Source organism: Apteryx mantelli, chromosome 4 (assembly GCF_036417845.1).
Source record: "Apteryx mantelli isolate bAptMan1 chromosome 4, bAptMan1.hap1, whole genome shotgun sequence".
NCBI lineage: Eukaryota > Metazoa > Chordata > Aves > Apterygiformes > Apterygidae > Apteryx > Apteryx mantelli.
This window is the reverse complement of record NC_089981.1, coordinates 71,165,017-71,309,195: the sequence shown is the minus strand read 5'-3', so window position 1 is coordinate 71,309,195 and position 144,179 is coordinate 71,165,017. Positions and strand designations below refer to the sequence as shown.

Sequence of the window (144,179 nt, the reverse complement as noted above, 5' to 3'; positions counted from 1 at the left end):
GGACTAATTTTTCCATTCGTATGCCTTTTACACATACGAATGCAACTGTACGTGCCTGTCTGTCTGTCTCTTCTCAGGCCACGCAGTCCGCTTTCCCCACCATGCCCCGGGAGAGCCACAGGTCTGTTTTTTCAAACCCTGAACATGCGGCCTCGATTCTGCAGCGTTTTGGTTTGCCTGGCTCTGGCACTGCACCAAACCCCTGCATCTCAGCCGAGATTTCCAGAAAGGCGGCTGTGGGCTGCCCTTCCCCGGTGCGTGGGGCGAACCGCCGAGCTCGAGCTCGGGGCGGCGCGGCCGGCAAGGGAAGCGCCTTTCGGATGCAGGAGGGAGCAGGGGGGGAGGCCTGCAGAGGGCCAAACCAGGCAGCAGCAGCTGGTGATACCGAGGCAGGCGACCTGCAGCCAGGGAGCAGCTGCCGTGCTGCCTGGCTTTTGGAGCAAGACCACCTTTTTTTCCCCCTCATCAACCTCTGCTCTTCAGCTTCGTGTCACACTGTTCCACCTCTTTCTCCACCCCACTTTCTCCCACTGTTTTTTTCCCAGTCAGCTCATTCCCCCTTGGACTCAGTCGCTCCTCCCAGCACCCCCCCACCGCTCTCACACCCCTCTTTTGGCTCTGGGGGGGGGGGGTCACCCCCTTCCCCACGGCCTCCTTCTCCAGGAGGCTCGACCCTCCCTGCGGCAGGCACCACCTGGAGCAGTGCTCACCCAGTCCCTCGCGCTGCGGGGCCTGTACTTGCTTATCTTTTTTAGCCACTACCCTAATAAATGTGACTAATCATAATAACACTGTGATGTCTAGTAGGGGAGACTGATGAAATAATTGTGTAGCAGGGATGAAGCAGCCTGGCTGATGGCAAAGCAGAGAAGGCATTAGCTGTGCCAGTCTTACATAACATTGCAGGCTGAGTGAGAAGCACCCAGAAGGAATTCGCTTCTTATCTCCTCTCACCCCTTCCTCCCCCCTTATTCCAAAAAAAAAAAAAAAGGGAAAAAAAGAAATTTCCTGCGCCGCTGCTGTCCGCCTGGGTGCAGCTCCCTCGCCTCTCGGGGGCTCTGGGGCAGGAGGCAGAGCTGCGGCTCCACACGGGCACAGGGCTCACGCCAGCTCTGACCCCACAGGGCTCGCTGGGCACAGTCAGGTGTCACTGTTAAAAAATGCCTCTGCCTCCTGATTCATGATGGCTTTTTTCCCATCTTGCGGTGGATGAGAAATATAATTTGAGTTTCAATATATGGCTGGTGGTGCCTTTCTTCTCTCATTAATTAGTTATAACCCTTGCCTGGTACTGACGCGGATGTCGCTTTAGATGGCTGATATCTGCTAACCACCTTTCTGAAAGATTACAAAAGAGCCATGAAAATGAGAACGGGGGGATGGACGGGTGGACGGACGGATGAGGGATGCCTCTATTACAAGGAACGAGCACAGAAAGCTTGGATTAGGGTGAACAGCTGGTGCGGATTCGATAATCAACTGCTCTGAAAGAAAAGCCTATTTTTTCTCATGCCATGACATTAGAGAACAGGATACCAGAGCTGCCAACCTTACAATTGAAATCTGCCCACACAGAACAGCAAATTCCCCTTGGCTTGCATTTAAATGCTCCTGGCTCATTATAACTCCATACAGCCTTTAATACATACATGCGGTTTGCATATTATCCTGCAAGCACAACGCTGCACTGCTTCTCTCAGCATGCCTCTGCCTCCATTTCACCGCTAACGGGAGGGACGGGGCGAGGGGAGAGAAAGGCGGACGGGAAGACAGCGAGTTTGCAGCTGCTGCTGCTGCGACAGTCGCTGCGCTTCCTGCTGCTGGTCAGGGTCTGTTTCCACGACAGGCAGCAGGTTGGGATGTCGAGCATCTGTCTGACAGGCTCAGGAGGTTGTGCTCCAGGACAGTCCGGGCAGCCCCTCGGGAAGCACCCCCGGGAAGGAGCCGGCTCGCAGCAGCAAGCCACTGCCAGCGGCCAGGTGCTGTCCTGCAGCCCTGCGCTGTCCCGGCAGGCACTGGCACAAGCAGGGGCAGCAGCACATTCAGGCATCAGCATCTGGGTGAATCGCAGAGGACATGCATAAGCCTCTGTCTAAAAAACTGGGTGGGTTGCTGGCTGTTTGTTTTCCTGGATATTTTGGTGATGCTGAACATGGCAGGGTTACCAAGAGTTTTCTCCAGCCCTATCGGCAAAAGCAGCAGTAGCTATAACTCATTCTTCTTCTGCTTCCTGACAGCGTGCCTCCATCTCAGCGGAGGGAGGCAGCCCTGGGAGGCCAAGATAGATAAACCCCGTCCCTTTGTCCACACGGCAGCTGAGCTCCCCTCCGAGGCCGCACACACTACCCAGGTGCCGTGGGGCAGGCTGGGATCTCGGGAGCAGGAGTCACCTGAATGTGCCTGGGACAAACGGGACGCCGGACGGCTGCCAGGCAGAGGCGTTTGTCACTTGGTTCTGCCAGATGTGAATAAAAGGTGAAAGGCTCTATACATCATGCTTGATCCCATGAGCCACCAGTCTCTTGTCCTTTCTGTAAAAATAGAGGAAATGTCTTCAGTTTTAAATGCCCTCTTTATTTTGGAAGGTCTGTTCTGGATAACAACAGTGACCAGAAGAAGTCTTGTTACCAAGCAATTTTGATGCCTAACAGGGTACTGAATATTCAAGGAGAGACAGCCCAAAAGCTTGGACCATGATTTTCTAGTCAAACACTCTATTTATTAATAGTCTCATCATATCCCTGCTTATTCAGTGGCCTGTTTTTTAAGGAAAGCCATTGCTTGTCCCTGCTGCCCCAAATGCAAGAAGAGAAGAATGAAAGGGGCTGCATTAAAATGTGTCAGCCTGAGTCCCTCTTGTGCTTCTTGCAGAAAGGGAAGGAAGATATTAATGCAGATGATTTTGTTACATAAATACATGTTGTATCAGGGCCGTTTTTAGCATTTGTGGGGGTGTGAAGAACTTCTCCAAGCTGCGTATCTATTTCATAGGATTCAGCTGAACTGAGGAAAAGGACAGAGAGTTTTAAGGTAAACTATCAAGATACATTTTATTTAAACCCACGCAATTCTGTACAGGGCTCTGCATGACAGAAAAAAGATTTCTCTAGCACCTCTGTGGCCTTAGTAGTGCTTTTTAATGCTTTGCAACAGAGAGACCTCTTAACATAATTGGATGAAATTAAGGACAAATTCATCATCAAATTTCAAACAATATGTCTGCCATTTGGCTGCAGATATTTTCAGTTTCTCTCAATTTCACCTGGCTACAACATACAATTAAAATGAAATTTTAAAATCCAAGGATCTAATTTGTAGTTTAATCTCAAAGCCATTTAGACTTAGAATAGGTATATTTTTAGCCAGGAAGGAGACTATTTTTGAATGAAAAATAAAATCTGGGGGCCTTCTGAGCAACCAGGTTCACAAAATACAAAACTTCTCTTGATTTCTGAGTTTTCCATCCTCCCTTCCACCTTAGCCTCATTTGCCTTCCATCCCTAGGGTGAAAGCGGCTCACTCATGCTCCCAGACATGTCCATCAGTAAAGAAGGCAGGGGGCTAACTGCAGCCCCCCTTCCTTCGGTACGGCCATGCCAGCCCAGGACATGTTACACCCACGCTAAAAACGGGCCCAGTTCTGCTCTGGGCACACACTGAGGTCAGCATGAGCAAAGCCCGACTTTGCACTCCTTCCGCTTGGAAGTGTCCAGCAACCAGCACAGCAAGGAGCTCCTCTAAGTTTCTTCTCCTGCAAATGTTTCCAAAAAACAATTTTTCACGTTATCTCCATAGCCATCTGAAAGCATTTTCCTTCTGGAGAGGGAAGCAGCTTTTGGGGACTGTTTTACTCACAGGAAGGCATTGTCAAAGGGAAGTTTTCATGGGATTAGCTAGTGCTGTGTTTTTTGTTTCTCATGCTCCAAAAAGATCTGATTATTTTGAGAGTAAAGATAAAGGAAAGGCCAGATAAAACTAACTTTTTAGAAATCATCTGAGCTTGGCAATTTGGCTAATAATTTCGGAATAGTGTCTGCATTCTGTATTTCTCACCGTGTAAGCCGTACAGCAGATCCTAGCTAGGTCACTGGTAGATACAAGGGGCATGAAACTAGAGGAAGGAGAAGGGTTTACCTAAAAATAAGTCTAATTTAATACTTGGCACATCCATGGCAGCCTTGATCCAGAGCATTTTACAAACATACTAAAGAATGTTAGCCGCATTTCATAAAATCAGACAGAGATATGAGTCCATTTTTGGACATTTCACATTTTAGGAGCTCAACTTTTCTGAAACAAGGCTCAAGTCTCCCAAAATGATGTTCTAAATTCACCCCAGATCAGCAGCCACTTTTGAATTACTGGTCTAAGAGACTCATTCAAAGCCATGCTCTGAACTGGTGGTTTAAGTGGAACAGAAGTCAGGAATAATTCCACTAGTTAAAGAGTGCTTTTTGGTGGTATAACTACAAGGAAGGCTCAGAATCTCTTCCTCCCACCACCAAATTTGCTCCTCAATACTCCAATCTCCCATTCTGTTGGTTACTTTAGCCTGGATTTATTTTGAAGGGACACAACTCCAGGTGAAAACCTACCCTGCTGTTTAGGGAGGAAGGGTTTGATTTTTATTAGGGTTCCTATTACTCAGCATTCAACAAAGAAGAAGACAAGCTGAATGCAATATATCATAATGATCAGGATTCCTGGGAGACCCAGTAGACTCTAGATCCCAACTTCTGTACCAGTGTTAATAGTAAGGGGTGACTCAAGAGCTTAGAGAGATTTCAGAAAGGTCATAAAAAGCTATAGTTTTTCTCTTTGGAACAGGGAAGAAAGTAAAGATCTTTGGGATGTGTACCCTGAGACAGAGAGTAAAATCCCTTTGCAGCAACAATGCATTCAGCATGAGATAAAATCAGAGGAAAACAAGGAAAGTCTCATCATTAGGAACACTTGAACCTGGTTCAAAATAAGGAGGAAGATATACACTGGAAAGAGGCATCCAGCACAGACTGTGAGGATAGCTGAATTCACAGGATAATCCCCTGAGACAGGTCTTGTCTACCTTTTCTTTCCATTAGAAAGACAGAGTTTCTCTGGGACCTTTGTTTTCTCTGACTCCTTCCCATCCATCTTTTGCACTTTTCCAGCATCAACACAACAACATCACAAAAATATTTTTCAGGGTGCAGCAGCTGAGACATTAGAAGCTCGTAAAACCCAAACCTCCCCAAAGAAGATACAATGTCAAGCAGGTTAAAAATTAATAGGAACTGTGCCATAGAAAACCAATAAAATTATCCTCTCAGATTGCCACTGCATCACAAAAGAGTTAGCACTTTTAGAAAGGAGGGAAACTATATTTCAATGCCTTCAGCACATGGCTAGGAAGCAGTACCAGCACGGGAGTTCATGGACATGTCACTAAATCTCTCTCCTGAGTGGCAGCCCCAGCCCTGCCCCAGCCTCCCAGGGTAGCGGGGAGTCATGGTATCAGGCACCGCGCAACCCACCGAGCACCAGGCACCTCGCTGAAGTGTCCTGGCCATCTGCAGTCAGAGCAGTAACAGAGGCATCTCTGAAGAGTGAGTCAATATAGCTTAATTTGCATCTAACTGTGGAAATGCCCCTTCTTTTCCCACCTAATTAAGGTGCTTAATTTAGGGGTGCTAAAGTTGAAGTCCTTGGGTCCCTCTCTGAGTAAGAGAGAGAAGGATGCTGCTTCAAGAGGTGATTTTGGCTTTGTTCCCATGGTCATTTTTCTTGGCCACAGAAGCAGTATCAGGAGACATCTCCACCTTCGCCTTTCCCCACTACTTGTTCCTTTCCCTGCCCCATCTCAGGTAGGTAGCTCACAGGGTGAACTGGACTGGTGACCTGATCTGGGTTAAAAGAAACCCTGCCCCCCCAAAAAACAAAAAAAACCCTATATTGGATAAACCTAATCAGTTTAGAGGAGGAAACAAGCAATGCCCTGGTAGTGGAATCATTTGTTCTCCTGACACATAAATCACCCGCACTGGGTTACATTAAGAACACAGAGGTGCAAAACAGTTACTGAACCCATCCTGCAGAGCCTCGAGAGATTTCTAAGGGGCCATAAAAGTTTGAAGAGTTGCATGAGCAGACACAAAGGAGGAAAAGAAAAAGGAGGTAAATCTATAAGAAGTGGAATGACCTTCACTCTTCTTCCCTCATCTCTCATCCTTAACAGGAGAAAGAGAAGTAATTTTTAATATGTTATCTTAGCTCTTTTTCAACAGACACAATGAACTATTTTCTTGCTGTAAATCTACTGCCACCAATGGATATATTTGTCCTAATGTGTTGCTTTGCTCACAGCACTGTACAAAAAATTACATTATAGGAACACGGATACAGTATCTATTTAATCATTTTAATGCATTACTTTCCTACTCAGTGATGTTTCAATGTACCCTCACAGGAGTTAAGAACTGAAAAAAGTTTCCCTAGATAAATTTCTTCCTTTTTCTTCTCATGTGTCTATACTAGGCTCTTACTCTAGACCTTAATATATATGTATACACATATATCATGTTGTTTGTTCGTGTCGTGCATGGTTGTATGCACGTGCCTTTGCCTGCTCAAACAGGATCTGCTGCCTAGTCGTATTTGATAAATATTGCCTAACTATATTTGATAAATGCGCCCTTTAAGATCTTTCCTCTATAACATGAAAAGTCAATGCCCTAATTTTAAGTTGCCCTTTGAAGGCGAGCCAGTATTCAAATGGATATCGACTCCGAGCCTGCTGGTTGTTCTACAGCACTGTTTGGAAGGCTGCTGTTTTAATGAATGTGCTAACATTTGATACACATACTAACAAAATCGATAGCACTATTTTTAAAAAGCATGTGGCTTTACTAAGTACACTGTCACTACCCTGTTGTGCAGAAGTTTACTAGAAACCTCCCTATATGACTAAATTGATGCATCTGGCTCATTTCTCCACTCTCTTGCCAGAAAGCATAGTACCAGACTTCAAGGACATTCAAAGTCAGCCTCTGCAGCAGAAAAAGCTGCGCTTATTTAAGTTTGAAGTGTATGTGGTAGCCAGTACCTGAAACTCCCATGCAAGTGTCAATTTTTCCTCCTTTCTTCCCTGCAGTTGTCAGAGAAGAGACCTAGGGGACCTAACACAGGTTTTCACATCAGAAACTCCTGGTTCTGTGGCTTCTGTCCAAGTTGGGTGACTATGGGCAGGGAATAAAATGTACTTATAGTCACCGTTGGACAGTTTCATCCCTGCTCTTTCACTCCTTGTCTCCACTAGGTAAACACACAGAGAGGTTCTTGAATCTAAACTTCAGGTGTGCTATGGTCTACAGTCTCCCTGTTTTCCAAACAGCTATGGAAAATATCCAATCCACATGAGCAAACAGGCTAGAAACCTGTAATGGAGAGGCTAGTGTGCAAGAAGCAAACTGCAAAAGCAGATGAAATCAAAATGCAATGCATATTCAAGCACTTCTAGTCACGTTGACTTGATCCCAACTCTGAAAAATATGTCTTCTCTTTAAGGCATTGATTGAACGCTATAGTTTGTGTGCATATACTTGAATTGGAGACTAAATATAGCACTAAAGAAGTCACCAGTTAAGGCAAGATAGAAGATTAAACATGTAACAGTCTAATATTATATTCAAATATGTCTACACTCTCTGAGAAGTTTCATAATTTAGGACTACAGAACTGCGTGAATCAGTCAAAATTAATTATTTGCATTATTTGAATCGTTACTGCTAGTTAGTTGCCAAAACACTGCATCATCCTCATCAGAAGGTACATAAACTTCTTCATACACATTCGTATATTCCTAGGCATAGGTTGGCTGGAAGAGAAGCAAAGTGGCTACACCAAAGAGGAAAAAATTAAATTTTAAGTGAAAAAATTTCCTTTTCTTCTAGTTTGAACAAGAATTAGCCACGGGGGGAAATATGAACTTTCTTAAAATTTTACCATATCCTATTTCAACACTTTTTTCCAAAAGGAAATATATTACTGGAAAATTCCTACAAGACATTGGTATACTTCCAGAATCCTGTAGAACTGATACAGAAAAGAAAAAGCATTCTTATCAGAGATTCAGGGGATATTCACTAAATGGAAAGGCTGGTAGTGCAAAGGCTTTCAAAGACAATATTTTTTCACCCAGTGAGTAATTAGACAGGGAAACTCATTGTCACAGCAGGTTATCCAAGCACAGAACAGTATGAAAGTGTAGAATTCAAAGAGAGACTGGGCATTTCAATGGGTTAAAAGTATATAATAAGCACAAAACCAAAGAATTTTGGAGGGAATATAAATCGCATTCCACCTAATATCTCACCATGGGGATTAGGAATGGATTTTTCTTGGTGGCAGATTAGCACCATTTACTTGGACTGCCTCTTGCTTTGTCCCCCTAAATGCCTGGGGGGGGGGGGGTGGTCCTAGCCAGACAATATATGGGCTATTTGGGTTGCAGTCACCAATCCATTGCAGCAACTCCTACATCTTCAAAGCACCCCCCTTTCTTTCAAGAAAGGGATGGCTAAGAATATACTGACAATTTTAGCAAATGGTTCTTGTGTCTCTCACAGGGGCACCAGGAGGCTCATGACTATGCTGCTCTCTGCGCTGTCCCACAGCACCACGCGAATAGGCAAGGCTGGTAGAAAAGGCTACACCACAGCTGCACATCTGGCTGCGACACAGGTAGCCACAAGCACACAACCTGCTGGAAGCCAGCACAGTTAGCAGGCACAGGCTTCAGGGCAAATTATACCAGTGTAGTGGGCATCTTTGGACCATACTTGGGCTGAAATCTCCTGCCTTGCTATGAATGCTGATGAGCTTAGAGCTATGATGTGGGTGCAGTCAGCCCTGACTTGCCATGATCTCATATCTCTAAGTGTCATTATCCCCTTTCTAAAGAGGCACTTCAGGTAAACCAAAAGGATCTGAATTATCCAACCCGTCTACATCCAGTCAGGAACCAATCCCAGTGGTCTTGAGTCCCAGTGAACTGCTTTACCCCCACCTTCCCTCCTTTAGAGGAGACATTATAAAATCAGACCAAAATGGCCTCTCTGCATCTATAAATGTCTGATACTGGGACTATTCCACCCTGCATAGATAAGCAGTATCATGTAAACAGGAAAGAGTGGGAAGGCAATCTCCGCTGCAGGCCTTTCTTATGAAACTTCGTTAATGAAACTACAGTCCAATAAGGAATAGGCAGGAGAAGACAGGAAACCCTCTGTAGATCCGCAGCTCATTCTGATCCCACATTACTCAAACCGAAACAGTAGCGTAACACAAGAAGCCCAACAGCCGGCAGCTGAAAAGGTGCTGCTGCTGATGCCATGAAAATGATGGCTCACAGAGATGGGCAGGAGGGTTTCGAGACAGCAGTGACTACATCTGCAGAAAAGACCCCAGAAAGCAGGGAAAATCCCACAGAGGCAGAACAGCCATGAACGTAACAACAGGATGAAACGGGCAAAAACTGCAGAAACGCAAGGCTATAGCGTCATTCAGATCAGCTCACTGCCTTGCTGCAAACAGTTGGTGAATTCTTCCTGTTTTCCTGTCTCAGATTATTTAATCTGCCTTGGTAAATGCAGCCTTTAACAAAAAATTCAGACCATCACAGACTGTTCTGTGGCCTGGGCCTCATGCTAGGGCAGCATGGACATTAGGTTAGCTCCTGGGCAGGTATTCATCAAGTCTAACCTGATAGAGTATCAGCTATTTTTTCTCTTCAGCTGACATGTCTTTCCACATATAAGTGATATAAATGTGCACATTTCTGCCCAGATCGGTAAACAAATTCACTTTGCACCCAGAACATGGGCTCTGCTGACTTTTTGAGCTCCTTCCACTCCTCCAGCAGTCTGTTCAATCATGATTCATTTTAAGCAGATGATTTCCACCATGCTGGACAATTCTTCCTTTTTTACAGACAGGATTGCTCCAACCATAGAGGATATTTTGGCACCATGGAAAATTTTGTTGTGTCTATGGATACATCTTGCAGGTAGTAACAATACCTCTGGATTATTACAATTAAGGAGATGTTCCAAAAAGGAAAGAACTTCATTATTTATAGGCTCAGATTTGTATGCAAAGTACATCACAGCTGATATGCGTTTCTCTAAGATCTGATACTTTACCCATTGCTACAAGAGAACTAACAATACCAGAAGGCATTAATATGTCTTACCCTACAATCACAGACCTGATTAAAGCATGAAGAAGATTTCTTTCTGGTTCAGTTAGGCCCCTTTATATAGGGAAATACCTGATAACAACAGTAATGGCCATCCAACACAACGGGCCAAACCTTGGGCCTGGTGGCAAGTTGAGGCTGAGGAAGTCTCTGGCCCAAACTAATGCAAATTCTGTGTGTGTGCACAAGGGAAAAACCAGCAAAACCTGCCCAAACAGCAATGGGCCATGTCACAAGAGTAGCCTTGAGAAGGAGTCAGCAGGAAGCTGTATGGGCACAGAAACCTGGCAGACCTGGGGTGTGGAAATGGCCAGGATAATACATTCTCTATAAATAAAATATTTGTGCTTAAGAACACCCAGAACCTTCTAAAAGGGGGAAAAAAATGTAAGGGCTCTGACCACTAATCAGCTATTCATAGCAAAGGGACCGTGGTGTAGGATGGACCTCTGGTCACTTCCTTCTGCGTGACTTACAGCCACTTTCAGCTGGCAGTCCCGATATCTGATGGTGAAATGTGTATCTGTGTCAGATACTGAATTGTCATTAGATTTTGTGGACTGACCAATCATGCTCTGCTTTACAGTGGGCAGGACAGCAGCATACATCTCACACTGCTATACTGACTGTTGAATCTAAAATCTAGAGTAAAAAAGAAAGGCCTAAGCTCTCATGTACATGAGATGTTTTAATTTGCACAGACACAAGTGGCAGACACTTTGGAAGTTCCTACTTTGTATTCTGCTTTCATCTTAATGAGTATTAACATATTTTTCCAACATGGGAAAACCCAGAGAACATTGATTAAGAGAAGAAAACTAAAGTATTTCTAATATTCCCATTCATTCAACTGTTTATATCATATTTAGATGAGTATGCATGTATGTGCATATTGTCTAATGACCAGATTTCACCAAAAGAAACTAAATTCATCACTGTGGCAATTAAGGACAGCTCTAGCGGGATTATTATACAAGGCTGAATTAAGCCACAGGACTCCTTAAATCTGCTCCTCACCGCCTCTGAGCAGCACATGGAGGCTACTGCTCCACAGCAGCCTGAACCCATTTAACTGCTGGGTCCTGGCTGCTCTCCGGATGGCTCCTGTGACTTTGCACATGATACCCTTTGGCCTGGCAAAAATAGTTTTGTGCCAGTTTAGCGTTCTGATGTGGCTGGGCCCTGGGGCAGGTCAGCACCGGAGGGCATGAGGGAGCAGGCAGGGTGCCACGGCCAGCGTGGGCTGGAGGGCAGGACCGTGGCACCTGGCTGTTGTATAGCTGAGGGTGTCGTGGAATTACAGCCTGAACTGCAAAAAGTTTTACTTTTCTTTCTGTGAAATGAAGGTACTAATGCTAACTAGTTGGGTTGTGGCAACTTTTCAGGTGACTGCCATTGACCTAAACATCTCTGCTGCAATAACACAATAGAAGAAGAAAATGACTGAGTTTATCTAACACCTGAATTATTTGTTTTCTTGCTAACTGATCAACTTCATACAAGATCTGCTTACTTTTTCCAGAACAGCATATTGTGAAAACCAATAAATTATTTTGCAAGCTGTAAAATACAGTCCCTGCAAATGGGCACCAGCACAAACGAAGCAGTCAGTGCCAGGAAGCATTATATCCTCTGCCCACAGGCCCTCGTCGTCTATATTATATGTTAAAACAACCAGCTCTCTGCAACCTAATTTTTCAGAGTGTGTAGATTCAGGTTTTGCTGGCAGACCCGCGTGTCCTGACAGTGCTGCTGTTCCAGCAGAGGAAGCCCAACACTGCTGCTTCACCCCAAAGCATCCTGCCAGGTATGCGAAGACCTGATTTTGGATGGATGGATGCTCACAACTACCATTAATGGCAGCACAAGCGACCCCCACATCAGGCTCTTAAGACATCTCCTGCTTTTCCCTGACACGCGCCAGCTGCTCAGCCTCTCAGTTTCCAGCTAAATGAAGATATGTTTACAGTGATGTTCATTAGAGCTGTTTGTGCATATTGGATCTTTCTGCTCCACAGACATGTAGTAGTTTCTGCAGGTATTCAGACATGTTAGAGCACCTCATTCTGTAAATGCATTTTGCCTCACAGCACCCTTCCAGGGTAGACATTGCATCATCGCTTTCCCTGGGCAAAAATCAAGTGCTTTGCAGGTGAGTGGCCTACTAAAGGCTCAGAGCATGTCAGTGGCACAGCGACAAGGGGAACCAGCCGTGCACTGAGTAGGCAATGCCTCTGCTGCACTCGCCTCTCGCAGCCCCTGCTCCTGTGCCCTCAGAGGTCAGTCCCACGCTGTCCCTGACTGTGCACTTCAACAGGCACATTTACATTTACCAGCATGGGATTTGCCCTTGTCTTGTTCTGCCAAAAGGATGCAACAGCAACACAGAAAATGTACAGAAAGGATTTTCCAGACTGTCATCAAAGTAGAAAAAAGAAACAAGAAAAAGGAGAAAGAGAGAGAAGGGTAAAAGAGAGAGTCAAAATGAAAGCAAACACGGGAGATAGGATGGGAATGTGTCTCCTGGGTCTTTCGCCCCGGTTCCTCACCATCACAGGCAACTGTGTCATGTAAATCTCCTCAAGCTCAATCATATACTTGTTTGACTTCTCCTGAACCCCCCTACTCCCATTGGAAAGCTATTTTGGAATCCCACTCCTCTCGTGGCTAGAAGTCTTTTAATTTCCAGCCTAATTTTATTCATAGCCATATGTCCATCTGTTCTTGTGCCAGCCTTGTACCATAGCTTAAATAATTCTTTTCCCTTGATGATGTTAACCTCTCAGTTCTGGTTTCATGCTTAACTTAAGCTGGCTCTGTGTGTGAGCTGCTGCCTAATGGGCATTCCCTCACCTCCCTCCACTCCAGTGGCACAGTCCCATCCGGTACCTCTGCCCTTGACAGGATGGTCTCACTTTCTCCTCTGTACCAACACTAGTGCTGTTATTGCCCAGTGCTAGAGCTAGCACTCATGCTATTGCTCACCTCACGGTCAGCCAGTTTGAAGAACTCAAGTAGCGGGAAAATTAACACGAAAAGACCCCTGATTCCACAATTATCTGAGCACAAGCATTGGACCAAGGGAACTGTCAGGAATATGCAGCATGGGCAGAGAGAGGTCAAAAAACCTGTGCTAACAGCCTCGACATTGATCTGCTTAAACTAGTCATAAATCTACATCATAAAATTTCATTCTTACCCTTCCACATCACCAGGTAAACAAGTCAAACTTTTAGTTTCCTCTTGTAGGATAGGTTCTCCATCTCCCAAACATCCTCTGCACTTGTTTCAGCTGGAAAGTGGGATGACCAGACCTGGATGAGACCTCACCAGTACCCTGTTCAATGACATTCATACTTCTCTTACAAGAGAAGTTAAAGAAACCTTACCTGATGTGTCCTCAGACTGATAGGATTTTTTCACTTAGAAAGATGACAAAAAGATATGAAAGATCCAATGAAGTGGCCAGAAAAAGAGGACACAATTATTATTTTGGATGAAAGCAGAACCTAGAGGTCTCTGTCAGTTCCAGGGCTTCATGGAGTTGAACTCTGCCCAAGTATGTGCTTAGGATCTTTGCCTTCCCCAGAGAAGTTACTACCCAATTTAAAACCCTTCCTCCAGTGATGGCATGAGCATCACAGCCTCAGGGAAGGAAAGGGGGGCAACACTGACAAACGATGCGATTGCAATACCTTAGCTAGCTATTTCCTCAAATCAGACAGATGCTTCTGCCATTAAGCACAAGAACAATCTAACCACTTACACTTACAGTCAGGCATATGTTTATGCATCTTGTTGACATGGAGCCTACATGTCCCTTCAGATGATATTTTGTAAAATGTAAACAAATGAAACAGATCTCAGAACAATAATAGGAGAAATTGAGGAGAGAAAACTTTCTAGAGAAACAAGAAAAGAAGAAAGAGAAGCAATGGAGCAAACTTTGATTCATTTCAAATTTTAACCTGTGACAGGCTATGTGCTCCTTGGAGCCAGGTCCACCACCGCCCTTTCCCAAGCCCACAGTGATGCAGCATGTGCAGCATTTCTCCCTGGGTCCTTTGCTTTCAAGAAGGATGTAAAATTGCCAGAGTAACTACTAGAATTCAACGCTGAATCAAATTCTTCATCACTTCACACCTGGTGACAAAAATGCATCTAGATGGGACATCCGCTGGTCAGAAAGGCATTTCTCTGCCTAGTAGCTGAACTCTATAAACCCACAGCAGCTTCGATGCAGGAACCTGATCCCGGGAGCTGGGAGGAGATGGGGCCTGCCTGGGGCCAAAGGCTGGCCACGCCATGAACCCACAGTCTCCAAGTGCAGAGGCTTCCTCTGGATCATGTCAATTGAACATTAACAATGCAGCCACTTCCCCTCCTTACTCCTAACACCCCCTCGTGCAGGGGCAGTGAACCAGGGTGTCCCTATCAGAAATGGGCATACAAGCACTGGGCAGGGCTGCTGTAAAGAGCCACAAACTGCGTGCTGTGTGGTGTTACAGCTGTGCTAGACAGGCCTGTGTGTGCACCAGTATGGCAAATTTACTGCACACCACACACCACCTGGGCATCCCACAGGTAGTGGATCTCACTTGAGGGACATCCACCTTCTGCACACACACAGCAAAGCTCGTCTGCATCTGTCTGCAAAGACCAGATAGTTGTCTGGGATTTCTGGACATCTTATTTTGGGTGGGGAAAGAGGGCATCTGCAGGGAAACCTGGATATAGGGTAGCTCTGGACAGTCAAATGTCTGTACTGTGCTTGTTCCACTGTGGTTTTGCCCTTTGGAATACCAGAAATCTTCCCCCTAAATTATCTTTGCCTGATTACAAAATTAAGTGTTATTCCATAAAAAAATTTCAGGAAAACAACTAGGAAATAAATGGGAGTTACTTCTAATTCTGTTTTAGAAAATACTACAAATATGAAAATGACCTAATCCTTAGGTTAAAGCCATATTAGGAGACTGGAGGGACATATAATTGCTCTGCTGTCCAGATTATCTGATGGAGTAACAGTCAAAAGTATTGCTTGCCAGCTGCATTCATAAACCTGGTTTATTGCATTCTCAACAAAGGAGATTATGTTTTTGTGGTCTCCTTATCCACATGTTCAATCAACAGGACTGCATTACCTTCCCCAGTGACCTTCACATTGCTATTCCAAATTAAGCAGCCTGGCTCTGGTCCCCAGCTCCAGCTGAGATAGCTGGCTGCGGTGCGAGTGCTGCGACCTGTGGCAGAGCTCCACGGTGGTGTCAGGGTCAGTACGCTCACAGGAGACGGGAAAACCCCTGGCGGAGGAGACCTTCTCCTTGACCCTGCCGTGCATCATCAGGGAGACTCAGCCGCTTTGAGTGCTCCATGCTGAGCATGGTCCTTGTCACAGAGGGGACCCGTGCACCTAGCTGGGTCCAAGAGAAGGGAAAACCAGGCAGCAGATTTTTCCCAGTACTGCTCTAATGAAGCAGGGAGTGAGATGTGAACTGAGACAGGTCTGCTCTGGTCTCTATTAGCTGCAGACATGGGGTTTGAGGTTCTGGTCCTAGTCAGAACGAGGGTCACAGTACAGATTTAGGTTCGGTTTGAATGAATCTGGAAACTTATGATTTGATCAAATAAGATTCCGATCACAAATGCCAATTATTTCGCAAGATTATTTTACCTGGCAAAACTTCCGTAAGTATGTAAGGGGCAAATATTTCTGAGATAACCTTTGTCATAAAATGTTCTTTTTTATGAACTAAACTTTTTGCTCTAACCAGACAACATTGAAAATCCACATATGAATGAATGTAATGTATATACTACTGTGTATATATACATGCATATATATATATATGCACAACATATATATACTGCATACTACACATAACTTTTTCTCTAGTCTTAAAGGTCTTCTTCCAGTTTAATAGACCACATTATCCTCAGTTACAGCAACCTCTCTCTCCTTGCTCATATTTGGCATTTCAACCTCTGTCAATCAGAGAGACTTCTGTCTTCTGTATATTAATCTACCTCCCTTTGGTAGTCAGCAGCTTTCCCAAGGCAAACCTCAGTTCCCAAACAGAGACTGAGAGCCTACTCAGCTGAGTCCTGACAAAATGACAAACTAAAAGTGTTTTCTATTTTACAGCATTTTATCATGCATTTTGTTAGTATTTATTAGAGAAAAGATATTTTAATTGAACTGAGACTATTTAAAATTATATTAAAGATGTGGCAGGTACTTATAACTATCTCATAACAGAAATCCCTAGATATTTTAAAACACTAACTGTATTTTCCCAGCTGTATTATCCATAGAGAATATGATACAGCTGTGTAAAGCTCCTATAATTGCTAAGTACATTCAATTATATCTGCTAGTTTTATCCCCTCCCCACATTCTCTATTTGTCTCAATGTTTGCTAAATATTTTAAGTGTGTTAAGCGAGGTCAGGCATGCATTACAAATAAGCACTTTGGGGAAAAACGTGGCTATTTTATCCACCTCAGTGTATGGGCATGAATGTACCACTAATCTGTGTACAGCTGTGGGATCTCATCCCTTTTCCTCTTACACTCCCCTATGGAAAACAAGCTTTGGTACATGGGGCCTGTGAGCGCAGGGGTCTCTATAGGGAGCCCACGGGACAGTAGGGGCATTCCCCGGTGCGCGGGGGCTCCCGCTGTCTCCTCTGAGCGCGCATAATGCCGCCTTTACTGGTGCAGAGACTCCATGGAGGACAAACGGATGGACAGTAAAGATGGCGTTGGCAGAAAGTGCAAGAACCTCCTTCTGCTTCTGTTTCTTTCAAAAGCTTGTGCATAGTAATTCTCCATTGTGATATACGTGGCGTATATATTCATGATACGCTCGCTAAAGAAACGGCCTGGGGAAGCGTCTTTATTCCAAGAAGCCCTTGGTGTTCAGACAGTATGGCATCCATGAGTGAGGAGCAAAACACCAACTCTTATGTTAATGAAGATTACAGTGAAGAATGCAGGGGATGAAAGCCCGGCTGCTCACCCACTGACAGCGATTCAGAGGATTTTCCCTCACAACACTAGAGTATTTAGCTATAGCTAAGTTTCATCAGAACTTTCTCTATGAACCATTTCAGAGGTTTCACAACTGGCCTGGGAAAATTTACCTGGGGATAAAACCTTCATATCGGGCCTCAAAGCAAATATAAAGAAAGAAGCCCTTATTTCTGCGTGCAAGATGCAGAAATGAAACCAGTAAAGCACTGTAAATATAATCGTAAAAACCTATATAGCTAGAGACTGAGCTGGTGTACATTCAAAGAGCAGCACAGAAGTCTTTAGATTAAGTTAATTTGCCCCAGCTGATAACTTGGTTTGTGGAATTTAACATATATTTCTTTTCTAGCACTTTTAAGCCATTTTATAGTGATCTGCAGAAAAAGAATTATGTTCTGTTAAATTCTGTGAGATGACTCAAGAAGTCTACAGGGAGGTGATCAGTTCCCATTCATTTCCAGAGGACTTTTTCCCCAAGAATTTGAAGTGGCAATCAGCAGCAGCGCTAGTTCCTCCCTCCCTTCGTCTTTCAGTCTCCTGCACAAACGCTCCAAAAGCTGTGGGATTTTAAACACTCCTATTGCTACAAGTGGAAAAATAAAAGACATTGCTGAAGTGTCGCTTTACGGACTGCTCATCAATCCTCAGTGTATTTTTGGTCCGTGTCAAAAAAAACAATAAATTAATTCTGTTTTCTCCTGACCTTTTGTTTTCGTAACACTTTATAACAAGATCCATTCCAAGTTCTTGTACCAAGAATTCCTTGAAAACTATAAAAGGCATCCTCCTATTTATAAAATTATTTGGAGAGTTTGGGAGTCTAGTAGCAGGATAAAGTGTCTTTTACCTGTGTGTCCTCACCAGGTTCACCCTGAATTCATAGCGACGGAGCATCTTTACTGCCCGAGGACTCGGTGACGGCTCTGCATAGAGCAAGCTCACAGCCTTCATCTTTGAAGACAAGGACCTGAAAGCTCGTTCCACTATGGAGAAACCAAAGACCACAGAGACGCTGAGATACCTCTTTACTCACGCAAGCTGACCCCTCAGAGGACGAGGGGGGGCTGGGGGGAAGCTGACAGCACTGTACAAGCTACCTACCATGGGCATTAAACCTGTCTTAAACAGAGGAAATTAATACCAAGCGCCTCATTTAAATGGCATTTCATTTGGGACAAAAGCCAGGAAATAGAACTGTTGGTTTGCGCTGCTCTTCGCTCACATGACTGTGCCTTTTGTTTTTCACCGTGATGAGCAGCAAGGCTAGAAAAATCAGCCCCAGCTCTGAATTTCCTGGCTTTTGTCAGTTTATGTCACACCCATAACATTATTCAAACGGAGGGGGGGGGGTGTTACAGATAAATGTCGACAAAGCCCTGTCTAATGCGTTTTAGGTTGCTAGGAAACACAGCTCTGTAGCCACCACAGAGATATCTCCGGCTAGGGGCTCAGATAAGCTCCGACTTGTTTTGATTAGGCGAGCTTTATTACAGAAAAGACAGCAGCATGCTTGACATCATGAAAATATGACCTGCCACAAAAACGATGGTACAAAGATCATTTATTGCTTACAGTCGAATTCGTGGGAGGACTCTAAGAATACCCTTCTAGCCCACCAAATCACTTCCACCCAGAAAAATCCACACCTGCTAATTAAGGCTCCTCGTGGTCCCCTAGGGCTTGGATCCGTTGCTGCCAACACCTCTGTATTGTATGGTACGGTGGTGAAAAGTCATTATTAGTCTGGCTTTAATGTCATGTTGCAGGAGTACCGTGGTATTTGTAGTCTAGTGGTCAGAATAGATAACTAAGAATAAAATCACCCAGGTTCTTCTCTCTGCTCTGCGGTTCCATGGTTGTGTACAGACAGCAGATCTGAACGAACGATACCTGTGTCAGACAATGATTTACAGAGGGGGGGAAGCAACGTGTTGTCAGTGGTGTCCTGGGGTCTGCTCACAGGCACTGTGGCTCTTCTCCTCCCTTCAGAGCAAGGCCATCTCCACCTGCCCATGGCTACGCTGATGCCCTGCCCCTGCCTATGACACGTCCAACAAGCATTTGGTGAAATGGTGGAAATGCTGTGTCCTCCTGAGATAACCTGTTTCAGTCCCTCATCTCCTTACCAATAGAAAGTTTTTCCTGCTATCTAACTATAACCTACCCCACCGCAGTTCAAGCACGTTACTTCTTGTCCTCCCCATAGCACCTACAGCGAACAGATTACTCCTTCCTCTCTGCAGCAACCTGTTATATATTTGAAGACCTTCCTCCGAGATCCTTCCTCCCCCAGCCAGCTTTTCTCTAAACAAAACAACTTAAACTTTTTTGGTGTTCCCTCATAGGCTGTATTTTCCCGAACTTCTTTAATTCCATGTCCCACTGCCTGTGAAGGCAGGGCAGTTATTATGCAGGCTATAGATAAAAACATCAATAGCTAGGTGAAAGCACCAATGTGACTGCAGATTTAGGCATGCTGTACCTGTGAACTATGTGATTTCTGTTCATTTTGCTGGCTATAGCTTGGGATCACACAGTGTACACTTCAGTCAGGAAGGGATTAGGCAGATATGTCTGATGATGTACAGGGCTGCCACGGGCTAGTCGTGTCCCAGCCAGAGTGATTAAATGATACAAAAGAGGCCCTGGGATCATGTTATGATGTAAGCACACTCAGGACTTACAGTCTCGTCTAAGTTTACATTTATATGTTTACATTTAAATAAAGTACATGGCTCTACACAATGACCTCATGTGGCAGCTGTAAATCATACCAGTCAGAGACAATCCAGCTGAATTGCTCATGGGTTTTTAAAAGGCTCTTCCTAAATTTACACCCAATTAAGTGAAAATTTACTTTCATGCAGGCAGTATCATCAGCGTATAGTCATAGCATTGTTAAAGAAATTTTTAATCATGAGCCTATCTCAGGTAAAATTATTACAGAAGTTAAAATGTGGTCCAAAGGGTAAAAACAACCAGGCTCTTTCCAGCTAACTGGGAAAGCAAGTTTTGGAATAATGAGTTCTGTGCCAAGAACTCTACAGCTGAAGTGTTTCGTTTAGGAGTTTTTTTGGTATGAACAGGTACTTTCCAAAGCATTCAGTTTATAGGTTAATATTAACATTCGGCATTGCACATTTAATTCAACCGTTTGGGAAGTAGTGATCTGATATGCTTCCCTGCATCCATGATTAAGCCTTGGATTTGTGTGCTGTATTCAAATATACTCTTATGTACTGAGATCCTGTTAGAGGATACAAAAGACACATTGGTACTGTCTTTGCAGCTCACACCTGGAGCAAATTCTGGTGCCCTGGCTGACTTGTATGATTTGGCCTCTGTCCCTTGGGGACAGATGAGCCATGACCACACTACAGTGCTCTTGGAACAGACCTGGCGTCCTACCAGTCCCCACTGCTGTTGCACTTAGGGGCAAGCACCTGAGGCCTCCCTAGCAGCAGGGTCATCACCACCACGCACTCATCCCATGCACAACGGAGGACACACCAGCGTCCTTCTGACAAAGTGACCAAGCCCTATAAACACGTGCAGGTGCTGTTACATTTGTTGCAAAAACACAGCACCTGTGCCTGCTACAACTGCTTCTGTTGCCATTGCTTCTTCAGCACATGATGTCAGAGTCCCACCACAGAAAACGCATCATCCATGGGGGTGTAGGCAAGCCCAGCTCAAACTAGGGCTATGGATGGCTACACACAGATGCCTGTTAGAGCCAAATTTGTCCAGATGGTGTTTGTGCACTACTGTTGCCCCAATTATGTGCCTGGCTCTTTGCTGCCAGCAAGCCAAGCTGTGACATAGCACGTTGTTATAAGGAAGTGCTCCTGGGGCCTGGATGTGGCTGTTGGCAAACAACGATGGAAGGCTGCTGGGGAAAGAGGCTGCTCTTCCCTCTGTGTGTATGTGTGCACGTGTGTGGTACCCAAGGTGTGGGGTGAGATGAGCCTTTTCCGTCCCTTCCCTTGAGCTGCCTGTCTCCTGCCTGCCAAGGAAGGTGACCATCATGCAGCGTATCTTTCCTAAACATAGTCATACATAAACATAACTTTCTTCTCTCAGCTCCCAAGTAAACATAACTTAAGCAAGACAGCTACCAGAGCTAGGGTGAATGCCAGAGGCATGACTTCGTGTTTAGGGTTCCTCCACTTGTTCTGAATGTGGCAATGAGGTTGGAAGGGGTGAATGAGTCCCCCAGTCTCACCTCCCCCAGGTAGCTTATCAAGGCCCTAGGCCTCCCAGAGGCAGCATGATGCTCCAGTCCCAGGTGACAGTGCAGTACAAAGTGCACTGTTATGGCATATCAGCCCCAAACTGGTACAACTCAAGCTAACGGGGCATGTATGTCAACACGCACCAGCACAATGGTTGGCATCACAGGTCTTTACATGTACAGCCTTTATTTAGATGAATCTGAAGTCAAATTGCTTAGTGCTGCAGGCAAAACCCACAGCACCAAGCTGACCTAACATCTCCTTGCCACTGCCTACCATCCTCCCTGCAGCACAAGCCTGGGTCTTGGCCAGTTCAAAACACATGGAAATCTGGAAGTCCTAAATTTCTTTCTGTATCTGACAAATTTTTGTCTTTTTTTTTAATCAGAACATCCACAAGAAAAACATAAGTGGTCAACTAATGAAAGAATTGTTTCAAAGCTCCCCAGATTTATATGGTTATAGCATGCCATCTAGGAGGTTTGTGAGCACACCTGAGTGCGATTTGTGCCCATGTTGCAGTGTGCATGGTTACAAAGCCTAGGGGCACTGAAAAAACATCTTGGGTGGAAGGAGTGAATGTGCCCAGGTCTGTGTAGGTGGTGTCTGTAGTGTGCAGATCCTTGAGAGAAAAACCCTGCCAAATGCCCCCAGTTTTCTTTGCAGAGGTAGTTATTTAGCTTGCTTCAGATGGGTGCTGGGAAGTGGAATAACACGGCTGTAGCATAGATGATTGTTGTTAGTCAATTGACTAAGAACACCTCATCTGGATTAAACTCCACTGGTTTGCTTATCTTGTCATTGGAAGACTGGGACCCTGGACTGACTGGATGCAATGGGAATGTGTTACCGATCTTTGTATCATCTGTGTAGTGATGGCATTTCAGTCTGCTGCCCCATAGGCTGCTGTTTCACAAGCAGGTGAGTTATCTTAACTATCTGTTGCTGCCAAGGGGGTGGTATCACAACCCAGCTACCTTCTCAAATTTCTTTCCTCTCTTCATTCCTGTTCCTGACCATTCACCCCCCACCTTTCTTGTACTGGCCTGGACATTCATCAGTCCCACTCATGAGCTCATACAACTCCTTAAGCCAGGAGAAAACTATCTATTTTGTTTTTGCTGGGTTAGGTTTCTTCTGGATTAACAAATGACTGTGTCACAGATGGGTCTGACAAGTGCCAGATCAGACACAAGGCAAGCGGCAGATGTACACAGCTGGAAATGCAAAAAGTAGGGGGAGAGTGGGACATCCGCCTCCGGCTGCAGTGAGCCATTAGATTGGCTCACACCATCTCGTAGGATTGCATCTCTCTGCAGCTTGGCCACACACTCGGCAGGTGTAGTAACAAGAAATAGCCTAGGCGACATTAAGCAATTACCCCTCCCAAATTCTGGCATCTTACAGAAAAGAGTAAGACTGCTCACAATTCATCCCTTTTAATACCAAAGTCCACGCTGAAGACAACAAAACCTTTAGATCAGTGATACAATAAGCTCTGCCACAGCTACAAGGACCAACATGGACTGGCTTTCTCTGCTGTTTCGCACATCTCATTCACCAAAACAATACAGTCTCCCTATATTCCTTGGGACTCATAGAAATGCAGAAAATCGGGGTTGCTCCCAAATGCATTTCCTAGCCTATTTGCCAATCATCTCACCTAAAGAGCTCAGGCGGGAGAGGTCTATTGTAGGAAGACTACAACATTAAGAGGTGATTTTTTAGGTCCATTGATTTGGATCTTCCTTCCCTAATGTGAGTATCATAAACACAGCTCAGTAACAGGCCAGATACTTTACACAGGCCTAAAAGACTGCATCTGACACAGAGTAAATGGCTGAAGTTCAGCTAGAGTCAGTGAAGAGTTTCCCCAGTTAAGAACTGGAGTTTTCCTCAGGGAGGCAAGTCAGCCCCATTCAAATCTGTGAAAGCATATCTAATTTACACACTCTCTGTGTGTCTGTTATTACTTCTGCCATGAGCTTGAACTTTTTAATGAGATTAATGATCCATGGGTCACAGTGATCAGGGATTGATGAGGTTCTCACCAAAATCAATTTACTGTTTCTTTCTACCAAAGGTTGCTGCCACTCCAGTGCATCCCAGACTGGGTCACAGTTAAGACCACATAGTCTGATCTGGCTTTCCCTGACTAGGCACTTAAATTCAGGGTCAACACTTCATTGAACAGGGTTTTCTGATAACCTCAGGGGAGTCTGGTGGTAGCAGCACATTAACCCACTAATGCTAATCTGCAGGATTGGGTAACAGGGTATGCAAATGACTTAAATTAGATCTTGTTTTCAAAGGGTATCATAAGATGTCCCTTGAGCTTTATGTGCTTTTGGACATGATTCGATGCATTAACATTTAATTTCTGACAGGTGTGGTTCACCTTCCTTTGAGGTAAAGCGCTTACAGTGTGACACAGATCCTGTGCCTCTCTTCTTGTCCTTCTAATAAGGAATAGAAGATCCAGTTTCTCTCTCCTCTTCTTTCCCCCACTGCTTTCCTCCCACAGTGTTTTAAAAATCTGACAGCAATTTGAAAAGAGTTGTTGTGCTCCCATTAGGGCTCTGTTCTCGCTCAGGGACTCCCAGATCACGTTCCCTGTCTTGATATGTCAGTGCTGTTGGGATCTAAACAGCGAGGTTTTTCTTCTGCTTTTCTTTATGCTCACATTGCCCTGGGACAGCTACTTCTTCACCTGACCAGAAGAACAACTAAGAGGAGATTTGTTCCAGAGTCCTGGGCCAAGGCTTGCACTGATCCCATTGCCTGCTGGGGAAGGCCAAGGCTTGCACTGATCCCATTGCCTGCTGGGGAAAGACTTGGGCATGTTAGTCAGTGCAGTGTGAATATTTGCTCTGTGCAGGCCCTCAGTGCAGTTCATGGCTTTGCAGCTCACCGGACTATTTGATTTATGGCGTTCTGAGTGACCTGGGACATAACCACTGCTAGTATTTAAGATCATAGATTTTAAAGGTCAGCAGGGACCACTAGCCTTCATTATACCAGAAGCCAAATAATTTAATCCAGTAAATCCTGCTTCAAATCCAAATCTTGTGGTTGAGCATATATTTTCAGAAGCTATTCCAGACTCAATTTAGAGATTTCATTTTAATGAGGTATCCCACTGAGGTCTATGTGTCCCTGTAACTCTCATGTGCAACGCTGTGTGATGTGCTCACATCTCCATTCTTACAGTAGAGTTTTGCTTAAAACATCGGTGATTTTGGTTAGAGCAGAATTATTATTTACTGACTGCTGCCAGTGTATTCTGCCTTGCTTAAGTCGTGGTTTTGTGATGTAAATTAGACAGATAATACTATTCATAAACCATACTGCATGATCAGATGGCAGACTAAGCTTAGTGAGATAGAGATTTCCTTTTTAATTAAAACTGCAACACTTCTTGTGGTGGATTAACACTGAAAGGGTCACTGGAGGAAGTGAATTAAAGCAGGATTTAAATGATGAGAAAGTGGCCATTTTTGAGCAATTTCAGAACATAACAACTGTGTCATTTCCCAATGTCTTCCTTGCAGGACTCCTAAGATTATACTATCTTTAATTAACCCTTGAAACTCCCTAAAGGAAGCAAAATATCATTTTGTTGGTAAGAAAACTGAGACGCGCAAGGTTAAAAGACAAACAAAATCGCATTTGGCTCTATTGCGGTCTTCATCTTGAGAGGAAGATTTTTTGTTTTCAAAAGTACTTGGCACCCAGAGCTCCCACCAGTTTTTGTTGGAACTGAGGGATCTTCAGCAGCTCCAGGAGTCAAGCCCCAGTAGCTCTTTTCGGGTAAATTGTGTTTTTCCCCAGACGACGTTCACAGTCGACAATTAAGCTGCGGTATGAACACTGAGCTTTAATTCCCATGATACTCAGGCCTGCTGGCTGGCTTGTCCCAGCAGACTGTCAAAAACCAGTGCATCCACAGATGGCACGCTTGTGCTGAACCACCCTGGCTTTTTGCTGAAAGGAAGCCTCCAATATTTTCTTGCCCCCAGACTCTCCCAAGCTGCAAATTCTCGGATCGTATTAACGCAAGCCCACCTTCTTCTAGGCCCCAAAATGAACAGCTCTCTCTTAGACTGTAACTGCTGCTCATCTGACATGTTAACAAAGCTGAGTATAGGTGAATGTTTAACTTCAAATCAAGACCTTGCACAGGAATCCTTTTGCCAAATGCTCTGCAATTAGACACAAGCTGAGTAAGGCAAAGACTGCAGTATTGTTATCACTGATAAACACATAGGGAAAAGAAATCTGAGCCATCTTTGCTCCATCAAAAAAAAAAAAAAAAAATCAGCTGAAATGTTTCCCACTACATTCCTCAGGTATGTAAGAAATCCTGAATCAGCTGCTCACAAAGAATAAAATTATTATAATTAAATTTCCACATGTATATTTATAGCAGTAGGTTAGAAGTGCCTAACAACTCTTAAGCAAATACCAGCTTTCTTCCAGAAAAACTGTCTGTTGAAAACAACAGATCCAACACGGTTACAGACATTACTAAACAGACCAGCTATTTGGTATTAAACCTCAGTAAATGATTTGGATAATCAAATATTTCTGTACTGGCACAAAAAAAAAACAAAAAAACAAAAACATAGCCCCACAGATGGATTTGTTGTGGGGGTGCATTCATCACCTACAACTTACTACGAGAAAATGACTTCATCCGGCTCAAGCTTTTATATGAGACAACCTATAGGAAAACCAGAAAGTCTCTAATTCTCAGGCGATAAGCTCTTTGAAAGGGGGATGAATTTACTCTGAATACTTCAATAGCACACAGCACAATGCCATCCTCATCCTTACAGAAGGCCTCTTGACGAAGGTGAGGTAAGTCTACAACAATAATAAATAAAATTATGCTTACCCCATTGAGTACCTCAAAGGAAATTAATTTCTAGTTTTACAGAATAACCCTGAATAAAAACACATTAAACAGCACAGACCACACAGCAAAGCCAGATATCCAGACACTTAAGAGCTGGAAAGAGAGCCCAAAATGTGTGTATTTTGCCCCCAGCCCTCTTCAAACCCATATTAGAGAAATCCATGAGATCGCAGCCCCAGGCAGGCTGAGGGAGGACGCGAGCCTCCACCTGTGCTTACCTACCCCCATCACTTTATGCCAGTAAACTCTGCAATGCAGCAGCGAGTGCTCTGCACTTTGGTGCGTGTTTGCTTGCCTCTCGCTGTCTGTGCCAGAGAACGTGTGCAGGCAGCAGGGAGCTTTAATAAAGCAAACGCTGCAGCAGACTGCAGAGCAGCCTGATTAACAGCTTCGACGTTGCCGGGGAGCATGCAGGAGCACTCTGCCTCCCCTCCTCCACGCAGCCCTCAGACCTGATGGATCAAAGCTCTGACCAGCATCAGGTGGTTAAAACACAGTTCATTAACTCAGGTTGCTTTCTGCTTGCTCGCCGCAGCAAGGCTGCAGGAGCTGCTTACGATGATCACATACTAAATGTGTTTACTGGAGTTCAAAACAGCTTGTCTCCCTCATGCCAAGACCGCCCTTTAAAATGATATTAATTAAGCAAGCAGCTTTAATACAACAGGCAAATGGCATGTAATCAGTGATTATAGCAGCAGGCAAGGACATGATTTCGCAGAGATTCAGAGAGAAGGGGACAAAACCATGACCTTGCCTTCCCCACATGACTTTGCTGGGGCTCTGATCTGCCCCACTCCCGTCTCCCTCTTTTCACAGGTCACGTTGGTGGCCTCATGCCTTACACAGAGGTCTCAAGATGAGGATCTGAGTTGGGGAAAAAGCAGTTTTCCTTTCCCTTCTATAACAAAACGGTTGGGGAAAGGGCACGTTTCCCGGGGCTGTTCTTCAGGATGGGGTGGAGGAGTGGAGGGCTGGGGTAGCAGCCCTCCAAAATCCCACCGCCAGGGGTACTACAGCTCCACAGCCCCACATGCACCGAAGCTGAAGGCATTTTGGTTCAGCAGAGATATTCAGTGTCCGTGGGTTATTCAGAGGGTCGAGGACCCCGGTGCCAATGGTGCGACTGGTCTGTAGGGGTTCACAGCTTCTCTATAGCTGGACGTAGGCTTGATGAGGTTAGGCTGGAAAACCCCTGGAGGCTTGAACCAAAGGCACGTCTCACGTAGCACATCTGGGACACAAAAGCAGAGTGTAAAGTCCCAGTAATCCCCAACACTCTCACGGGGCAAAGCAGTTCACAGCCAGCCACACTCCGCATTTTGAGATGGGAGAAAGAAGGGTGACCACCACTGGAAGGGTTATTGGTAGGCAGGACAACCCAACGCAGCCTTGGGCAGATGCAGTCAGCCAGGGCCCAACACTAGGAAACGCTCGTCAGACACAGACAGATCAAAAAGAGAATTTACCCAGCTGTAGATTGTTTACCAGAATGAGAGGGAAACCAAATTAATAAATTGTCCCAACTCCTGTCCCCACGCTCCCACTCAGTGTATTTGCTTCTTTCCCTTCTGTCTTTGCTCCTGCCTTCCCACATGAAAAAAGCAAAGTTATTTGTTTATCTTCCTTGCAGCCCTTTATAATGCCTTATAAAACCATCACCCAGGCTTATGGGCCAAAGCCCCATTTTACAGCTGCGGAAAATGCAACTCAGAGAGGCAGAGTGACTCAGTCTGGATTTTATAGCCAACTCACATCAGAACCCGTTTTCAGAACACATTTTCTTTGGCTCTTAAAATGAACCTTATTGCGCTCGCACCAGAACTTTCCACTGGAGACCGAGTTGCCCATTGCGCTGAACTTTCTATCTTTATCCCCTCAGACTCGTACTTATTCTTTGTTCCTCAGTCTCCTGGATGTTGTGGGATGTAAAGCAGAGTGTGTACTATTGTTCACTTCAGCTTTGTGCTGGTGAAAAGACAAGCACAAAGGAAGGAGAGGAGAGGAGAAAAGGGGGCACCTTCTCATATAAAGGGCTCTGAAATCCCATATGAAAAAACTCTATAGAAGTGAATAAATGTCATTTTAAAATCCTATTGGATTTAAGAGCGTATGATCTTCCCACATGGTTTTCAAACACCATATAGACTGATGTAGAATTTGGGCACCTAGAGAAAGCAGATCATTCTCCTTTCATTTCTGTGGATTTATCCATCTAAAACTATTGCTTTCATTTCCGCTAAGTACCTTATGGGAAAGGCCTAGGGACAAGGATGCAAAGATAACTAGGAAAACAATTTTGGTTGGTTTGTTTTGGCTTTTAAAATGGTTGTAGAATAGCAAGCATTACTATCACTTTCTTCTCCTGATTCTCAGTGGTATTGTATTTGCTTATTTTGTTTATAGGCTGCTCAGTGGCAATTGCGACTACAGTATCAGGCAGGGAGTTTTTAAAATACTGTGAATGGTTGCCTAGATGTTTTTTGATATGAGTGGCTTGCCTGCATATTCATCTTCACTGTACATGGAGCAGGCTGTGCTCAGAGGAAAACAAAATGAGTCTTCATGATCATTTATCTTCCTGGATGAAAAACCAGTAGCAAATGAAACAGTGCTGTGTATTATATCATCTAAAGCCTCTTAGGGAGGGAGAGGGCAGCAGAACTCAGCAGTGCAAACAGCAGGCCTTTTCCACCTAGCTGCTGCAGGATGCACACGCAGGAGGGCTGCCAGAGAGGGCCACAGCTGCGCCAGATGTGCAGTGATATGAGTGCAATGAAATTCAACATGGCATTCAGGTAGACTAATTTCCCACACAGAATTCAGCAAAATTGTTCCCCAGTCCTCCTGCACATATGTGCATGTGCGTAGGTATGTTACATAAAAGCAGTGTTTACCCTGGAAGCCCACAGGAAACATTAAATGACTGTGCAGTGCTGACAGTTGACACGAGAGTGCCCAAAGGCAGCTTTTCTGTGATAAATTTATGTCAGATTTTATATGCTACAACACCTGGGCCAAAACTTGGAGCTAGCAATCTAAAAAGACAACTTGACTATGAACAGTCACTCCAGTGACTTGACCCTGATCATCATCCTTTCTCCAGATGATAAAAAGCTTGGCCTGTTCACTTACCTGTACCCAAGCCGCGTGACCTAGCTGGTAGGGGACAAGGCAGCACAGGGATTCCTCAGTACCACTCCTCAGCTGGAAAAAATTCCCTGGTGACCTTGTGCAAATTGTCTGCGGCTCCGCTGGTCCTTCGCAAGGAGCCCCAGGCAGGGCAGGAGGGGAGGCGGGAGCGCAATGCAGCAGCACTTGGAAATGCTGTTTGCAATAGCATACCCAAGGGAGTCAGGACACGGCTATTGCACCATCACGCCAGCCACAGGTGCCATTTCTCTGACCCGGTGAGCAGCTCCTTTGCTGCGGGTGCAGGCGCCCTGTCACTCTGGGGAAGCCCCCGTGTCACGGTGGTGGGCACCAGTGATGCCCAGAGCTGCTGGGCACCCTTCTGGGAGCACACCTGGGCCGGAAAGACCGGGCGCTCGCAGGTGAGCCACAGCAAGCATTCAGGAGAGGCGTCCCGGCCCTTCCCTGCCCCTTTGGCCGCTCATGCGAGGCTGGGAACCGTCAGCCCTTCATCTCCCCAGGCTTTTGCTTACCCAGCCAGAAAACGGGTCTAACAATCACTCGTACCTGGCAGCGGGCTGAGGAAGCTTTGTTTGGTAATGCTTATAAAATGCTGTGAGTGAAAGGCAATGTAGAAGGGTGACGTTTTAATTAATTGTGATCATTATTCTGAATCTGTGGAGGGAGAGGGCTGTTGCATGGAGCGCAGGGGGAGCTGGCGGGTGGCAGGGCCGTCCTGCTCCGCTCTGCTCCTCTGCACTCTGCGGAGGCTGCTCCAGCACACTGTGTCGGTACAAAGCAGCCTGGATCGCCGGGAAACCGCGGAGTAAAATAACATCCAGAGTCACATGCAACTTCTCGCCCTTCCGGCAGCATTTTTCCATATGTTTCCATCTCGTCCTCGGCCCCAGCACTGACAGCCTGCCGGAAGGGGCTGCCCGCGACTGCTCCCCGAGCCTGCGGGGCACGTGGGCGTCCCGCCGGTGGCTGGACTGAGGAGGCAGCGCTGCCCGCAGCAGGTCCTGCCTCTGCCCCGTCAGGCCCCACCACCCTGCGCATCCTCGGCAGCTCAGGTGCCTTCTCCAGACCCCCCCCATATGGCCTTGCCATCGCCCACCGCATCCCCGCCGGCCCTGCGGCAAGGGCTCCTTCTTGCTAAGCCCGTGCTCGGCACCCAGTGCAGTGGGTCCTGCTCTGTTGTGGGTCACGTTATCAGTCGACACAGCTGTGATACAAATAAGTGACAGCAGCAGCACTGTAACACCTGAGTTAGGGTGTGCTTTGCTTGCTGTATGGTGATTTCCACAGATTTCGTTGGATTTCGGGTCAGCTCCCAAACGCAGCTGCTGCTCACAGCCTGTTTTCCAGCCCTCCCACTTACTTCCAGCTCCCTTAGGTGCAAGGGTGGCACGTGCGCGCTTGGCTCTTGTCATCCCCAGCTCCTTCTGGTGCTGCTGTGGAGTCTCCTGAGACTCGCAGTGAGTTCAATCGGTCAAGATTAGGACTCTGTCTCAAGCATCATCTCCCACACCCTGAGCACACAAGACACGTGGACTTCAATGCTTCAGTGCAGCTTTTTAATTAATGATGCATTTTTCAGGGTTATTAATTAACTCCCTTAACTTCAATGTTCCAATTATTAAAGAGAAAATCTGAGTGAAAGTTTGCAGACTCTGTGCTTGCCCAGGTTTCCTGGCCACAGGAACAAGCCGCTGCACCTTCCTGGGGGACTGGATTAATGATTTTGTACTTTGGCTCTCACCTAGGTAGGCACTTTGGTATCAGTCGTTCTGGTATTCACTTCTTTTCTTACCCTGATAGGTTTTATGAAAGACATTGACAGAGCGTTTGCCAGCTTCTTTGATGAGCGCTGACAGACCGGCTGTGTGTCACAGTGTGAGCTTTTCTTTCCACCTCTTTGCCCCTCTGATGTTTTGCTATCTGCTTGCAAAGGCAGGGGTTTTATTATAAGCATGCATATTATTGTCTCGCTCTTGGCAAACTCCAAAGGATGTCTGTGTATCTCATCATACGACCTGACACGATATCCTTCCCAGATGGTCCAGATACTGTTCTGTTTCATTAACATGTTTCTCACTACTGCCAGAGCCCAATAGAGTTGTAAGAGCTGTGGCTAGAGAGTGCAGTAATGAGTTTTTTTTTTATGTGCATCTTTATGGTATCGAAGAGCTTTATGTATCATCTTTCTGTGCATCATTCTCATTCAGTCCGCTGCTGGTGAACATGTTCTGCCTGGCTCCAGCATCAGCCACAGTCTGTCTTGATTTCCACTTAAATCAGTCTCCTACCACTTTAACCCTGGCAGCCTTTGAAATCAGGAGGCCACTGGAACAATAGGCAGAATTTATACCGCAGTTTTCATCTTCACAGCAATTCTCAAACAAGAATGAATCAATCTTTAATGCTCCCCTATGCAGGACACGACAAAAGGCTGCAAGGCTGATTTTACAGACTGGGAATCTGAGGATCAGGAAACCTGAGGGACTTGCCGAAAGCCGTGAGAAAAAATATGGTCAGAACTGCAAAAAGAAGAGATGAGTTTGTGGTGCCCTGCACTACTAAATTGTTACATCCACATGATGTTCCCAGATGATATCTTTAAACTTACTAGGCCGTTTGTTTTGTGTGTCCTACATGGCATCGCTAACAGCAGAACCAGGACATCCACCGCCACCTCGCTGTGTCAGTGATGATCTAACATATTCTTTCAACGGAAAAGGAAATTAATTATTAGAAGCTACAGGGCATTTGATGTATCCGTGCCTGCTAATTTTGAGTGCCTCGGTTGAGTTCAGGATGCATTCAAGGCTGTACGCAGAGAAAGGTCTTTGTGTTGAAATTGATTCCTCAGGCATCCGAAATGCGCTGCCTCCCTCCCTTGTATCCTTACAAAATGTCACCGAGTGGCTTCCTGGGCTGCCGAACCCGCTGATCTCTGCTCCCGGGTCCCGTCTCTCTCCTCCTGTTAATATAGCCAATTTGCAGTTTCACTGCTGAACCACGACACATCTTGATTTCTAGTCTAATATTAGTAGAGAGCATTCTCATTTTACAGAGCAGGGTACATCTGCACCTTCAAGATTGCTCTACGGTTTAGATTATCCTTTCCCAAACCTGTCATTGGAATGGCCCTTTGCTGCATAATCATCCACTTTGTTCATTTGAAATAAAGCTAGATTGGGAATAAATGATTTAAATTGTTTTTTACTGAGCTGAATCTGTTGTACTATGATAGTGGTTTCGAAAGTTTCATTAAGATAGTAATGTAGTAATATAAGAAATCAGACTGATAAAAAATTGCTACCAAAAGTGAAGAACTGCTGGTAGTCCTGGAAGGTAGGTAGGGCTTAAAGTCTAAGAAAACTTGGAATGAGCCTACAGACTGCAATCCCAGCTCTGACACCAATATACTCCTGGGTAGAACAATTTTTATGCTTTGTTGTTAAAAACTTCTGAAAAATTTGTTAATTTTTCTACAGTTCAAAGGTGGGTTTTGAGAGGAAATTAATTAATGGTTATAAATTATTATTACCGTGTAAAATGAAGAGCTCTGAAAATAGCACTGAAGAGCTCTGAACGAGCACTGAAAATATTGTTAGGTTTCAGGCCATTAGGAATCCCTGCAGAAACAAAACCTGAAAGGAGCCACAGCTGGCAGAGAGTCATACTGCAACTTCTGCCTGTAGCTCGTGCTTGGAAGTGAAAAGACCCATTTAAAGGAATGCTATGGCCTCTTCCTAACCCTCCTGAATATTTCCTGAGTATTCCCAAAAGATGGGGGGGTCAGGAAGAACTGACAATGCCCTAAAACTGCAGGTGCATCTTAATGCTGGCACAAGTGGAAATAGTCTGTTTAGCGCTTTGTCGACACTGTTTTACCTCAACAATGTGACCCCGTATTTTCATTTGGACAAACTGAATCATTCAATAAAAAGACAGGGAATTTAACAAATGCTCCAGGAAAGACACATAGTGTCTAGCATAATTTGCTAGAAACTAATGAATTGCATACAGTCATGCTTCACTTTCATTCCTTTTATTAGTGTCCACACCAGTGGTCCACCTCACTTCAGTTTATTAAAGATCAGAGACCCTTTTTTAACTTCAAAGTCAGGGATATTAAAAAGCTGCAAAGCCCTCAGCAAATCCTAAATGAGTGGTGTTGCTCTTCTCCGTTTAAATTTTCACTTGCCTTTATTATTTTTCTTTTTTTATTATTTTTCCTATTTCCTGTCAAAGCTGTGGGAGGCAGTGATGCCTTTGGACTATTGCCCTATATCTTTTCATTCTGCCTTTTTCTTTTCTTTCTGGCCCATTCTGGAACAGGAAAACAATGTGGGTGGCAGGAGGGCAGCTTCCAACAATTCATTAAAGCAGTATTTTTTTAAATTGAAATGTCTTGCGGAGGCTCTCATTATACCTATTAATATACAGCTTTGCACTATTCTAAACAGCATTCAGCTATTATTATTTTATATTCAAATCCATGCACTTTTGATTTAATACATTAAACCTATCTAAATCCCCATATATATATTGTTGCTAGCCAGTCAGTAGCTGAGTAATATATATCTGCATCAATGATGTTTTAATGATGCATTGTTCCAATACATCACCAAAGAGATAGTGCTCTCATGATAGATTAGTGCCATATATCACTGTAGCGAGGCATTTTTATGATGTATTGCCCAAACAGTGTCATTGGAAAGGAATAAGAGGCACAGAAGTATTGGTAGGTTTTAATTTACTACGTTTTTAAAAACCCTTCTAATATTCTTAGCACAATAGTAGCTGACCCAATCTGAAGTTGAAGAGACAGAATATTAAAAGCAGATATCTCAAGTGCAATCCAGTGGGTCAGAAGGCATCATGCAGACTCTTAAGATATATCCTATGCTTATTTATCCCAGCAGACAGAAACAAAAGAAAATGGAATGAAAGGGGGAACCTAATTTCTTATTTTCACAGTGTACATCAGTCTGATTAGAGAGGTGGAGCATCCTCAGCTAATAGCAAAAGCTAATAGCAATTTGTGTTACAAATTCCAGTTGACTCCAGCTGCATTGTTCCCCGAGACACACTCTCATTAGAGCCCGGAGGGGAAGGAGGTATTGTTCTTGACAGGGGATTTTTGGGGTTTTGTTTTTTTTCCAGCCAAGTAATGCTGATTCACCAGAAAACAAAAAATGTTAGTAGGAACATGACTGAGTCGATGAGAAATAATTTCAAGCTAAACATTGTTGGTTAGGAAAGACTGATATTTGGGAGTAAGGTTCTTGCCAAAATCCAGCTGGCCTGATCCGACTCTTCTGCTGTTTGACTGGCAGTGATCAGCCGTGCCCCAATACCCATGCTTGTTTTGTAGGGAGAAAGCAGTATGGAGTTTCGACCTATTCCTGCTCTTTAACTCACAAACAGTCATGAAGCAAGACTCATTTCTATGATTTTGCTGTCATGCACCATCGGTTAAACCTTGCTGGAGCAGAGGGACATGAGGTTGCAAAACTGCACCCCATACATGCTCTTACAGACACATAACAGGTTTGACGTATATAGCTCATTGATTAGATTGACAGTTGACCACCTAGAAGGAATGGGACCTCGTGGCATGCCAATGGTTTCTGCAAAGATAGTGTTTAAACACATTTGCTGAGGGCTCTGACTACTAGTCACGTGTACTGACAGTGCATGTTGTCTCTGGCGTGCTTGGGGCAGTACGGACACCAAGGGGAGTAAGAAACCCCCCAGGCGAGCTGGACACAGAGGTGGGAGGAGAGCACCCTGGCTGGCTGTCCCCTGCCTCCCCAGCAAAGCTCAGCAGACACAGCCCACGGTCTCACAGCTCGACGCCTGCCCATGCGGATGCAGTCACAAAACTGAGGCCTGAAGAGGAAAAATCAGCTCCCCCCAGCCAAAACTCACACTGGCTAATTGTATGCCAAGTGTGACTTCCGAAAGTACCTCTACCAAAGCGTTTCTTTCATCTCAAGGTTGCATATACCCTAGTGCTTCAGAGGAAGATGTTGCAAGACACAAAATCACATAAGCCATCCAAAAAATAAAACTAGCATGCAAAAAGCATTTCTTTCTTCAAGAAAAATACTGCTTCCTATGAAATATGAAATGTATTGATCTTTCTGATCATACTTTGCCTAAATACATGTCCTTCCACTGATATCAGCTGGAACAGTGAGTGAATATTAAAGGAAAGAATAGACTTACTGCTATTAAAGAACAAAATCTCTGTTCACTGTTAATATCCAGTTATGTAGTTAACGTGTATCTAATGTAGAAAGAGGCACTAAGTAGATATTGTATTCCAGGCAGAAAATACTAGACTTTAATTAAATGAAGTAAACATCTCATTAAATGTCTATTTTACAGACGCTAATGAACCTTACAGCTGAAGGGCAAAAGAAATATGACAATGTATAAAGTAAAGTGTATTCCTTGAACATTTTGAGTAGTAAATATTTTCTATGATATAACAAGGCATAATAAGAAATTTTACTATATTAAAATATCTTTAAGGATATAAGAAAACTGATCTCTGATCAAGTCAGTTATAAATTAGACCACACATTTCTGCTTGGCTTTCTAAAAACTCCTACTCTGATTATAACGCACCATTTGAGAAGATAGTCTTATTTATTTTAGGATATTTCACACTAGGAGAGCAGAGATTCTCAACTGCAAGGCAACCTTGAAAAAAGGTATAGAGGAGTTTGAGCAATAAAGACATCATTAATAGAAGTTTTCTTTAGCTTGTGCTTAGTCTTTTCAAACAGAGTAGCCTGCTTTTTATCCTACCTCTTCCTGCAGGTTACATAGTGAGATTTGTACAGGTCATGTTTTTCTCTACTTTTAAAATTCAGGGCACAAAGCATTTTTGCCCAAAGCTGGCCTGTCACAGTGCCTGGGCCTTTTGGGGTGCTAGGGCTTTCCCATCTGTGGTGGGCTTCAACTTATCCCTCCTCACTCCAATGCCTCCCACCCAAAGCTGACGTATCAGCTGCACTCACCACCTGCTCCGGCCACCCATCTCCGAGGGCTGCCGCTGCTCTGCATGTCAGGTACCAGCACTGCTGATGCTGCGCGCGGCCTCTCACGCACCTGGGACCTGCCACCTCATGGGTGATGGGAAGCCATGGTGGCCCCAACTGACCCAATGAGTGTAGAAATATCTAAGCTTAGGGCCAGGGCTTTTAGGCAACTGTCCCACCAAGTATCTTGTGAGATACGTTAAGATAGAGTCCTCCTAAGCTGGTATTGATTTTAGCAGCTGAGTTGTTGAAACGGCACGCCATGAGCCCAGGAAGCTCCATGAAGCTACCAGGTGTGAGGTGCACTGATTTGTACCCAGAACAACACCTTCTCAGTTGTTGCAATCTTCTCTCATACCTCCCAGCAATCTTCCCTTCGCTCTGCTCCTCAGTCGTGGGGAGCGTGGCTTTTGCTATCTGTGCATTTTTCCTCACACCATTCTCAGCGCTGTTCTCTGCTCTAGCTACGATTTTAGAGATTTTAAGGCATCAGTCTCTTATTTGCAAGTCTGAAGAAGCCCAGGAGCCTTGTTTACCCCAATGCCCTGCTTCAGGCAACCAGTCCTCCTCTCACTGTCACAAATGCAACACCACCACTTTCAGCACTGCTTTTCTGATCAGCCGTAATGCTTTTTTCCACAGGAGGAGGTACAGCTTTGTACATATATCTCACATTACTCATCCATCAGAGCTCACCTGTGTGGTTGTTGGTTATTTACAGGAGACCCTCTTTCTGTCATGCCCCATGTTGTTTTTCTCCAAAGCATCAGATATAAGGCGTTGCTGGAGGCAAGATGTCCAGTGTGGGTGATCAAACCCTCTTCTCTTCTGGTGCGTCCTACGGCCCTTGGAGTCAAGATCACTTGTGCTTTACCATCCTGTGAGCCAGATGGTTAGTAGGGCTGTTGAATTCATTTTGTGTTTTTTCTGTGCATAAATCCAACAAAATGCTTTTACCTTCCTACAGCTGGCACATGTGCCTAAAGACTTGATCTTTCGCATTTTAAATATTTATTCAGAATTTAATTTAAACCCCTGAGACTAATCCTGGTGCCTTAGAGTAGCCCTCAACTAGTTTCATTGAATCATCTCTAACACTATTCAGTGATCTTCAGCAAATTGGCTTCGTATACTAATAGGGCACAATCCTTTTTCTATTTGTATTTTGGGGGTATTTTTGAAAGAGCTGCTGGTGATTTTTAAAGTATTACAAGACCTTAAACTGTTGTTTCTGTCTTTTAAATTATAGATGGTCTCCATAGAGACACTGAAGTTCTACATTGCTCTCTTGAATTGCCTGAAGAAGTGGCACTTAGAATTACATTCGGAACAATGCTAATTAGCAAACGCTGAATTTTAAACAAGCTTCACAGCAAGGTTTTTGTCTGATAGGAGCAGCAACCAGCAATTGACTGACCAAACCAACAAAGCTGAATTACAGACAACATGCTATTTAATTATTCATTAGACATTTTACAGGGTTAACTACAATAGGCACCATTCCCTTTCTGAGGAATCACCGAGCCAAGCATAAGTGCCTTAGAAATCCAGCATAATAAACAGTCAGACAGAATCAGCAAAATGAAATCCGCTTCCCAAATTACAGATTTATTGAGGAGGAGAGAGGCAGAAACAAACCTTTGCAGCCATTCGATAAGAATGCCCCAGTGCACGTGTGGAATAGGAATAACTTGCCATGAACCCAATCCTGAGCCTGCAGACAGAGCTACCATAAAAGGATCTTGATGAAGGAAACCGTTACTGAATGGACAAAACCCTCATCCCTAACCTAGAATTAGGCCTGGACACTGCAATTGGGTTGTGGCCAGCAACAGCTAGGTAAAGGAAGAATAAGCCGAGGTTGCCTGCTGTTTTCTTCCATATCAGATGGACACTGTTAGTATCTCAGTGACCGTGCTCCCAGCACGCCCATAAATCTCCCATTTCTGCCCAGAACCAGGGGCCAGGGGCCATCTCTAGCTCTCATGTATGTGCAGCAGGGGAGGCGAAACGGTCAGGCGAGGCCCTGGTCACTGCGCTTTCCTGCACGGATCTTCTGCTGCTACCCACCCCACAGCACATACAGCACTTCGAGAGCTGGCAAAGAGGTAAATAGAGCTGTTATTTTGACCACCACCAGAAATCAGAAACTATCAGTATAGTTTCTGTTAGTTAACTACTGATAGTACTGTTCAGCTATCAGTAGTTGAACAAAGCCAGATGGTGATGCTAGAACTCATTAACCTGGCAGATTGAGTGTAAGGAGAGAAAGAAAGCTTTGGGAAAGGCTTTTATACTAGGTGAGACCTTTCTACTGGCAGAATAACCCATGGTGAAAGGAAATGGTTGCAAGAGAGGGAAAGATTCATGGATCTGTGGAGAAGCTGCAGACAGTGAGAAAAGATCTTGGATACTCCAGAAGATACCGACCTAAGCTCAGACAACACTTAGGAAATTTAGGCTGGGAAATATATACCTCTATTCCATTATTTTGTTTGATCTATCTATTTCTTGTGCTAGCTAAAGCAAAGAATAATTCTACTCCGGTAAAGCTAGTGAAAGAGGACAACACTGTACCTCTCCCAAGCCAAAGGAAGAACAAATTAAGAAGCAAATGCTATTTGTGTGTTGAGACCCAAATGCAGGAGCCGCACACAAGTCCCTTGCAAACTGCACCACCAGGACTGTTTCAGGTGGTGCTCAAGTAACTGTAGTTTCCTATGGCTAGAGCAGAACACTGGATAGTAATTGTCAAATTTAATTTCAAGGTGCATCAGAGACTAGGAGAATGATTTTGGGCACACTTTGTGCCAACACTTAGAGGTGGCTGCGGGCAGCCTGTCTTTGTGCTGTGTCTGTATCTGTGAAGCTGGGGTGATAACCTTTGCCCGCAGTGCAGGCAGGAGGCTCAGCTAACAGGCCTGTATGTGTATGTTGGTGTAACCAATGTCTGCGGAAACCTTTGGTCCTTAGAGGAAAAGTGTTTTAAAAGAGTAGCAAAAAGTGATAGTTCAGCTTCAGTAAGGAGGAGAATCTCCTACTGTCCTGTATCAGCCTTCATTGTGAATTTGTTAATTAAATGGAGGGCAATGAAAGATCCTAGGATCACCTCTGAAAGCCTTGATTTGTGCTCAACCTTCTTCCTTTAATGCATCTAATGCTTCTATAACTCTCCGTAATAATTCCCATGCATTAGACATGGCGCCACTGTTAATGATGGGTTCAGAAATGGTGAAATAAGCACATCAGGAAATCAGACTTTACTGCACACGGACTTCTCTGTAAATCCTCCAGGATGGAAGCGATACCCCCAGATGCCATTCGGCACTGTCATAGGCACCTTCCAGCCACCTGCTTGGTGTGGGGAAAAACACAGATGCAAAATGGGATAGCTCTGAAACACTGTGTGCTCCCTTGCCTGGGATGATGCATTATATATCAGGAATCAGTATATAGGGATTATGTTTTTTCTAGATGAGACAAATGAGTGAGTAGGATGAAACCTTCTATCTAATCAAATGAAATCAAATGTAACTGGTAATGCCATTCACAGCTATGGTGATACTTCATCATCCTTATTATAGTATAACTACCTACATACAGGCTAAAACTTAATTTAGTATAATAAAACCTGTCTATCTAAAATGGTTCGCAATCTGCAGTCAGTTATTTTCCTACTACTGCTTTTTTCATATCAGCAATCACTGTACTTGCCATAAGCATTTGAACGATCTGTCATAGGAGAGACTTGCTCTGCAAACAAACTCTGTACACTGTAGTTCTGGTAAATAATACCTATACAGAACCTGAATGAAAGAATGATCTCATCCTGTGTATTATTTTCCATGTGATATCCACTATTATTACAACTGTGCATCCTACAACGTGAACAGGGGCTCTCATAAGGATACAGGTATTTCCCTTTTCCTTCCAGCCTGTGTATTTTATTCTTGCTAACTTTATTGGTGGCATAAAAAAAAGCTGGGTGCTGAAGTCTGTAGACTTCTTGCTTTGTCCTGGAACTGAATCCCACACACATCTCAGAGAGCAATCAGTGCTCCTGAACACAGCACTGTAGGACTATATACATAAGGGAAAGCCTAGAATAGGACCTTTTAATGTGACAAATGGGAATTACAAAGATTCTGGGTTGCTGCTGTTGCTGGTGATGACAGCTACTCTCAGTGACATCCAGGCACATCTGCTGAGATCAGCCCAGTTACATGGGTTTCAGTGAGAGTACAGTTTTGTCTAGACACCAAGGGTTCATAAATGATCACATGAAGAGAAAAAAGAACCTGATGTTTACCCGTAATTTTCTCTGTTTGTATGGTGCCAAGTATATAAATACCCTCTTTTCCATGATGTGATTGTTTTCTAACCTTGGGTGGATCCTGCTTCAGGGGTGGCCTCCATAAGTGGATTCACCCCACTTGCATGCAAAGGTGGTTAGACACTTGGAAATCACCCGAGTCCCCACAGTCCCAATGCTATTTCATGGGGGCGAGCTGTTTGCGGTGAAAAAGAGAAAGGCCATGTGAAAAAAGGCAATGGTGCTGACCTGGGGCCACTCGCAGGCCCTGCACTGCGGTCGCTTCAGAGCTGAGGTCTTTGAGGTTGCGCGACCGATGGGGAGACGTCAGCAAAGCAGCCCCGTCCATGTGCTGGCGGGGACAGTCAGCGGGTCTGGCGGAGAGCGTCACGGAGGCAGAGAAGCCACCACAGAGGAGCTGTGCCAGCCAGCGCTGCATAGATGGGGCAAGTGGCTCTCCAAAGCTCTGAGGTTTTATGGGTGCAAAACTCCAGTGAGTCTCAGATCCCTCCTTTAGGATTTCCTAGGCTAGGAAAGGAGGGATCTGGGGTTAAATTGCTTGTTTTTCAAAATGATGAAATGAATAGAAGTGAGAATGAAATGTTTGTTGAATAGTTTTATTCACTTCAATGTGTTTTCCTGTTACCTAGGAACAAATCAGCAATTACTCCAAATCTGATATCCAAAGAATGCACCTCTGGAACTGACCTGACTGCATGAATTCTGGCTGCACCTCAGTCTGCATGTACTTTTGAGCAGTTTGGTCTGAGTCCAAAAGTAATTTAAATCCAAACAGTGCTTGTTGTTTTATGAAAGTGGCTTTGATTCATGAATTAAGTAGAAATATGACAAATAGAATGAAAGTGAGCAAAGGAATTTAGCTGCAATATATCCATTTGGAAAGGTCATTCTTTATTATTGTAGTAGCCCATCACTTGGATCATTTCAATCTACCTTGGCCCGAGAGTTATGAAGCAAGAGTGTTTTGGTATTAATCAGTAAACTAGAAACATATAATTCCGCTATCTACCAAAAGTTGTATTAAAGTACTTTAGCAGGGGAGCTCACTTTCTCAGAGCTGAAGATATGTCCTTAGTCTAATGCTCAGCTTCAGTATTTTCCAGCTTTTGGTTGATTTATCCATGCAGCCATAACAGCGCAATGCTGCAGGCTTTTATGTTGCATTTCCTAGGTTTCTTAAGGAAGCAAGAAAAATAAAAAGGTAATTTAATGCACTCCACAATTACTATTTAAGCATTACATCATCAGAAAGGCTGTCACTAATTAGTAAGTGGTCTCAATGACAAGACAACATTACCTAGCAACTGCAGAGAATTCATTAACCCTTTTGTGAGTATCATATCCACCCCTGAGGATGGAAAATACACTGTAGGGAACAAGTATGTATATGCAGGTGTCTGGAGTATTTTAGCAGGAAAAAAAACAACAACCGCCCCCCCCCCCGACTAACTTCTTTTGTCTTCTGATAATGGTGTGAACATTTTGCACTTTTATTCTGAAAAGGTGCCCAATTCAGTTTCGTAAAAGAATATACAAGGACCAAGCAGCTGCGAAGGCAGCTTCTGAGAAAGGAGGAAAGCATGATGAATCATACTATGCTATGTGTGCAGGCGCAGGGTGAGACAGGCTTTTTGTCTCTAACCTGAAGAAGCAGGGCCAGTTAAAATGTTATCAGGAGTCCCCGGATGCTTGCAGTTATTTGCACTGCTCATGGGTCTTTGCAACCCTCCAGAACTTCCTCTGATGTTTTGGCGAACATGTTATGTCCGTCCCATATTCTGCATGGCAGAAAAAGGTACAGTCAGCAATAATCTTTTAATTTAAATATATTTAGATATAGTTTTGTTTTGTTCAAACAGCACTGTGCCGTGTCTTGCAGGAGAAGCAGCAGGTGCTGAGGGATGAGACAGCTGTGGGGCTCTTCCCGCTCCCGTGCCCTCTGCAGACAAACGCCCCCCTGGCAATCTGTGCAAATCCCAGCAAGCTTCCAGGATTCCCCTTGCTGCGGCTCTGAACTTCTGCCATGCACACTGAAAACCAGCACTGGGACCTCCACTACGGTGCAACTGATATGGCAAGGTGTCAGGAAACTGGAAGCAGAAGCAACCACTGCAGGAAGGAGCGCCACAGGGATAGCTCAAATCCTAATGCCTTCTGTGCGATCAAAGGACGGAGAAAAATGGTGTATGTCCTCCTGCTTTCCCCCCCATGCTAAACAGGTTCCTAGGCCATTGGAAAGACATCCATGGATGCAGATAAAGAGTCAGCAGGCTCTATCTGTCTTAAAACACTGCCTTTCATGTTGTTTGACTATAGATATACAGTAACAAATACAACAGACCAATCTGTAGAGCTTTTTTTTAATTGCATGGCTTGCAGTAGCCAGTAAAGATTAAGAAAGGGTGAGGAAGTTTAAAAACAAAAAAAGCAGCAAAGGGAACAAATTAACATTCCCTTTTCAAGTCCAGAAAGGATGATTTGGACAAACATCACTAATTGGAGCAATTCTTCAGTGTTTTATTCCAAATAAATAAACTGTCCAGATCTCTTATATAAGACATTGCATATTTGTTCCAGCAACCTTTAAATGGGTACTGGCGTGTGCCCATTTGTATGGTTGCATTCCAGATGACTAAAGCAAGCTTTGCGAAACCCTCCCAGGAAAATGTATGTCCCACTGAATCACTGTTCAGATATGATCACAAAAATCCTGACTTTGATTACCCGGTTACTTTGTTATGCGCGATATAAAGCAGAAGAATAACTAGCCAGCAGAAAAAAAAAAAAAGAAGCGTTTCTAGAAAAAGTGCAGAGAAGCAGATAGGCCCTAATTTGTGTTCTGCAAAGGCTCAAGCCAGCCAGGAGCTGACATGCTGCCTCTCGCTGACATAACTAGAAATCTCTCAGCATCCATAGGATCACTGAGCACCAGGTAATGTTGAACCTATCGGTGCCATTCTGAGTAGTCAGAATGTTATGTTGTGTTAACAGTCATCTGTCAATATAAATTATAATCGGGGGGGGGGGCGCAGCAGTTGTAAGAGTTGGTCTGAACACTGATGCACACCATCACTATTTCACTGGGTCAAAAAAGTGGCACGCATTGAAGTCATCGCTGAAACTATCAGCATCGGTGCCACTAGGGTCAAACCATGTAATATGATTTTGCAGTATTTTTATATCATAAAATGTGTACAGACATTGAAGCCTTCACAACAGATAAAAAGTCTTGTTGCCTACGATATTGCTGGTGACTAGGAATTTACTGAACTGTCTAGGGAGCTTTGGGAATTTGTCAGAGGAGCTGAGTCAAATCCTTGAGTATGATCCTTCTTCGATGTTGTGACCCCTTATAACACCAAATTCCAATTGTTTTTCTTATTTTAATTAACCAGTTTCTTAAGAGCATCAAGATGTTGTCTGCACTTCACTGTGAGGAGATTTTACCAGCAAGTTAAGTTCATTTGGTCTATGACCTTGCATCCTCTAACACCATCCAAATACACACCCGTTTTTACAGACCAGCACTGTTCTGCCTGCAGTGTCCAGCCCCTAAACCCTTGCATCTCACACAGAAAAACTCATTAGGAAACCAGTCTGAAGGAGCAAAAATGAAATTAAAGCAAAACATGGAAACTGTTGTTGCAAAGTAAAAGGGCCCAAAAGAGGGTAATTCCATTAGTATATTTGCTAACATAAGGTAAAATTGTAACTGTAATGGCGACTTTCAGGAGAATCATAAATGAGCAATGAAGATACTGGTCTTTTCAAGCACCACATGGTTCAGTAGAGAACTCACAACTGTTTAATGAGCAATTTGTTAAAGAAAAGAGAAGAGGCAAATTTTGCCCTCAATTGCAGTCAATGGAATTGCATGTATAAGTCAACTGTAATTCAAAGTGACATTCTTGTAATATGAAATATTCATTGAAATCCTGCATTAATACATGTATTGTTCTAATGGATCGTTTTGTTCTCTGTGAGTGCACAATTCCCTTTTTTTCAGCACAGCGCCCTGTATATTCTTAATCACATTGAGAAAACATGCACAGCTTCAGTACACTGTACTGTAGAAAATATTAAAAACCACAGATGCACAAGCAATGCTCTCTCAGCAGCTTTATACTGAGGGGCAAACTGTTGGGCGTGTAATGCTCTCCATCAGGCCAAGCCCTAAATACCTACGAAAGAGGCCAGATTTTCTAACCCGCTCTGCACTCTGCCGTTCCTGCTCTCTTTTCAGCTGAGCTACTGCTGACTCTGAAAATCTGGCCTTCTGGATAGCCTGTGAGGTATGAGTTAAACTACGGATATTATTTTATTTAATTTCATATTAAACCTAACAAAGAGAAATACAAAATGCAGTGTCAGACAATGAGGCAATTAGAAACTTCCCTTTTGCATATCCTGGCATTTGCTGATTTGAACACTTTGCATTTAATTTCTTTGCTTTGTTTTGTTTCCCTTTTAGAGGAAAAAAGACATTCTGGGTGAAGGTAAAAAAGGTGATAGTCAAAATTCCCCAAAATATTAACTTTGGGGAGAGACCAACCCAAATATCTTTGCTTCAAAGTTGTTTATATTTTTATTTTATTTTCTAAGTTAGGAACTCATGAGAAAAAGAGATTATAATGGAAGTTGTTTTTCATTCTTGAACCATAGCAGGTCCTGGCAAGATCTCACTATGATTTATGTGCATACATCTTATATTTCATTCCCTTATCTTTTTAAATGAGTTGTGAATAATGCACAGAGAATGGCTGTATGGATAACAGACTTTGTGCATCCCTGAAGACTGAAATCTTATAATTACCCACTACCAGATACAGCTCGGAAGTGGTAGCCCGAGGTTTCCTTACCCCACCTACCCATGGCCCAGAGCTCATCCCTATGCATGAGCCCTTCGGTATCCCGCTTCCGATTAGTTCTCAGCTTGTCCTTCAAGGCATCCAACAAGGCTGACAGAGAAGATAATGTTCATAAGAGGCCACTTGCCCTGGGAGAAGTCAACTGTCACTATCAAATTTGTTCTTCTAAAAAACTAAGTGTTTGGCACATAGTAATAACTTACCTGTCACAATTACCTGAGACTGGGCTTTAGCCTAACCAAAAGAAGGTTAATAAATCCTTACTGAGCTCTTCAGTCATCTGTCTTTCCCAGTAAGTCCAACTCTTTGAGCACTAGCTCTTGAGCTCATTGACCTGAGCACACACTTAAGAAACTTTGTTAGTTATCTAAAAAAAGACAAAATGAAGACAGGCAGAAGTTGAGACATATGGAAATAATGTGGTAAGATTGTTTATATGCAGGCAGACAATTCAGTAACAACATCTCTGCAAAAAAGATAGAGGTTTTTAACTGGAAAAAAACAGGGAACTGCACAAGATACCCAGAATACAACAAATTTGACTGAAAGCTCCTCTACTGCTTAATTTGCTGTGGGCATAATGAGCAGAATCTATAATTGCTAAACAATATTAAAAAAAAAAAAACCTACAGCAAAATGCAAACCAAAAAATGAGGGAAATGCTCAGTTAGGAGCTGGATGGATCAGGGAGACTGACTGGACAGTGGGAAGCCACTAATTTCACCAGGAAACTCTTCCTACAATATAGTGATAAAACAGCAGTGGCATTTTGACCCTGTTGCCAATGCTGTAGGAGCACGGGGGACTGGCTCGGAGGAGCCCATGGGGTCACTGGTGTCACTTTGGGGAGGTTCAGGCAGCTGCTCTATGCCTTTTCATACAGCTTGAGCTAAAATCAGCCGGTTCTCCTTCTCCCACGGTTACTTACGGAAGGGCAGCTCTAGACCTACACTGCTCTGAAGCTGAGAAACCTTCTTCAATTTCTAGCGTGAGCTTATCCCGGGCCTGCTCCTACCCAGCTGTCCTTGTACCAACACTGTCCTTTGGCTTAAGAAGCTCTTCTTTGCTAGCATTTATTTTCCTGATATTGTTTACAGGCAGCAATCATAAAAATCATTAAAGGTCTTCATGTTGATCCAGAAAGGAGAAGAAGGGGCAACGTATGCGTCACGCTATAGGGCACTGGGGGGGGGGGGGGGGGTCCGAGGTGTGACATTTCCACCTGCCCACGGCTTTCCAACACGCTGCGCTCCAAGCTGAGGAGGGACCTGGCAGCGTTTCCTCTCCTTGGAGGGGCAGAGGCCATGCACGGCGCTCAGATTTGGACTGGGGACCGCCGAGAGCTCTGGGCTGTTTAGGCGCAAGTGTTTGCAGCAGATTGCTCCGAATGGCACGCGTCCCGTGGGAAGATGTGCCCACGCAGGCGTTCGTGCCCCGTGCAGTGGCAATGGCGTGGCTGAGTGGGACTGGCTTTCTCCGCTCGCGCCGGCACGTGGCCAAGCAGGGGCCCCGTCCCCCTCTGCGCGCGGGCTCCTGGGGCGGCTCGTGCGAGCAAGCTGCCGGCACGGGGTGCCTGCCCGCTCCGGGCTGCCGCCGCAGGACTTAGTCCGTGAGCACCTCTGTTTTCTCAGGCACAGGAAGGTTTTGGTTGGGCAGGAAGGAACCGGGCCGATGGCTGGCTTGTTTGTGAAGGATAACAAAAAACAGCAAGTGGGGAGCTTGCACTAGCCCATTTGGTCCAATAATAATACCAGCAATAACAGCAAATCCCTTTTTTCAGCACAGCCGTTCAGAGCAGCCGGAGCAGATTTGGGGGCTGTAATCCCCGGCGGCTGAAGCGTTGCCTGGACCTTTCCGAGCTGGTTTAAACTGGGCTCATCCGCCAGCAGCACTGGCCGAAGCAGCGCTGGGCTCAGCGCAGACGGTGACGCTGGGGGAAAGGGGCGACCCTGCGGCGGGGGCCTGGCGCTGAGCCCCGCGCAGCCCCCGCGCGCCCGGGCAGCCCGCACTCAGACGCCGAGCTGCGTGCGCCCAGCCCTTTGAAGCCGAGGGCATCTATTCGGCAGCTGGAGGAGCAGAGTAGGAGCCTGCGCATTGTCCCCTGCGATAACAGGATCTGTGAAGTGGAAATCAGCAAGCAGAAGCACTTACACATGGCAAAGCTATAAACAACGCTCTTACAGAGGCTGCCAAACAGGCAGGTACTGGTAATAATTATTGCTAACTTCTTGCAGGTCACATCTGAATCATTGAACTTGCACTGAATGGCTCTGCATCAGGCTCTCTTTTCTAGACCACTTGTTAAACTATTTAAAAAGAGGAAAGTGTTTGCATTTGATTTTGCTGCTAAGTGTTAATTTGGGGCCTGTTATACCCTCTCTGTAGTCTCTCTCTCACACTAAAGCTGGCGTGATAAAATAGAAAATTAGGGTTACAGGCAAAAGAGAGGAGCTAAAAACTATCCTGCTGTATTTTAAACCACTCAGAGTTGTTCTAGGCGTGCTTTAAAGCTCCCATCTGGCAATCTTTAATCAAACAGTCCATACTGAAGCTTGTAGTCTCACTTAAGGCTTCAGCCCTAAACTGTGATTCGCTAATATTTTAAAAGTTGAGGAAAACTGCATCTGGGCAATAGCGGGATGGAGAAAACATCCTAAAAAAACCAGTATTCAGCTTGGTGACAGGGACTGAAGTGCAAGAGACAAGGCCAGTTTTAAGACCAGACGTAAAGCCAAGTCACGGCTGTGCCTGCAGAACGTCCCGCCACGTTCCCGCACCTCCTGGCGGCTTGTGCCGCCTCCGTGCCCCCCCCCGCCCCTGCAGGGAAGCGGGGAGCCCAACGCAGCCCGCGCAGGTCTGCTTTGGCGACGGGCCACTCCAGTCTGCACGGGGCCGCTCTCCCGAGGCCATCGGCATGCTCCACCTTTCTTCGTCTATTTTGGATGTGCCTTCAACCCCTGCTGCCCCCTTGCCTCTGCCCCGCAGGGACTGCCCCAGCGCTCGCGCTGTAGCCGCCTCTCACCGTCCCCAGCAGCGCTCTTCTCTGCGAGAGCTTTGCCAAGCGCTCACCTTGTGTTCCTCCCCGAGTCTGTCAGTCCAGCTTTCCTGCCTTTGCTTAGACCATTAACACCTTTTTCTTTTCAAATATTTATCTTTTTTTGTAAAGAGGATAATAAAAAATTAAACGCAACCACAAAACCTCATTTTGTAAAACCTGGTCTGACCTGCATCTCCAGAATCAAAGAAATTCTGAGCTGCTGATGAATCTGCCTCATTCAGCTAATCCTGCCCAACTGTCGCAGTTCATGGGCATCGTGCTAGTAGGGCCTATCTGCAGGAATAGAACGAGATGATTGTAGGGTGAAGCCTGGCTTGGTTTTTACTGGAAATGATGATGGAGTTTTCATATTTAGAGATACAAAATTTGGATAAAATTTGCTGTAAGGTAATGACATTCATAAAGTGGGTCAAATCCTGGACTGAAATACTTAACAGCAACCTATTCACTCAAAACAAAGTGAATTCAATTCACCAGAAAACCCGTATGTAAAATAAATAAATAAATAAATCCAATAGAAAAAGACTGAAGAGATGAAATATGTTCCAAAACTATCAGTCAACAGCATGCAGTCAGCAATAGCCCTCAAAAAATGGTTCGGTTTTCTCACCCATACAGCCACATGACCTTAATCCTGCCCCCATTATTAGTATATTAACTGTTCGAATTAATTTAATTTGAAATTTGGTCAAGACAATGTCTTTTAAGCTTGTAAATCACTAAAAAGACCTATGTTGCCATGCAGGTAAATTCTATAGCCTCTGGATAGCATAGGAAATAAAGCTACATGTGAGATGCAGTGTTGCAATTAAAAAATTGTGAAATGCTTAATTCAGTACTTCATCCTTAAAGTAATAGCATTGATTGACTGGCACTTTGAAGTCACTTGCATGTGATGGATATTAATCATGAATAAAAGTTCTTCCATATCCTGCTAAAACTAGAAGCACCAAACTGGGTTCCATTATTCTGTAGTAAGCAATATACTGCAAAAATCTGAAAAAAATCTTACTAGCTATATGTATTATGAGATTTTGCTTTCCCTTTTATACATATCCACTAATGGCAATTGCTTTGCTTTGAAGAAGCTTTTTGCCACATTGGTAAAGGAAGGTTATTTTTCCCCAGATAGTAACTACCTACTGTATGGAAGCAAGTCTAATGTGTCTAACTACAGATTACTAAAATGGCATCATTAGAACTATTGCTTCATAAAACTTCAAACTACCATAATCACTTAATATCGGTGCAAATCAGAGTTTATGTGACTTTTTCTGAAGGCATACTTCTCTAAGGGAGAGCTTCCTACTTGTACTTTTTGCATGTGTGTACTCCTCAGTAGTTTAGTAAGTACTAACCGATCTAAAACTGTCTTTTAACAGAATTAAGCTCAGTTTCGTGCTCTTTGTAGAACGGGTAAATTGCGGCTCATAAAGCCTAAGGAGTAGAGACGGGGGCTGTGGGGTTGACAGGTTTGAAGAGACGACTTGGAGGAAGAGCCAGGGACAGGAGAAGCGGGAGAAGAAGAGGGACAGGAGGGAACCGGCATCCCTGGAGAGCCTGTCTCCGGTCCTGCTTCCCCAGCTGCCTCAGACATATGTATGCCTTGTGTGACACCATGGCCCCAACTTCAAAACTGGGAGTATCGATCTTCGCTGGGAACAACCTGGGTGCAAAGATGGTCCCTTAAAAGCTACCATATTTTAAGTTCAAGATGGCTGAATGTCAGTTGGGGGGGAAATGACTGTTTAAGCTTACATATAGTCTGGGTCTGCTCAGGGGAAGTTAATAGCAAATCTCCTCTTGCATATAATAAGATATATATGTACATATATGGGAGAGAGCACTGTATGGGGCACTTTACATTTTCAAAAGTGATAACTCTTTCAAGATGACAGCAGTGTTTCTGGAAAGTGGTGAGGCAGTGCAGTGCATCTTCATAATGGCACTCACTGGAAAGTTAGATTTTTAACAGCTTAATTCCACTCAGACGGGGTATGTTCAAGCCTGAAGCTCAGGCAGACTTTCCCTGTTTCCTTTTCTGCAGTCACAGCTCCCTGCAAGCCACGTGGGGCTCACGTCTCCATCTAGAACGCGGGGCCTGAGCAAAGCGCAGCGAGACTTTCCTCCAAGCTCTTACCTGAGTGCTCTCCCGGCCTCCGGCAATGTGGAGGAGAAAGTCACGTGGCAAAAATTCAGCAGGTTAGGACAAAAATGTTGATGGGTGATGTGCAAAACTGGGACTAGAAACCAATGGGGAAGGTGACAGGGAAAGTGGGACTGGGACCTGATCTGGATGGGTATTGCAGATGCCTGGGTAGATGGACAGCTCTTGAAAGCCAAGGATTGAAATGGGGTTCAGGAGGGAAGATTGAACCTAAGAACAGGTCTGATGAAGGGCCAGTGCACAAGAGTTGGTTGGGAAAAGATCCTGGGGAAGGGATCCAGAGCTGAGGGAATCTCTGGCTGTGGGAATGGAGTTCTGGAAGAAAATGTCTGTGGCAGCCCTGATGAGAGAGAGAGAAATAGACTGGCCGAGGAGGTGAAAAAGGGGGCCATGACTACAGGACAAGGAAACAGAGACAGGTGTAAGAGGGAGAGGCTGGGCCTCATAAGGGTAGAGAATAAAACTGAGAGGAAGGGAGGGGGCACGACAGGCACGGGGTAGACAGTATGGGGCAATGGCTGGAAGAGTCTCAGCCCATGAGGTCCTAGTTCTGATAGGACTGCGGGATGGTCTCCCATGGTCCCCAAACCCCTTTTTCCTCTGCAGTCAGCAGGTATCTCTGAAACCTGCAGGCAAAGTGCTCCATCCCCATTTTGGGTTGGCTCAGAGAGGATGGCTATTGCTTGCAGTTACTCTATTACCCCCAGCGGTTATGGTCAGTGTTGAATCTAAAGGCATCAGCTCAGATGATGACTTATGAGGATGTCCCTATGATGCCACATGATGGGATCTCCCATGTAGTTTTGTTTTCACTTTTAAAGTAGTGAATTACAGGATTGAAATAGTGGTGAAAGTACAAAGTTAAGCCTCAAAGCTAGGAAATGACAGAATTGAGTTTCTCTTTGCTACTTTTATTCGCCTGCTTCCTCCCTTCCACCCTTTTTCATGATGCAATCTTAACATTAAATTATTCAACTTATTTTGGGTCCTTCCTCTCCGTAAAACAAGAGAGTATCATAATATTTAGCAATCATATTTGCTACAGGCCAAACTGGTGTTTCACAGATAACCTTAACTGGGTTTTTCCTAAATTCTGAGCACTTAATTTTGCAACCTTAAGACCATTCTTTTGTTGTAATATTTTCTGTGTGTGCAAGTGTATAGTATAATATAGAAAGGAATAATAACCCAAGGTGGTGGAGAAATTACTTCCCTTCCTCTATAAATTAATTTGATGAAGAATAAATCAGGTAATTTGCACAAGTTAATTATGCTTATGTTGACTGTGCTGTAGAACATGGTATCTTCTTCGGTAGTAAAAAGAGATTTTATCTGTTGATTTGCTTTACTGACTGAATTAACTTTAATTCAGCTACACAGGGTGGACAGCATCATGTGCATTATGAGCCCAAGCAATTGTCAGGGCATCCGGAGTATGTGTGTAGGAATTTTTACTCTATTAGTATCTAAAGAAGATAACCATCTAATTTTCAGTCAAAATCCCTGAAAAATGAATTTTGATAATGTCACTCACAAAGATTCCTAGGGAGTTTAGTATTCTGTGATAATAAAACATTTTACTTAACAAAAGAGATTCAGGAAAAACCCATCTGAAATCATGCTTGTGTTTTGTCTCCTACCAGAATGTCTGGAGGAAACTTTTCTTTTTAATGTATTGTAAAGAGGGGCCAGAAGCAGCAGAGCGTGTTTGGCAAGTTCTAAACTGCAGCAGGTTTACACCTGAGTAAGACCCTTCCAAAGTGTGTATTTTTACATATATACACAACTATTGTGCTTTTTTTTTTTTATGAAAAATTGACAGAGTGACAGCACTGTTGCTAGAAAGACTTATTGCCTAGAGACCTGTCAGTCAAATACCTATAGCTTTATGGGCAAAAAATACTCCATGAGACAAGACTACAAACCAGTCCCATGCTCAGGTATTCTCTTTCTTCTCCCTCTTGCCCTTTATATCCATCTTCAGAATAATTACTATACTGATGTGCTGTCAATATTGTTATTGCCAATCCCACTGCAGACCACTAAAACAGGGAATGCTAAAGAGCATGGCTTTTTTATGGCTTGCTCATCTAATCCAATTTGTTCTTATTCAAATAACATGTTCGTTTTAAACACTTGTTTTAAATGCTGCTTCTAGGACAAGTAGGACTTTTGTTCAAGCATCTGTTTTTCACATACTTCATTATTTAAGCTGGAGATCTAGAAATAAAAAAATATATTCATGAAAGATTTTGATTCATTTTTAGGTGATCAGCCCAGTTTTCATAATGTACTTGTACCAGTAAGTACCTTAAGAGCTACCTTATTGCCAAGAAAAGGCTGCGCTTTGAGTAATTCCTTCTGTATTTCTGCAAATGTCGGCTTCTGAGGCAACTGAAATTAAAGTGTCTTTTCTAAGGAGAGCAATACAGGATTTCCCAGATGTGCCAATGAAGTTTCTATGAAAGACCAGAACAAGAAGTTCTCATGCATAAGGCAGCAGTACTCATTGCCACCTAGAGCCAACCTTGTCCAACACCTACAGAGATGCTGGAAAGAGTAACCTGCAATCTCCTTATCACAGTCATTGGCAGCAACGCAGGGACACTTGTTTCTAAACTTTTTTTTGCAACATTGCTGTGCAGTGTTAGTGTCACTCAGCATCTCTGGTGCCACAGCGATCTGGAAGAAATTTAACCACCTGCCGCACTATACTCCTTTTTAATATCAGTTGGCTTTTTTCCCCGTGGAATTTAGTAGTTCGGTGCTGGACGGAGCTATGTTGCATTCTAAAGTGTGTTCTTGCTTTTACAGAGGGAAAAGTACTACATGGGAAAGTCTGAAGGCAGGGTCCTCTTCAGCACTACACTATGACAAAGTGGTTTGCTCTGCTCTGTTCCTGGTTACTGTTATGAGTAGAAACAAGTGCAACACAAGCACTCATTTATTTCTAGATACATGCTGGGCTTAATCATCCGTGGGACTATAAAAGATTCTCTTAGCATCTATCTAATCAACAGCTCTGTCATTTATGAGGATATTTTACCATTTCAGTTCAGAACTGGATTTATTCATTAATATTATGCTTAAAACTAATTATCAACTATAGCCAATATACTCTAAACGCATCCCTAGGATGCTACTGATAAGGGTTCTTAGAAAACAATACACCAATCCTTTAAGTACTTGGGCCTTCATATGAGTTTTCTATAGCACTGACATCAGGAATCATTGGAACTCAAAATCCTTACACAATTCATTATCTACTTCATTACTGGAAAATCCTGTATTTGTTGAAAAAAAAGTCTTCAATATTTTGGAATTGCAACACTGTTCTGTAAAAATCCCCAAACAACATTGTATGGGTTTGTCTTAACTGATTTTAAAGGTTCATCTGCTCTATTTATAAGTATGCCACTGACTTTCCTAAATGCCAAACAGAAAAAACATGGCATCAACCTTCACTGCCCATTTTCGCTCAATTACTAATACAACCATCATCAGAAGACAAGCTATAGTCTTGCCATGGTACGTACTTTCTGTTGGATTTCACTTAGTCCAAACAGTTTCAGGGTAGGGGAAAAAGTAAGCTGTAATTCTGTTACTTTGGTTAACTGTACCAAGATGTGGCTGAAACAATTGTCTTTAATTTAGAAGTGTGACCTGGAAACTAGGATCTGTTTTCACACACGTACTGCAACACAGTGGCTGAGATGTAGCCTCGCCTCGCCTCCCCTCCCCACCCATCCATGCTGGGCACGACTGTCGGTGCTGTGCGCTACCCACAGGCAGATCAGGCCTGCACCCACCGACTGATCCATTTAATGGATCAATTTTTGATAGCATCAGTGTTCCTGAAGCTGCAGAAGTGACAAAGGGTTGGGGGGTAAGACAACCTTTAATTATATCTGTTGATTAACACACCCCTTCCTCCTCTTCCCCACCAGCCTCCCCTCCCGCCAGCAAACAAAGCAAATGTCCCATACCTACAGACAATCTTTCAGGATTTGTGTTCCAGAATTAATTAATAAAATAGGCATGATAATGAATAATCTATGTTAAGCATTTTCTTACCCTTTATTTTTTCATTATGATCAGAAGAGGAATATGATTAACAGCAGTTTAAACTTTAGCAGTACAATTTCAGTATTAAATATAAAACTACACTGCAAGTTGATGTATTTTAAAAATGGTTATGTATATTCTAGCCTTAAGTTTATGTATCAAATACAAGTAACTCAGTTGTTTCTTGCCTTGACAGTTAACATATCTAACAAATTTCAGCAAGCCAGACATCCATCTTTTCCATTTAAATAAAAAAAATAAGCAAGCACACCAACTCTATTTCATAGCAAGGGGGTGTAAAGATTCAACACTTTCCTGAGTGTTGTGCAAAGAATAACGTTTGAGAAAGTAGGTTAAGTGAGTGTAATGATAAACCTAAAGCTAAGCTGGAGGACCTTTTGATTAACTTCATATTTCATACGCTACTTGCATCAGTTGAGAGCAACGTGAGTTACAGAACTTCCATGAAAACAAGCCACTTACAAGCAGGTGGTTAAGCTTGATCAGTTTATTAGAAGGATTATATGACACGGTTGCCTGCAATAGCAGGGGACTGGATTTGATGACCCAGGAAGTTCTTTCCAGTCCCGTGTTTCTAAGCCATGCACCAAGTGTACCCAGCCCACACTTTCACATTTGGAAAAAGCCAAACAAAGCCACACACACACACTCACAAAAAAAAAAAAGTCCTTGATGACATTTTATTTCTCTAGATATTCACTATGCAGAAGGGAACAGAGCTAAAATCCTGTTCAGAGGATACATTTACTCAAGGTTGATGTGGTACTGAAGTCAGTTAATAATTAGATACCTCCAGGCAGATTCAGTTACAGGGCATACTAACACTGCACACTGCCAGACAATTTCTAATCAAGCCAAGAACCTCTTGCAGGAATGAGGTCTCTTTGCTAGCAAGCATAGAGCACACTGAATAAGCTAAAAGCAGCTGTTCTTAAATGAACTACCCTACCAACCATGAGTGAATGACAGATAGATGGTAAGAAGCATTTACCTACTAGACAAGATCTCTCTGCACACTCAGGCAGAAGTAATTAGTTCAGAGCAGCAACCATTGCTCCTACCTTGCCTGTCTCTTGAGTACATTCTTTATAAAAGCTGATCTACAGAACCAATACAGCAATTCTCAAATGCTGCCAAAGTAGCACTTTGTGGCTGCCATGCAGATTTTCCTTTCAAAAAGTAGTCAGGCATTCCCATCATAGCAGCAAGTTTGCTATGACAGCATATGCAGCCATAGCAAAAGCCTGTACAAGAACAAGAGATCTAAACAATTCCTAGATTCAACCCATCTAACTTTTAGGCACTTGGTTAAGGTGTCTGGGTACCTAGTCACCCAGAACTCCCGTGGTCACTAATGGCAGACAGTCTGAATTGCTTTCTGGAGGTGTCTTTTTACTGGCTGCACATCAAGCAATGAGGTTCTCAACACAGGCACCTCAGTTAGACAGGATGAATGGAGACTTGCATCTCTTCCAAGAGATAGTGTCAATACTCTCCAACACCAAAGGCATAGCAATTAAGGTTTGCAACTCCAGTTATGTTTGGAAACAAACTTACAATCAAGTAATTAAGCTGTAGTCCCTCCCTCCCAAGCATAAAAGCCTTCCAAATGGAGGCTCTGCTAATTAAAAAAATAAAAATAAAAAAGAGGGAAAAGGAAAAGAGAAAAAAGCATTCTTCTTTCAAACTAAGAAGAGCGGGCATGGCTGCTTTGCCAGGGGAAGCTGAAGGATTGATCAGAGAACACTTTACTCAAAGACCTGGAATGACTAAGCACCACTAGTGCATGCAAAGCAGAAGTAACAAGATGGTTTTTAAATTAACCCTAGTCCTCTTCTCCACCCCACAAAATTCATGCAAGTGTTTGATAAGATAGTCAAGAACAATAGCCCAAGATTCCAAAAAGGCTTAATTTTACATATTGTAAAAGAAATGTCCCGTTGTTTTCTTTCTGTGGGTAGAGAAATGCATTTTTGGCATGTTTGAGAATCATACAGATCTATAAAGTCCATGCTGTTTAAATTCTCCAACTGGTTTCTATAACCTGTCAAAAAACCAAAAACCTATACATGTTTCCCCAGTATTAACATGCATGCTGAGAGCTCTCCACTTTAGTGAAATGAGGTGTTACTTCTATGCTGATAGTTGATGAGTCAGCATTACACAACTTTGAGACCAACTAAATTAACATTGTCGTAATATGAAAGGCAAGCACAAGTTCATTTATTTATAGCAAAGGTCTTGGGTTACAGGAGGTCAGTTCTTGCCATCTTGAAAAGATAGGGGATAACTTATTGCATACATGTGCATTATAATTTAGCAGCAAGTCATTCATAGGAACACTTCCCTCCTACTGCTTTTTTGGTTTATCTCAATTATATATATGTTTCAGCTTTACAAAGCATTTAACACCACCTTTAAGTTAATGGTCTTTTATTGGAAAAAAAGACTAGCATTTACAACTTGGAATGGACATAAATCGTAATATCTTGAACAGCGATGTTGATAGTTGTGCTGAAGTCCACAGGCTACTCCGCCAGCTCCAAGTCATGGTACAGAAGGTTTTAAAAATATGAGAGTCCAAAGATGCTCCCTTGGTGAAGGTTTCTTTTAAAAATTTTGTGAACGGTAACAGCCCGACACCCGTTTCACTATAGTGCAATGCAGACAATGTTAAACCAATATTATAACACAGACATGCCATCCATAGTTAAGATCATCATATTTTTGGAGCACACTGCTACGTACAGGAGAACCATTCGACCTTTAGGGCATTTTCTCTAAGTTTTGAATCCTTCAACCACTTTTGCTGCATACCATCCTGAGGTATAAACCAATTTTAAAGTAAACCAGCTATGACAATTTATACTACAAATTGAACTAGAATCCACTGTTGAACAAAAGAGTGGATTTTTGGTTTTTTTTTTTTTCCTTTTAATACAAATGTCTGACTGTGCTCAATTGTCAAGCTGCATGCATGAAAAACTGGCCAGCCCAAACAGTGTAATAGTCATTAGCAGATGGAACTTTTGAGTTCACTAAGTGCTTCCTTTTTTTATTTTTTTTTTATTTTCAAGGTAGTACAATTATTTATATTGTAAAACTGATGTTTAACTTGATCTTTTGGGGACAGGACCACCAACCATTACATGCAGTTTGTGGACAGAAGGTATTTTGACATTCAGTTTTGCTATACAGAAACAGAATGAATAAATGAACATTTTTTTGCAAGAGGTAAGTAAAAGATTCAATTTGATTCTTCTAGAGGAAAAAAGGTGTAAAGGAGGTCTCTTCACTTTGCAGTCATCATCTGTACGAATTCTGAAAAGATAAAAAGTCACCATCAGCTGTTAGTTAAGTCTCAACCACAAGTGGTGTAAAAGCTTTCACTGCATCTAGGTGTTTGTTTTTGTCCACAGAAGTGGGGAACTGAATAAACTGAGCGAGTGTCTCTAAGATAAATTAAAGCCAACAGACCTTCACTCAAAATCTGTGCGATTGTTTCAAGATAAGCATCTTACCTTCATAGTTGACTTGCCCATCCCCATCAATGTCTGCTTCTCTGATCATTTCATCTACTTCTTCATCTGTTAGCTTTTCTCCTAAGTTTGTCATAACATGACGCAGCTCTGCCGCACTGATATAACCATTGCCATCCTGTGAGGAAAGAAGTTGCACAAGACCAAGATCAACAATCCTGGGACTGATTAACTCTGAAACTAAATCCAGGTTTCCAGTGACTGCTGTTGAATTAGTCTTATGATATTTGGGACAGATATACAGATCTGGTGAACTGGAGTCTGTATATCCCTACACTAAATACTAGTCACATCACCTTTGAAGCAGGTATACCACCATATCTTTCTCTGCTATTATCTGTACTGTAATAGCAGTTGCATGCCTGGTTTGTAGCTGTGATTAGGCACTTTGAATGCTTCTAAAGAACTTTCAAAAAAATCCTGAAACAAAATGTTTCCTGTATTTAATTTGTCTACGCTGCCTAAGCAAGTGCAAAGAATTGAATCCCCCTGACCAGAAAAAAATATGTCAGGTTTGTATTACATATAACACTGCTTCCATAACCAGACTGCAGATAGCTAGGTTAAGCTTCCTGGGTAAGATGTTCTAGAACAAGTCATACACTTGGGGGGGGGAGGCAGTAAGTTTTACTTAAATGCAGTTGTGAAAAGCTTAGAAGTGTCATTCTATTTTTGCAACTATGTCAGTGTTCCTGTTAGTTCCATGAGTAATATCCAAACCTAGAGCACAGCCATGACCATTTCAGAAATTGTTGTCTTCTGTCAAGATAAAGGATTAGTTTAGAGTTTAGTTTAGGACAGTAATTTAGACCAGGAGTTCAGATGGTGTCATACATACCATCACTAGTCAATAAGTGACCTCAATGACATTAAGCACAAAAATCTAATCTGCAGAAGTTTACCCAGAAGGGAGATGAAGTACTACCCAGTCAAATACTTTCTCTAGCACATATTGCAGCAAAGGGTCAGAAGCTGGCACTCTTTCCATGTAAAGGGGGAAAAAGTGAGACCTCCTTGTACACATGCGCATACATCAGCTTAGTAGCTGTATCAGTCATTGCACAAAATAGTTCTCGTCACAACTGTAGTATCCAAGCAATCCAAGGTGGAAAAACCCTGTTCTGACAAGTTATCTTTAGAACAGCCTCTTCATGTACGCTCAGGTGTCCTTAATGACAAGGGAAGGAGTCAAACTCTTAATGTTTCTGCAGTAACCTTGAAGTCCACATCTTGAAGACACAATATGCGATGTTTCATTTCCTGTAAATACTGATGACATGACTCCAGCTTCAAAAGTCTTCATAAAGTACAAAGTGTTCTGCATCCATGCAAACATTTCCCTGTCCCCCTGAAGTCAGAAGGTTAGAAAGGAACTAGCAAAGGTACCACCAAAACAAAACAAACCCCACACATTAAGTTCTACTGATCTCCATTCCTAAGGAAAGGCCAGAAAGCTTTCTTCATGGAAATGCCTTAAACTTAGTCCTGCCATGTTAGTGGGTATAACCAGCCTGCTCTGCAACAGTCATCTATTCCCCTGCTTCTAGTTGAGAAGATTTCTTTCCTTCTAGACAAGCAGAGAAAAACATTGAGGAAAAGATGCTCTACTGCTTTTGAAGAATGTTTGCACTTTTAGGAATACCTTGTCAAAGACTCGGAATGCCTCACGGATTTCTTCCTCGCTGTCTGTGTCCTTCATTTTTCTGGCCATCATGGTTAAGAATTCAGGAAAGTCGATAGTGCCATTGCCTTAATGAAAAGAAATTTAATTTTTTAAATTAAGAACTAAATTAATTTAAGAAAAAAAGCTGCTTTTAATTTAACCAGGGACAAGAATCAGATTGACAGATACTCTGTAAGCTATTCTTATATAAGAACCTAATCTTTCCCCTAAATTGCTACCACTGCCTTTTTGCTTTTACACTGTGCAATAGCCACTGTCACTGCAGTGTTTCAGTGCCATGAAACTGACTGTTTCTTTCTCTCCAGGTCAAACCACACCATTCACCATCTAAGCTGCATGCAAAGTGACAGTCTGATGCTCCAAGGTTAATAGGTACAAACACTCATCCTTGCTTCAGATCACTCCAAAAAACTAGTTGTCAACTAAAAATCTAAACTGCTGTGGGAGATTTCAGAGATCTGAAATATCTAGGAAGATGCTCTTGAGTAGGCACTGACAAATCCATGTTATCTAAAATTTGAAAAAAAATAAAGCTGCACTAAGGTGCTCATAAATACTTCTTTCTTGTTAAAAAACCCTATCAATGCATGCTGCACACCACAGAAAATGCACAACTTTAAAAGGTAACAAGCATCTGCAAATTCAACTGACATGAGAAAAGCTGCTATTATTTGGTATTTCTGAAAAACTTAGCATTGTGTTCTGGATACTTATTTCATGGCAAGACTGAAAATCCCTGGCAATGTCCAGGCCTCATCCCTAAGACCTGCAAATTCTCCACTCAAAGTAAGGATTCAACCTTGAGGTTGTTGAAAGCCATGAGAAAAATGGTATGGTAAAGAAACAGAAGTTCTTGGAAACAGTAGAAACTAGATTAGTATAGTCAGGATACAGCTGTGTATGCCAAACCAATTCATTAAGATATCTGTACAACTAAGATCTACCTTTTTTTTTTTTTGGGGGGGGGGGGAATGAAAACAAACAAACTTTGCAGCTTAGGGATTCCTGGTTGAGATTAATGAGACATACACAGCTATTTATACTCATGGCCGGCTTTATTTACCAGCTAAAATCAAAATACAGGTCTTGTACTCAGCTTTAAAAAGAAATCTCAATGAATATGTAGAATAGCAGCAAAGCATTCTACCATAAAAACAAGCTGAAACAGATGGGCAGGGCATACTTATCTGAAGTCTTTAGTCTCCTTTCATTTTTAATCTACTAGTACAGCACTGTGGAATGTAGCCTAGAAGAGTCACTATACACAACCTCTATATAGAACTGCAAACCATGAGTATCAAAAAGCTTCTCAACATCAGCATCCAAGAGTCAGCAATTAGGGGCAACTTACACTTTAAGGAAAGAAGTTTTTGATTAGTGTAGTCTGTGATAATCAAATAATCCATACCCTTGCCAATATACTTTATTCACTCTTCTTTTTCAGAGAAACTATGAAAACTTCAGTATCACAACAGCCAACATACAAGATCAAAACTGATACTACTGAGAAGGGGAGGCATTTCTCATTTTTGTAACTGCTAGCCTGACTAGAGTCTTCAAAACAAAGCTTGTAGTTACCCTTTCTGGCATCCATTTGAAGTGATTCTGATCAACTTTGATGAGAGACTGTTTCGCTGCTTTTGCAAGCAAATAGCCTCAAAAAACACCCCTCCACATCCATTAATAAACCAATACACAACATTAGACTATGCAGAGTCTCTCCCTGTTGCATTTTCATCTTTTAACAGTTTAGTATTACTCCATCCTCACCATATTTTTGGCCTTAAACATAAAACTAGAGATATTAGTCAACCTATGTTGGTCTTAATACCAGAACTAAGGGAACATACACAGGAAAGCTGTGTAGAAATATGAGTTAACTGCAAGTCAGGTAGCAAAGGGAAGCTTGTGACTCAAGAATGTTAAAATCAGAAAAAAAGACCTTTGCAAGTATTAGTCTCTGCCAATCTTCCATTTTAGATTCTAAAACTGCTAGCATCTTTCTTTGTTCTGTACAGAGAGCAGCAGAAAACTGACACCCCTCTGGTTTAGATTCTATCAAGCATTTTAAAACATTGCTTCAAGTAGAGAGAGTAATGTTACAATCTTCTTCATGCAGTCTGGGCCCAGGTGTGGAGAACATACACTCTAGATGATCACAACACTAAGGACCATCTTTCCAACACTTACCATCAGCATCTACCTCGTTGATCATATCCTGCAATTCTGCTTCTGTTGGATTTTGACCCAATGACCTCATGACAGTTCCAAGTTCTTTTGTTGTGATAGTACCATCACCATCTTTGTCAAATAGGGAAAAGGCTTCCTTGAACTCTAGAGGCAGAAACAGTCCCATGGTTTAGTAATATTGCCACCATAAGAAAGCAGCATATAAAGAAATGTATTCCAGTGACTATGCCTTGTAAAATTTTAAGAAGCATCTTTTAATCTAACTTGTCCATGTATCAGTAGAATTAACATTTTCAGAAGTTAATCACAAATGTGTTACAACACCAACCTATAACTATGTACACTAAGTTTCAATATACTGTATTACCGCATGTGCATTATACCTGTACAAAGCATTTCAACATCTTGTTGCTTGACTCACAGTTGCACCATAAGTAGCAGTTATTTGAGGTAAGTGAAAGGAACCCAATGTTTCAAATGGCTTGTGGACAGCTCACCACTAACAGTTACAGGAACAATAAGCGTTGTCATTTATCACTTATTTTTAAGTCACTAGACCATAAGAATCGGCATCAGCCACAAGTGGGTGACTGGTCTCCAGAAGCTCAGATAATGCTCCTTCTCTCAACCAGTTTGAGTTACTGGCACACTGTTAAGTTCGAAGTTATTTAAAAGGCATTGATTTATTAATCCTAAAATTGACCTGTATTAATGGGTATTTGTTGCCATTTTACTTCAAGTTTATCTTCACTTGCTTTAAAAAAAAAAGTCCCTAGTTCTGCTTTGACTACAATAAGCTCACTCAAGCTTCTATTTTTGTTTGTAAAAAAATCTAGAAGGACTTGGCACAGATCTGAAAGTCTAGAATAATTATCTGGAACCCAAGAATGAAGCGGTCTAAACTAAGAGAAGGAGACAAGAATCTTCTAGAACTTTGAAGTGCAAGAATGTATCTGAAGCTGTTGGTAAATTCATTTTGCTATTACATTTGAGATAAGTATTTACTTTTAGTCACAAGAAGTTAGCCAAAAGAAAATATTTCTCATCATTAAGATACTTACCAGCAATCTGTTCTTCAGTCAGCTGATCAGCCTACATGAAGAATAGAACATTTTAGAACATTGTTTACCTCTGGCTATGCCGAGCCATGAGACACCTGACTTCCTTTAAATTTCAGCAGTAATGTATTATTACAAAGCAACTTTTAACCCCTGAAATTCTACCTCTGAAAGGAGATTCCACTAACCAACATAATGCAACGTTTCTGAAAGCATATAAACTAACTTGTTTCAAAACTACACATTAAGAATCAGATAGCACTATCATCCTTCAGCTCAGAGAGTCCAACTTGGTCAAGCAAAGAACACGTGGCAGGCTCCTTGTAATTGGTCAGAGAGGCATGAAATCCTTCATGACGTGTTTAGGAGTTTCACATCACATCAGGTGTCATTTCCAGAAGTATGTTGACCCTAATACAGCTAAGGGGTATTTACACATTATTGGGCTAGGGACAAGTGTGCCACCTAGTGATTTAACACTACAGAATTGTCATGTTCCTCCTCCCCCCCACAAACATCCTTCATCAAATGTTACCCTACTGCACAGGAAATAGGAAGGACTGATGTATTGTAGCAGTAGGAGGAATTATAGCTTAGTATTATGGAGACTTCTGCCATCTCCGAGAGAAGAGTGCCATTATCTAGTGTCACATTTATTTTACCATTTAAAAAACATAGTTTGATTACACTGCCTTCCACTGATATGTAGGTTGTTTTATAACTCATTTTAAGTGGCAAAATTTAAAATGCTTGCCCATGACCTTCTATATCAAGAGGCCACTGCTGCATCCAAAGATTTACAGATCAGTGGGCAATTAAGTGGGTTTCTCCAGACGCTAACCATATTCCTCCAGAAGTCTCTCTCTCTTCTGTAAGGGTTGAGGAACCACAAAAAGCTTCATTATTTGGACTTGAAGAGCTAAACTTTTTTTTTTAATATAAGAAAATGTGCATTTCCTAATCACTTTGGAAAAAACTGCATTCCACATACCTAGTCACAGATGCCAGAGAACACAACATAGTAACTCCTTTTAAATTCACTTTATAGGACAAATACCAAAATAATTTTGTAGGTCAGAGAATGCAGGCATCTTGTAACCCTTCTCTTGTCCTAAAACCAAGTATAAAGCCCACTTAACTACACTAAATAGCAACAAATAAAATGGGAGAATTAACAGGCTACATCATCTGTTACGGTCTTGTGCAGGGGAATAGGGCAGGATTGAAAGGCTGCTGTAGGTGTTAAATGACACACAGTGCTTCCATCTGTAGATTTTTTTTTAATGTCTTTTTAATCTCTACATGTAATGATTAAACAATTCCCCACATGCACACCAATTACTGGTGAGAGAGAAAAGAAAGGGTTCAAATTTCTTCACTCTTATTTAATAACTGCAGAAAACTTGGGTCCAAAACCCAATTTGGGTTTAGACATTTTCATTTCCCAGCAAATAAGGAATTTTTCTTAAAGATTACCCAAGTAATTTACATAACGTCTAATGCCCTGCAGAATAGGAAAGAGCCACACCTCAGTAAAAATCTCTGACGGCACCAGCTTATTGCCCCATTATTGGGGGTTCGCTAGATGTTTCTAAGATGAGAGTATTTTGAAATTAAAAGGAACTTGCATGCACCGCAACAAAAGTACACAAGCTGACCCGAAGTCGCCATATGATATTCCATGGGGTTCACCCTCCTAAGCAACAGGCGCAAACACTGCCCGCTCGCCCTAGCTACCAGGACAAAGGTACCTAACGCTAGAGCGGTCACCCCACCCAGCCAAGTCATCAAATCCTGTCCTAGTGATGTCAGCCTTCCCCAACAGGAAGGGGAGATGGAGAGACAGAAGTGAGGAACACCCAGATTGCCAAAATGCGATTAGAGGTCAGCCTGCAACTGTTTCGCTGCTCTCATAGGAAGCGGAGCGACCGGGAAAAATCCCAGCCCTTCCTCTCTCCCTCCTTCCCGAGGGGTCCGGGGCTGCACGGCAGCCCGGCGGGCAGAGGCCGGCGGGCTGTTCTCGAAGCCGCCGAGCGACGCGTTTGCAAACGCCGGCACCTCCGGGGCTGCGGCGCGCGCAACAGGCGCCGCCGTCGCCGCCGGGCGAGCGCGGCCCCCGGCTGCTGCAGTGCGGCCCCGCTTCCCCTCCCTCGCAGCCGCGCCGCTGCGCTGTCCACACCGCGTCCTCCTCCTCCGGCGGGGGGGCAGCGCCGCGCAGCGCCGCGCCGCAGCGAGCCTCCACCGCCCCGCCTCGGGAGGGCACGGCTGCTCCCCGCAGCCGCCCGGATCCCGGGGAGCAGGCAGCACCCTCCGGGAGCAAAAAAGGCTCCCGCGTCCCCGGGTCTGCTCCCTCCCAGCCCCCGCGCAGATACTGCAAAGTTTCCAGCGAGGCAGCGCACACTGCGCCCCAGTCTCGCCCCGCTGGGGGTGCGCGGGGGCTGGGGAGGAAGAGGAGGAGACATGATGTAATGCAGACAGCGATGGCTTTCGCCGGTGCTGCGTTTTTAGGATGGGGGGGGGGGAGGCGCGGTAGCTGCAGCGCGGCGCCCTCCCCCGGGCCGCCCCCCCGCTCGCTGCGCAGTGCAGCTGGTGCCGAGCGGCGCGCGGAGCCGCGGCCCGCGCCCCCGCCGCGCGGGGGAGGGCGGCGGCGCCCCCGCCGCGGGGGCCACATCCCCGCCTGCGGCCCGCCCGGCCCCAGCCCCGGCCCCACTCCCGGCCGCGGGGGGACACGCCCCGGCCCCTTCCGGGGGCAGCGGGGGAGGGCGCGGGCGAGGCGGGCTGCCGGCCGCACTGCGCCCCGGGCGGCGCCACGCGGCCCCGCCGAGGGCAGCGGCGGGAGGGCGCGGGGCGGGCGCCGCTCGCAGGCCCCGGCAAAGGGGAACGAAGCGGCGGCGCTGCAGCTCCCCGCCGATCCCGCGCACCGGAGGGAGGGAGGGAGGGGGGTATCTGCGGCTACCGGCGCCCTCAGTCCCCGGCGGCACGGGCTGCAGCCCGCCGCCGCAGCCCCCAGACCCGCTCCGCACCCCGCTCCCCACGGAGAGCGCCGCTGCGCCGAGCCGGCCATCCCGCCGCCACGGCCACCCCCCGCACCCGCGCGCCGGCCGCTGCAGCGGGCAGGCGGGCGGGCTACCTACCATGGCGCGGCGGCGGCTGCGGCGGCTGCGGCGGCGGGCCCGGCGGCGGCACGAACTGCGCGACCACAAGCGGCGGTGGTGCTGCCTGCTGCCGGCGCGGCTCCCGGGAAGTGCTGGGGGTGTGAGTCTGCGCCGCCGCGCTATATATGGCGCGCTGTATCCCTCCGCCGGCGCGGGGCCTCTTTTCTCCTCCCCGGCGCGGTATCTGCGAGGGTGACTGCGGCGAGCGGCTCTGCCCCCTCCGCGGCGGCCCCTCCCCCGGCGCCCTCCCCCTCCCGCCGCAGCCGCTCGCCCCCAGAGGCGCGGCCGCCCCGGCCCCGGCCCGGCCCGGCCCGCGCTCCTCTCCCCCTGCCCCGTCTCCTCTCCCCGCTCGCCCGGAGGTAAGAGCCCCGCGGGGGCCGCCGAGGGGGCGAAGCCGCCCTCCCCGAGGGGCGGCACCGCGCCGCCAGCCCCGGCCGCGGCGGGGGGCCGCGACGCCCCCGCCGCGCAGCGGCCGTTTTCCGCCGAGCGGCCGGGCCCCCGCCTGCCCCGCCGGATCCTCGGGGGACCTCGCCGGGCCCGGGCTTTCCGCCCCGCAGCAGCGCCGCCGCGGCCGGCGCGCCGCCCGAGGGCCTGGCGCTCACCCGGGAGAGGCTGCGGGCGCGGCGGGGGCCTGCGCCCCCACAGCGTGTCCTTCGGGGGGAGCGGGGCGGAAAGGGGGAGTGTAAAACTGGCGTGCGGCTCTGAGGGTGAGCGGAGCCGCCGTTTGTTCATCCCAGAGCTTTTGTCATGCCCGAAATCTAGATCACAGTAACAATCCAGAATCAGATGGTCTGCGACTGATGTGTCACTTGGGTCCCTGCTCAGCAGAAGTGCTGTAGTCTACAGGTGAGAGGGAGCAAAACCACGATGCCAAACAGTTTTTCATTACTCCTGTATCTGCTATGAGATGAGGGTTTTTTTTCCCCTGTCTGATATTATTTCAGGTAAATATTGTAGCATTCACATTGTACCTTCTTTAATAGGTACAGAAGCTTACAAGCAAACATGGGCCTACACTGGAATCAAGGATTTTGGTTCCATTCATTGCAGGTACCCTTCCATTTTGAGTTTTCTTATAGTTCAAGATATTTTTAGATAAGGCTTTAGTTTGGGCCTATCTCTGAATTGGAAGGCTAGCAGTATTTTCAATATGGTCATAATTCTGATGATCTGCTTTAAATATAGCACTAAATGCTTTAAAATACATTTTTCTGTTTTTCTGTTATGTTTGAAAAATCTTGTTTACTTTCAGTGTTTTAAATAAAGACAGAATCAGCTAGGTTCTTTGCATTTGACAATTTACATAGGCCCTACCAATGAAATTACAATTTATTTGCTTGCTTCTCTGGAACAGAGTGGTAGGTTGGCAAACTCAGCTATTACATATTTGCAATCTAGAAAGATTTCTCACAGCAAACAAAATAGCATATATAATATGCCATAGTTTGGTTCCAAAACCATGATAGCATTTATGTAAGGAGCAGTGTATGAAATAGTGTCAGAAATCTTATTTGCAACTAGCTAGTCTGCAAATCACAGCTGGTTTTAACTTCCTTTTTAGATGTAGAATGCTTAGCCTCCTATTTTTAATACAAATTTTTTCTAACTACTAAGCAGTGAGGTTGGATTTTTTGCTAAGGAAGAACATGTAAATTGATCTTTTGTTTTCAAACCAGACCAACAATTTTAAGCTGTCATTTTCCTAGCTTAATTTCTTTCCAGAAAACATGGCACACTGATTGATGTGGCTGCGAGAGCTTTTGCTTGGATAAGTGAATCTTGGAACTCCCTGAGTCTCATAGGATGTTTGAAGAAGAATGTTAATGTACAGATCATTCACCTCATCTGTTTTGATTTTACACAGGTGAAGAGCTCATTATTGAAACAAGAATTCTGTACAAATATTGGGCTAAGAAATTTATGCAATTATCTCACAAAGATAAATAGCAAATGCAGTCCTGTGGTCTTTGGCCAAAATGCTTGTAATGTGGAAGGCTGAAGTTGTCAGCAGAATAATCTTACCAACATTTAAATCAGACAGTTTAGAATGTGGGTGCCTTATTTTAATCTCTTTAGGGTTGCTAAGTGCATGTAATATGTTCTTTCATTGATACAAAGCCTTCACTCTTGTTAAAAGGTGCAGGGATTAGATTTATCTGTTGAGGAGAGACTATGAGACATGCAATTAAACTTTATGTAGATACTCTCACAAAATATCAACATTGCCCTGTTTGTACATAGGTGAAAAAATTTGGACATGTAAAGTAAAATGTAAACAGCCAGTCAGTGACATACAATGAATGTTGCCAAAGATTAACAGGACTTTTGATTAGAGGGACTGCTATATATTTATTCCTATTTCTTCTTCTTGTTTTTTACTTTTCCCTTTTGGTGTCTACTCCTACTAACTGTTGATGATTTATATTAATTTATATTAAAGATGGAATTTTTAAATAAAGTTACTTTTTGTGTAGTGTGGAATATAGGTATCTTGCTTTATTTAAGAACAATTTCAGTATGATTAATTAAGATGCCACAGTTAGGTTCTGCAGTAGTTTCTGTTAAATCACATCATTCTGTATTTGAAAATATTTCAAAGCTACTGCTCCAAAATAACATTCTGACTAAGGGGAATTTTTTTTCCTAATTTGACATATGGTAATGATAAATGTAAACAAAACAGAATACTAATGTTTTGTTGCTTATTTAATGTAGAAAAGCTCATCTAAACTCTGGCATCTGCCTACTCCTTGTAAATATGCTTTCACTCAATTGTATAGCTAGATTTTGATCAGTATTCTTTGTTCTCTTAAAATTTACATTCAGTTGTGGGCAGGCAAGAAATGGCCCTGTCATCTCAATGACATACAATGTCAAATGATTTGCCAGGATCTTCTACAGTCTCATTCAAAATCTCCTGGATCTCAGTGGGAGCTGGACTGGGCCATGGAATTACTCAGTATTTGTGCCTAAACCCACAGAATTTAGCCATCCCATTGCTACCGAATTTTTGCTATGAACAGAGAGCTATGCAGTACCTGTTAAGCTGAATGAAATATTTCTGACTGGATGAGCTGTTTTAAATTTTTTTACTCTATATCACTAAATATGTTTCTGTTCACTGTGTTTAATTGGTAATATTAGCAAAAGATTATTTTATAGATCTGTTAGTTCTAATAAAAGACTTATGATCATTCTACCTAGTATTACACTTCAAAATTTGCCTTAGTATAATACTAAGGTTATAGTGTTGCAGTGTTCCTGCAGGGATTTATATGTCTGTTCTTTGGGAATGGCCTAAGATGGGAGAAGGAATTCTGTCAGGAACTCAGAAAAATAATGAACCTTATCACTTATATGCAAGGTGTGTTTCTCCAGCCTCAGCTTTGTTAACATAAGCACTGAAGAACATGGGTTCACACGTACAATTTGTTTTCTCATATTATATATACATAACTAAAAAGAATCAAAATCAAAACACTTCAGACATCTGCCCTTGGAGAAAGGATGTGAGAACAGTCAGACCAAAGTTTGTCCAATCATTCAGTGCACAGCTAGGAAGCTGATACGGCAATAAACATAGATAACCAGTATATAATGAGGTAGAAGTTTAAGAAGTCAAAATCAAATATATAAGTACGTGCAAGACTGGTGCAACTGGCACAAATTCAGAATTAGTTTTAATAAGTTCACCGGTTACATGTTTTACCTACCCAGAGTGGGGCTGAATTTGTTGTACTCCTTTCCAAGTCAATTAGAATTCTGTTGATATATCAGAAAACAGTTGGTTACCCTCTCTATAAAATTTTGTTCATATATCCACTGTTTCTTTGGGGGACCGTTTCCCACAAAATTAATATTTCTAAATGCCATTGGCAGCTGTGAAAATCTCAGCCAGTATCTTTATAAAAATATTCTATGAGCTTCACTAAGATTGCAAATAAGTGGGTGGAACTCCATTGAAATAAAAAACTAGAATAGAACTGAATTTGACTACATGTATACCAGATCTGGAAATGAAAATCACTTTAATCTCAACTTCTACATTTCCAGACCCAGTAGCTCTTTTAAACTGGAGTCATGTTCCTGTAGATTACTGTTTCTTTTTCAGAGAAAACAAACTCCCCAATCCTTTACATGCTCACAATTTCTTTATATTTGCCTCCTTCCCACTGGAATGCATCAAAATCACATAGAATTATGGATCTCCACCAAGCAATAAGAGTTAAAAGGGCCTTCTGTGTAACTGAACAATAGTAGTTTTTACATATGTTGACTAACCATTGTCTTGTGAAGTTTTAATGGTGATACAAAATTGATTTATCAGTTGTTTAGAATTGAATTATTCACATATTGTAGTTAATTAGTGAATGATTTTCTATGTAGCTATGTAAATTGGCATTCCTGAGGCCTAATAATTTTAAAAGTTTCATTCTCTAAACTTAGGGCAGTTTGAGCTAGGAACCTTAAAGATCTTATCTTAAAAAGACTTAGGCAGATGGGAATTAAAGAGCTGCTCCCATACATAAACTCAGTCATACATCTTGCAGATGAAACATTATCAAATAATTCTTTTAAATCAAAGTGCTTTTCTCTACTTTTTTACATTTGAAACATAAAAGAGAACAAAACTTTTTTACCCAGTCTTAAAAAACAATCTTTCTTCATAGCCCTATGAAAAATTCTCTAGGAAGATTTGAGAATGTGAGAACAGGATTTTCCTTCTCAGTTTTTATAACTGCCAGTTCCATAAAAAGGTAAACATTGGACGATTCATGATAAAAATAAAAGTTACTCGTTCTTTTTTCATATTGTTTATGTTTTGTTATTGTTAGTGTTTTATGGATAAAAGCCAGATAGTATTCACTCTATTTCAAGAATCAAATGCAGAAGAGGACAGAATACTCAGAAGTATATATGTATATTAAGTATGTATTTCACATTTCTACATAACACTGTCAAGCATACTAAGTATTTCCTAGATCATGCTTCTTCACTGTTGGTTATATTTATATGAACTGGACCCTCTGAAGGTCATTCCAGTTAATACATCTGCAAAAAAACCCTGATTTTTTTACAACAAATATATTCAAAAATATTCTGTATAGAAAGATATGTATTGGAATAGCCTTTCTACTGATAGGAAAAATTCTGTTTCTAATTTCAGTAGACACAATCCTCAAAATTTTAAATATAACAACATAACAAACAGTAACACAGTTCTTAGTCCAGCTTATTAGGAATGACTTGAGTTTGCATTTCGTTTTTCAAGAATATGCTAGAAAACCAAGTGGGCCGCAAACTGGTTTACTTTATGGTTTCAAATTTCTGTGTTATAACTAATAAATAAAAGCTGAACAGTTGTTGCTGTTAGCTACAGATTTTGAACCAATGTATAAGTTAAAATGGGATAATAAGTAATGATAAACAAATAACGTTTCAGAATTTAAGTCCTGAAGGAAGGCTGGAAATTAGTTCATTCTACTCTAGTATCCTTTCTTTCTCACTTCAGTATGTCCTATTTAACATTAAAATAGGAAAAAAAAAAAGTCAAAGTTATTCAAGATTGCTTTTTTGCATAACGGATATTATTAAATGAGCCTTTTGTATTGTTTTTACACATCCCCTTTGTCCGTGACTAATTTATTTTCATCTGAATATTCCCATGGGCCAAACTGGAACATGAATTTTGGAATAAAAGTCCCAGCTGAATTTAATGAGGAATTTTGCTTAAAAATAGACAGGATTATTTCAGCAAGCTATTAGTACATTTAAATTAGATATATGACTAAATGGTTGCAGAATCAGGCCCTAGTATTGCACAGCAGTAAGTAAGAATTTTCTGTGAAAATTTGCTTGTTTGGAATACCTTGTTGGAAAACCAGTATGAATGTATACAATAAAATCCACAGATTTTGCAAATCTGTGAAGTCCACAAATACTTCCTCTAACAGACAAGTCTCCCTTACTTAACCTTATGTAATTCTGTAGTAAATCTAGGTTATACTTTCTTCCTTTTGGTAAAGTGGAAGGGCTGTCATAAAACTTCATGCTACAGACAGAGGAAAAAATTCAGCAACTCCAAATGCACAGTTCAAAGGTGATCGTATTTTTAAATCAGAATTGTAATTTCTGGTATAGATTTTCAGCAACTGTAAACATGCCCTGAAGTCAATAAATCCATGTTAATTTGCATCAGTTAAGGATTTATTCTTCCCTTCCTTTCCCTCACATACTTAAAAGGAGTTTCTATCAGTTTGTCAGATTCCCTGAGATAAGAAGCTATGAGATTAAAACCACCTGACTTAATGGATGTCAAATATTGCAGACCAAGAGACATCTGGTATTCTAATCTACCATACTATGGAGCTGGCCTGAGAAGTATTATACATACATCCTAAAGTACTGATGCTGGAAGCCAGAATTCTTAACAGGTGATACACTGCTTCATTTGTCTAAGACCATGAAGAACCTGTGAAATCATCGGATTTCTTTAAACAGCTATTTTATGTTTGTGCCTGCCTACATCAATAATAAATAAACCCACCTGATAATGAAATGACTTCTCCAACTGTCCTATCACCATTCCGGGGTGGGGGACACACATCAAGTTTTCCAACAACCTGGAAGAGAAGATGCATTTCTACTATCAATTCTGAGAAATTGTTGAAATAAATTCCAATCTCCACAGCCTATTGCTGGAGAACCAACAGACTGCCTTTCCCCTGGGAACTTGGCATGGCATTACGTAGGAAATCCTCTGCTGAAGACTCATCTTTTTTAAAGTCTTTTAGTGAAAAGAATTTTTTAAATGACAGGAACATCTGACGCCTCCAGAATATAGGTTCTGATCTCCCTATTAAGGATTTTCTTTGATCCTTCCCCTTCCCTTTAATTCAGTTCTTTGTCTAGAACTTTAGGTGCTTACCCTTGGGGGCACAAGCGCATGCAAAATCCAGCCTCTTAAAATGTCTGACCCTCAGAATATGCATGCATCCCTATCCTAAAACACCTCAGATTATTGCTGAAATTCTAGAAATGGTACCAAAAAGAGAAAACTTGTCTTTCTTTGTAAACCAAGAAAACAGATCTGTCTCATGGGGCTTGCTATTCCTCCCAGTGTTTTTGCGAGGGTACAGTTCACAACAGCTACCTAATTAAATCTCTGTTCTGCCTGCCTTATTCTGAGACTGACTGTCAGCTTTTGTGAAATTAGAATATGCCTAAAATTCTGGTCTGTCCCAGGCATCTAGCACTTTGTGCACACCTTTCCTGGCAAGCAGCATTGACTTTCCCCACAGTATGGCTATTTGTTATTATTTTTGTTGTAGCAGAAGTATGCAAGATGCTAATGAAGTACTTATATTTAGTAAGTGTACTGTTATGTGCTGGCTGTGAAGCTGTCAGCAGCGTTGTTATAAAGCACACGCCTAACACAAAGGTGCATTGCACCGGCAATGGGATTTTTATGCTATATAGAAGGGAAGTACATTTAATGAGTTTATTTTGGTTAGCCTTCAGTTTAGTTTTGGGTCTGCCAATACTGACATCATTTTTCCAAGCAGGGAGCACCATCTAAGGCTTTTCTGCATCACTGTGCTTGGGGTGGGCCTGTGTGTGGGCTGATGCAGTGCTCAGCACTCCAGATCATTTCACTTTGGCATCCATTCTGCTTCTGCTGTCTCTATCTCCATATTCTATTTTAGGTGCTTACAGAGCACCAATCTTCTTAACTAAAATATAACTGAAACAAGATATAATATAAGCAAAAAACTAAAAGACTCAAAATAGACTATTTTGTTATTATTATGGGGTTAAGCCACTTAAACAGATACCTTCCTACTCCTCCTCCCACTTGTTTGGTTTGCCCCCATATTGTTCTCTCTTCAGGGACATACTGCTGGCCCCCAAGCTTTTGCAAAAAAATGGACTCTGTTCTGTGAGGAGTCCGTGTATTCATCTAGTTTAATTCTTGCAAAATTATCAGCTTTGGAATTTCGCCAGCCCTGAGGTTTTTACATCAATGCCTCAACCTCCGGTGGGGCCAGGGGAATCTTCTGGGGAGATAACCTCTTTAGATGCCCTTTTTAGGGTCTTGTGCAGGTTATTCCAGTTGGATGTTCAAGAAAGTGGGATCTCACACTGCTGTAACAGGCCATCAGCCACACCAGGACCACAGACTGCCTTGGGATGAAGACTCACCTACATCTGAGCCTGTACATAAAATTTTAGTGTTTTTACTATTTGGTGTGCAGGTATGGGGTGGGGGGCTTTAACCAGGCACCCCAAAAGAAGGATACATAGGAATGTTGTGAGCACTGCATCAGCCCACACACAGGCCCACCCCAATGTCAATGTACTGGGGACTTTAATTTGCTACAGGAGATCTAAAAAAATCAGTAAGACAACAGAGTTTCCTTATCACCCATCCCTTGTTAGGGTGCTTCCTTTTTCCCGTCGGTGCTTTGTACTCTGCCAGTCAGTACTGGATACTTCCTGTCACTCTCAAAGGAGCTATAGTTGCCATTCAAATTAACTGAAAGCCATGCACGTCTTTCAGGTTTGTCTCTAGCACTGGCTGGACACTGACAGCTCTGCTGCTTTTCAAATTTTCACTTTAAAATTTGTCTCAATGAGGTTTTGGCTTTGCTTTGGGTGACTCTCCAGGCTTGCCAGTCTCCACGCAGGGACTGCTGCTAACGCTGATTGCGATTAATATTATAACCAACAGCAGGACCCTGAGCTGCGAACAGCACATCGCTTTGCTTCCCCCCCCCATGACCTCCCGTGTGCAGTTATAAGCAAAGTGCGTTTTTTCTGGGGACACAGTAGCTGGGAAAGGCTAGAGCGCGAACGGTTGCGCGCCGCAGCCGTTCGCACGGCCGTTGGGTGCCTGGGGGGCGGGGGAGGCCCGGCCCAGCCTTGCCGCGCCCGGGAGCTCGCCATGCGGGGCAGGAGCCCCGCGGCGCCCCGCACGGTGCCAGACCAATGGTTCCCACAGCGCCAGGGAGAGCAGCAGCGGCCAAGACGTCGGTGGCCGCTCGGGAGCAACGCCTGGGCAGCCGCAGCTGCCTCACCGCCGCGCTTGGCGGCTACAGACGGCCAGCCCCTCGCCGGTGCGCTAACTGGAGGCAGGGCCTACCTCCCCTCGCGGAAGGTTACCCTCCGCTGGCACGGCGAGAGCCGACAGAAGCGGTGCTGAGGCAACTGAGGCGGCTTTTTGTCAAGGGCTCCCTGATTGGCTAAGGAGACTCTGCAATGGTTAGCTGTTAAGAGTCAAGCCCCGGGATTGGCTGCGTTGTACCTGCAATGCGTCAAGTGGGGATGCTGGAGTGCGTGTGCTGGCGGGCGCCTGAGGGAACGGCGGCGGCCAGCGGCGGGCATGGCGGCGCGGCCGCTGCTCGCCGCCCGCCAGCGGTCCTGGCAGCCCCGGCGCTACATTTCCCGCCTCTCACGGTGCTGCTCCTTACAGCGATAGCAGTTGCTTGGCTCACATGAACCAGAACTGGCAAGAAGAGGCTTTTCGCAGTCAGTTACATCTTTAAAGCCGAGTTCCTGTATCAAAAATCAGCAGAAAGACAAAGCCTCTCCTCCGATTACCTCGTCTCCTAAACACAGTTTCAGAGTTGCAAAATGTGGCAGTACAAATGTGCTTATTCTGCCCCTCCACTATCAGTGTGAGAAGCATTTCTTGGACTGCTTCTCAAAATGACAATTTGAGTGACAGTTGGAGGAGGATATGCACGATAAAGTGATGAGTGATCTCTTAAATATCTTACTGAAACACTGCAAAATCTTTCAATGCAAAGACATGCTCCTGTAAGTAAAATTAGAGGCGAACCGAAAAGCAGCGGAGGAACGCGAAGCTGGCCTGCCTCCATCGGAGGCTTCTGGACATTGTTGAGTGTCTTGGAGTTGTTGGGCTTGGCCGAAACCCACTTCTGCCCTGTTGCGTAATGAGCTGCCAACCGGGGCAGGCAGCCTGCAACAGCTCCTGGGCAATTTCTACTGCAGTAAACATAGATAAACCCCAACCAAACAAATAAACAACAAAACCTTCTTTGAACGATCAAGAGGCTTGCGAGACTGCTTTTAAACCGTAAAAGAAAGATGGTAGTTTCAAACCAGAAAAAAAAAACAAAAAAAAACCCTTTTTGGCACATCTGCAAGGCTAAATAGAATAAGTGCCTAAACATAGAAGTTACAGACACTCATAATATTATTTAAATTCTTCAGTATTTTTGTTACTGGAGTGCTTCATTGTTCTCTTTCAAAATCCCATTCTTGAAGAGTGAGTCGGCAACAAGTCTGTGAATGTGTCAGGGAGCAGTATTTTAAATAAGATTTCATGGCTAAATAGTTATTAAGAGCATGTTTACATATAAAAAATTGCAACTCTGAGTATGAACATGGGCCCTAATAACCCCATTTCTTGACTTTAGTGAAAGGTTTTTTTCCTAACTGCAGTTTTCAGGGTAGCATTCCTGACATGCTATATGAAGGATTTTGAGTTAGAATCCATGGCAATTTATTTCCTTTATTCCCTTTGCTCACTGGGGAATAGAACACTTTTTATTTTAAAATTATCATGATTTCCTTTTCACAGCCTTACTGAATACAAACTGCTTTCCTGCTGGCACTAATGCTTCTTACTGTCTTTTTTTTTTTTTCCAGAAGAATTCTTGCAAAATATTAAAAACAATCTAGGCACATTTACTTGTAGTCTTAGCCAAGTGGAACAAACGGAATGAAACCAATGAAACCTTTATGGGAAAACTATATGCCTGGGTAATTATAATTATAACATTTATGAGTGAGGTTTTGCTAAAGTAAAACATAAAAGCAAGATTGCAAGCCCTTTCTTACTTGGTCATTTAAAGTCATTGGTCATTTAAACAGCATTGTTTGGGAAATTCAAGTTTTAAAATTTTAGGTCTAAAACAGTTTGGGGTCTTAACAAATGGAAAGGAAATGGGTATAAAGCACTGGTAAAGGCATCACTAGTATTCTCTTTCTTCCAGAACAACGTTTAAAAAATTGTGTATTAGTTGTAAAATCAATTCATTGTTTTAATTTAATATAATGACTATACAAATAATAGAACTAAGTGAATGTTAGAGGACCTGAGAAAAAGTTTTTAAGTGACATTATAATTTTAATAGGAAATTAATATACCAATTTCAGGGATAGCATTTAAATCATTATGGTTCCCAATAGCCTTCCAAAAGGAATTATAAAATTATATAGCAGATGACTGAAATTTTCTGTTTAAAAGATAAACTCAAGGGCTTTTAGGTGTTCTCTTATGATAATAATTACATTGTAAGAATTATTCTACTTTAAGCTCAAGTTGCTAGAATGAATCAATGGGAATAAATAACAATTACATGTTTATTAAATATAGTTACAATCATCAATTTCAGGTAACTCCAAATTGAGTGGTAATGCTAAATTTTATTTTTATGCCTGTGCTTTATGTGGACCATGTCCAAAGCCATCACTAAATACAGGAAAGGTAATATAGAATAATGAACAAAGTTCATTATTGTTCTAAACACATCATATTAAAAACATCCTGAATAAAAACATGTACCATCCATTTAAAGCAACCATTTTAAAGCAGGAACTTACAGCAGTATAATCACAGTAACATCTGTTAAGTATATGCAGGTCTGCCATCTTATGGAGCCTGAACGGTACTACCATATACAGAATAGGGAATTCCGTGTTCATGTTAGGAGACGATTTGGTTTGAACTTTTCCTTTGCAGTTAATGTGTTCTTTCTTCTAGAACATTTGACTTATTGTTTTTGATAGGTGTATTTATTGAATTTATGTGTGCATGCAAGTGCAAACATATAAACACAGTGAAATAAAAACATTCATTACAGTTGCAAGTTCAAGCATAGAAAACCTGGGAAACACTAATATTAAAGTTGGTTGTTTACATTATAACAGTCTTGAATAACATCATCAGGTGCTATTTTTTTCTTCAGGACCATTGTCTCATTCAGTTTTTAGAACAGATGATGCTACTTAGTGAATAGCTGTTCAGAAAATTCCTTTAGCCCCATTGTTCAGAGTATGATTATGCTGTATTTGCTGCAATTCAGTCAAACGCTATTCTAAAGGTAAAAGTATTAATTTCTTTATGGGCTTTTCTGTAGCTGTTATTACTGTTATACAAGAGGCTTCACAAATGCCTTTTCACAACATGCCTGCTTTATGAAATGGCAGCCACTCCTCTCTTCTTGAGTGCAGGGGGACATTTGGCAAGGATGGCAGAAGGACTTGTGGCATCTACCTATTGCCAACTCTTTTACCAGTTCTGCTTCTCTTCTTTCCTTCCATTTCAGATTTGTCTCCCTTTCCCTGCTAATTTTCAACTGCTCTGCAGGTTCTCGGTGCCAATTCTCTTGCTCAGCCATACCCATTACTCATGCACAGTAACTTGCTCAAGACCATTCTTCGCTTGTGGCTCCCAGATCCCTCTTTCTCTCCCTGACTCCTTGCCCAGCTTGTTCCAACCTTCTCAACAGTCAGCTCTGAATTATGTTTCAAGGCCTTACTCCAATATGCTGAGAGTATTAAAATTCTTCAAAGGAAAGATCATCAGAATATCTCAATTAAAGAGAACAACACATTTCTGTACCCTTCTTCTCAGAAACGGGTGAACAATTTTGGATGAAGTTAATACAGGCCAAGGCAGACAATCAGCATGGAAATTTTCAGCCCACATGATTAGGATTTAGCAAAGCTACTAAAACTGCTAAAATGATGGTGTTTTGTTTGTTTTTGTTTTGTATTTTAATAAAAGCTGATGCCAGATAAACTTGATAAGAGACTCTTGGGACAGCCAAGAACAAATGCTGCTTGTGTTATAATTAGTATATCGAGTAATATTATACAATACTTTAACTGCTGCAAAGTTATTTTTAGTTAGAAAGGATTCCTCAGGAAGACCTCATTATTTTGCTTTTGAAAATTTTGAGGTGAGCTAGGAAAGTGTTTTAAGTGACTGTGATACTGTCAATTATTACACTAGTGCACTTAAGCAAATTGTCCAGCATTGAATAAAGTTTTGCAAAGTTTTCCCAGTTGTTGGAAAACCTGGTAGCTCCTGAAAATTGAACACTTAGGTGTATGTCTGATTTCACTTAGTTTTACCTGTGCTCTACTCTGCATTATACTCTACGTTATGTTTTCTCCACTCGAATACTCTATGTTATATTTTCTCCACTCAGTTGCCTTTGCAAACATTCACATCTATCCTGAAACTCCTGCTGGGAAAAGACACTAAGTAGAAACTGCCATTTCGATTACTGTGAACTGAATTTGATGATGTGAAACATTACCTACCACCACAACACAAGTGCTAGCACAATTGCTTTTCATAAGAATGAATGAAGTTTTCACCTCCTCAGTTACTTCCCACTTACAAAAAAGTTTTCTCTCCAATTTGGTCTTGCTTGATTATAATACTGTATTTTGATATGCAACTAACTTTCTAGGTGCAAATTTTAATCTGTTTTTTTATCAGTTTTAGCATAGATTCCATGACAACAAAACAGACTGTGATATGTAACAAGGACTCTCAAGCTTAGCCCATTGGATAGGGGCAACCCTTTGGTGCAACACGCATCATAAGCTTCTGTCCCCAGGCCGGTATATTTGCACAGATGGGAAAAAATATGCTTCCACACCTACCCACTTGTGCCACTTATGTAATTCTATCAATGCATCACATACTGAAGCCCCAACCCTAAATTTTAACCTGCCTCCCTCATCTCAACAGAAAGAGGTCAGCTCCATTCCCTTGTCCACCTCCACTCCATCAATGTCATGTTTCCTACCTTGTCTTGCTCCCAGAGTCTTGGAGAAGACAACTCTGGCTAAGCTCCTGCAGGAGGGGCAATGGTGCTGGAGGGGCAAGAGCCGCCGGCCTCTACAGCAGCAGGTCACTGCCCAACAGCTGATTGGCGTTAGTTGCTGGTAACACACAACTCCAGGTGTAGAGACGCTTACTGTGGGTTACCCTTACCGTTTCAGAGTGACTGCTCTGTGCATGCTGGAGGCACAGGGAGGGTTTGCAATGTGAGTGGTTAGTGATCGCTTGGAACAAATTTTTTGGCAGTGCTTACTCCACGGATCAGGTGAGTTGTTACTGCTCCTTAGGTGTATGTATATGCCGCTTGTGCCGTTCCTTGCAAGTGATCGCCTACATGTAGGTAAGGGAGAAGGAACAGTGAAAGGACTTACCATAAATGGATATTAAGGGAGTTAAAAAAGCAAAAATAATGCTGCTAATTAACAGAATTATTGATCTTGTTTGAATTTGTGAGTGCTCAGTTGATAACGCAGTGTGTGCTTAAACCCTCACTTTATTCCACTGCATAAATTGATCAGAAGCTGGTCCCAAACAGGAGTAAGAGCAGAATGTGGATCAAGCTTTTGTGCAAAGCTGTATTTAAAAAATCTTTGACTGCAGAGATTAAAGAACAGTTGAGTTGGTGTGCTGAGAAAAATCCATAAACTGGTATTGTAACTTATGCACCTCCTCTTTGAAATGATTGTTACTAATAAAGCAAAATGGCAAAAAAATAACTAAAGCTGGCTGCCACCCTCATTTTTTTACCTCCCAAACAGCAAGAATGTCACAGGAAGCTCAGAGGTTGATATACAGGAAATAGCATCCTGAATCAGACTTGAGATTCACTGATTCAGTATCCTTCTACAGCTATGGCGAGATCAGGTGCTTCAGAGGAAATGCAAGAATTACTCACTGCTGCTAACAGGAGACAGTCTGTCCCCGTAAGAGATCAAATTCTAAACTTCAATAGTAAGAGATTTTCTTAAACTTGAAGCATGAAATTTAATAATCCTTCCAGAATTATTAACAACCACAGCTCTGGGTAGTTTGTTATTCATGTACATTTTTAGAATTTACTAAGTTCTTGACCTCAGTGGGTTTCTGTAGCAGTATGTTCCACTGTGTAATTACTGACTGATTTGGCAAACAGTAATGGAGTACATTATTACTTCTACAAAAATGATACAAGATTTTATGTACCATTATAAAGGAAGCAACATTTCAGCTTTATAATATTTTGTCTGAAAAATGAACACACAGTAAACTGTCTTCAGCTGACTGTATCTTTTAGCTTAAGACATCATGTCAGGATTCAGAAGTTCAGCTGCAGAGTCAACATGTCTTAAGCTGGACGCTTAGGTTTTTACTCAAGCATGAGTAATCCACATTTGTGGATTTTCTCATAATTCAAAACAGTTTTTTCTTGTTATTTTCAGCTTTCCTAATTCTGTGTATTTTTTTACCTAAACATATACATAAATGAGTATCATTTTGTCCAGAATTTGTTTTACTCCTGTTTAACAATAGAAGCCTGCACAGATGGCTGCAAAACAGAACCTTCAAACCCAGCCAGATTTGTACATTTGTGCTGATTTCTTGCTTTAGGGAACTCAGTTCAAAATGCTGTACTGCCAAATCCATCCCTGCAGTAATTCTCTTGGCTTCATTGGATAGCCACATGGGATTGCCTGTGATGTCTGGCTAAGCTGAGAGATTCTGTGCAATTCCAAAGGGATTTGTTTGACAATATGTGAAAATGAAGTACGAAGAACATGCTACCGTGTCGAGATTTGGACAGTTCAGACATTTTGTTGAAAGTGCGAGCCACTTTCCATTCAGAATATACAAGGAACAATTAAAAATTACTTCAGTTTAAATATCAAGCAGTAGAAAATGCTGTACTAACACTGGGTCAGATGCAGGTACAGACAGCAGGAGGCTCAGACAGTCCAACTGGCCTTCCAAGGATTTAGAAACAATTTCTCACCTGAGGGAGTGATCTGAAAGCAGCTGTGATTGTGTGTGTGACATCAGAAATGCTGGAAGAAAGGTTTTTAGAATAGAGCTACCTAGAAAGAGTGGGAACCAAAAGTGAATAAATTGCTCCTAGCCCTCTGAATTTCTCTGTGCTCCATAAAACAGGATGTTATGTTCATTCTTTATAAATAAAGGGGATTGTATCAAAGTTCATCAATTTCTCTTCCTAATGGAAACAACCTTCTAGATCTTGAAAACTGGCTGATTAGGTGGGCCAACAAGAGTTGATATTTTTAGAGAATATAACATCACACAAGACTGCAACGTAGGAACAGACCGATATTCTTTTTGGCTTCGTTGTGACAGCTTATATGCAGCAGACAAAACATACAAAAATTAAAGGCCCAAAGCTGACTGATATAAGGGAATCACACTATGTGGCACCTTATCTGAATATTTGCAAAGTATTAAAATCATTAGTTTTGAATTTTTGATGAGCTATTATTACCACAAAGTGGTAGATAGCGATGCATTAGAGTAAGAATACTTCTGTTCACCTAAAACTAAGGCATCACAAGGAAATTGGCTTGCTTTTCTATAGCAAAATCTTTATTCTTTTTTACTGATCCAAAATGATAAACATATTTATGGTGCAGTATAAATAACACAGAATAATCAGCTGCAAAGCCACTATCTGACACTAAAATGTACTTCCACCGTGAGAGCTGATTGTTTTATCACAGTTCATAGGAAACTACAGTACTTGTAAGCTTTGCGTCAGCAGTATAACCAACAACCAGGAAATAGCAGCTTACAACTTCAGCTGGATGCCCTGTGTCAGCTAGCTCCGTGGGCCTGGAGCCGAGCCAAGGACGGAATGCTTCTGAACATCCTACTCGGCATTGTAATGTTTCCTGTTTTCTTTTGCAAGTAACACTTTGTAGTGTAAATGCCTCACTAGTGGTGTCACCTATGACATTTTGGCCTTTTCATTCTGCTCCCATACTTTCCTCCAGAAACTGGCCAGGCTTGTTGCTGATGTCTCAGTGCTATCTCCTTAGTTCCCTCTAGGAGAGTTTGTTGGGTCAGATATCCAAACTGGATCTGTACATGTATATCATATTCACCTGACCTAAAAGGCCTCCCATAATCCTGCGTGCTGGGGATTGTTTCAGCTGTCTCTGCATGAAGTCGGCTCCAGTTGGCCTGAAGCCCAGCTGGATTTGATCTGTTTCTGAGGGAAGCAGTGAGGTGTGACTGCAGCACGCTGGCTGTCACTCCTCATTCTGGGAATACAGTGTGGAGAAACCTCCGCTGCTGCTTTGGTACGCTTTGGTTCGACAGAATTTACTGTCTGTGGCTCTCTCCTGCATGAAGGTGTCTGTATTGTGTCCAGACCAGGGACAGGCTTGCAGGCAACATTTATATAGTTCTGAGCCTTAGCTAGTAACTGCTGGATGCAAGACATTTTTGCATTTGTGGCATGGATAATCTGCAACACAGCTAATCTAATCATAGGCAATTGAGGATTGGCTCACTGGATGTTACAAGCCTGCTCTCACTTTTGATCTTATATAGGCTGTTACTTTATTGCTGTTCAAGCAGCAATATTAGCTTGACGTATTCCTGCTTTCCTTGCTTTTTGTTCCCTCTTCTCACTGTGGCATGCCACCCATCCAGTTATGCTAGCACAGCTTTTCAGGCAGATCTGGTTACTGCCAAAAAAAATGACTAACACTTTTTCTAAAACCAATCAGTTCCCTGACTCGGTGCTGGCAACTTTTTATAAGCCATATATTTAAAAAGCCCAACAAACAATTGTGTTGGCACAGCTGAGGGGAAGAGGTGGTATTAGAAGGGTTTAAACTACTATTGCCATTTTTTATTGTGAAACAGCCACAGGGCAGCTATACTCCTGTAATTCCACCAATTTTAATAGCTATACCATTGTAAATTAGAAGTAATTTCAAGCAGAAGCAATGCTTCCAAGATCACCAAACATGTCCACTCTGAGCAGGTGAAATGTTAAAAATGAAAAATAGTGGTTGGTAACTGGAATTTTTGAGGGAAGGGTTTTTTTTTCCTTCCTGTAAATAAAATAGTTAGGGATGGCATTAATAAATAGAATGATTTCATTTTAGCACATGAAAACTGTATTCTTTTTGTTTTATTACTTAATCACCACTTATAATACTGCAGGGTTGCAAAATTACAAACCACACATAGTGTGGTACTCTGAAAAACTATACAGCTTCACAAAGACCCAAAACACTTTGTGGTCTGTTTGGAATAAACACAACAGAACCTTGGCTTTCTCACTCATCTTTGTCAAAGGCTTCAGTGAAGAAAAAGCTACAAATAAAGTGGCCACGGGGGGCTCTCTGCCCCACAGATATGGTGTTGTAAGGCCAGAAACTGTGGAGAACTCCCTGTTGGCCTTGCTGCCTCCTCCTCTTGCTCCGCTCCCCTTGTGGGGTGAAAAAAAATGATTTGGGGGTGGGGGGAAGGCAAAGGAAAAAGATGATCATCAGGCTCCAAAGGTCAGCTCGAGGAGTGGCTTCTGCATAGCTCTAGCCGTGGTTTTCCTTATGAGGGCGAGTGTCCTTCTGTGCAGAAAACACCATTAAAAAGGGAAAGAAATCCAAAGGAAAGGAGGAAATACAGAGCAGGAACTTTGCTATGGATCAGAAAATTCCCTTGACAAGCAGAGGAATTGCCTGCTGTCGAGCTGCTTCCCAGACAGGGAGGAATGATGTCAGAGACCGCCACTGGAGAAATCTCCCACCCAATCTGGCTATCACAACACAGCTGGCATCCCCAGGGAAGAGGTCCCTCAACAACAGAGAGCACCTGAAAAGATTATATTTCTCCTGACCTGAGAAGAACAAATTCTATTACCAGGAACCTGTTTGGCTACGGCTGTTAATTTACAAATGGCGTTCAGCAGCTCCCATTCTCTAACTCCAGCCCTTCTCATTGCTTTCTTTTCTCCCTTTCCTCCTCTTCCGTTTCTCCCTGCCTCCCCCCAAATCATCCATGTCCCTGACACCTCACTGAACATACTGTGCTGATTATCTGAACATGCTTATCTCCAGGCTTGTCTCCAACTGCTAATCCTATTAATTTACCTTTCTTAAATAGTTATTTACTGAGTAGCAATAAAAAGTAATTACTTCTAGCAGTCAAAACCCCCCAATCTTAGCACTTTGAAAGAGAACGGTTTCTAGTCTAGGCTTTAAACTCTTTAGGATTTCTATCGGGGTAGTGTAACTCTAACACAATGGGGCCTTCGTGAATGATTAAGGCTGTTCAAGTACTTCTATAATGTAACCATTAGATTTTTTTTCCAATATATTGTTACTGATTTGTTTGCTAACAAATTTGGAATACCAACTCACAAAGCCTAGGTATAGTGTTTTCTAAAATTAAGTTGGACAAACCTAGCAGAGACTGCTACAGGCACCCTTTTCTAAATGAAAAGGTGGCAAGTCCTCCGAGCAAAAAGGACCTTCTTATGGCCAGATGGAAGAGGGTATTTCAGATAATGAAATGAAATGAAATGGAAGTCGTGAAAATAGTCCCAGGGTTCATGAAAGCCCAGCAGCTTTGAACAAAATTGATGAGCTGAGAGAAATTAATTATTTATATATATATAAATATAAATATAAAATCACAGAATCAGAGAGTGGTTGACATTGGAAGGGACCTCTGGAGATCATGTAGTCAACCACCCTGCTCAAGCAGGGTCACCTAGAGCACGTTGCACTGGATTGCATCCAGGCGGGTTTTGAATATCTCCAGAGAAGGAGACTTCACAACCTCTCTGGGCAACTTGTGCCAGTGCTCTGTCACTCTCACAGTAAAGAAGTTTTTCCTCATATTGAGATGGAACTTCCCACTATCAGCAGATCGGTGCCTCTGTCCCTGGCAGCAGGGAGTCCCCCACAACAATCACTCACCGCTTCTTCTGGGTGTTCCCGCAAGGCACAGGGTCTGTCAGCCCAGTTGCTTCCCTTGAAGCCATGACCAGCTCCTCCTCATCCTGGAGGGCACTAAACCTGTTCCTCAATTGCAGGTCTTCAGGAGGAGTAAGAGCCTTTCTTCTCCTACGAGAAGTGACCAGTTTCCATCCTTCTTCTACAGTGTTATGATGTACCATTTCACATGGCACAGTGTCCTCTAGCAACTCCACTGCTGTGGGGGGTTGGGACTCCTGGAGCTGTATGGTCTCCAAGAATACCCTGTCTATCTCTTGCTTATCCTCTTGGATGCTACGCAGCCTACTGACTTCCTCCCATAACTCCCTTACCTGATGACACAACTCATCAACATCAGCACACCTCCTGCAGGAGAGCTGACTGCCAGCCCAGGCCTCCTCGAGAGGCCCCAAGCACTCCCTGCAGCCTGAGATCTGCAGAGCTGCATCTGCTGTCAGAGGGTCTGTCTGGGTCCCAGCCTCTGACACAGCCGACGCAGCAACTCCAGCGGCTACTGGGGAATGTGCTCTGTGGCGTGTCATGGCCATACCTGAGGAAGTGTACACCGGAGGGATTGGAAATGAAGGTGCCTTCTTGCACCCTTCTGCGCAAACTGCTGCGTCTGTTCGCTGCCTCTGTTAGCTGCGCTCAAAAATTATCAAATAGGATAAGTTTTATATATATATATATCTCTTTCCATTCACACCCTGAAGAAGGTACATGGGCATTCAAATTATTCAGGCCTAGCCTATTTTATTGAGCCAAAAACTAGGTTTGAATTACCATCACCCTTGCTGCTTGTCCTAATACATTTTATGCATGTACAGCAATTTTTGCAGCCTTCTGAGCCAAAAGAACTGGCTTTTATGCAATTTGATGGGTGTAGAAATACACTGAGGGACAGGTGAGGTGAGAGGGAAGTGTATGGAAGAAGCATGGTAGTGCCTTTGAGGAAAGATCATAAAAATAAAATTAATGATGTCCTGTCTTATCTACATGAAAATTAAATTTCATGATGCTGTTATACTGCTTACCAAGTGCACTTGCCTATACATTTTCCTCTTCTCAAGGTTGTGCAGCATGTTGTTTGCCATCCCCAAAGTAGCTGCACTTTCGTAGAATAATTGCAGTGTGTATAAAAGGGCTTTCACTGCTAATCAGATAAAGAGTGTTTCTTTTTAATAAATATATAATTGAATAGTCTTAGTTAATACATTATCATAACTTAGTGGTGCCATCCATAATTTAGGTATGTTAAGCTGGTATTCTTATAGGCATAATAATCCTCTGTGTGCTGAAAGGATTGTATAATAGTTCAGGATAGCAGTATGCCTGTTCATTATGCTGCAGAATTTTTTTTTACTGCATGTATATCAACTAGTTTCAATTCCTGTCATATTGACTGTCTAGTGACATCAATCAGCATTCTGTCAGGGAGATGATACTGCATGCAACTCAAGCATTATACAAATTATCTGGTATTAAAACTTTTCACTACCAGTAATGGATACCTATGTGATATTACTTACAAAAGTGAAATTTTCTAGCAAATTCTGGAGGAGGGTTTGCTATCTTGCTCATAGCTAAACTAATGGAATTAGTTTAGTGGAATTAGTTTTGCAGTGCAATAAGACATAGTACAAATGAAAATCTCCCACAAGCATTTCAGCTTGGTTGTTGGTGAAACATGGGGATGAGGGAGATTTCTGAGGTTGAAAAGAGATTCAAAAATACACATATACAAATATACAGTGGAAAACAAATACCAGTAGAGCCCAGATATTCGTGCAAGTGACAAACAAAGCATTTTTTTCACTGAGCACAAACTGATGCTGTTTTAGACTCATTTTAGGTAGGTAGCAATGGTGGGGAGAGAGCTGGTTGCATTTATAGAAAAAACAGAGCAGTTACCCTTTTATCTCCACTTGGATGATAAGTCCAAATGAAATGGAGGAATAAACAAAGCTGCTTCAATAATTAGAACTTTGGAGGGTTTTTTCATTCCAGAAGAACAAATTTTGGTAGAATAGTCATAGTAATTGATGTAGTCGAATGGACTGAATAAATCAGAGACTTAAACATGACAGAGATTTGGAATTTATCTAACTCAGAGATGCAAAAAATATCTGGAATTTACATTCCAAGTATAGAAGCTGGATGAGTAATCACCTCAACAGTGAGAGTAGAAACAAGAAAAGGGCCTATAAGGAGTGGAGAAGGGAAATGAATGAATGAATGAATTAATGAATGAAATGAATGAAGAAAGCTATGACTTGGAGGCTTGGAGGTGCAGGTATCAAGAAACATTTGCCAAACCTAGACCATAACTAGATCTTGCAAAAGAGTAAGACAAAAGAAATAGCAATATAGGTAAAACTACCACAAAAAGAAAGGGGGCCCCAAAGCACTGACATAATATAAGATATATCCCCGGCCTAATGAGTACTTTTTTCAGTATTTAGGAAGGACAAAATGTAGAAAGGAAAGTCAAAGGTGAGTTTTCTGTTAGAAAAGAATATATATATACAGAAATGAAAAGAACCATGACTTGGAAGCTAAACTAGAAGAGCTCAGCTTGCTCAAATGGGGGAGCATTACTGACTAATGAAAGAAGTAGTGCATGAAGTTTTATGTGGTAGAGATTTTAATCCATCTCTTATATTGTGGTGGAGCTATACAACAAGAAAAGAGCCATCCTGTTCACTCTTTTCTTTATAAACATTTGATATATTTGCAATTATTCTGTCTAGTCTACAATAATACACAAAGCTTTAAAACAATTTTGAAGAAAATGAACAATATGGATATAAATGGAAGATGGGATAAAATTCAATCCAAGTTTACTAAAGGTAGATCATGAGTATACTTTAATAGTAACAGAATTATTATAGATGAAAACCTGGTAGATCCAACTGATTTTATCTCAGTAAAGCTCTCGGCAATGTAGTACTTCTGAAATTGTTAGTTGAAATGGGAAGTAGTACAAGAAATGTTGGGTAAAGAACTGGCTAAAAGAGAGATGACAATGGGTCTGTGCTGAAAAGAGAACTATGAAGCTGGAGAAAGGTTTCAAGTGGAGCTCCTTATACCAGCATTTAGACCAATCTTACTTAGTAATGGCAGTGGCAAAAAAAAAAAAAAAGGAATGTGCTGATTAAACTTGCCAATGACAAAAACTGAGAGGCCTTGTCCACAAAAAGCTGTATCAAGAATGTCCTTCCTAGAGAACTGGTGACCTAGCAGCCTGGAGTAATAGAAGAAAATTTAATAGAAAACACAAGGCCATGTCCTTAGTGATTAATAACAAGATTTTCTGATAAAATAGGGGTTTCATCCAGGGGAAGTGATAGATTGGAAATGCCAGAGTGTAATAACTGATCACAGGGTCATTATGAGTATAGTATTATTCAGCCAACTAAAAGATAAATGCAATACTGTAGAAGATTTTCAGTAGAGATTGAGAAGTATGATGCCATTCTGTAAAGTATCACTGAGTCTGGAATACAGTGTACAATTCTACTTCTGATTATGAACAAAGTGCAAAAAGTTCAGTGGACAACCAATCTTACGAGGTTTTAAAATTGCTTAATGAAAGAAAGGCTGAGTGACAAGTGATTACTGAACATGCACAGAGTACATCCAGGTAAACACTCTGGGGAAGGAAGAGTTATTTTAAGCCATAGGACAATGCTGGCAGAGATACAAATGGATATAAACAGAGCATGAATGAAATTAAACAGGAAATCAGGATGCTTCTGATCATCAGAAAATTGAGGTTCTGGAACTCTCTTAAAACACGAGTTGTGGGTAGAAAAGCCCAACAGATTTCCAAATGGCATTTATGAGCAGGCTTATATGATATGGTTGCCTAAAAAGACTGAATCCAGTGACCCAGATCATCCCTTCCAGACCTATGTGAACAAAAGGTTAGATACTAGGGATAAATGGCTAGATAAATTTTGCTTGAGCACAGGCTAATGAGAAAATAGAATGGATTTCACATAAGAAATCATGAAACCCATGGGAAATCCAGAAGAATTCCCAATTGCTTCCAAAGGAATGGATGGATAATAGAACATTGAAAATCCTTTCATGTAGACAATGCCCATTTATTTAAAAATGCTGATTATTTAAGCATGCTAAATGTGTTTCATAGGCTGCATTCTGAAAGGCTTATGAGGGAGATTATTACCTCTCCCCCATATTAAAACATCTGATTCTACAATCCCAGCACAGAAAAAAAAAAATAGAGTAACCGGAAGCTTCACCTGTGGCTGCAGATGAAGCCACAAAGCCACCTCAAAATGGTGCAGTGAGTTAAATGTTTTCTGTCTGAATGGCCTGCAACACTTATTTGTTTTGACTTGTGAATAAAAGAAGTATGTCAAATGCATTTTTCTTACAGGAAGATCTATTCCTGTATTATTTTAAAAGGAATGATAGTGGGCCTCCTGGGTACAAGACAGAAAGGCCAGAAAGATGGGATGTTTTTCTTGCAGGAACCAAATTAAACTTCTTGTCTCTGTTTCTCTATGAACAGCAACTGGATAAAATTGCATTTTGGATCTATAGGGAGTTATCATTCAGAATTTTTAAAAATTGGATGTAGTCCTGTGGTCTTCACTCTGAGAAAGCTTGTATAAAATGCTAGTGGGGACTTTTAGCAAACAGAATGCTCTGCCTGCGTCTGCAAAATACCTCCTTCCTCTTCTGGGCTTAATTCTGTTCCCAATGAGCAGCAAAATTCCCAGTAAATTTAGCGGCAACAATATTGAGACCTTCGTTTTTTGTAATCTATATACATATATAATTTATATTCACACTTTCATACACACACATGAAGCAGAACTAAAAATAGAAGCCTGAGGTTTGTGTCTAAAAACCTAACAGGCCTATCTAGAGCATGGCCTAGAAGCTGAGGTTTCTCATATTAATTTGATTATTTCTGTTTTATTTTATTGAAAGGTATACATATATTTCATATACAAATACAGGGTCAATGTGACCATGATTTTAATTCAGAGTTAAAGGCCAGCACTGCCTTGCAGCTTGAATAATACAGTGCAAAAATCTCCCTTAGGGATTTTAAGTGTAGAATCAGAATGTATATCTGAACTGAACCAACGATCTTTATTTTATATGTCCATCACAAAAATACCTGTAACAGTTCACCTACCCAGAAAGCATTTGATACAATGCTTATCATAACTAAAAATTTTACAGACAGAACTTGGAACAGTAAATGAGTCACCAGGTTTGTTAAAATAAAACATTATAAAGATCATTCATAAACTGGCCCAACAGTCTTTATAAAAATATTAGCAATAGTGCATGTATGAAGAAGATCAACTTATATATGTTTATTTTCTATTTAATTTTTCCTTTTGAAGGAAAATGTATGCACCACTTTCATGTAATTTTATGTCCCTGTTTTATTAATGATTTAGCCTGCTAAGATTTTATTCATGTATTAATACATTGTAAGAAGAAAAAGGCAACAGAATTTGTATTTTCAATGAGCAATAATATGATTTTCAAAATCTCTGCATAAAAGACTCTAAAAATGACATACAAACTGACCTGCAAAATGGGATTACTGTGAGGGTAAAATATGACACCTCGAATTTAATAGCAGTATTATACAATATCCTCATCTAGGATACTAAATATATATATAATACAATATATAATTAAAATCTGAAACGAAAGTTAGTATTTGGATTTTGTTGCTAAACACGAGTCAGCTCCCTTCCCTTTAAAAATACAATAGAAGCACTTTTGAAAGACAGATTTAAAATTATTATACTTTTGCATTAAACTATGTTCAGTTTTGATCTGTCAATTTTGGGGACTGAAAGAACAATATCAAAACATTTAAGGGGAATTTTTTCTTGGAAGATATCTTCTTGAGCTGCACCTGTCAAAAAGTAACAAAAGCATGAGATGATGGAGAGCTCTTCACCATTTACTCTACAAAACATTCCAGCTGTGTTACGCTTGGTGCTTGCAGGATGAATCTGTTTGCCTGGGGAAAGAAAACAGGAAGGGACAAAAACTGGCTATATGGGAGCTGTGATTGCTGGCTCATTTCTGAGCTCAGTTAGTTCTAGTCCTCTTCCTCACCAGGGAGCAAAGGCAGGGGTGGGAAGCGGAACAAGATCTTTGAAGGGAAACGGAGTAGGGTGAATAGCTATAAGGACCACCAAGGCATCTTTAAAGACCCAAACACATGATGTCCTGTGTGTTCCTGTAGGAGGTCTTCTCTTCCTGACTGTTCTGGTGGCGAGGTCTGCCGCGGGATGGTGCTGGGGTTACCAGCCTGATGACAGTGTGTAGCACCTGGTGGAGCTGAAACTGGAGCTGTCACATTTCTGCTTGCTGAATGGGTCTCAATAAAAAATTTGCCCTTAGTAAAATTACTCAGTGGATCTCAATACATCTGAGTAGCGTTGGCACAGACAAAAGGATTTCTCAGTGAAAGAAACCTGATAAGAGACTGGGAAAACATAGAGGAAGGCCAGAAACTTGGCACACTATCAGAAAAGGAACTTGTGTTATTAGAAACCTCTTTGTGTCCCATAGGTCTCACTGCAGAGAGATACAATTATAACATCCTCCTTTTACGTTTCCCCTATTTCTCTCACTGTTGGAACATCACAGAAGAGTCATATTAAAAACACTTATTTTCCTATTAGAGTAAGCTGTGTAAGCATTCTTACAATAAAAGCGCATCACACTATGCTAGTAGAATGGTACATAAATGCGACTTGAGAAGGCTGGTGGAACACAAAGTGGAAGCCTGCTAACCTACCCCATACAAGAAGTGGTTCAGGAAAGCCAAAGAGAGTGCACATAAATACATCCATTCACCCCTCTAGCTCTGTAGTCAACATTCACTTCCTGTCCTCCTTAATGCAACTTATGCTCTTACAGTCTTATAAAATTTTACAATATTTTAGGGATAGTTTTTTCTTTAAATCTGTTCAATGTAGCCCTTATTCAAAATGGTTGCCTTTATTTCTAGTGCTTTTGTTCAAGATAACCATGATATATGCTGTAAATTACAATGTTTACAGCACTTCCACTGTAAGGCTTATGCTGTAAGCCTTTGCATATGAAAACAGGTCCTCCTTTGTAAAGAGGATGGTCTCTTTATATCTTCTAGTGAGATAGACCTAATCCTAACACGTGCTTCTAGATCATCAGAGTGGAAGAACGAACTTTGCTACAGGATGTACTACAGAAGTAGAAAATATGGAGAAAGCAAAAAAAAAAAAAAGAAAGAAGTGAAAGACATGGTGTCATGGGCTGTAGGGTGAGGGTGTGGACAGCATGAAAGATGAAAATGTAAATATCTGAAGCCAAGAACTAAATGGCCTACTGTGGCCCTTCAGGCCCTGGTGAGGGAGCCCAAACTGCTCCATGTGGCACCCATTTGCTAGAAGTCAGACTCACAAATAACTATTACAATTATTGTAATAAAATCATGGTTTGGTGAGAGATTTTTTGCCCCCAAAGAGAATGTTATGATTTTTGTAAAAAAACACAAAAGAATTCAGGCTCCAAATCAACCGAAAATTATTACCAGCATTTAAAATTTCAGTAAAATTTTCACAAGTATCAGAGTGACTTAGACAACTACATCTCTTAGCAGCTATGTACATTAGCCAACAATAAGGCTTTTCAAAGAAAAGAAATTCTTAAAAAGGTTTGATATTAACTATACCAGAATTTAGTACCCTAAATAGGTAGATACAATACTAACAGCAAACTGCAGGGTTTTTTTTGAATAAGATGTTATAAAGCTTGCCTTGTTAATAAGAGGAAGTCATGTACACAGCTGCTGTGTATTTCTGTAGATACTGTAAAAGGCTTGAGGATTTGCAATTATTAGGATAGATCTGAAGTAACAAAGCTGAGTGTTTCAGCTAACTTTTTTATTTTAGGTGGGGGACATCAAAAGGTGTTCTGGTCAGGATCTTTACTAGATTCAAAAAAAGAAAGGTTTGGCTGAACTGAGTTGAGACAAACAATATTTTCGTTAATATATTTATAATAGTACTTTTTGCCTGTAAAGGCTTAATAAAATATTCATATAACATTATTGAAATGCATTTTACAGGGTTTTAAGACAAAAGCTGCAAAATAAAGCTTGCTATATGTGGAGCTAAATATTTTGAAGACAACTATTTCATCAGGATGGGCACTGTTCACTCAATAAGTCAGAAGAACATCAACAAAGAAGATTTTACAAAGCTGATTTTCACTAATGATAAATAAATAATAAACAATAAAAAATATAAAATCAATTTTCACACAAATTTAACTTCCACTTCTGATAATGGGAAATATTGTCTTCATGTAGTCTGTAATAGTGCTCAATATATATTTAATATTTTGATGTCATAATAATATATGCATGGCAACAACAATAAAACCCTTAGTTAATTTATCCCTCTCTTTTATTTATAATTATGGCTAATGTCCAGGGACGCAGGACATAAGTCTTTATTTAGGATTCTTAAAAACTCTTCAGTCATATAATTTACTCACAAAAAGCACATTTTCTCTTTCTGTATTCTCTTTGTTGAGAAACTGTCAGATACCATCATTATGAATAGCTGAGACAATGTGAGAAATGACATTTCAGCAAATAAACTGAACAGTTTTATCATGAAATCCACTTAGTTTGTCTGGCATCTAGAGTATCAGTATCTGTAATGGGCTTTGAGTCTGGTTCTTAAGAGAACAGGATTTTCTATAGATTGGTGGTAGTTTTCCTAGTGCTGAGGTTTACAGAATAAACATTTACACATTTCAGTACCTATTCAAATAGGATTATAACAAATAGTTCCATGAGCAATATTAAATGAAGCTTGTTCTGACTGAACTTTCCCAGTGGTTTAGGCTCCCGTGTTTTGGTTTTCTATCGTTCAGTAAAAACTGTGTTTACTTTGGAGTCTTCCCCTCATTGAAAACCCTGCTCTACATTGCCAACTGTTTTCATGGAATTTGTAGGAATGTAACAATCTCTAACCTCCTGTTAAGTGTGGCTGAAATTGGTAATGAATTTTAAAACTACTGGAAGAAATTGTGACAGGCAGCGAGAAAGACAAACATTCACTCAGGTAGATAATAATATAAGTTTTCTCAGGAAAAAGGCTAAAAATTGCATGCAGCAAGATAAGTTTTAAATACTTTTGGGGAAATTGTCTCTTTAGAATTTAGTCATAAATTGTTAATGTGATTATTTTAGATTTTTTCTCCTATCTTCTGTATCAGTTTTAAGCAGATATATATTTCTATATATTGTGTATTTCATTTTTCACATTCTAATGTTTTACTTCAAAGGTTGATAGATGTTAACAGACATGAACAAAAACAATGCTATCAGAACGTAAGCCTAAATTTTAAAGCAAATTCTTTCCAATTTGGTTATTAGGCCCTGTTCCTTTAACCACACCCTTTTTATGACTTCCAGTCCATTGGTATTGATGACTCCTCTTTTCTTCTGAATCCTCTCTTCTACTCTCCTATTGATAAAAATGAATAATCTCTTATAGATTAATAATAGATTAAAGTTAGGAAACAAAGATTGAGAAATAGTTTTCTAAAGGAAGGAGATTACCAGGAGAATTGTACAGGATGTGGCTGTTCAACCTGTACAAATAGTTTGTGGCAGTGAACAGAGATTTGACAGTCTGCGAATGGTACAAAAGTATTCAGCATAATCAAGTGGAAAGCTGACTCAGAAAAGTTGCTGAAGGGTCTCATAGTATTTTGCAAGTAAATTATAAAATGCCAGAAAAATCAGCTTGATAAGTGCAAAGTGTGCATATGAGAAAATAATCCTACTATCTGTAAACAATAGCTACTTATTATCTTTTGTCACTCAGGAATGGGCTCTTAAGAGGCGCTGTAGCTGAGGAGAAATGCAAACAGAATCATCAGAAGGTATTACAAAAGTAACAGAGAACAAACTAGGGTCATTATAATTCCATATAATACATAAATCTGTTGTACACCTGTAGTTTGATTACTGCATGAAATTCTGGTCACGCAATAGTATTAATGTAGGAGTTAGAAAATCTAGATAAATTCAACAAGGACAACAGAGTGGCTTTGATACACAAAGAAAAATGCAGATTTTTCAGCCCAGAAAAGAGAAAACTGAAGTGGGACATGTATAAAACTGTGGAAAAAATGAATAGGGACTATTACTAACTTTAACGCACAATGCAATAATTAGGCACTGGGCTTGAGACAAAAGGACATACAGATTCATACAATGTGTAATTAAAATGTGGAACATATTGTGAAAGAAGGCCAAAAGTATAAAAATGATTATTATTTTTCCAGTTCCTTTATGGAGGGCAGGCTCAGTGATGCTATTAAACACGATGAAAACATGACGGATGTCACCTCTGGTCAGGAAATTTTAAACCACTGATTGCAAGAGGTGAGAGTGTATACCAAAAGGAGTTGTCCTGCTATTTGTTCCCTCGGCCCTCACTACTAGTATTTGAGACAGGTTGTCTGGCTAATTGACCTTCAAACTTCTGTGGAAATAGAGGAAACTGAGATAAATGAAGTATGACTGAATGGAATATTCTCCTTTTTCAAAAGCTGAGCAAACTGGTCCCGCGGGAAGTTTGCCGCGGTATCTGCCCCCAGGGACCCGAATGAGGGAAAACAGGGCAGGGGACAAGGCAGGCAGGCCAACTCTGGCTGTGGAAATGTCGTTCTCCCTCCTCTTCCCCGAGGGCTGAAAAGGGGTTTCCTCCTCCAGTACTGCAAACCCCTCAGGGATCGCGGTGGAAGGAGCAAGGTGCGTGGAGACCCGGATAAGGCACGACGCCCTCAACACCCCCAGCATGGGGTCCCCCCTCAGCAGCCGCCCTGCCCCGCCGCCATTTTGGGAGCTGGGGCGGAGGGACTACATCTCCCAGTGTGCTCGGCGCCGCGGCGCCATCTTGCACGGCCGCTCGGGAGGGCAGGAACAGCAAGCGGTAGTGGCGGCAAACTGGGACATGGCCCTCTTCCCGGCTTTTGCCGGTGCCGCCGAGCCCGGAGAGACCCCAGCCAGCAGCAGCGAGGGCTCCAGGAGAGGTAAAGTCCTGCGAGAGTCCTCTTTCCCCCAGCAATGCTCCGCGGGCCGACACTCGGGAAGCCGTTTCGTAGCCACTCGCCTTGTCGCGGAGCCTCCTTCACCGTGCCACACCTTCCGCGAGCCTTTCGCCTTCTTGTTGTGCACTCTGACGGGCCTGCCCCAGCCACCCTGCCTGCCCGCCTTCGGGCGAGGCAGGACGGCACGGCCCAGCCCTGCCCGGCCCGCCGGGCTCAGCCGTGCGCCTGCGCGCTGCGGGCTGGGCCCGCCTCGGCCTCGCCCTGGGGATGATGCGGCGGCGCCGCCAAGCCCGTGGTCGATTCTTGTGGGGGGCCGGGCGCTGCCGTTGGGCGGCAGCCGTTAGGGTCGTGCGCGCGCGGGAAAGCGGGCGCTGCCGTTGGGCTGCAGCTGTTAGGGCCCCGCGCCCGGCCGCCCAGCAACGGTGGTTTATTTGAGTCGCCTCTGAAGGCTTGGGAGCTCGGTGCATGTCCGGGTCGCTTTTGTGCCTGACCAGACCCATGCGGTCCTGCTTCTGAGTCCTTTGTATAAGTTTTGCTATTTAGGATGCTGTATCCTTCATTTCAGTCCGTTAGCTGCTCCTCTCTCATACAGTATACACTCATATATATGTGTGCATATGTATGTACTTTGCACATGTTAGGTATTCATGCATAGGAGCAGTCCTTTTGTGTTCTCTGGTAAGGTGGGTAACTGAAAGAAAACTTGGAATGTATTTATTGCTCTGCAATACATGCCACTTTCGATATGAATAAAGTTATAAATTGGAATAAAGTTATCTTTTGTGATGTAAATTTTGGAAGTAGGGACATCTACATCAAAATGGTGCTGGGTACATGTTGACTTTGAAAATAACAGCCATCTGAGTTAATTTTTGTATGTGTGATGGAGATTTGCTTTATTTATGCAGAAAACATAAGAGTTTTTTCCCACTGGCCTTGCATAACTTAAAAAATACTGTGTTTTCTTAATTACCTTACTTGCTTAATAATTACTAAGCCAAATTTCAGTTGTAAAGGATATTTTTAGAAGCTTATGAGCAAGATTATGATTCAGTTTGTTGTTTTGGCTACCATGATTGCTATCTAGCAGGTTGTACTTTATTAAATGAATGAAGAACCCTGTGTGCACTGTATTACCAAACTCTAAGGTGTCCACTTAGTCACAGCATTTATTTCTTTTGGGAGATGGCTTAAACCGTGCTTTTGGTTTGCAGTCCTCTACCACCCAAATGAAAATTACAATAGAACTATTTGCATAGGCTAAATTTATTGTATATTTGGTCCACTATCAATACTGTGAGTTTTTGAAGTCTTAGGAGTACAGGGTGGTGGTTGCTTCTTCCCATATCCTAAGCAGTTCTGTTTTTCCCCCAGATGGTATTGCAGCTGATGATACTCACCCTGCCAGTAAAGAGACATTTTAGCCATGTTGGGGAACCTTTCTGGTAATGACACTTGGTACAGGGAATAGTGGACATAATAAGACCCCACATTACAGCTTTTAGGGAGAGAGGAGCTGCTGTGCCAAGCAGAGGTACAGTAAGACTTATCTAGCAGTGGAGACTTTTGTTTATATTTTAAAACTCTGGGAATTAAGCCTTTAGATTTGTTACACATATTCTATGTCACCACAGACCACCTGTCTGGAAGATTAAGTTACACAGAAAATGAGGTTAAGACTGACTTTCAGATCTAGGTTCCAGTTATTAGCTCTGTTTCTTGAGTTATTTTTTGGGTCCACTGGAAGTTCTTCGTAAGAGTATTATTGACAAAACTTTAGGGAACATCACTTATTCATTTTATGTTTTAGCCAGTATTGTGCTTTGTTTTTAACTACCACGTTTCAGTACAAGTTATAAAAATTACGTATTAACTTAGAACTGCATTTATGGTGGCATATATCAAATTTCACATGTTCAGCTTGTGAGAACTTGAGAACTTGACTGGCAACTCTGGTATCTCTCTGATAGATGATTCTCAGAGCTGATATGAAGCCAAAGTCCACAAGAGACAGAGATCATGTTGTTTTTAACATGATATGCAAAATTGAGGTGCCTTTTGCAGTTATTCAGGACTGCTTTGTAGTGTTATAAAAGTTGAGGTAATAATATTAATATTCTGGCCATGTTTCATTCTTCTATGTCTGTTTCTCTTACAAACTTTCCTAAACCATTTATAAATTAAGCAGTATCTGAAACAGAAGTACGGCTGCACACTCTTGCTATCCTGCTAGATTGCTGAGTTGCAGTCATCTCTAGAGTGCAAAATAATCTCACATGTTTCCTTATAATTGTATTGTCAAGCTTAATTAGTTTTTGGTAAGAGATAAATTGCAAATTTATTAGTAGCGCTGCTGAACAGAGCAATGGTAATAACTAGCCTCACTGACAGTAGTAAGCATTATGCACAGCATTATTTACAATCTGAACTATACTATAGTTAGGATGATGCAGTGATTTTTACTGAAAGCAGATTTTCAGGATTCTGAAGGGCAGGAGAAAGTATTGCCTAACTCTTAAAAATTGCCTCTGTGGATGTGCGCTGTAAATCTTTTCTGGCTTGGGAAGGTATACAAAGAATGCCATTGGACTGCTTCTGCTGTTGCGCTCATGAATGCGGATAGTAGAGTGGAAGTAAACAATGCATGCATTTTATCACAAAAGATCTTTAAGAACGTAAATCCTGTCTCTGCAAATATTAAACTTTTTAGACATTTGACAAGAAAAAATAATTAAAAAGAAAGTGTAAAATTTTAAAATTGGGAATGCATTTTAATGTTTGAAATATTTGTATCCAGCTAACTGATTCATTGGAGATTATTTACAAGGAGATTTTGGCTTGCATGTTGTGTAATGGAAAAATTTGTTCAGTTCTTCCCAGAGTATTAAGTCAGTTTGATTAAATTGTTCAGAAAATACTTTAGTTGGAGGATTCTAAACATTTCCCCGGTGTATGCACAGATGCATATTGACTGTGCTACAGCGGTTGGCTCTTGCAGTGTGATTCTTTAGTATTTTAAAAATGCAATTTGATCTCATCTGCTCAGGTAGAACCAAGCTACAGGCACAGCCAGGGGATTAATGTTTGACTCCATTTCTCAAGGTCAGTTTTCCTTTGTTGAGGCCCTAAAACAGTAATTGAAAATATCAAAAATAAACCTTATCCTGCTTGTGCTTACTGTTGTAAGCATATCACAGTTTAGCGAGTGACTTCACCCGTGTGTGGGAATAACAGATACTTTCAGGTAAACTTAAGCCAAAACCATATTTTAAAAGTTTGTTAATAGCAGTTTATGGTGATAATACATGTTATTTTCGTATTTTTAAGGCAAATTTCCTATGGAAGTGAATCTCATGCATGCTTGCTGTGTATCTGTCTGCCAGTCAACTTCCCAGCATCTCTCCCTCAGGAGTTTTAGCTCTTTCAGTCAAATTTATTGTGGGTGGGAGAGAGAAGTGGCAAAAGTAAAGGAGGTCTGTGAAAATCTCCATTTGCTTAGGAAAAACAAATCTAAATAACTGCCACTGGTGAGAGAGAAGCTGTAACATGAATTGAAGTGTTGCCAGTATAGATGGGCTTGCACATGCACATTAGCCAGCTAATAAACGTCTTTGGAGACCAGAACTTGACACAGCACAGGCTGCCTCTTGTCCCACCAATAATTAAAGGACTTGGGCAAGTACCGTAGAATAGTTTAGACAACCTGGATAATACCTAAAGTTGTTGCAATGGTGGGGAATATAAAGGACATAGGACACAACTCAGAAATTCAGGCTTCAGGATACATTTGTTCCATTGCTAACTCTTTTTTTGAGGGGAGGAGAGGGAGTTGAATATTTTTCCAATTCATCCTTTTTTATTTAAGAATGTGGTTCTTGTCTTAAAACAGTCTTTTAAACAGAGAAATAGAAAAATAACTTCTTTCCACTCTTCTGCCGGTTCAAGTGTAGCCTCTTTTATTTAGGCTGACTTGTAGTCTGCAAGCGTGTTTTGTGCTTCAGGGAGGTTTATATGGTTGATCAGCCCCATGTTTTGTTGTGGCTTCTAAAACAGCTGAAGCTTTATTGTTTTTGTTTATTTCCTCCCTGTTTATTATTGTCAATGTGATGAATAATGACATTTTAAAGAGAAATTTATATGATGCTTTTTATTTTCCATTTTTTAAAGACTGAAACTTTTAGTCCTGCTAAGGATCTGTATCTCCATTTGGAAGTTCTTTGGAATTGTAGTGCCTCAAGGTTAAGGCTCAAGGTTAAAAAATTTAACATGCTCTTTGGTGTGCAAAAATTTTTCCCTAATTTGTTCTGCTCTATCTCTTAAGTGTTTAAACTGTCAAGTAATATAGAAAAATACATTTATATGCATTAATCTTTGGAGGACCTAATATTCTCTTGAAATCAATGAAGAGCCTATTTTGACACCTACAGTGTTTTACCTTTAAATCAAGGTCTTAAACGTTAGACATATCTTGGAAGGTTTTTTCTAGTGGTTTGAAATTTGCAACTGTTCAATTCTGAATTTTGTCACCGACAACTCTGTATAACTTAAAGACAATTATTTAACTTAATTTTGCCTTAGCTTAGTTAAAAAAAAAAAAAAAAAAAGCTAGTGTTTTATTAGGAAGTGTCATGAGTATTAGTATTAATATATATATAGGGTCATTTTGAGCCATAATTCTTCGTTCAAATCACTATAGAACTACCTTACAATAACAAATGTTACTGATAAATGAAAATTACACATTGCATAGGGAAACAATTTATTAAGAATAAAGAGAAGCTCTAAGGGTACAAAGAATACTTCTGTGTTTGAAGGTTGTTATTAGAGATCTGGCCAAATACAAATTAAATATGTGTAATGCATCTTTGGAATAGCTGTAATGATTTTAAGGAGGTCTGTCTGGCTAATAAGTTCTAATTTTGTACTGTTAGGTTATATACCTTTACTTTAGTGACCCTGCCAAGCAATAAGTGTTTCTGTTTTGTTAAGTATATCGGAGTGATATTACACAAATCAAAAGGAAAACTTTTTTTTTTTTTAAGGGAATTCAAGTTCTCCTTTATTTCTGTAAATAAACAAAAGGCCATATGCACAGATGACCAAATATTGAGTTCAGTTGCATTTGTGTAAATCTGGAGTAATCTGGACCAATGTACTTGCTCTGAATTCATCTGTATTTAAGGAAGACTAGAGTACAACCAATGAAAAAATATTTCAGGGATACAGTTTGCTCCTGTGTTCCTTTACACCACTTCTTCATTATGAAAATGAGCAGAAATAATTAAATTTATGGAAGATACTATTTTTTTTTAATCAAAATCACATTATTCTCAGGTATAAGGCAGAACTCTTCAGAGTGACATTTATTGAATTATTAACTTGATATGATTATGCAGTTATCAGGTGTATGAATTTTTTGAATTCTTGTGTGTTTTGAATATGGAATTGCTTCAGAATTATCCGTGAAAAACATTTTGATATTTCCTGGAAAATACTAAATACAGTTCTTCTTAGAAGTAGTTCTGATTGTAGGTTGGTTCTTAATATATCCCTTACAGGAACTAAATAAGAAATTAGCTTGTTATTGCACAACACTTCATTCCCCAGCAGAGTGAATAATTCTTTTGACAGGTGAGTCAGATATTGCCTGGAAATTATCCAGCATAAATCTTTCACCTTTAAGCTCACCGAATGCTTTGGAAGAATGCCCTGTGGTAGATTTATAGATTAAAAATCAAAGACACTTACTTAAAATGAGGAGTTCTGTGATAGGATGGATTATTTTACATTAAATTGAATTAAAGAATGGATTTTTATGATGCTTTAAGTAAGGATCCTGGTTTTAAGTTCTCAGTTTTATTCTAATTTTGCATTAATATCTTTAAAGTATTTTCCTGGAGAACAAAATGATTCTTGTGGTGATTTGCCATGAAGAAGTATAGCGTTTGCCCTAGGTATGGCCATTCTGGTTGCTGGGCAGAAGGATACAGAAACTACGCAGCTGAATTTTTATTTACTAGTCTACGTTATATGTTGTGATGAGTTGAAAAGTGATGCGTGACGTGTTCTGTGGCGTACTGGTTGCGCCACTGCTGGGAAGTGTCTTTTGGTCCTTGCCAGTTCTCATTCCTTGAATTGTGGGTTCTTCGCTGCACGCAGATCCAAGTTCACAGGAGACAGGTAAGGTCACCCTCACCAAGGGCCCTGTATTCTCCAGCAGCTAGGACAGTCCCTTGGGAGACGAGAGCTGGAGCTTTGCTGGGTGATTCTTACTTCTTGATGACTTTAACGTACGGTAACAAACTGTTTTGCAGCCTGCTCCATTTTAAGTCCGTTTGTGGACAACAATTCAGGGACATGAGACAGAAGAAAGAATTTTGGTATGAAGAGGTGTTTCTGAAAGAAATACTTTTGAAGGAGGAGAGAGATTTGGCTTGGCAGACAATGAGTCCATGCTGTTTAAGGATTAGAGGTCAGTGTAGTCAAAAGCACGAAGACAAGAGTGTGACAGGAAGATCACTGAGGCAAGGATGATTGTAAAGAGCATGAAGAACAGGCAGGGAGACAAAGTTTATTTCTGTTGTTGTCTCCAGTGGTATGGCACTGGAGGGGCTGCAGTTAAATTCTATGCCTATGCCAAATAACGGTTCTTGTGACTGCAGAAAATTTGTTATAAACCTGTACATACTTGAAAGTATTCTAGAAATGAAATCTCTGTCAAAATTTTTGTTTTAATATCAGTAAAATTATCAAAATCAAATTAGCAAAAAATCCCCCTTCCATACCCCATCAACATCTAGATGATGACCTAAAGGCTTCAGGTATAGATGTAAAATGTTAAATGCTGCCTAATATATCAAAATTAATGTCAGTTAGCTTTTTTTTTTTCTTCTTCATGCTATATGAAAGGTTAATGATACTTCAGTGGTTAGAGAACTGAGAATCTAGTGATATGTTGTGACCTTATATTAAAAAAAACTGATAGGGATACCCATTATTGATAAGAATTCTCAATAAATTTGTGTTAAAAATATTTTCCATACAGGAAGTAAAGTGTATTTTGTAATTTTGTAGATTTACATAAGGTATATTGCATTCATTAACTACGTTTCTCAGTTAATTAAGTCCTTCTGTAATTTTTTCAGTTTTACTGTCCAGTTTGGGATCTTTAAAAAACAAAATCTCCCCAGTATTAATGTTTACCATATAAACTATAGCAGTACATGAATCATACTATCTCTTTCTAGTATGAACTTTTAAATATGAGGGTTTAGGAGGTTGTTTGTTTTGTTTTTCTAACTTAAAGCTTAGATTGATGTCATGGGAAGACTCCAGTTCCCCAATGTTTTACTTTGTTGAAACCCAGTGATTTGCTAAATTGGAAATTTCAGGGACTGCTTTCCAAAATGCTCATCTATTACAAATGACTTAGTGACATTTGCTGTGAATTTAGCTGTCTGCTGACTAGATGAATCCCCAACTTTCAGACAGCACAGCAAGCTAATTTGTATTTATCTCACATTTTTCTTTACCTGCAGAGTTGGACTGGCTTAGTAACCCAAGCTTCTCAACAGAAGATGCACTATTACTGCATCAGCGCACTACAGAAGCTGCAAAACTCACCCCTGAAAAATCACCACTAAAAAGGTAGAATATATTTCAATATCTTTCTAAATAGCCTTGTTCTTATGACCTGCTTATCTTTTGTTATGTATGACCAAATTCAGGAGCTTTCAGTGCTGCTTTTCATTTCACTGTTCACTATTTAAAAGGCCTGAACTGAGTCATGTATAACAGTATGAATAATGCTTCCATGTCCTTTAACTTAAAATAATGAGAGATTATACTTATATAATTACACTCCCATTTTCTTTTTTGCACAGCTGCATTTAAATCATTGTTAGTTTGGCAGGGAGAGGGAACTGAGTGATCATGACTCTCCATTAGCTTTTGAATGTCCTAAGTGACCCTTGAAATAATGTAAAGATTAAGTATCATCTTTGTGATTTCTCTCTGAAAACCAGTTCAATCAGCCCTTTTGCAATCAAATATAGGAAATTTTTTACTTTTCTAAAACTAGCTGAATATGTGAATTAATGAAATATTGCATATATAAAGTTGTGCAGCTGCACAGAACATACTGATCACTGAAGTGGCTGATTATATTCTTTTACAAAAATGAGCTTTAAGCAGGCAACTTTGCTGAAGAATTGGTTGTATTATGCAACCTTCACTAGAGTAGGTGTTATACTCTGCATATCTAGACTATAACCAAGACTTAATAATTAATGGAGTCAAGTTTCAGCTGCAAAGTTTGGAACCTTAGTCAGGCTTTATTTGATACAAATTCATCTATTTATTTTGACTATTGCTGGTAGTGATAGAAAATATATTTATAATAAAAATCACAGCTGAATACAAATTCCCATATGCCTCTTATGTTTATGTATAAATATATTGTGTGAATGAAATCTTTTTTTAATCGGTCATTTATTTTTTTCAAATATTTTCAGTTTTTTAATATCACGAAGCTAAGAAATTCATGAATTGCCCTTCAAATAGAATGCTATAATAAAAACGCCATACCTTTATCTTTGAAAAGGAATTCGTCAAAAGTATACAAAGAAATATGTTTGTTTGATTTATCTTTTTGTCTATTACTAGCATACACTCTCAGTTCAATAAAAAGTAGTAACTCCACCATAGTGTGTGGAGTGGAGTTTGTTTGTTTGTTTGTAAGACATGCTGATCGCTTCTCCTGTGGCATCTTTTTTCCTAGTACATTTAAATAAAGACACTGGTTTGTGCAAGGCTCTCTTTGAATATGCCCTGCTTCTGAAACAGTGCATTTTCTTTTGCTGATGTATTACAAATATTGAGTCTTGTCACTCCTTTTCTTTATTGAAAAATTCCTGAAAATTTCAGACACTGTTTAAAATGAGTTTGTATCTTGGTTAAGGGGTTAGATATATTGGCTCTTAAGCAAAGACATCCATCATTCCAGCTGATCATTAAGTATGGGAGTGTAAGTAGTGCGTACAATGAAATGCATACTTTTTGCCAAAAGTAACTGTCCTTTTTCTTTGACTTTTTGATGAGTTAGTTGTCTGTTGCATGTAATGTTTGTTATTACATTATATTATTATGATAGCATTAATGCTGTAGTCACCCAAAATGGTTCCTTGAGAGATAAGATTTGAATTGTTAGTCTGAAAGTGATTTTAAAAATACATTTTCAATATTTCTTATGTAAATCATAAAGAAACAAGGAAAAAGAGTGCAGACACTTGCATTTTTTCTTTTGCAGGTTACCCTGAAAGATTTCTCATCTTTCTAACTTGACCAGAGTTGGCTTAGCAAAGTTGTTAGGAAATCTTATCAGCTCAGGTTGAAAATCAAGTCATCCTCTAATCCGGTGATGATAACAGATGGATATTTATGTAGTTCACACATCAAAATGTCTTTGACAATTAAAACTTTAAGACTGGTAGTCAGTAATTCCAGAATCCGAAAAAATAAAGATGACTTTCATTTAATGTGGATTTATTTCACATGTATAATATGTGTTGCTGTTAACTCTCATCTCCAAAAATATAGGGAGAATCAAGATAAAAGGTAAAATGACTGCAAACTTTCTTAAGGTGATTTTTTTTTTTACAGTTTTACTACTTAAATATTTAAGGAATTGTTTCCAAGCAGGAATACTTCAAGATCAGATCTGTCAGGGGAAAGTGATACAGATGAGAATCTAAACAAGACAAGTAAGAAAAAGAAAAAGAAAAAGCATCACCACCATAAGAAGACAAAAAGGAAAACCAGAGGGGACTCCAGTAGCAGTGAATCAGACCTGGACACTGAGTGCATCAAGGACAAAGCCACAGGAAGCGGCAGAAATCACGAAAAAGAAGCAGCAACAAAGTAGGTACTTATTAGTATAGTGCCACATGTAAATTCAGTGTGTTCTTCTATCTGTCTCTTCAACTTAGTGAATGAAATTCTTGCCACTGGTGGGTCATTTTTTCTAAACTTTATGTTAGTAAACCTGTGTTCAAAGCAATAAAAGTGGAACTAGAGACACTTGTTTAATCATTTCTGAAAAACTGTGACTAAAATACGCTGTGAAGTATTGTTCTTCAGGACAAAACAGGGAATGGCAATAATGAAACATTTTTAAAGACATATAGAGGCTTATTTTGAATTTTTTGTAAGCTTCTGGTTTTCTTTCATGGGCCTTTGATTAACTGAGAGAGTTTGGAGAGGGATTGTATTTAACATTATTCTTAATTAATGCAAAAGACTTAAAAGGCAGCCATGTTTACCTTGTAATAATAACTTCGTCTTCACAGAGTTAATGTTTCCTTTTTTTCCATATTAAGAAAAAGTTATATGAATTTAACATTATTTTCTATTACATCCAGCCTTTAGCCATTTTTTGATATATGCCGTGTGCCTCATACATCTTGTTCGTGCTGCATCTAACTGGGTATTTGAGTGTCTGAAATTGTTTTATTTGATCTTGTTTGTTAATTCCAGGAGCTCTAAAATACCATGTAATTAGTGGAGGTGTCATTTTTATATGGAATAAGGAAACAGATTTCTAGTGACTAGTGTGATCTTTGAGCAGAGAAAGAGGTTGTATGAATGCACTGAGTATTCTGGTTTGACATATGTAGCCCTGCATTTTTCTCATTCTCTTGGGTTTTGATCATCTCATTCGAAGTGTCTCAGTCTAGGTGAGAGTTAGTGGAAATTCTCATCTACTTTCCATATAAGTCACCTTTCCCTGTTTCTCATCATGTCTGCTTATTTGAGCAGCCATTTTGCCTTTCTCTGATTGCCTAGTTCCTGTTATTTGTTTAATATCAGCAGCCCTGGCTTGGATTCACAGCACTGCTGCTGCTCCTGGGGAAGGAGTGAGGATTTGGTGGCACTGAGAAATTGTTGTTACAGCTGGGTGTACTTCAGGCTGGCCTAGACTTCACCCTGATTTTGTACTTTTCCCAAGGTAGATTCACCAGGAGTTGGGACTACAGGCTCATGGGAAGGTATTTATGCCCAGGGCTGATAACATTGTTTCCCTGTGGAAGAGGGAAGCTGTTGTGCCCTTTGGAACCTGAGCCACAAAATCTCTTTAAGTGCAGTATGTCATATGAAATTTTAGAAAGCTTTTCAAGACTATAAAACTCGGTTGCATATTTGGAACATGAATTCAGATGAGGAATTCAGAGTATCCTATAGTTCTTAGGCAGATGGCAAGTTCCGCTTAATTCATTTCTTTAACTACAATCTCTAAACCACTTTGCACTTTGTACCCATGCATTTGATAAAACAATTAGACTCACAATTTTAGATTATAGTTTACCAACCAATTAATTGGTTAAACCTGGTTTTTACCTTTAATAATCCTGGAAGTCCTGGAAATGCAATGAGTGTTTGCTTTTTTTAAATTTTATATTAATTGTTTTGTTAGTCCCTTTAGTGTATTTCCAGTTGTTTGCCAGTGTGTGACTAACTTTGCAATAACGGTTCATGTACCATGACTTTGAGTAAATTACTATGAACTACAGAAATGCAACGTTTTTTGGTTTTGTAAATGCTGAATATGTGCCACAAATATTTAGAAAATATTTCTCCTTTTCTTCAGTCTAGATGATAAAACATCAAATCTTACCAGCAATCGCTTTGTTTGGCTTGATGATGTCCAGGCTTTCACAGCAGAAACGTTCAGAATAGACAAGAAATCAGATCCTGCAAACTGGGCCTACAAATCTCTGTATCGAGGGGACATAGCAAGGTACAATATGTTGGTTTGTACTGGAACTCAAGCTATCTCAAGATTCATTAACTTCAGTCTGGTTGTGAAAAGTTTAAAATTCAAATTTTTATGTTGAAGATGAGAGAATAAGAGAGAGATGATAACAAATATCTGAATAGTTTATGTCAAAATGTAACCTTAAATTGGGTGGAAATATTTTAAAAGTCAAAAGGTGCCATGAAATAATAAAAATAAAGTGCATCACCTTCATTTTTCTAAAAGTATTTCCTGTGTAGTAGCCTGCGGGTATGTGAACTTACAGAACTGCCATTTGGAGGTGGCATTGTGGGACAGATATGAAAGCATGGGTTTGAGGTCAGAAATCCCAGGTTCTGTTCTAGGTAATATCTGGGTGATTATATTTTTTGACCTCTTTATTGCTCTGTTTGTGTCTAAAAGGGAAAATGAAGATGATAATTATTTCACACTGGATTTGTGAGATTTAATTACTTGCGTGGTTACTGATCCTTGCATGAAAGGTGCAAATACTTTCTTAACAAATGGATTCTGTGTTAGAACACCCAGACTGTTTACTCAGAAGGTATCTTCCTTGCACAAGTTGCTCTATTTCAAATGATAATAGATGAAATTGCATATTTAACGTCCTTGGTGTGATACTGGTATTATGACCCTTCAGATCACATGTCCATGCAATAACAGAGAAGCCCATCTAGGGGAACCTACCCTTGGCTTATGTATTATTTGTGCCCACCTTTTTCTTGATATTCTCAAGGAAAAAATATTTTGTTTATTATGTATAAAAAGTAATTATTTGTGGAGGGGAGATTTATGGGGCTTATTTTAGGGGCACTAAGTAGGATCTCAACCCTGGACTTCAGGAGAGCAAACTTTGGCCTCTTCAGGAACCTACTTGGAGGAATCCCATGGGTTAGGGCCCTAGAAGGAAGGGGTGTGCAAGAGAGCTGGTTAATATTCAAGCATCACTTCCTCCAGGCTCAAGAGCGATGCATCCCTATGCAAGGGAAGGGAAGGAAGTCAAGCAAAGGAGGTAGGAGACCTGCATGGATGAGCAAGGAGCTCCTGGCAAAACTCAACCTGAAGAAGGAAGTATACAGAAAGTGGAAAGGGGGACAGGCCACTTGGGAGGAATATAGGAACGTTGTCAGAGTATGCAGGGATGCGACGAGGAAGGCTAAGGCCCGTTTGGAATTAAATCTGGCTAGAGATGTCAAGGACAACAAGAAGGGCTACTTCAAATACATCAGTAGCAAGAGGAAGACTAGGGAAAATGTGGGCCCTTTGCTGAATGGGGTGGGTGCCCTGGTGACGAAGGATGCAGAGAAGGCAGAGTTACTGAATGCCTTCTTTGCTTCAGTCTTTACTGCTCAGGCCAGCCCTCAGGAACCGCAGACCCTGGAGGCAAGAGAGAAAGTCTGGAGAAAGGAAGACTTTCCCTTGGTGGAGGAGGAGTGGGTTAGAGATCATTTAAGCAAACTTGACACCCACAAATCCATGGGCCCCGATGGGATGCACCACGAGTGCTGAGGGAGCTGGCGGATGTCATTGCTAAGCCACTCTCCATCATCTTTGAAAGGTCCTGGAGAACAGGAGAGGTGCCTGAGGACTGGAAGAAAGCCAGTGTCACCCCAGTCTTCAAAAAGGGCAAGAAGGAGGACCCGGGGAACTACAGGCCAGTCAGCCTCACCTCCATCTGTGGAAAGGTGATGGAGCAGCTCATCCTGGAGGCCATCTCCAAGCATGTGGAGGGCAAGAAAGTGATCAGGAATAGTCAGCATGGCTTCACCAAGGGGAAATCATGCCTAACCAGTCTGATAGCCTTCTATGATGGAATGACTGGCTGGGTAGATGAGGGGAGAGCAGTGGATGTTGTCTACCTTGACTTCAGCAAGGCTTTCGACACTGTCTCCCATAACATCCTCATAGAGAAGCTCAGGAAGTGTGGGTTAGATGAGTGGACAGTGAGGTGGATTGAGAACTGGCTGAATGGCAGAGCTCAGAGAGTTGTGATCAGCGGCACAGAGTCTAGTTGGAGGCCTGTAGCTAGCGGTGTCCCCCAGGGGTCAGTACTGGGTCCAGTCTTGTTCAACTTCTTCATCAACGACCTGGATGAAGGGACAGAGCGCACCCTCAGCAAGTTTGCTGATGATACCAAACTGGGAGGAGTGGCGGATGCACCAGAGGGCTGTGCTGCCATTCAGAGAGACCTGGAGAGGCTGGAGAGGTGGGCGGAGAGGAACCTCATGAAGTTCAACAAAGGCAAGTGCAGGGTCCTGCACCTAGGGAGGAATAACCCCCGGCACCAGTACAGGTTGGGGGTTGACCTGCTGGAAAGCAGCTGTGCGGAGAAGGACCTGGGAGTGCTGGTGGACACCAAGTTAAGCATGAGGCAGCAATGTGCCCTTGTGGCCAAGAAGGCCAATGGTATCGTGGGGTGCATCAGGAAGAGTGTTGCCAGCAGGTCGAGGGAGGTGATTCTCCCCCTCTGCTCAGCCTTGGTGAGGCCCCACCTGGAGTACTGTGTCCAGTTCTGGGCTCCCCAGGACAAGAGAGACATGGCACTACTGGAGCAAGTCCAGCGAAGGGCTACAAAGATGATTAGGGGACTGGAACATCTCTCTTATGAGGAAAGGCTAAGAGAGCTGGGCCTGTTTAGCCTGGAGAAGAGAAGACTGAGAGGGGATCTTATCAACGTGTACAAGTATCTGAAGGGAGGGTGTCAAGAGGATGGGACCAGACTCTTTTCAGTGGTGCCGAGCGACAGGACGCAAGGCAACGGGCACAAACTGAAACACAGACACTTCCATCTGAACATGAGGAAAAACTTTTTCACTGTGAGGGTGACAGAGCACTGGAACAGGTTGCTCAGAGAGGTTGTGGAGTCTCCTTCTCTGGAGATATTCAAAACCCACCTGGGCGCAATCCTGTGCAACGCGCTCTAGGTGACCCTGCTTGAGCAGGGGGGTTGGACTAGATATCTCCAGAGGTCCCTTCCAACCTCAGCTATTCTGTGATTCTGTGATTTTAGTAGTGTATATACCTTTGCAGTGAAATAGCCTGGTTACAATCCATTCCAATTTTGTGCTATCTTCAGATTCACCTATTGTTTGAGATGGAAAGTGTTACTTTAGAATTGCGCATCACTGGTTCGGTCACTGAAATTACATTTTCGGTAATATTTTCATTTGTCAGTCTTTAGGATTACGGTGGACTCTCTCTTCGCTCTTATTCTGAACCCTCCCTCTCCATCTTCCTCTCAGTTTCCCACCCCCACACCTCCTTATTGGCATATAAGATAGATAGAAGCTTAGGGGTACAAAAAGATATTACAGGACTGAACTACCGGTGTCTGATTAATCAATTTAAGCTAATCTAATCTAAATAGAAGCCTTAAATGATATTATGTCTGTTGTGCTTTCTTCAGGTTTGTCTAAATGAGAAGAATGGCTTAAAATGATAGGAGGAAAAAAATATTTTTCTTCCACTAACATATTGTTTAAGTCAGAGGAAATGTAGTATGATAATAAAAATTCTGATGGTACTAAAAAAAATTTAATTGAAGCATTACATAAGAAAAAGATACCAAGTTCTTCTTATGCTCTAAAGCCCTGTGTGTACATTATGTGGGTCAATTTGAATTGAAGTACTCCATTCTTACTTTTGAAGCTTCCAAGCTTACTTTTGAAAAGAAGGTGTCTTTTCTAAGGTGTATTTTAAAGGGTTTAACTGTATTTTTCCATACAAGATATAAAAGGAAAGGAGAGTCCTGTCTTGGCATAGATGTGAAGAAACAACGTATAACTTGGGCCAGTTCTGCATCAGAAAAGAAGCGATCACAGAGGCCACCTGAGCGCTATTTCACAAAGAACAATGTGAAGACGCTGAGCACAGATGGGATTCCTGTTCACAGTAAAAGTTCTCCATCTGACCCTACTGCTTTTATACCAGTTTCCCAAATGGAAACTGACAATCCTCCTGACACAACAGAGGTAAATCCTCTTGGGATTTATGATCCATCTACTACAATGTGGCTGCAAGGCAAAGGGTGCAAGGGTACAGACCTTGAGCCTGTAAAGCAGCAGGCGTTCCAAGAGCCTGGGATAAATACTAACTCCATTCTAATGTCAAAAGTGGAAGAGCATAACAAGAAAGTCAGAGAAAACCCAAGAGATATTCATGCTTGGATGGAGTTTGTTTCTTTTCAGGTATGTTTCTGACAGACCTGATTATTCATGCTATAGTAATAAATACAAGAACATTATATTGTAGTTTCCTTTGTTTAGAACTATGTATCTTTACTGGTAAAGAACAAGCTGTTGATTCATTTTCACCAATGACAGCATTCTTCTAGTGATTCTGCTGATGGTTCTTCCTAATGTTGTCGTGATTTTTGTTTTATTTTAAGGATGAATTAATGAGAAGACCTAGCCCTTATGCCAGTAAGGGAGAGCAGGAAGTAAGAAGAAAATCACTGAAGTTAATCTTGGAAAAGAAACTAGCTATTTTAGAGAGGGCTATTGAAAGCAATCCAAGTAATGTTGATCTGAAACTCGCCAGGCTGAAGCTTTGCGCGGAGTTCTGGGAACCACCAGCTTTGATCAAAGAATGGCAGAAGCTAATTTTCTTACATCCCAATAATCCAGACCTGTGGAAGAAATATCTCTTGTTCTGTCAAAGTCAGTTCAGTACCTTCTCTGTTTCAAAAATCAATAGTCTCTACGGAAAATGTTTGACTACATTGGCAGCTGTACGTGATGGTAGTATGGTATCACATCCGCTACTGCCTGGCACAGAAGAAGCTATGTTAGGTAAGGTTCTTTTTATTTATTTCATGTTATGGTCAGAAAGTTCTTCATAGGAGTTGGCTGCATTCTCTATAGGAAAAGATTTTCCTATGTATTATGGGAGATGTTTATTCTCCTCAAGATGTCTGGCATCCTGATTCCTTAGCTGAGATTTAAAGCGAATATTCCAACCAAATATGGATATAGCAGATGCTTCCCTTCCCCAGGAGAGTTTGCGATATAACATTTGGTAAAGTCTAATGTGGTACTGCATCGTTTACAGTACAAATGTCAAGGCTAGAGAATTGCAGCCAACACCAAGGAGATGTGCTTTTATCTTGGAAAAATGATTAAAAAAATGGTTGGCTTGTGAAAGAAACAATTATCTCTTGTTCAGAAGTTTCATACTTAATTACCTCAGTCTGGAAAAGAAAAGGGTAATGGAAAGTCTGATGTGAAATTTTCTTGAGAATCCCTATCAGTAGATTCAGAATTCTAAACTGTAGTACCATGGGATGATGTCTTTTGTATTTATTGTATACATATATTTACAGTTTATAATTTATTATATAATTATCCCTAGAAGAAAAATAAGTCAGATGGTTAGGATGCTGGACTGCATTCAGGGAAGAAATGGGTTCATGCTCAGTTCTGGCACAAACTTTAAATTGATTTGGAGCCAAATAACTTAACCTATTCTGTTTCAGTTCATTTGACTTCTCTACTTCGAAGGGTCATTGTGATTATTAATCTATAAAAACACTGAGGGGGAAAATATTGGTGTCACCATGAGTATGGATTTTTTCCTTTTAAAATTTGTTCTAAAACTAGAGGAGAATATTATGAGAATGTAGTTCACCTTTCCTCATATGTGGTGTAGGCCAAGGAATTTCTGTTCAGTTTGAGCTATAACATCTATTATGCGATATCCAGTCTGGACTTAAAGACTGAGTTACTCAATTACCAATTAATTTCAAGTTAGATCTTTTACAGTGTTCATTCAATTCATCTTGGATCAAATACTGGAAAATGTGCTGTAAAGGAAAAATCTTGTGCTTGCAGGTGGATATTGGACTGCCTGATAGCCTCTAATTACTTCTACCTTCTCTGATTTCTGACACTTCTTCCTACACCAACCACAGTGAATGTTTCTCAGGACAAATATATTATTGAGCCTTTATTTCGCAACCAGGAAGGATTTTCTTCTTTCTTTTTTTTTCTCTTCATGAAACATAGTTGACTTGCTTAGATGTTGATTTTCATTAGGGTCCATTTAACTAGTTTATTATATTAGTTTGATTGACATTTTCAGAAAACCAGTTTTGTTTGTTGACAGTGTATAGGTTGAAATGAAAATGGACTTGATTTTACTTTTGTTTCTGTTCACTCTTACTTTCTTGTGTGTTAACACTACAGTGATTTATTTACATACATTTTTGTTTTTTCCTTTGGAATTCAAATAGTAGGAATGGGGAAACTTCTGTTGGTCTGGTATTTTTTAGTACCTCAACTATCTGTAATTGTGGGCTAAATTTGAACTGATAGTGTCCTTTTACTTATTAGGAAAATTATCAAATTGTCCACTCAGATAAGTATACAATGTGTTTCACCAATTAATTATGAAGGGAGTAGTATTGTAAATGCATGGTAGGCCTTCAACCTTTAACAAAGTGTAAGAGCTGCTTTTAAGTAGTGGTGGACTGTGCCATCTAGTGTTCAGTTCGATACATTACTATCTGCTTGGAAATATATGGGTGGGTTTTAAACCATGAAATTTGAGAAAGCAAGTGTAAAATCGTTTAAAAAGTCTAGTTCAGTTTTTATTTCAAATTTTTTGTTTGAGATTTAAATTTGTAATATTTTAAATTTGCTAGGTTCTGTTATTGTAAAGTAAATGGAAAAATAAGCATTCTCAAGTTTTGCTATGGAAAGGCATTCTATTTTTCAAATTATATCTACTGCTTGGGGAAAAACATCCGTATCTTTTAGGTCAGTTCAGCTGTAGAAGTGTCACAGCATTATGGACTGAATGAACTATGCATTCATGCTGTTTTCAGCTTTTACCATGAATTAAATGCTGATCTTTACATTTCTTCAAATGTAGTTGCATTCAGTTCTGTCATGCAGAAAATCTTATGCTTCAGTTATTTTTGGCTTCAGTTTGGCAACAGGTGCTGAGGGGATATTTTATTCATTCACACTAATTAAATTAAAGTTATCTATTGGAAGCTAAGAAACTAGGAAAGTACAAAATTTTCAATGGCAAGTGGATACGGAAATTGATGGGGAAAGTGTCTAAACTGGTTAAAATACTTTGCAAGATTCTGTTAATGCTTATGCACGCTTTTTGTTGTTTAAATATCTTTGAAAATCTCACTGATTCTTGGTGATCAGAAGAAAAACAGTTCCCTTGCAGGAAACGCTAGCAAAATGCCTAGTTTGTATGTTCCAGCTGAATTCAAATTTTTATGCCCATGCATCTGACCTAAATCTGTATACAAAATAAAAGGAGTAAAACATTTGCCATTTGCTTGTATAAAAAAAATAAGATAATCATCATAATCAATTGATGCTAACCTATGTTTGTTGTTACATGTGTGTATCTAGACACTTAAATTTTCCTGGTTGGCAAAAAAAAAAAAAAAAACAACAATGCATTTAGTAAAGAAACAATAGTTTCCAAATAAATGTTTTCAAAACTATTAAATTAAAAGAATTATTTAAATCTTGATTTTAAAAAAATTGTTTTTGCAAACTGATTATGGTTTAAAGTACTTTGTTTCTAAAACAAACAATGCTTTCGTTAAGGCTTGAATGTAATCTGGAGTGATGGAATATCTCTGAAGTTTCCTTGAAGTGCTTAACAGTGGGTGTTCTTATAATATTTGTTATTTCTCCACCTCTTTTGTTTAAGGTGAAATTGGAAATATATGAATTTATATATGAATATATAAATAAATAAACTGGGGCTGTGTTTCCCTCTGTAAATTGAGCCTTGAGGCTCAGTGTATAGTAGGGATATAGCAACGATTACAGAAATACTTTGTTGAAGAACAGAGATAGGGCTCTCCTCTACTCTCAGACATTAATGCTTTGGCCAAAAGACCAGACTTCTCTTAACTGAGGTCTTACATAAAGGAAAAGAAAAAGGGAATGACAGTTGGAAAGAAAGTGCTTTATTACCAAATATATTGCCAATGTAACTATCTCATGCAAAAATGAGGCAAAAAGTATTTGTTGTACTGACTTACTGCGTGAATTGTAATAATGCCCAGCATCTCCAAAGATGCTGTGACAGGTGCTGGATAAAATGAAGTTGAGTGTCTTACATATAACTTGTATTCATCAACAAGTGCAGTACATGTGTGGCATGAATTTGGCACGTATATGTAAAGTGGAAGGTCTGAAAGTTGATTAAACTACAACAATTTTGACATGCATTCGTGACAGTTACTCCATGTTTTAGTCCTGGGTTTTGATAACGTTCCAGAACAGCTAAGCTCCACAGCAGTTCTTGCCAGAGCTTGTATGTCTTTTGTATATTTGTGAACTGTAATAAAACACTTTGCAACAAAATTTCTGGTGAAATATTAAAATTTTATCTCCTTTATTTTACAGCTATATTTCTTCAGCAGTGCCATTTTCTGAGACAGGCTGGCCATTCTGAGAAAGCGGTGTCTTTGTTTCAGGCTCTGATTGACTTCACTTTCTTTAAACCTGACAGTGTGAAAGATCTGCCAACAAGGGGACAGGTAGCAATTTCCATTTAAATAGGTTTATGTCTTTGTGCATTACAAAGAATGCTATAAAAAAAAAAAACAAAAAACCTGTCCTGAACTTCTAAGGACAAGGGATAACATTTTGAATTGTAACTTACTTTGGGGTTCTTCAAGGTAGTCCTAGCATTTTTTTCACTTCAGAGAAACGCTTCTGTAGTGCCAAGTGGCCATTTCTACTCTATATAATGGAAGTGTGTTAACCAGTCATCTCATGTCTTCTTTCTTACTAATTAAAGAGGGAAAAAATTCAGCTGGCTGACTAAAGTCTGTCTGCTATAGTATAGTTTGCACTACTGTCTACTGTTGTATACTAGTATTGTCTATTATTGTATAGTTAGCACTTTCTCTGCTTTTTTTCCCTAAAATTGCTGGTTTTGTTTTGTTACTGTTTGTGATGGAGAAAGCTGATAGGGAACTGTAATCAATTTCTGCTTCAGCCAATACTTGCAACCAGTTTTTAGGTTCTCCATTGTCAGTTTTCAGTAAGTCTTTGGTTGCTACATTAGGAACACCATCATACTTTAAAAATGTCTTTTATTTGTCCTGTGAAATTTCATTCAGCTTATTCTGTTAAAGTATTTAATCACTTTTTCTCTTGATTTGCTCAGAAGAATGTTGGCGGTGCACCCCAGTGATAGTCAGTATTCAGAAAGCAGGCTGTTGCCAGTGTAGCATCATCCATAACCCACTGAATTCTTGGGTGCTGCTTCCTTCTTGATGAGAGGTAGGGAGGGGAACCAGTTAGGCACTTGGGCTACTATATAGTACAGAAACTGAGCCAGGTTTCCTTTCATTCCCTCACCTTCTCTACAAGTAACCACTTCTGAGACTCAGCAATCCATTCCTTGCTCTCTAGATTAATGCTGCTGCTCACCAATGGAGCAGTCTTGTAGTTTAAATAGTAGTATTGTCTTTTTAAAGTGCCAAAGATTCAATAATAATTATGATGCAGGATGGTAGTTGTGGTATAATTACACAAATGCACCTTGAGTTACTCATCCAATTATTTGAAAAACTGTAACATTATCTGTAGTATTTAAAAACTCTTAATAAGGCAGGATGGCGAGGAACTTTGATTAAAAGGGCATTGTTTAGATTAGAAGCTCCAGTTCTTGAAAATAGGAAAATGCCAATTTTACAGTTGATTGTACAACTTTAATTCTGCCCTTTTACAGAGACATTATGACTCAGTCTTGAATTACTTGGTTCCTTACTGTTTTCACAGTTCACTTTCACACTTGGTGTAAAGAATAAATCCGTAATGAGGAGATGTAGGTTTTCCAGTTGCTGTAAACCTCACATTTTCTGATACCTTGATGCTTGATTTTTCTTAATGTAAATTTTGTTGTTAATATTTATGTCTCAGTCATATCTCAAAATCAAAGCCAAGCTCTGGGACCCAGCAGAAACATAGATCTAATAACAGTCTCTCTCCTAAGTATACACAAAGTGGGGGAGGAATTGATGAATCCAAAGATGACAGATTGCATACAGCTAATGACATAGTCAGGACTAGAACCCTGAACTTCTGAATCCCTGGAAAGTGCCCTGAAGCTATTGACAAAATCCCTTACTGATCTGTGCCGCTTCACCACAGTCCGCTCAAATTTATGTCCAGCTAAGCATCTTGATTGACCATAGGTGTATGATAGTCTAAATCGTCATTCCATTAGCCAAATTCTTCATGGTTCCATGAAGGTTGGGGGTGGAGCAAAGGGAAGATTGGGAAGAGGGGAGATTTGAGTTCTGAAAGCCACATCTTGGGGGCTTTGGATGCTTATCCTTGAAGGATCTGCTAGGACATCTGGCACAAAAGTCTTCTGCTTTCTTTAAAGCATCATACCTTTTAAAAATAATCTTTATGTTCATGAGAAGAGCTGATGACAGTTCTGTTGTGCCACAGCATAACCTAAGTACTCTGTTGTTGCAGATTCTTAAGCAGCATCTGACAAGGTCTTTAGATGTAGAAGCTGCATGCATTTGCAGATTACAATGCACTTAATGGAACAGGAAAATTCCTGAAGTGACAAACGTCCTTTCCTCAGGCAAAGCTTGAGAAGAAATGGACTTTGTGTCATTTTGAGTAATGTGTTGTTTTGTTTTTTTAACTCAACACTGACACATTAGTTGAACTGGTGTCTGCCATAGTGGTGTTTTCATTAAATGTTTCTTGTGTATTTTAAAAGTCCATTCCAGTGCTTCAATTCACTTTTCTTCACCTCAAATTTTATGCAGTACATTCAAACTCTTCATCTTGAGTAGGTGTTCACATGTGCACCTGCTTCAAGTTCTAATGCCCATAACTACATGTGGTCTTTGATGCAATAACCTGATAAGGGGCTGAAGTACATGACCCAGAATTGTTTGAAATTTGTTAAGTGTCTATAGGGTCCCTTAAACAATGTACCAGAAAACTGAAGTTGACTGAGTTAGTGTTTGTACAAAATGATTCCTTTATATATGTGGTGGTTTTGTTTTTTGTTTTCCCCTAAACAACAGGTGGAATTCTTTGAACCATTTTGGGATAGTGGAGAACCTCGAATTGGAGAGAAAGGAGCAAGAGGCTGGAGCGCATGGATGCACCAACAAGAAAAGGGTGGCTGGATAGCTGTTACCAAGCCTGGTATGCCCATATCAATATGTGTAGTTGTTTTCCATGTGTTCTTCTAAACAGTTTATTTAGAATGATACAAGCTGTTTTTGCTCATGTTTTTGCATACAAGTTTTCAAAAATGTTTACCAAGATTAATATAAACTAGATCACACTTGGGAAAAAAAGCATCTGTTTTGTGTGTTCTGTGTGCCATATTGTTCATGGAATATTGTTGTCCTTTCCAGTGATTAAAAATTGAGGGAAGGGATGGCATATTCCCCACTTTGTTCTGAAAAGGCTGGAGATGTGAGCACTTTGCTGAGACCCGTGCCAATCTACAGTGGAAGGAAGCTACTATCCCTGAAGATCCTTTTCATCATATTGATAGACCAGTTGGGATTACAGTGTTAGATGATAGTTGCCTCAAGGATTCGTAGTTTGTTTCTGTTTCTAAGAATATAAGTCTGAAGAGTTCAGTTTCTTACAGCAAACAACATAGTAGATATAAGAGGAAAACCTTCCCTTTCTCTGTGTGACACAGAGGACAAAGCAATTGCTTCTCCACCTGGCTGGACTGCTGCTGGCATAGAGAACATGCAGAAGTGAAGGCTGTTGCCTCAGCAAGGGAGACAGAAAATGCCTCCTGGCTGCTTAGTCCCACCCTGCCCTCTGGTCTGCAGTGGTCTATCCTTCCCTTGACCTCAAGGACTATTCCTCAAACAGATACATCTTGAAGGGGAGCAGGGGGCTGGAACATGTCTGACCAAAGATGAGCCAGCACTGCTTTTGCTGCTCCTGCTGCGGTAGCAACTTTAAAGGAGTAAGTTCTGCTCTGCTTCTAGAAAAACAAGGAAATGAGAAATGCTCCTCTGCTTCCCTTGTCCCTGGGCCAAGATGGAATTTCCTTGCCCCTAAACTGAGGTCAGCAGTTCAGGTGTGGATGGGTATGGACTCTCAGGCAGATCCAGCATATATGATATTAATACTTTTCCCATTGGTATGCAGCCCAAAAGTTTGAAAGCTTTGACAGTCTTAGAGACCTGATTAGAGATTACACCTGGTCATTGGTTAGAAATTGTGGAAATGTTCCTATTTTTCCTAATGGAGCTGGCTAAAGGAGAGGGTATAGATCACAGAAGACGCACAGAAATTAAAAATGTTGCCACCATCTGTTTGTCTTTGTTTTTATGTGAAATTTGGAGAGGGGGAGTGTTTCATCTCGGTTGATGGCAAGTGTCAGGAAAAGAATGTGGAAGTGGTATGGAAATGGCTTTGTTAGATCAGAAGAAGAATGATTTTTTTCAAAAAATAGTGTAGGTATCCATAAATTTTGAGGACTTTTTCTGAACAGCAAGAAAAAAACATGAAAAGTCTCTGCCAGCCTTCCATTAGCGTATACGTTTTTTCAGTAAGTGCTCATCAGTTTCAGCACAGAATTAATACATTACTGTCACAGAAAAAATACGCTAATTGCATCTAACAGTCTAAAATGATTATCATAAAAGTGGAATGTAGTTAAACACTTCATTTTGTGTGTGTTTAACTACATTGGTTGGTTCTATTGCACATTAATTAAAATGTTGCTGAAAATATCGGGTAGTTTAAAGCAACATTACCACTCTTAGTTTGTGATATTTAATATCATAGTAATACTTTTCACTTACAGTACTTTTTTTCAAAATGGTTTATGCACATTAATATTCATAAAGTGCATATGAGATAGGTTCTTTACTTCATGCCTGGCCAAGCTAAGTTGCATAAAAAGATGACTGGCTCTTGGCTGTTGCTTGCAAACTGCAGTTGATAAAGTGGCCTGCAGCCAGTCAGTGGCTTATTTCCTGGTCCGTGAGGAAGTTTGAGTGCTGACACTGATGCACTGGTTCAAAAAGCTTGGAAACCTCCTGCTTTTACAGGGTTGGTGTCAAAACCCAAAACTCTGATGTGAAAATTTTCAGCTCTGTCTCATGTATGTTATAATAACATGACCAAGTCTGGTCTTTGGATTTGGTGGATTGTTTTTTCTTTAATAATTATGGGGGGGGGCCCTCTTGATTTGTTTATAGATGATGATGATGAAGAGATAGATGAAGATCAAGAAATAAAGAATAAAACTCTACCAAAATGGCAAATTTGGCTGGATATTGAATATTCTCGTGAAGCAAGACAGTGGTTACCTTGGAGGCCAGACAAAACCAAAAAGCAGACTGAAGAAGACTGTGAAGATCCAGAAAGACAGGTCATTGTTATATAACAAAACAATGGGAGACGATAAGACAAATTATCCTTATATATGACCTCATTGTCGGTGGATGTTTTAGAGAAATAATTCTTTTCTTCTTCTGTTTGGAATTCCCATTTCACTTGTGGTTTCTTGCTGAGGCTGCTGAAATCCATGGGAAGCTCGTAGTGAACTTTGGAAAGGGCTGTAGGCAAATAGTCTGTCCTTGCTGTTATGTGATTTTCCCTCATCTGTATGTGGAAATGTAGAAATCTGTGTTTAAAACAATATCTGCTTTAAATAAGCAAAGGTTTTGTTGCCATTTTTTTTCTTTTTGGGAAATAGGTCAATTTCCAGATAAAAATGAGTTAAATAGCATAAACAGTAATATATTTTTAGGCCTCAATGTGTAAGTTTCCTTTGGAGGTCCTCGATAATCCAGAAGAAAGAAATATCTTGTTAGCAAACTTAGAGTCTGACTGGAAGAATGCATTGCTTGTTCAACTTGTTTGTTGTTAATTTGAATGCAACTCCCTTACCATTTAATAGTAACTATACATTTTTGTTGACTTGAAAACTTCTTTAATTAATTACATAAATTAAAGGTTTGTTTTTATCTGACTGAGTAAATTAACAGAGTTTGTTTTGGGTTTAGGTATTATTTGATGATCTCGGACCATCTTTAATCCAGCTTTCTAATCCAGATCTTCAGCATCAACTACTGTACTCGTTTTTGCAATTCCTGGGAATTCCATGTACAAGTAGACTCTTTCCTTCAAGCCTCTATGTTGCCATGGATGAAGATAACATTTTTGACAGTGTGCTTTCTGATGAAAAGCCGCTGACTTCTGTTGATTTGCAACTTTCTGGATTCAACAGTCTTGGTCATATGGATACGATGCTGAGAAGGAGACATCACATAGGCCACTATAAGGAAGGAGAGGAATTCATACACAATGTTTTTCATGTTCTATTCCTGCTATTTTCAGAAAAGGAAAAATCTAATCTGTCCATTTGTTGGTTACAGTATGAAGTATCTAAGGTAATGAGGAATCTGCATTTACTCCTTTCTGTGACGTGTGGCTTTCTTGTGTATTAATGTTCATATTTAACTAAAATAGATACTGAGAAAGTTAAGTCTTGTAGGACTGAGTGTTTACATCGGAAAATGCTAGTTAAGATTATACTGGGGAAAAAAATGAAACCCTGTTCCTTAGTACGTTACACAATAGCTTATGATTTTTCACATAATAAAATATTTCTTGCAGTCTTAGATAAATGTTATTATATTGTCTACTGCTGTATGATGCTTTGTATGCCAGACAGAATGGATGCAAGTAATTTTTTGCAAGGCAAAGTGAATGAGTCAATAATTCATCAAACTATTCTATGAAATGCATAATCCGCAATACTGTGATATGAGCACCTTATCAAGAAACATATTACTTCCTATAAAAATTACTTTTACAGTGTTGTGGAAGGAAATAACACCTCATCACTTGAATATGCATTTAAGTAAAAACTCCTTTAATAGATGCCCACAAAAGGATGAGAGAGCTAAGGCTGTCTTCCTGACTTAAACATTTCAGAAATTTTAGTATTGTGTTATTCCTATGGACAAGTTCCCTGTCTCTTACACAAACTCTGCCTAACCAGAAGGTCTCCTGTAATCTTCCCACTCAGTCTTCAGGTTTGTCTGTCAGCACATTTTGTGCTGTGAAAAGCTACTCAGAGGTTTAATTGCGCTAGTCATAAATTACATCTGACCGTACAAGATCGTTTATTTTTCTCTTCTCAACCATTTCAGGTTAGCAGCTCCTTATGTGAGGAGTTGGTCTCTTTTAAAGAATGAAATTTTATATTATTTAATGGCAGTTTTAGGAGTGAGATTGATAAACTTGTGTAATTTGGATATGTTGGAAGAAGTTGACAGACAACATTTCAGGAGAGAGTAAGCGTTTCTTTGTAATATCGCTTGGAAATCTGCTGCAGTGGCTTATGGCTGATAACAGGCAGCTCTGACAACTTACAGTACTAAGCAGCAGCAGATCTGGCCAGTGGTGAAATGTGGAACAATATGAAAACAAACATAGTAATGAAATCAAATAATGCTGTGATTTTTTTTTTTTTTTCTTTCTTCTCTTACGCCTCTCAAAATTTGTTCTGTTTATTCTCCTCTTCAGGTAGTTCAGTGTCTCCAAACAAAAAACAAGAAGAAGTTGAAAGTACAAGGGAAGAAAAGTAAAAAATTGGCCAAGAATCTCCTTAAAGCACCTGACAACCGAAATCACCTTTCCCTCTGGAAACTGTATGCCTACCTAGAATGGCTGCTTGGTAACGTTGACGATGCTAGGAAGGTATTTGATACAGCTCTTAGCATGGCAGGGACAGGAGGAATGAAGAATCCCCAGCTCTGCAGTCTGAGTCTGCTCTATGCTCAGCTGGAAGTGGAACTGCTGGAAAGTCTAGAAGGAGCTGTCATGTCACGTGCTGTTCATATATTGACCAAATTGGCTGAAAGTGGACCATATATGCCTTACAGTGGACAAGTATTATCTGTTAATATCTTGAAAGCTAGGAAGACATATGACCGTGCGTTGCAAGATTATTTAAATAAAACCCCAATTTCTAATCAGGATCAGGTCAGTGACTCTAATCAGCTGGTTAACTTGGTTGGTTGTTACGCAGTTTTCCAGTATTTGACTGTTGGGATTGATGCTGCAGTACTAATATATGCACAAGCTTTGGAAAAGCTTGCAGTTCCTGATCCAAAGAAATGTGAAAATACTGGAGAGAATCTTGGCATTCAAAATTTCTCTACCACTCTTGAAGCCATCACACTGCTACATACAAACTTACTCAGATTCCACATGAAAATTAGCGTTTATCCTTTGAATCCTCTGCGAGAGGCACTAATGGAGGCTCTGAAACGGTATCCGAGCAACCAGTCTCTTTGGAGGTCATATATCCAAATCCAAAGGAGGTCTCACAGTGCTAGCAAAGCACGAAGATTTTTTGATGGCGTCACAAGGTCTACTAACTCTTTAGAGCCATGGCTGTTTGCAATCCAAGCAGAGCAGATGAGAAAAAAACTCATTGAGAATGTCCAAAGGTAATACCTTGGAGCTCCTTATGATTATGTTTTTGGGGTATTGGGGAGGTTTTTTTGGTCTGTCTAATCATTTAACAGAGGAGGGGAAATGTTGTCATTATTCTCATTTTGCAGATGAAGAAACTGCAGCCAGGGAAGATTTTTTGTTCAAGACTGGACAGTGAGTCAGTGGCAGAGTCCTGAATGGAATTCAAGACCTAGACTGTAGTCTCATGTCCTTTCTCCTAGTTCAGATTGTTTGTCGATTTGATTACTTGATGCTGGTATCAAGATATCATTTCTTTAAGTATTTTTTAAAGTAACTACAAGTCTGCTTAGATGACCAAAGCAGACATTATTAGCTTAGAAATCGCTGAATTTTAGTACCACAGAAATAAGAAGTGTAATACAGAGCTGCAGTTCAGTTTCTTGCTGAGCTTGCTGCCCTGCTTTACTCCTGGATCACAGAATACAGTTGTGGCAGATTTATCTGTTTCCATAGTGATTACTTGAGAGTTTAATCTTTATATGGAGCTGTCGCTATGTAGAAGAGACTGGAAATTTCCTGAATTCACAGTGTGGTCTGGGCTCAGTAGATTTTTTTGCTCCTGGAAAAGGAGGAAAGAGTGAGTAAGAGATGTGGGGAGCAGAGGTATGTGTTCATTCTTAAAGTGCAGTCTCTGTAACTGCTGTCTAGCCATTGCTTGGAGCTACCTATCCAATGCTACCTACATATCTCTGCTAACCGTGGCAGCTTTGTTCTTTGTGTCTGCATATAGCAACAGAGATTTCTAGAAACATGTTATCATGAAGCTTTACATAGCTGTAAGCTTACAATATTAGCACTTGATGAAACTACATAATTGTCAATATACTTTAAAATGATGGTGTACTGCATTGATTGCCACAGTCTGGCACAACACAGTGGTAGTGACATTCCTGAGTTGTCAGTGTCATGTGATCCTAGCTTGTAATAAGCACACTGCAGCCACCAAACTTTAAGGAGGATTGATACAGCCCACTTTGTTTTGCTGTTAATTACACACTGACACTATGTTAAGTTTTCATTATTGTTGCTAGAATTTTATGTAAAATTCTGGTGGGATGATTTTCTCTGCAGCATTTAGTTCTTTTCCAGTTGTCTTCTGCTAACATAGCTTTTCCTATAGATTATATTTGTATTGGCTACAAGTTGGATATTGCAAGAGCAGAGAGCTACACTGCTGCAAAACCAAGATAAACAGCTTGTCAGTTATGCGTAAAGATAATGTTTTATAATGTTGTGACAAACTAAGAAAATGTCTGTAATATGTATGACTGTTTCCTGTTGTGTTTTCTATTTTTGCTTGTTTCAGTGATTGGAATTAGTTTAAAGACATGAACATAAAAGGTAAAACAGTAGTATATATAAAGCAGTGTGAAGTACAGTGCTTTAAATGCCTGATTTCATGCAGACTAGATTACATCATTTTTCTTCATGGCTAAAGTTAGGATGAGAGGAAACACGACCTCAAAGGCCCTTGGAAAAAAAAGAGGCAAGTTAGGAGGAAGTGTCAAGTGTGATTGGAACAAGCTGTCAGGCTAGGAGGATGCACGCAGACAGGCGATATTGCCATGAGTACTGCAGGCTGTTTCTTCTGACTCAAGCATCAAAATTAAGCTGGTCTGCTTTAGCTGTAGATAGAAAGCAATGCTTCAGTGAAAAATACACACTTAGGATTCTTCTTTTGTATTATGCATGGAACCGATGGGATTTATATTACTAGATGAAAAAGCAAATGGTTCTCTATTGTAATCACAGTTGAGATCCAGAGCTGTAATCTAGGCCTTGATCCAAGAGCTACATAGTGTGGAATACTTTGCCATGCAAAGATGCCAGGGATAAATGTGCACAGACTTGCTTGGGTGCTAGAAGGAGGCTTGCTGAGCTAGACTAGAATTTCGTCTGGGCGGCTGTGCTGAGCTTTGCGTGATACACCATCTTGGATGAAGACTGGGATAAGCGTTTTCAGATTATACGGTAGTGGGTTCTTGTGCTCAAAGCGAAATAATCTTCTCCAGTTGGACAGCACTGATTTTTCAACATGCTGAAAGTATTTTTCACAAAAATATCAAATTTATCTTCTTTTAACGGATTTTTCCTATTTAGAAAACTATTGACTAAATTAGTGGGTGCAACAAATCTGTTTTATAACATTCTGAGGTTGTTAGTATGGGGCTCTGACTACACACAGTGCTATGTGAATAGTGACAGCACTCGATCTTCACCCCTTTTTCATCTGGATGTGGTCCTTTAGTTCAGGTTTAACAGGTTATTTTTGTTTTCTCTTTGTGTTTCAGGGCAGATGTTGGTGAAGTACATTCTACTATTCCCGAAACTGGATTAACAAATCGGATTGTAGCTCTATTTGAACACGCAGTTCAGAGTGAAAATGGTACCCACTGTCCACTGCTGTGGAGAATGTATTTGAACTTTCTGGTAAGAGGAGAGCATCAGTTTTATCACATTTATAATACTTGGAATTTCTCATGACCACAAATTACTGTATAACAAAGGAATACTAAATGCTGCATACCTGTATGGTTTGGAAGGTGATATATTTGCAAGTCATAATGCTCCTTATGTTTTGGAATATCAGGGAAAATATAATTCATGTGGATTAGGAGGAGTGATAGTTTTTGGCAGTATAGTTTTTAGCATAGAAACGTGGAAGTTATTGTGTCTGCAATTTTATATGGGTAAAAATTATATAGTAAGAGTTTCTCAAAACATCTGAGAATGGATGGATTCTGCCCAGTGTTACTCACAATATAGAGACAAATAAGCAGGGGAGCAAAATTTAAGGAAAGAGGAAGCAAATTGTAGGGACGTAGGAATTTTTTTGTTTGTTTGTTTAAACAAAATGAACAGAGAAGGCTTGTATTTGTGCTAGTTTCAGACATGCTATAAGATCTGTAAGGAAATTGTGAGGACTTTGATTTTTCAGTCAAATTCAGATCTGGATTTTTGTATCACTTCCAGATCTGAATTAAAAAAATATAATGCATGAAGACCCCCCCCTTTTTTTTTATTTACATGTGGTGGAATAAGGAATATGGTAGAAAGGACTATTTTATGTGGACTCCTTAAATATTTTCCTCCCTGTTATTTTATCCGTACTATAAAAACTTTCCCAGCTCAGGTTTTTTGATTGATTAACTTCAGTGCAAGAAAGGTGTAGTCCACCTCCTTGAATGTTAGAGAAAATGTAGTGTCTGGCAGGAAGTTGAAAACGATGGGAAAATAGGGGGTTGGATTTTTTGGTGTTTTTTTTTTCCTGTTTTCGGGGGGGGGCAGGAGGCAGAATATGAACTTTTTGTGAATGGACATTGAGGATAGTTTTGGGTGACTGGTAAAGACACGTTTCCTATGGAGAGGAAAGAACTGCATCACTAAGAGGTGATGTTTAGTAGTCTGTGGCTTTTACAACTTGCCTTGAAGTTTCACCATCTTTTTGATTTTTAAAAGAAGTACAGCTGCATGTAAGGGTTATACTAAATGGCTCACTGCAAAATAACATCAGAAAGCGATAATTTTGATTTCTTCCATAGCTCACCATGGAAATATGTAAATAAAGTCAACTTCACATAGGCATTTTTGTCATCTTGGTTCTTTTCACACTTCTCTAAGTTGCAATGTGGAAGATGAGAGTACAGAAGAAATGCTTAGAATATAAGGGGATCCAGCCTTAACCACCTTCTGAGTTAGACATGACATATGCACATGATCCCTTCAGTGCACAAAAATAATGTATCATCACCTTCACTGTTAGATTTTGTTTTGTACATGCAAGCATTCTAGAGAGGGGAAATAACGGCCTGTAAATATTTATATTTTCACCTGTATAAATATATGTAATAGCAGCTTACTAAAACTGTATGTACAAATGGAGGATGCTTATTGAAAAATGGAGTTGAAGAAAAGGAAGGTGATAGCCAAGTATTCTTGAACTGCCATCAAGTTGCTATTTTATGTCTTTCAGTTAAAAAAAAAAAAAAAAAAAAAAATCACCCTGTCAAAAGACCTTGTGCCAAAGATGCTCTTGTGTAGTATTCTTGTAGCATAGCAGGTCTAAGTTCTGGGTAATGGTTTGCACTCTTGCCCACTGCAATAATACTGTCAAATGTCAGCAAAGGGACTGATTTTAAATGAAATATACAGCTGAGACTCTTTCTTTCTGCTAGTCTTTATTCCACTACTTGTCTTATAAGACTGCAACCCTGAAATCCCATAAAGACACCTCTTCTATCACCCAGGTAACCACCAGTGTAACCGATCAAATTGCACAGCTATCACAGTATATAGTAATAAGGACTCCTCAGCAGAGGATCACTGAACTTTTTTCAGTGCTAATTTCTCTGTCTTGGAGATAATTGTTTATTATTTCAGCTATTGCTGTTTATTGAAATATGAACACTTTTTTCACACAGGCCTCACTGGGAAAAACAGAAAGAAGTAAAGGATTATTTTACAGAGCCCTTCAAAACTGTCCTTGGGCAAAGGTAAGCATAGAAAAGATATAAACCTATAGTTGGTACTCTAATTTTTGTAGTTTTGTATTTAAAAAAAAAAAAATAGTAGTTACCATAGTGAGTTGCGTACAAATGAAAGGAGAACTTTCCAAGGAAAAAATAGTGTAAGATTGTTTGCAAACAAGAGATGCACCCAAAAGGGAGACAAGCATAGTAGTCAATGCATTTCAGAACAGAAAGGTGTTGTACTGCATTAAATAAGACAGTAAATTCCTGTCTCTGTGATCTGGCAGTGACTGAGTCCTGCAGAATGTATTTTAAGCATGTTGGCAGCAAAAATAAGTAGGCGAATTAGAATGTGTTTAGATAATAGTTAAAGAAATTATTCAGGAGCAGCTGCGGTTGCCCAAGCGAAGTCTGTGTAAGCTCCAGCACCTCTTGACCTACATTTGATCTTTTAGAAGGCAGAGATTTAGTAAGAGTCGGAAAAGACTTGGACGGACATCTGTATCGCTGTCACTATGGAAGTACTAATTGTGATTGATTGTATTATTTTTAAGAAATGTATGACACTTTCTTGCATTCATGCTGCAGAGTTGTTTGCATGTGTACATACTCCTTTTTGCTAAGTATCTCGCTATGATAGAAAGATGGTAGAGAAAAATGTTTTAATTTTAACATTGTCCTTCTAGGTACTCTATATGGATGCAATAGAGTACTTTCCTGATCAGCTGCAAGAGGCACTTGATCTAATGACTGAAAAAGAATTAAGAGTGCGGGTACCTATGGAAGAGCTGGATCTACTTTTAGAGGTTTAAAAGAAGAGAGTAAAAGAATAGAAAAAGTACAGAAGCTGGTGCTAGAACTGGCAGTTAGAACTGTCTCTTTTCAACCAAGAACTCTGTTGGGACTTGGGTACTATGTACTTAAACAAACAAACAAACCAACTTACTATATAAATTGCTATCAAAATGGAGTTCTACTAAGCTGCAAGTATACTGCAATCAAAAGTACTGCATTTTGCCCACAAAAAGGCATCCATTTTCTCTGAAGTATTGCTGGCTTCCACAGAAGGATACCCTCTCATAAATATTCTCCTGTTGAACATTGCCCACATTTCTTATTCTGTTGTTTGAAATTACATTCCCTAGAGTTCAGTGGAGATTCAGTACACACCAACTATGGTTTGGTGAGCAGCACAGGAAATAAACATCTGCCAAATGGATGCTCCACTGTCCTCCAGTTGGCAGACTTCAGTAATTTCCTTCAGCTTGGTATGCGTGTGTGCATAATATAACTACCAAGTCAAACAGCAGTTATCTGTTCATAAACTGTTAGTAAAAGCCAAATCTTTGCTTGAGCAGCACCTATTTTGGACTTGTATTTGTATGTTTTGACAAATGACCATTTTAATAAGAATATTTATGGAAAATATACCGGAATATTTTTAAATTTGTCTGGAATTTGTATTATTTTTGTTTCTTAATTTTAATGGGTCTGAGAATGCATTAAAGCTGAAATCGCATCTATAGTGTCTCTCTAAGCAGTGTATTTTTAAACAAGTTGTAGTAATTGATTATTCCCTTTTGCCCAAATATAGGTAATCGTCATGAGAGAAGTAGGGTGGTTCTGTATTTATTCCTCACCAAAAAAGGCAGAATAGTCAGTGCATGACTGTTTGATAGTAGCTTTTATCCAAGAATTGGAAAGTTCTTTACAGGCAAGCCCCTAGAGAAATAATAAGAAATGTGGAAACAATTTAACAATATATATTATCTATTTATTTTGTAAGGCAGAAGATGCTGAAATATGTAAAGACTAGGTTTAGCATCTCAGCTTTTGAGACTCAAGCACTTAAAAACTGGAGCTTCTTCTCTGAAAGAGGGTACCTGCAGTCACCGAATGCCCTCAACTGTTTCAGAGTTTTTTCAGGAGGAGGAAACTAACAACTGTCACTAACAACTGGTTGTTGTAAAGCTCTTGGGCCCCTCGAGTAACAGTAGCTGCATTTTGCCTTGCATACTACAGTGCTATTTTTTTTTAAAAGACATTCTAAAAAGATAAAGAAAATACACTAATGGAACTATACTGGAAAAGACAAATCTATAAATGCTTTAGTGGTAAAAGTAGCTTATCCAAACATGTTTAGATCTTTAAACTAAGGCTACCAATACAAAAAGTCCATCCTGTTTTAAGTTAAATACACAGACATTGGATACTTTTAGAATGTATCTAAGCATTACTTACAATTGTATGCTATTTATTTATTTTTATATATATGATTTAAGACATTGGGGCACTCAAAGTTGACTTTTGTACTAGTTAGCCCCCCACAGTTAAAGTTTAGAAGAGTAACTACTTTTCTAAGAAGAAGAGGGGCAATTACATAGGCATAACTGTGGTACCTTACACAACTACTAACAAAGCCTAACAGGTGGGGAACCGACTTAGATGCTCTTCACTACACACTACATGCAGTGTGTCTGAGGAATAGGTTTGGATCACTAAGAAAAGCACTGTCAGTCATGTCACTAGATACTTCTCTTGGAAGTAAGTCTGACTGCAGCAACAGAAAAAAAATCTGTGTAAATAACTGGTCTTTGCTAACAACACCATTCAATTCAAACAAATATTTTATTGGGAAAGGAAGTGTTTGACTGAAAACCACAAGCCACCAGGATTTAACCTCGTTGAGAATGAGGATTAGCTAGACTACTTGGTTTTATATATGAGGCTGTCCTCATAATCAGAGAAAACACTGCTGATGATTGATTAATTGATAGTCCCCAGGCAGATGGAGCTGACTTAAAGATAGAGTCCCTCTGGGGTTCCCTCCTGCTTCTTATAAAGAACGTTCTCTTTAGATTTCTTGAAGTCTTCATTTGTTACTTTCATTCGTCGTTCCCTCAAAGCCATCAATCCAGCTTCTGTACAAATCGCCTGCAAAAGAGAAAGCAAAAAATAAATTACTGGCTCTGTGCAGCCCCTCCAAACCATACGCCAAAGACAGTTGCCTTTTCATATCACTTGAACTAATTCTGTAGTAATGGAAGTGAACAATGTTGGTAAAATTAAAATTCTCAAGTTTGATGTTGTTCAGTAGCACTGAAACACATAAAATAGCTTATATAAAGCTGGATGCTTATGTCCTTTTGTAGTGAATGTAATGCTTCCATGACAAAAGAAAAGCAGCTTTAAAATAACAGTCCACTAAGAAGCAGACTGCAGTGGGCTGTTTTACTTTTGCAAGGAGGTGATAGAGGAAAGTGATGTTACATTTGATTAAGCTCACTCATGGGACAGTTGTAGCAAAATCTGTCTACTTTAGAAATTTTACATTATGTATATCTGAAACTTCATCTACAATTTCATCTTACTTCTGCTTGCAACATTGTCTCTAAAATGCTTCATATCCTGCAGTTTCTTGAATAGTGATTTAACACTATCTTCCACAAATATTCCACTTTTAACATTTCATATTCAGGTAACACAGGTGAATACTCCTGTCAACAGAATCTATCTGATAATTAGCATTTTGATAAAAGTTTCCCATTTGTAAAGCTGAGCAGATTTGGCATTTACATAAAAGATGTTTTAAAGCCATCCAACTGTCCCTCCAGTGATGCAACCACAGGAAATGAGTGAAGTTTCAAAATACAGTGTTTGAGGGACAGCAAAAAGGGGACTTGTGTTTTGAAGTGTACATAATGGTGATATACAGACCTTAATATCTGCCCCAGAGAGATCATCTTTTGCCATAATCAGCTCATCCAAAGTCACATCATCTGCCAAAGTCATTCTGCTTGTGTGAATCTGAAAGATGCGTTTCTTGGTCTTTTCATCAGGTAGAGGGAACTCTATTTTCCTATCAATACGTCCTGTGCAAGAGAAAAGTTTGCAGACTTAGTCTTTTTGCTTGCAGCGATTGGAAACAGAACAGAAAGTACATTTCAAGTTTGGATTGGCAGTAGCCGTTTCTACACACCACAATCAATCATGTTTAAAGCAGGAAGTGGGATCAAAGAGAATTCTGTTTGTAATTAACATGAAGTTATTACAGCTGAAACACAGATATGCTGCTGCTCTGTAAAACTGCAGGTAAAGGAACCTCATCTGGGAGGCACGAAAAGCCACAACTTTGAGTCACATTTAAATGTAAAACCAATTTGTCCTACCACAGAAAAGTATTCAAGTATTTACATTCTTGTAAAAAAATCATCCTGCTCTGAGATTAGGTTTATCTCTGAAGCATGGAGTTTAATCTCTGCCACAAAAAAAGAGTTATTGTGGCAGCATGAAGAATCCTTCCTCCCTGAAAATAACCTCTTTTTAAAAAGGTTCTGTGTAGTACTGTTAAACTCAACTGAAGAAGTGTTTTGTGTAAAAGGTCCTGTTGGAAGTTCCTACCAGATGTTTCCTTTTTGTTAGTAGGGACAGCAGTTGTTCCAGCCATTATGGTTCCAAATTAATGACCAGTCCTTTTAGAGATTGTTTCTATCTCCAGATCAGTCTTGTTTCTAGTTCTAAGTAACTTTTCCAAAAGGGGTGAATAGTACTACATATAATATTCCAGACTAACGTACACAATGGTAAACTAGCCTAGTGAACTGCTAAAATTGCCCTGGTTGCTCAAGCAATGGTTATAATTTAACTATGTGGTAAGTGGATGAAGTTTCTCCTTCCAATGTATTTCAGATCATCCTAGCCTGTCTTTTAATATTGGTATAGTATTTACTACTTTGTACTCTAACAGCAGCTGTTTTGATTTGGAGGGGCAAACCTAAGCAGATGGAAAGAAATGGAGTTTTTTGTAAAAGAATTCAGTTACTTCATACCTTGGAGGCTTTTATGAACTCCTTGGGTCCATACTTATCTAGTGACTGTTCAGAGGCGGATGATTTGCTCCAGCAGCATTAAGCTCTTTGACAAATTTATCTTAGATTATCTTTGCTCTATTACTTTACTTTACAAGAGAAGTAAGACAGAGAGGTATCTTTACAACCTTTTCAATACTTCAGATTTACTTGAGGACGCTAATGGGAAGCTTAGCCTATTTGTTCGATCTCTCTGTTACTTTCTAACTTCTGATTTAACAAACCTCACACAATTATGCAGGTTGTCTGTTTTGCTATATCTTTTAGTGGCCATTTGAAAATATGGCCTATGCCCATTCAAGCTGTTGGCTCAGTATTTTATATAAATATATATATATATATATATATATACACACACACGTGTGTGTGTGCGCACATATGTACACACACATATATATATATATTATATATTTATAAATAAAAATAAGATATTATCTCTCTCTCACTCCTCCCCCTCCCTAATGAAAGTAGTAGCATCAGGTAGGTAAGGGAACTAGCCTGGTTTCGTTATATCAAAACCCAAACTTCAAAATAACCAGGAGCAATATTTCAAAGTAGTCAAGCACTTAAGCTCCTTCTGAAAACTTGCCTTTGATGGTTTAGGCCTAAGTGCTCATCTATTAAACTGAAACAGTATTGCCCTGCCTTCCCCAGCTGCTGAAGATATGTTAATGAAATACTGCTGGGTCTATAATTTTAACCTTAATGATTACTTACAAAATAGCTATGCCAGCTAAATACAAATGAAGAATATTCAAGTTTTTTAAATATATATATATATACATATATATTTATTTATTTATACACACACACACACATATATATATGTGAATTATCACACTTCTCTATTGTTTTTCTCCTTGGACTTCTATACCATTTAAAATCTTGTGAATGGGCTCCAATTTAACAGATGCACAGTTAAGAAATACATTGACACTGATGAGATAGTAAATAGAGACAAACCAGTAATTTGCAGTTTTTTCACCAGCACATCTGTTTGATAAATAGTGACAAGTCCCTTTAGAATAAAAGGAACTTGGTAAGTGTATCCAGCGCAACTCTTACCTGGCCTGATTAAAGCTGGATCCAGTGTTTCTATTCTGTTTGTGGCCATAATAACTTTAACATCCCCACGAGAGTCAAACCCATCCAGTTGGTTCAACAGTTCCAGCATTGTACGCTGAATTTCTCTCTCACCACCTGAATTTGAGTCATACCTTGGAGAAGAAGCAATATAATCAGAAAATAAGGTATATGTATTTAAGAACACACTTCACAAATACTGCCACAAACATATAAGCAAAATAATTTATTTTCTTTTTAAAGCACCTATGTTATACTGGATTGTTTTTAATGTGCACCTATAGAAAACAAAAAGTAGGTTTTCAGAATCTGATTATGACAACAAGTAAGTAAAAAGACAATGAATTATTCCTTTTAATATGGAAAGTAACGGCAATTCAACGAAGGAAGTTTGTCCCTTTTCCATGTTTATGATGTATTCTATAATCATTCCCAGTCCTCTTGCACAATCAATTGATTTCTTCCTAACAAAGATAATTAACAAAAAAAAAAACAAAGAAAATCTAATTCTTAAGAAGAACTTGGAAATGCATCCACTTCAAAAAATAAAGCTACTGCATTTCAATAAACGTATCCTTTAGCCTTACTAACGTGGATCCCGGTTTTACTCTGCACACTTAACTAGAGGTATCAGTGGCTGAATTTCTTTGTGGTTTAGTTATTTCATTTGGCAAATGTCAGACTACGTAATCTGCACACACACTTTTTAAAGTTTGAATCAACATAACATTTATGAAGAATTCACCTGCATTATGCATTTTACCATCAATCCAACCCCTACTATGTACGCTGAAATTTATGGAGCAGAAGCTGCCTTTTTACTAGAGCTTCAGTATTACTGGCTGTGTATTACTGTATTACAGTATTACTGTGTTTTTATTTTGTGATAAAGACATTTTTTCTTTTTCTAAAAGTTTAAAAGCACTTCCAATGTCATTACCTTTGGTATTAAAAATTCTTGCTGTTTCCAAACTGAATGCTAACGATGTCAGTGTCTAGTAATATGAACTCAGTGGGACTTTGCCTACACTTAAGTAAGACCATCATTTACTCCATCACAAAAAAAAAAGAAGATAAAAGAAGATTTCATCACTCAATTTGCATAAATAAATTTTTAGAGTGTTAATAGGCTACTTTAAGGATTACTTGAATTGTACAGTTCCAACCAGCCTAATGATTTTCCAGAGCAATACAGCTTGGATACAGGCTGAACTATAGCTTAGTGTGACATAAGCAATGTTTACCAACTTCCACATCCATGACATGACAACTGCTAAAAACTTAGTTATAAGTATTAGCCACATACTAGGAGACACAATACAAACTATATGTCTACTTAAACTGTAAGTACATCACTTTAATGTTGAATCACAAGCAATCAAATTACTTTATATTTGAATTTGTACTGAAGGTATTATATAAACTTACACACTGTCTCTCTGTTTAACACATTCTGTCATATACACGTTACAGATGCTAAGAGAACAGAGTTTAAGTCTCTGGACGTATATTTGCTAGTAAGAAAAGGCTGTGATGTATTTTAGTTTCAAAGAAATTATTTGAAGTTTTACTTGTTAAAAAAAAAACAAAACCAGCTTACATCAAGAATAGTGTTGTCAGAATGGCAGTAAAGAAGTTGAATATCAATTCAGTTGCAAAAGAAGTGTTTCTAGTAAAGGTTTTATTGCCCTTGGCAAAATAACTCTACGTGAAATGGAAGCTAGAATGCTGTACCTCTTTGTCCCGATGGCATCAATTTCATCAATGAAGACAATGGATGGAGCGTGCTCTTCAGCTACACGGAAGAGTTCACGCACGAGCTTTGGACCATCACCCAAGTATTTCTGTATAAGTTCTGAACCAACAACTCTCAGGAAGGTTGCTGAAGTTTGGTTTGCCACCGCTTTGGCTAGTAAAGTCTTTCCTATTTTCAATTGCAACGAAATAATGTAGTTAGCTTGCAGGCAAAAATGTATATTTAAAAAAAAAAAAGACTCATGACAGACTTTGCAATGGCAAGTGTAACTTATTTTAACAGCACTAGCTCAGCACATATGTTACTGTAATATAAGATACCTGTGCCAGGTGGGCCATAGAGAATGACTCCTTTGGGCGGCTTTATACCCATCTCTTCATAATATTCAGGATGGGTGAGGGGAAGCTCCACAGACTCCTGCATCATAAGAAAACAAATGAAACGGTATTTTTATAAACACAGCACTCTCCACAGAAGTTGCAAGGTTCTTGAGAACTGCATTACTAAAGGCAATTAAGGAAAGAACCACCTAATTTCAAGGTAGACCTTGAAAAACATCTTAAAAAAAAAAAAAAAAAAAAAAAAAAAAAAAAAAAGGACTTCATGTTCCAAAAGAGAAAAGAGCTATTCTTAACAGGTCTCCTATTATAGTTTCCAGTTGAAATATGAAAGAGAAGCAGCATGAGTGTTCCCCTTCTTCCAATCTAAATGCACCATGCTGAATTTAGAACACAGGTGTTCCTGACTAACCCTTACAGAGGACACACACATAAGGGGGGGGGGGGGGGAAAGGCCCTTTAATAATGCTTTCCACCATGAGTTACCAGATATTACAGATCAATATTTTAAGAGTATTTGTGATTTTGAATGCCCAACCTGAATCACTTCAAAAGGTCTACTTTTCACAGGGTTCAGACTGGACTCTACAAAAAAAACAAAAAAACCCCAACCCACAAGCCACCTCCCTCCTGATTTTCTTAGACTGAATGACACTCAAGACAACCTCTGCGCTTTTTAGAATTTATTTCTCATCCTGCAACAGTCAATAACTTTACAACAAATTATACATTGCAAAGTAGCATGTTATTGCAGAGGTTTTATAAATTCAGTGCTCTACAGATTCTACAGCAACCGTGAAAGGTTTCTGGGCATAGTTTGTGAAGGGGTGTACTACTCACTTAAGAGAGTTGTTTCAACTCATGAGTCTGTCTAGAAATGACACACACTGCAGTCAAGTCCTGCTGTTACTCATTCAAGTTCTTGGCCCAACAGCTACGCGGATAGCTTACTTAACAGTGTGAATTAGTACATCTGAATACCTTGATTTCTTGGATCTGGTTGTCAAGGCCACCGATGTCAGCATATGTTTCTTGAGGAGCTTTCTCAACTTTCATCACAGTAACTAAAGGGTCGGTGTCATCCATTAGAACTCCTATCACAGCATGAACCTAATTCAAGCATTAAGAGTTGTCAGAAAAAGCAAGCAGCATTTCTAATACAACTGCAAACCTAATGCCCATTTGTACAGATTCATTAAATAAGCAATATTAATTCTCAGAGCCTGTGCTCCTGAGATTCTCAGAACAAAGGCCAGTTATAAACAGCACAAGAACTTGCGCTTCATTTTCTCATCTTGTTTTATAAAGACAACTCACCTTATGATTTAGTAAAACAGAGCAGCCTGGCTCTAGTAGATCCTTGTCCACAAAAGACAGAATACTGACATAGTGTTCTGATCCCACTGACGTAGACACAATAGCATGATTATCATCAATAATCTCCTCCAAGGTACCCACAGACATTGGTGTTCCCCTCAAATCATCCACCTTTGATCTCTCTTCCTGTTGTCAAAAAAACCCAAGAAACAACTCAAAAACTCAGGCTAACGGTTTTGGCAGAGTTTATGTATTACCTTAAGTTTAAATACAACACAGTTAAAACCCCCCTACACATTTGGGGGATTCACTTTATTGTCCAATTTATTTTAAAAGCACTTAAAAACACCACTGTTGCCTTATCTGTAGTAATCTATGCTTGGGCTAAACACACCAAACCATTAGAAAAAAAAAAAAATCTTGTCTTCTGTACAGTAACTGAGACTTAATGACTAATCATAATAAGCTTAACATGTTCAGATTGGCTTACGCATTCATGGCACTATTTCCATTACTTTTGTATCAAGTGATTTACACTACAGCACCCATTTTAATGTTAGAAGTAACAGTTCACTCAAAACTTACCTCTTGTTTTTCTTCCAAAGGTTTCATTTGTTCTTGATTTCTGATAAATTCTTCCTCCATTAACAAGTAATCTTTAATTCTCTCCAATTTTAACAATTTGAGTCTGCACTGTGTGTGAGGAGTCACTGTAATCAAAGTAGAAACACAATATTTCAGACAGAGTTTGACATGGTCAACTATTCATTAATTCCTTATCAAAAAAACTGCTTTAATTTTTCTGAATGACTATAATTTCTATACAAGCTGCAAAAGAAGAGAAGCTTTAGTAGTGGATTTCAAAGCACTAGTTATTTAAATGTTTTATATTTATCCTAATCAATTATAAAAATGTATTATCTAATTAAATAGCAGATTTTTGACGCATTTGGAGGAAAACAATCACATCGTTGGTCTTATTTGTGGGAAAAAGAGGCTTTGGTACGTGTTAACCGACTGCTAGGAGAGTGGTCAATTGCTAGAGTTTTCAGTGAACAGGTCAGTGCCATGACAAGGGAAAAAGTGAAATGGATGTAAGAAACTATTGTTTATACAAGCCAATGAAATGACTGGTCACTATTTTACTTATCCCACTGTAATTCTTCATCAAAAGCATTTTTTAAAAATTGTTTCCCCTACTTTTCTTCTCATTTCAGTTTCTATCTCCCTTATATGGGAATCCATATTATGAAATGCATCTTGTACGATAATAATCTTATTTTGTATGTTTAAAAAATTGTGTACGTTTTGGAATTACATTTGGCTTCATGGTTGAAACATTGGAGGCTTGGCCCCTATATACAGGCATGTCTAGGGAAGAGCACTGTTCTGCTGTTCTTGAAGGCCAGACAGTCCACAGGACTGCTGGGGACAAGCCGAGTGCTCACCCAGTGGGAGTTTGCTGGCAGCATCTGGTCCCTTTGTTTTCTTCTTCTTTTTCCCCACTCTGGTTGGAACTGGAGGTTCATATTTCTTCTTCTTATCCTTTTAAATAATATAAAGAGAATTCCATTAAAAAAAAATCAGGACATTAACAAAAAAATACACACAGGTGTCAGGCGCTCAGACTGAGAGAGAGCTCGACTTAAGCTGAATGGCTACACAACAAAACCAAGTTTTGTTTCCGTCTCCTTTATGATATATAGTGAAATGGCCAAAAAGAATATTCTTAAGAAGGTTCTTAAAAAATTTCTCCTGCTTGCTCTACATGCCCTTTTTTAATGAAGATTTCTGCCAACTTTTGATGAATAAAGAACACAGAAGGCTGAAACCTGAAGTAAACCACAAACAAAAAAAATCATGCATGAAAGTCAGATCTGAGGATGAGGAAAACATTAAAATGCACCCAAAGTGTTGAGATTCAATCTGTATGTAACATGCATTCAGTTTCCCATTTCATATACAGTTTGCAGTATGTAGTATTATACTTCTATCTCTAAAGGAAAACAAAAGGGCCTCTAAGGATCCAAAACATGAAGGAACACTTCATGTAGATGCAAATACAGTGACATTTCATACCAAAAACAGTTACTCAAATGACACTTTGATGATACCTAATCTTTTCTAATGCAGACAGATTTATATTTTTATTTTGTTAAATAAATCAGTACTGCCAAGTACTTTTCCTTTACAGTTATTTTTTTTTAACAGCAACCTATTTTCTCCAATGCACATCTGGCAGAAATAAGACATTTCAACAAAACAATGAGCAAAAGTGTATTTTTGTGCAGCTCAGAGTACAAGAAATAAAAAAATTGTAAAATAAGCCTATTGTAGCAAGCCTCTGAAAGACACCTGTAGTAAAAAAAGACATTGATTTTCTTGCTAATTACCTTGTCATCCTTCTTGCCACCACCAGGACCATGTCCACCACTCTGACTTTGACCCTAAGTAAAAGATGACAACGAAGTCAATATAAAAACACTACTATGAATCTTGAAACCTAAGAACTGATTCATGTAAAAGAAAATTATGATTAAATGTATTGTATCTAAATAAAATACTAACATATTCCAAACAGTGGTCCAAAGTCAGTGAATAAATAGGAGAAACACAGACTTATGATATAGGGAAGGACATCTTTATTGGTATGTTTTGGACTGATATGACATTGCACTGTGTTGTTACATTATAGTTCTAGCTCATTCCTTGCTAGTGTAAAAAAGTGAGCACCATTAAATAAAACATACCATGAAAAGTTCTTTCTCGCTCTCCTGTAAACCAGTTACCTTGTTCCATCTCCCACCAACAGAACCAGGTAACGTTCCCGTCTGCGGGAACCGAAACCCGCCCCAGGCCTGACCGGCCTCTCCAGCGGCAGTGCCCAGACGCGCTACGTGACTCAGCAGAGCCTGGCGGAAGAGACCCTGCAGGCTCCCAGTGCAAACGGCCGGCTCGCTCTCGCGGAGCAGCAGCCGGCAGCGAGACAAGCCTACCGGGGCCTGGCCGGGCCGGGCCGGCCAGCGCCGTGAGCGCCCGCCTCCTCCGCCCCCCCCCCCAGCGGCCGTTAAACGGCAGGGCGCGCGCCGGCAGCCCCGCGCGGGCGGACGGTGACTCTGCAAAACCCCGAGCGGCGGTGGCGGCAGGATGCCTGAGGAGGCGGCAGTCCCGCCGCCGCCAGCCCCGGAGCGGCGGCCCCTGCCCCCCGCACAGCCCCGCGCCCCGAGAGCCCGGGGCCTCCGCCGCCCGCTCACCATCTCCCTGCGCCCCGCACCGGAAGCGCTGCTCCGGCGGTGCCGGAAAGGGGCGCGGCGGCGGCGCAGTCACTACGGCATGCGGCGAGAGCCAAACGCGATCGCGTAGTGGGCGGGGCGGGAGGCGCGCGGCCCGCGGGCTAGACGCGCGGGGCGGCCGTTGGCGGCCGGCCGTTGTTCGCCGCGCGCGGCGGGGCCGCCCCTCTCTCGGCTCGGCTGTGGCGCCGGCTGCCGCCCCCGCGGGCCCGGGCCCGGGCCCTCCGGCGCGCTACCGGGGCGCGGGCCGCCCCTCGCCCCCGCTGCGGCGGTGTGAGGGCGCGGGGGGCGGTTCGAGCTAGCTGCGGCGGGGCGCGGCCGCCGTCGGGGAAGCCGGGTCCGCGCACCCCGAAGCCGCTGGTTTCCCCGCAGGTAGCCGCCGCCAGGCCGCCGTTGGCCGTGTCGCGTAGCCAGCGGGCAGCAGAGGGCCCCGCGGCCCCGCAGTTCCGCGGCGGCTGACGGGCCGTGCCGCGCCGCGGGAGGCGCCTCCCGCCTCAGCGGCGCGCCGGTGCCCCGGCCCGGCTCGGCGGTGCTCTTCGGCCGGGGGTTCGGTGTTTGCTTTTAAACGCAGTTAGTTCACCAGACCCCCTTTCTTTTGTTCTGCATAGCAGATAGTTGTTTCCTCTATAATGTTACAAGTGAAAGCCATCAGGTTTGCTGTCAGTAATAAACTGACTGCAAATGTATCTTGGTTCAAAACATACCTGAATTACTCCTCCTAAATGCAATGAACTGTTTACTGAAGGAAAATAAAGTGGTTTCTGTTCCCTTTGGCAGACAATGAGTGGTCTCATTTTTATGGAATGGAATACCATTTCAGATGAATAGCAGTTTTCATTTTCCTGAATTATAATGGCTAAGTGGAGAAGAAATGCCATCCGTCAACTGTCTGATAACAGCAGCTTTTGTTTCAAAAGTGTAAATTTGTCTGCTCAGCTCTAGAGAGCTAGAAGAAAACAAAGTTCTTTTCCCCATGAGATATTTCTCAGATATTCTTGCAGTTCAGTATTCATTGTTCACATTAAAACAATAAGCTTGTGATA

At 41.1% G+C, this 144,179-nt stretch overlaps 3 protein-coding genes and 1 long non-coding RNA gene across 7 annotated transcripts; 2 read left to right on the top strand and 2 right to left on the bottom strand.

The window, feature by feature from the left end:
• Positions 1-57,331: 57,331 nt before the first annotated feature.
• CALM1 (calmodulin 1) lies at positions 57,332-66,874 on the bottom strand. Its single transcript, XM_067296925.1, has 6 exons — positions 66,736-66,874; positions 63,605-63,635; positions 62,544-62,687; positions 60,312-60,418; positions 58,652-58,787; positions 57,332-58,451 (listed from the first exon to the last, which is right to left on the bottom strand). Exons 1-6 carry the CDS (start codon positions 66,736-66,738, stop codon positions 58,423-58,425), a joined length of 450 nt encoding a protein of 149 aa, XP_067153026.1. The 5' UTR covers positions 66,739-66,874; the 3' UTR covers positions 57,332-58,422.
• A 162-nt stretch (positions 66,875-67,036) lies between these two features.
• On the top strand, positions 67,037-69,237 carry LOC106483123 (uncharacterized). Of its 2 annotated transcripts, none has more exons than XR_010884201.1 (4): positions 67,037-67,115; positions 67,519-67,602; positions 67,740-67,806; positions 68,479-69,237. It is a non-coding gene; the product is annotated as an uncharacterized lncRNA (long non-coding RNA). The 2 variants fall into 2 exon arrangements; XR_010884202.1 differs by having other exon boundaries at positions 67,045-67,115; positions 67,494-67,602.
• A 26,870-nt stretch (positions 69,238-96,107) lies between these two features.
• Positions 96,108-132,007, top strand: NRDE2 (NRDE-2, necessary for RNA interference, domain containing). 2 transcript variants are annotated; one of them, XM_013940655.2, is made up of 14 exons: positions 96,108-97,689; positions 105,246-105,354; positions 107,407-107,625; positions 109,352-109,501; positions 113,247-113,706; positions 113,907-114,309; positions 117,904-118,037; positions 120,564-120,687; positions 122,721-122,893; positions 123,531-123,917; positions 125,059-125,987; positions 128,307-128,445; positions 130,437-130,508; positions 131,171-132,007. In XM_013940655.2, exons 1-14 carry the CDS (start codon positions 97,455-97,457, stop codon positions 131,294-131,296), a joined length of 3,660 nt encoding a protein of 1,219 aa, XP_013796109.1. In that variant the 5' UTR covers positions 96,108-97,454; the 3' UTR covers positions 131,297-132,007. The 2 variants fall into 2 exon arrangements, with proteins under 2 accessions (XP_013796109.1, XP_067153024.1); XM_067296923.1 differs by lacking the exon at positions 96,108-97,689 and adding an exon at positions 103,964-104,179.
• A 1,086-nt stretch (positions 132,008-133,093) lies between these two features.
• Positions 133,094-143,172, bottom strand: PSMC1 (proteasome 26S subunit, ATPase 1). Of its 2 annotated transcripts, none has more exons than XM_067296924.1 (11): positions 143,101-143,172; positions 142,240-142,293; positions 141,295-141,391; positions 140,432-140,556; positions 139,847-140,032; positions 139,511-139,639; positions 138,512-138,608; positions 138,170-138,359; positions 136,418-136,569; positions 134,202-134,356; positions 133,094-133,418 (listed from the first exon to the last, which is right to left on the bottom strand). In XM_067296924.1, the coding sequence occupies exons 1-11, from the start codon at positions 143,101-143,103 to the stop codon at positions 133,284-133,286; spliced, it is 1,323 nt and encodes a 440-aa protein (XP_067153025.1). In that variant the 5' UTR covers positions 143,104-143,172; the 3' UTR covers positions 133,094-133,283. The 2 variants fall into 2 exon arrangements, with proteins under 2 accessions (XP_067153025.1, XP_013796110.1); XM_013940656.2 differs by lacking the exon at positions 143,101-143,172 and adding an exon at positions 142,597-142,890.
• Positions 143,173-144,179: the final 1,007 nt, after the last annotated feature.

Coding starts and splice junctions, on each gene's coding strand:
- CALM1 (XM_067296925.1), bottom strand. Junction 60,419..62,543: donor CAACGAGGTAGATGCTGATG/GTAAGTGTTGGA, acceptor CTTTTCATTAAG/GCAATGGCACTATCGACTTT. Junction 58,452..58,651: donor TGGGCAAGTCAACTATGAAG/GTAAGATGCTTA, acceptor TTATCTTTTCAG/AATTCGTACAGATGATGACT.
- NRDE2 (XM_013940655.2), top strand. CDS start 97,455: ATGGGGTCCCCCCTCAGCAGCCGCCCTGCCCCGCCGCCATTTTGGGAG. Junction 125,988..128,306: donor CTCATTGAGAATGTCCAAAG/GTAATACCTTGG, acceptor TTTGTGTTTCAG/GGCAGATGTTGGTGAAGTAC. Junction 130,509..131,170: donor AAAACTGTCCTTGGGCAAAG/GTAAGCATAGAA, acceptor TTGTCCTTCTAG/GTACTCTATATGGATGCAAT.
- PSMC1 (XM_067296924.1), bottom strand. Junction 141,392..142,239: donor GTGGCAAGAAGGATGACAAG/GTAATTAGCAAG, acceptor ATTATTTAAAAG/GATAAGAAGAAGAAATATGA. Junction 139,640..139,846: donor CTGTTTTACTAAATCATAAG/GTGAGTTGTCTT, acceptor TGCTTGAATTAG/GTTCATGCTGTGATAGGAGT.